This window comes from Callithrix jacchus, chromosome 1 (assembly GCF_049354715.1).
Source record: "Callithrix jacchus isolate 240 chromosome 1, calJac240_pri, whole genome shotgun sequence".
NCBI classification, from domain to species: domain Eukaryota; kingdom Metazoa; phylum Chordata; class Mammalia; order Primates; family Cebidae; genus Callithrix; species Callithrix jacchus.
Window position 1 is genome coordinate 89,678,708 of NC_133502.1, and position 144,179 is coordinate 89,822,886.

At 43.5% G+C, this 144,179-nt stretch overlaps 1 protein-coding gene and 5 pseudogenes across 3 annotated transcripts; 2 read left to right on the plus strand and 4 right to left on the minus strand.

Annotated features, from left to right (window-relative positions):
- Positions 1-35,352: 35,352 nt before the first annotated feature.
- LOC100895549 (isoleucine--tRNA ligase, cytoplasmic-like) lies at positions 35,353-95,401 on the minus strand (annotated as a pseudogene). Its single transcript, XR_013532842.1, has 12 exons — positions 95,184-95,401; positions 84,568-84,647; positions 83,492-83,613; positions 82,925-83,025; positions 82,590-82,673; positions 80,189-80,354; positions 77,913-77,987; positions 73,413-73,508; positions 72,394-72,543; positions 69,966-70,071; positions 63,469-63,518; positions 35,353-38,280 (listed from the first exon to the last, which is right to left on the minus strand). The product of XR_013532842.1 is annotated as an isoleucine--tRNA ligase, cytoplasmic-like (transcript).
- LOC144581723 (rab-like protein 6 pseudogene) lies at positions 65,310-66,141 on the minus strand (annotated as a pseudogene).
- On the plus strand, positions 93,548-97,780 carry LOC144578666 (uncharacterized). The gene is made up of 4 exons (XM_078345617.1): positions 93,548-93,632; positions 94,679-94,824; positions 95,013-96,088; positions 97,118-97,780. Exons 1-3 carry the CDS (start codon positions 93,548-93,550, stop codon positions 95,616-95,618), a joined length of 837 nt encoding a protein of 278 aa, XP_078201743.1. The 3' UTR covers positions 95,619-96,088; positions 97,118-97,780.
- Positions 95,772-101,048, plus strand: LOC144578667 (NUT family member 2G-like; annotated as a pseudogene). Its single transcript, XR_013524922.1, has 6 exons — positions 95,772-95,889; positions 96,127-96,263; positions 98,198-98,497; positions 98,911-99,026; positions 99,378-99,506; positions 100,251-101,048. The product of XR_013524922.1 is annotated as an NUT family member 2G-like (transcript).
- An 8,771-nt stretch (positions 101,049-109,819) lies between these two features.
- On the minus strand, positions 109,820-111,199 carry LOC108591900 (autism susceptibility gene 2 protein pseudogene; annotated as a pseudogene).
- LOC100412297 (autism susceptibility gene 2 protein pseudogene) lies at positions 111,180-112,837 on the minus strand (annotated as a pseudogene).
- Positions 112,838-144,179: the final 31,342 nt, after the last annotated feature.

Genomic DNA, 144,179 nt, shown 5'->3' on the forward strand with positions numbered 1-144,179 from the left:
TTGAAATGTAAGGATCTTTTGCTGTGCAGAAGCTGTGGAGTTTGATTAGGTCCCATTTGTCTATTTTGGCTTTTGCTGCCAATGCTTTTGGTGTTTTGGTCATGAAGTCCTTGCCTACTCCTATGTCCTGAATGGTTTTGACTAGATTTTCTTCTAGGGTTTTTATGGTGCTGGGTCTTAAAATCTTTAATCCATCTGGAGTTAATTTTAGTGTAAGGTTTCAGGAAGGGGTCCAGTTTCTGCTATCTGCATGTGGCTAGCCAGTTTTCCCAACACCATTTATTAAACAGGGAATCCTTTGCCCATTGCTTGTTTTTGTCAGGTTTATCAAAGATTGTATCATTGTAGATATGTTGTGTTGCCTCCAATGCCTCTGTTTTGTTCCATTGGTCTACATCTCCGTTTTGGTACCAGTACCATGCTGTTTTGATTACTGTAGCCTTGTAGTATAGTTTGAAATCCGGTAGTGTGATGCCCCCCGTTGTGTTATTTTTGCTTAGAATTGAGGGACCGTATATTCTTACTCATAGGCGGGTGATGAAAAATGAGAACACATGGACACAGGGAAGAAAGTAATAAACACTGGGGTCTATTGGGGGAATAGGGGAGAGACAGCGGGGGTGGGAGCTGGGGAGGGATAGCCTGGTGAGAGATGCCAAATGTGGGTGAAGGGGAGGAAAGCAGCAAAACACACTGCCATGTGTGTACCTATGCAGCTGTCTTGCATGTTCTGCACATGTACCCCAAAACCTAAAATGCAATTAAAAAAAAGAAATGTAAGGATCTATGGCAGATAAAAACCTTTAGAAAGGAGACAAAATTCTATAGCTACTCTGTAAATATGAAGTTTTATTTCTTCTATATATATTTTACTTTCCTGAATGCCTCAAACTGAATAATATTATTTCTTACAATACCTGACTTATACAGTAATTTTTTAAATGTTATATGAAACATGGTATAAAAAAGGATAAATCAGATATAACATTCCCAAAACTACAATTTGAAGAAGAGAATCAGATTTTAGTCCACAGGAAAAGCAGGTTGAAGAAAATGTACTTTTCATTTCAACTATTGAGTTTTCTGTCTTTATCCTAAAAGTAAAGAAAGTTCAGAAATCCGATTAGCAAAAGGTTAATTTTAAGTAAACTTTTAAAGTCGTATTTTTCTTTTAAAAATTTTTATTTTATAATTTTTAATAACATGATCTTAGTTTTGACCTTCAAGAATATCTAACTTTCTTTCATTTGCAGTTAAGAATTAGAAATATTGAGTGATGTAAGCAGGATGGCAGAATAGAAGATCAAACAGCATAACTCCACCTACAAAATACAACTAGAAACTATTCGAAGACAAAAATACCCTGAGTTCAATAGGACTCAGGGGAGAAGTTAAGAAATTCTCAAAGCTCACAAAATAGAGAAAAGCTGTTAAAAGAATAGAGGAAAAAATGTGATTAGTAAGAAAGTGGTCATTTCAGACTATGCCACCTCCTCCTCCAAGCCAACATAACCCCTATCACAGAGAATTTCCCTAGACCCACAGTTTCTAAGGCAAAAGTAGGGAATTGGGGGTGGATGTTTAATCTTCCCACTGGTATGGGAATTTTTACAAGAAATCCATGCCAGTAATGTCTCATGTGAAGCATTGAGATTTCCAGGAGGGTTGAACCACCTGAAATGAACTGAGGACAAATAATGGCATGCTGATTACAGCAACTGAAGCATAAATTGTGGTGGCCACTTTGCCCTTTGACTTGTGAAGATCAGCAGGGATGAAGTGTGAAGAGAGTGGCCAGGACCCAAATTGCTGCCAAAGTCAAAATCCAAGTAAAGTCTGAATTCCTAGGTGGATTTTCAACAAGGCCCAGATGCTCACATGGAGCCTTCCGCTGGCCTAGAATTAACCAAAAGTTCATCATTAAGTTCTAGTGTCTGCTTAAGTACTCTTCAGACTGGGAAACACCATCAGGCTGCTAATCTAGTTCTGGGAAATGTTTAACTTCCAGTGCTCACTATATGTCTTCCCCTGACTGTAAAAAAAAGAAAAACAGAGCAGTAGTTTAGTTCCAGAGTAGCATTTAAATTCTTAAGTCTTTTCCAAACAAAGAAATAATGGCAAATTAATGTGTTAGCACCAGTGCAATGTTTTAGTTCTGATCCTCAGTATAAGTAATCCCTAGAATGTGAAGAAACAACAGGCCAGAAAATAAGTTTCAATTCCAAGTAATAAAGGTCTAACACCATCCAAAAACACCTGTGGAAATGCAAAGAGATGCCTTTTTCCTCAAATATGCAAGGATCACAAAAAGATTGTAAAATATCAGGGATATATGGCATTACCAAGAGAAACTAAAATACTCCAGCAATGGACCCAGAAAAATGGAAGATCTATAAAATGTCAGACAGAGAATTCATAATAATCTTCTTAAAGAAATTTAGGTGATCACAAGAAAATGCAAATAGAAAACTAAATGAAATTTGGAAAATACGGAAAAAAGTGAGAAATTTGACAAAGAAATAGAAACAATTAAAACAAATAGAAATTACAGAAGTAAAAAATACAACAATTGAACTAAAAAGTTGAACAGAAAACTTCAACAGCAGATTAGATGAAACAAAAAAAAGTGAGCTTGAAAAGAGAACACATAAAAATACCCAATTGTGGAATCGCCACACTGTCTTCCACAATGGTTGAACTAATTTACACTCCCACCAACAGTGTAAAAGTGTTCCTTTTTCTCCACATCCTCTCCAGCATCTGTTGTCTCCAGATTTTTTGATGATCGCCATTCTAACTGGCGTGAGATGGTATCTCAATGTGGTTTTGATTTGCATCTCTCTGATGACCAGTGACGATGAGCATTTTTTCATATGATTGTTGGCCTCATATATGTCTTCTTTCGTAAAGTATCTGTTCATATCCTTTGCCCACTTTTGAATGGGCTTGTTTGTTTTTTTCCTGTAAATCTGCTTGAGTTGTTTGTAAATTCTGGATATCAGCCCTTTGTCAGATGGGTAGACTGCGAAAATTTTTTCCCATTCTGTTGGTTGCCGATCCACTCTAGTGACTGTTTCTTTTGCCGTGCAGAAGCTGTGGAGTTTCATTAGGTCCCATTTGTCTATTTTGGCTTTTGTTGCCAATGCTCTTGGTGTTTTGTTCATGAAGTCCTTGCCTACTCCTATGTCCTGGATAGTTTTGCCTAGATTTCCTTCTAGGGTTTTTATGGTGCCTGGTCTTATGTTTAAGTCTTTAATCCATCTGGAGTTAATTTTAGTGTAAGGTTCCAGTTTCTGCTTTCTGCACATGGATAGCCAGTTTTTCCAACACCATTTGTTAAACATGGAATCCTTGCCCCATTGCTTGTTTTTGTCAGGTTTATCAAAGATTGTATAGTTGTATGTATGTTGTGTTGCCTCCGGTGCCTCTGTTTTGTTCCATTGGTCTATATCTCTGTTTTGGTACCAGTACCATGCTGTTTTGATTACTGTAGCCTTGTAGTATAGTTTGAAATCCGGTAGTGTGATGCCCCCCGCTGTGTTCTTTTTGCTTAGAATTGACTTGGCTATGCGGGCTCTCTTTTGGTTCCATATGAAGTTCATGGTGGTTTTTTCCAGTTCTGTGAAGAAAGTCAATGGTAGCTTGATGGGGATAGCATTGATTCTGTAAATTACTTTGGGCAGTATAGCCATTTTCACGATATTAATTCTTCCTAACCATGAACATGGAATGTTTCTCCATCTGTTTGTGTCCTCTCTGATTTCGTTGAGCAGTGGTTTGTAGTTCTCCTTGAAGAGGTCCCTTACGTTCCTTGTGAGTTGTATTCCAAGGTATTTTATTCTTTTTGTAGCAATTGCGAATGGCAGTTCGCTCTTGATTTGGCTTTCTTTAAGTCTGTTATTGGTGTAGACGAATGCTTGTGATTTTTGCACATTGATTTTATATCCTGAGACTTAGAAATAGAAATTCCATTTGACCCAGCAATCCCATTACTGGGTATATATCCAAAAGACTATAAATCGTTCTACTATAAGGACACATGTACACGAATGTTCATTGCAGCACTGTTTACAATAGCAAAGACCTGGAATCAACCCAAATGCCCATTGATAATAGACTGGATTGGAAAAATGTGGCACATATACACCATGGAATATTATGCAGCAATTAGAAATGATGAGTTCGTGTCGTTTGTAGGGACATGGATGAATCTGGAAAACATCATCCTCAGCAAACTGACACAAGAACAGAAAATGAAACACCGCATATTCTCACTCATAGGTGGGTGATGAAAAATGAGAACACATGGACACAGGGAGGGGAGTACTAAACACTGGGGTCTATTGGGGGGAAAAGGGGAGGGCCAGTGGGAGGGGGAGGTGGGGAGGGACAGCCTGGGGAGAAATGCCAAATGTGGGTGAAGGGGAGAAGAAAAGCAAAGCACACTGCCATGTGTGTACCTACGCAACTGTCTTGCATGCTCTGCTCATGTACCCCAAAACCTATAATCCAATAAAAAATTAAAAAAAAAAAAAAAAAAATACCCAATTGTAAAGGCAAAAAGAAAAAATAAAGATAGAAGAAGGATAAAAGGATTATGAGAAACCATCAAGTGAGCAAATATCCACATAATAATTTGCAAAGATAACAACACAGTAAAAGGCCTATAAAACCTATGTAAGAAAACAGTGGCTTAAAACTTCTTAGACCAGAGAAAGATTACACCATCCAGGTAAAGGAAGCATAAAGTTCATCAAACACACCATACACAATCCATGCTCACATGGAGCCTTCCTCTCCATGTGAAGTTTCCATGTAAGGAGCAAAGAAAGAATACTCAAAGCAGTATTACTACTCAAAGAGAAAGTAAATATATTACATTCAATGACCAGAAGAAATTGGGATGCTCTACTCAAAGTGCTAAAGAAAAAGCAAACAAACAAACAACAAAACCCTGCTAAGAATACTGTACTTGCTATCCTTCAAACATGAAGAAGAGATAAAGATGTTCCCTGACAAATAAAAGCTGAGGAAATTCATCAACACCAGACCTGCTTTCCAATAAATGTTAAAAAGAGTTCTTTGATCTATATTTTAAAAATTCAATGCTAATGTGTAACAAAAAGCATCTGAAGGTATTAAACTCACTAGTAAAAAAAGGAAGTCAGAAAAATTAAGAACACTCCAGTACTGTAATGGGGTTATTAAACTACCTGTATCTTAGGTATATAAAAAAGAAAAAGAAAAAAAGAAAGCCCAACTGTAAAAGCAATTGGTTTAGAAATAGACAATATAAAAAGATATAAACTGAATCATTAAAAAGTCAATATATGAGGAATGATAATGTTATAGTTGGTTTCTGCTACTTTTCTTTGTGACCAAATCTAAGTTTAAAATAACCTGTTATGAGATATTTTTGTGAGTCACATGGTAACAACAAAATAAAAACCTATAATAGATGTTATTAAAAATAAATAGTAGGGAATCAAAACATACTTCTAGAGAGAAACCACTTTACCACTAAGGAAGACAGTAAGAGAGGGACAAAAGATGATAAGATCTACAAAACGACCAGATAACAAGTAATCAAATGGAATTAATAAAGCTTTACCTATCAATACTAATCTTGATTTTAAATAGATTAAATTCTCCAATTAAAAAACATAGAGTAGACCTGAGAAGATGGTGCTGTAAGAACAACCCAGGATTGAAGCTCTCACTGGATGCGCGGAGAGGGTGAGTCGGGGACGCATTTCCAGATGGACCTTTGTTGCCCACAGAACGGGGAAATTCCCAGATATAAAACAAACGCGGGACGCCAGCCAGAGATCTTGACTGGTGTAACCAGCAGCCGGTGCGGCTGCGGCCCACGCCGGAGCGCACAGGCGCTCCACAGAGTTCCACACAAAAGTGCACTGTTTCAGGTGCCCTGTTGAACTGGCAACCTGAGACCTGAGAGGGCTGCACTTGAGACTGAACGGGACTTGAACAGTGAGCCAGCCCAGGACAAAGCGTTAGGGGTAGCGCAGTGCCACAAACAAAATGGCGATTATAAACTCTCACTGTTAGGAGGTTCCCTTAAAGCGCAGATCCATGCGGGAGGGGCGTCTGCCATTACCAAGGCAATCAGCCCCTACTGAGGTACACGCCCATTGCTGACGCAGCATACCATTGCCAAGGCAACCTGGTACAACAGAGAGATTCTGCCGCACGACGGAGCCCGCAGCTGCAGGGCAGAAACCGCAGCAGAAGGGCAGAGCCTGCAGAAAAAGGGCGAACCTCACAACAGCAGGGTGGAGCCTTGGCAGGACAAGACTGCCTCCTAGCTGGGCAGGACAACCCGGCGTACTCTCAAAAATAAAGCCCCAACCCCTTCAGAAAGAGCAGCTGAGAATAAAAAAGGGCTTTTTTATGAGTTCTATTGCAGCAGAATTAAACAGCAGCCTAATAGCCCTGCATGAACATCAGAGCTCACAGCTCAGCACTTGAGCTCCTATAAAGTACAGACTGTCTCCTCAAGCAGCTCCCTGACCCCTCTATATCCAAAAGACTGGCATTTGGCAGGCATCATTCTGGGACAGAGATAGCAAAAAAAAAAAAAAACTGGTAGCATCCCTACTGTTCCGCAGCTGCTATAGCTGCACCCCAGACAAGCAGGGCCTGGAGTGGACCTCTGCAGTCATACAGCGAAGGGGCTAGACTGGTAGAAGGAAAACCAAGTAACAGAAATACTTCATCATCAACAATCTGGGTGTCCACTCAGAGACCCAATCGAAAAGTCAGCAGACGACAAGTGGATAAATCCACAAAGATGGGAAGAAACCAGCACAAAAAAGAGGAAAACGCCCTAAACCAGAACACCTTGCCTCCTAGAAAGGACCAAAACTCCTCACCAGCAAGGGAACAAAGCAGGATGGAGAATGACTGTGATGAAATGACCGAATTAGACTTCAGAAGATGGATAATGAGAAACTTTTGTGAGCTAAAAGACCATGTTTCAAATCAATGCAAAGAAACTAAGAACCTTGAAAAAAGATTTGAGGAAATGATAACAAGAATGGATAACTTAGAGAGGAATATGAATGAATTAAAAAAGATGAAAAACACAATACGAGAACTTCGCGAAGCATGCACAAGTTTCAATAGCTGAATTGACGAAGCAGAAGAAAGAATTTCAGAAGTCGAAGATCAACTCAATGAAATAAAACGAGAAACCAAGATCAGAGAAAAAAGCACAAAAAGGAATGAACAAAGTCTCCAAGAAATGTGGGACTATGTGAAGAGACCTAACCTATGTTAGATAGGCATACCAGAATGTGACGAAGAGGATGAATCCAAGCTGGAAAATACTCTGCAGGACATTATCCAGGAAAATTTCCCCCATGTAGCAAGACAGGCCAACACTCAATTGCAGGAAATACAGAGAACACCACAAAGATATTCCGCAAGAAGAGCAACCCCAAGGCATATAATCGTCAGATTCAACAAGGTTGAAATAAAGGAGAAAATACTAAGGGCAGCCAGAGAGAAAGGTCGGGTCACCAACAAAGGGAAGCCCATCAGACTCACAGCAGATCTCTCGGCAGAAACTCTGAAAGCCAGAAGAGAGTGGGGGCCAATATTCAACATCCTTAAAGAAAAGAACTTTCAACCCAGAATTTCATATCCAGCCAAACTGAGCTTCAGAAGTGAAGGAAAAATAAAATCCTTTGCGAACAAGCAAGGACTCAGAGATTTTGTCACCACCAGCCCTGCTTTACAAGAGCTCCTGAAAGAGGCACTACACATAGAAAGGAACAACCAGTACCAGCCATTCCAAAATCACACTAATTGCTAAAGAGCATCAACATAATGAAGAATCTACAACAACTAACGGGCAATACAGCCAGCTAGCATCAAAATGGCAGTATCAAATTCACACATAACAATATTAACCCTAAATGCAAATGGACTAAATGAACCAATCAAAAGACACAGACTGGCAAATTAGATAAAAATCGAAAACCCATCAGTGTGCTATATCCAGGAAACCCATCTCACATGCAAGGATACACAAAAGCTCAAAATAAAGGGATAGAGGAAGATTTACCAAGCAAATGGAGAGCAAAAGAAAGCAGGAATTGCAATTCTCATCTCTGATAAAATAGACTTTAAAGCAACAAAGATCAAAAGAGACAAAGAAGGCCATTACATAATGGTAAAAGGATCGATACAACAAGAAGAGCTAACGATCCTAAACATATATGGACCCAACACAGGAGCACCCAGATACATAAGGCAAGTTCTTAATGACTTACAAAGAGACTTAGACTCCCACACAATAATAGTGGGAGACTTTAACACTCCACTGTCAATATTAGACAGATCAAACAGACAGAAAATCAACAAGGATATCCAGGGCTTGAACTCAGACATGGAGCAAGCAAACCTGATAGACATCTACAGAACTCTCCACACCAAATCCACAGAATATACATTCTTCTCAGCACCACATCACACCTACTCTAAAATTGACCACATAATTGGAAGTAAAGCACTGCTCAGCAAATGCAAAACAACTGAAATCATAGCAAACAGCCTCTAAGACCATAGTGCAATCAAGTTAGAACTCAGAATTCAGAAACCAACCCAGAAACGCACAGCTTCATGGAAACTGAACAACTGGCTCTTGAATGTTGACTGGATAAACAACGAAATGAAGGCAGAAATAAAGAAGTTCTTCGAAACCAACAAGAACGAAGACACAACATGCCAGTATCTCTGGGACACATTTAAAGCAGTCTCTAGAGGAAAGTATATAGCAATAAGTGCCCATATGAGGAGAATAGAGAGATCCAAAATTGACACCCTATCGTCAAAATTGAAAGAGCTAGAGGAGCAAGATTGAAAAAACTCAAAACCAAGCAGAAGACAAGAAATAACTAAGATCAGAGCTGAACTGAAGGAGATTGAGACACGAAAATCCCTCCAAAAAATCAATAAATACAAGAGCTGGTTTTTTGAAAAGATCAACAAAATAGACAGACCACTAGCCAGATTGATTAAAAATAAAAGAGAGAACAACCAAATAGATGCAATAAAATATGATAAAGGGGAAATCACCACAGATTCCACAGAAATTTAAACCATCATCAGAGAATATTACAAACAACTCTACACACATAAGCTAGTAAACCTGGAAGAAATGGATAAATTCCTGGACTCCTGTGTCCTCCCAAGCCTAAACCAGGAGGAAGCTGAAACTATGAATAGACCAATAACAAGGGCAGAAGTCGAGGCAGCAATTAAGAGCCTACCACACAAAAAAAGCCCAGGTCCAGACGGGTTCACAGCCGAATTCTACCAGACACACAAAGAGGAGCTGGTACCATTTCTTCTGAAACTATTCCAAATAATCCAAAAAGAAGGAATCCTTCCCAAACCATTCTATGAGACCAATATCATCCTGATACCAAACCCTGGCAGAGAACCAACAAGAAAAAAAACTTCAGGCCAATATCCATGATGAACAGAGATGCAAAAGTATTCAATAAAATATTGGCAAGCTGATTGCAACAGCAAATCGAGAAACTTATTCATCATGATCAAGTAGGATTCATCCCAGGGATGCAAGGCTGGTTCAACATACGCAAGTCTATAAATGTAATTCACCACATAAACAGAACCAAAAACAAAAACCACATGATTATCTCAATTGATGCAGAGAAGGAATTTGACAAAATTCAACAGCCCTTTATGCTAAAAACCCTCAACAGACTCGGTATCGATGGAATGTATCTCAAAGTAATAAAAGCTATTTATGACAAACCAACAGCCAATATCATACTTAATGGGCAAAAACTGGAAGCATTTCCTTTGAAATCCGGTACTAGACAAGAATGCCCTCTTTCACCACTCCTATTCAATATAGTACTGGAAGTTCTAACCACAGCAATCAGGCAAGAAAAAGAAATAAAGCATATTCAAATAGGAAAGGAGGAAGCCAAATTTTCTCTGTTTGCAGACGACATGATAGTATACCTAGAAGACCCCATCGCCTCAGCCCAAAAACTCCTGAGACTGATAAGCAACTTCAGCAAAGTCTCAGGATATAAAATCAATGTGCAAAAATCACAAGCCTTCCTCTACACCAATAAGAGACTTAAAGAGAGTCAATTCAAGAACAAACTGCCATTCATAATTGCTACAAAAAGAACAAAATACCTTGGAATACAACTCACAAGGAATGTAAGGGACCTCTTCAAGGAAAACTACAAACCACTGCTCAACGAAATCAGAGAGGACACAAACAGATGGAGAAACATTCCATGTTCATGGTTAGGAAGAATTAATATCGTGAAAATGGCTATACTGCCCAAAGTAATTTACAGAATCAATGCTATCCCCATCATGCTACCATTTACTTTCTTCACAGAACTGGAGAAAACCACCACGAACTTCATATGGAACCAAAAGAGAGCCCGCATAGCCAAGTCAATTCTAAGCAAAAAGAACACAGCGGGGGGCATCACACTACCGGATTTCAAACTATACTACAAGGCTACAGTAATCAAAACAGCATGTTACTGGTACCAAAACAGAGATATAGAGCAATGGAACAGAACAGAGGCAACAGAGGCAACACAACCTATCTACAACCATACAATATTTTATAAACGTGTCAAAAACAAGCAATGGGGAAAGGATTTTCTGTTCAACAAATGGTGTTGGGAAAACTGGCTAGCCATGTGCAGAAAGCAGAAACTGGACCCCTTCCTGACACCTTACACTAAAATTAACTCCAGATGGATTAAAGACTTAAACATAAGACCTGGCACGATAAAAACCCTAGAAGGAAATCTAGGCAAAGCTATCCAGGACATAGGAGTAGGCAAGGACTTCATGAACAAAACACCAAAAGCATTGGCAACAAAAGCCAAAATAGACAAATGGGACCTAATCAAACTTCACAGCTTCTGCACGGCAAAAGAAACAGTCACTAGAGTGAATTGGCAACCAACAGAATGGGGAAAAATTTTTGCAGTTTACCCATCTGACAAAGGGCTGATATCCAGAATTTACAAAGAACTCAAACAGATTTACAGGAAAAAACAAACAAGACCATTCAAAAATGGGCAAAGGATATGAACAGTCACTTTACGAAAGAAGACATATATGAGGCCAACAATCATATGAAAAAATGCTCATCGTCACTGGTCATCAGAGAGATGCAAATCAAAACCACATTGAGATACCATCTCACGCCAGTTAGAATGGCGATCATTAAAAAATCTGGAGACAACAGATACTGGAGAGGATGTGGAGAAAAAGGAACACTTTTACACTGTTGGTGGGAGTGTAAATTAGTTCAACCACTGTTGAAGACGGTGTGGCGATTCCTCAAGGCCATAGAAATAGAAATTCCATTTGACTCAGCAATCCCATTACTGGGTATATATCCAAAGGACTATAAGTCGTTCTACTATAAGGACACATGGACACGAATGTTCATTGCAGCACTGTTTACAATAGCAAAGACCTGGAATCAACCCAAATGCCCATCGATGATAGACTGGATTGGAAAAATGTGGCACGTATACACCATGGAATATTATGCAGCAATCAGAAATGAGTTTGTGTCATTTGTAGAGACATGGATGAATCTGGAGAACATCATCCTCAGCAAACTGACACAAGAGCAGAAAACGAAACACCGCATATTCTCACTCATAGGTGGGTGATGAAAAATCAGGACACATGGACACAGTGAGAAGAGTACTAAACACTGGGGTCTATTGGGGGAAATGGGGAGGGCCAGTGGGAGGAAGAGGTGGGGAGGGATAGCCTGGGGAGAAATGCCAAATGTGGGTGAAGGGGAGAAAGGAAGCAAAACACACTGCCATGTGTGTACCTATGCAACTGTATTGCATGTTCTGCACATGTACCCCCAAACCTAAAATGCAATAAAAAATTAAAAAAAAAAATCATAGAGTACCAAAATGCATATTTTTTAAAGCCCAAACTATGCAGTCTACAAGAAGCTCACTTCACCTATAAAGACATACAGACTGAAAGTGAAGGGGTAGAAAAAGGTATTCCATGTAAATAGAAACAGAAAAAGTGTGGGAATATGTATATTTGCCTGAAATAAAATAGACTTTAAGTCAAGAACAACAACAACAAAAAAGACAGACAAGGCCATTAAGTAATAATAAAGGTGTCGATGCAGCAAAAGGATATAATAATTGCCAATGTATATGTAACAAGCACTGGAGCACCCAAATGTATAAAACAAATATTCATAGTCCTAAAGGGAGAGATTGATTTCAATACAATAATACTAGTGGATTTCAAAACCCTTACTTTAGGCAATGAACAGATCATCCAGACAACTAAGAAATATCAGAGTTAAACTGCACTCTAAACTAAATAGACCTAACAGACATTCAGAGAACATTTCATCCAATAGCTGCAAAATACAAATTTTTTCAACAGCACATGGGATATTTCCAGGATAGACCATATATTAGGTGACAGAACAAGTTAACAAACTTTAAGAAATAAAAATTTCATCAAATATCTTTTCTGACTACAATGCAATTAAACTGGAAATATGTAACAGAAGGAAAATTTAAAACTAAAAAAAAATATGTGGAAATTAAGCCACATGCTTCTGAACAACAAATGGGTCAATAAAGAAATTAAAAAACAAATTTAAACTTTTCTTGAAAAAAATGAAAATGGAAGCACAGTATTCCAAATTATATGAAATATAGCAAAGCAGTTTTAAGAGGGAGTTTGAAGTGATAAAATCTACATCAAAAAATACAAAGAATTCAAAGAACTAGAATGATTTCTAGCTGTTCAAAGAACTGGAAAAGCAAAAACAAACAAATCCCAAAGTGAATGAAAGGAAAGAAAGAACAAAGATCAAAGTCAAAGTAAGTAAAAGTGAGACAAAAAGCACAAAAGATCAACAAAAAAAATAGGTGGGTTTGAAAACATAAAACTGGCAAACGTTTAGCTAAAGTAAGAAAGAGAGAAGACCCAAATAAAATCAGAGATGAAGAAAATATTACAACTGATACAGAAATATAAAGGATCATTAGAGACAATTATGAATAACTATACACTAACAAATTGGATAGCTTAGAAGAAATTTCTCAACACATGAAATTCAGGATTGAACTACAAGGAACAGAACCTGAACAGACCAATAATGAGTAATTGAATAATAAGATCAAAGAAATAATTAGTCTCCCATTAAAGAAAAGCTTTGGGGTCAGGCACCATGGCTCATGCCTGTAATACCAGCACTTTGGGAAATCGAGGCCAGTGGAGCACTTGAGGTCAGAAGTTTGAAACCAGCCTGACCAACATGATGAAACCCTGTTTCTACTAAAAATACAAAAAATAGCTTGGTTTGGTGGCACGCGTGTAATCCTGGCTACTCAAGAGGCTGAGGCAGGAGAACTGTTTCAACCCAAAAGGCAAAGCATGCAGTGAGCCCAAATTATGCCACTGCACTCCAACCTGTGTGACAGAGAAAGACTCTCTTTCAAAAAAAAAGGCTTAGGACTTGAGACTTCACTGTTTAATTCCACCAAATATTTCAAGAAGAACTAATAACAATTGTACTAAAACTACCAGAAAAAAAAACTAAAGAGAAAGGAATATTACAAACTCATTCTATGAAGTCAATAGAATGCTGATACCAAAACCAGACAAGGACACAACACACAAAAGAAATTACAGACCAATAACTCTGACAGACAGATACATAAAAATCTTCCACCAAATACTAGCAAAGCAAATATAACAAGAGGATAAAATGGTCATTTATCATGATCAAGTAAAATTTATCCCAAGGATGCAAGGATGGCTCAATGTATGCAAATTAATAAATGTAGCACATCACATTACAGAATCAAGAGTAAAAATCACATGACAATTTAAATACATGCTGAAAATATTTGCTAATATTTAATATACCTTTATGATAAATATTGTCAACAAACTGCTTATAGAAAAACATAACTCAAAACAATAAAGGCCACAGCCAACATCATACCGAATGGGGAAAAATGCAAAGCCTTTCCTCTAAGATTTACAACAAGACAAAAATGTCCACTTTCACTACTTTTATACAACATAGTACTGAAAGTTCTAGTCAGAGCAATTAGGCAAGAGAAAGATAAAGTGCATCCAAATTGGAAAGGAAAAAGTCAAATTATCCTTCTTTGCAGATGACATGATCCTATACCTACAAAAACTAAAAAACTCCACCAAAAACTGTTAGAATGGATAAATGAAATCAGAAAAACTTCAGAATATAATATCAACATACAAAAATCAGTAGTATTTCTATATGTCAGTAGTAAAGAATCTGAAAGATAAATCAAGAAGATAGTCCCATTTGTAATAGCTACAAAACAAATTAAATATCCAAAAAGTTTTTTTAACTTTTAGGTTCAGGGGTACATGTGCAGGTTTAGGTAAACTCAGGCCATGGGAGTTTGTTGTAAAAATTATTTCATCACCCAGGTACTAAGGCTAGTACCCAATAATTATTGTTTCTGATCCTCTCCCTCCTTCACCCTCTACCCTCCCCACCCTCAGGTAGGCCCCAGCATCTGTTGTTCTCCTCTCTGTGTCCATGTGTTCTCATCATTTAGCTTCCACTTGTAAGTGAAAATATGTGGTATTTGGTTTTCTGTTAAGAATATATTTAAGCAAAGAAGTAAAAGATCTCTGTAATAAAAAAACTATAAAACACCAATGAAAAAATTGCAGAGGACACACAAAAAATAAAAAGATATTCTCTGCTTATGCATTGGAAGAATTAATATTTTTTAAATGTCCATACTACCCAAAGTGGTATGCACTGCAATCCCTATCAAAATTCCAGGGATATTTTTCTCAGAAATAGAAAAAAAAACCCTAGAAAGTATATAAAACATCAAAAGACCCCAAATGGTCAAAGCAATAGAGAGCAAAAAGAACAAAGCTGGAAGCATCACCCTACAAAATTTCAAATATACTACAAAGTTAAAGTAATAAATACAGCATGATGTAGGCATAAAGACACACACATGGACTGATGGAACAAAATAAAGAATCTGGAAATAAATCCATGCATTTACAAATAAATAATGTTTGGCACAAATACAATAGGGAAAGGACATTCTCTTCAATTAAGGATAATGGAAAAATTGACTATTCATACACAGAAGAATGAATCTAGACCTACACCCACCACCATATACAAAAGTGAACTCAAAATGGATTAAAGACTTAAATGAAAGACATGAAACTGAAAGTGCTTGAAGAAAACACAGAGGAAATGTGTTAGGACACAGGTCTGAGCAAATATTTTTGGATAGGACCTCAAAAGCACGGGCATCAAGACAAAAATAGAGTTCTATTAATCTAAAAATCTTCTGCACAGCAAAAAAAAAAATAATCACGGTGAAAGGACAACCTACGCAATAGGATAGAATATCTGCAAACTATCCATCTAATGACAGATTAATAACCAGAGTACATAAGGAACTCATATAACTCAATAGCAAAAATCACAAATCATCCTTCTAAAAATGGGCAAATGATCTGAATAAACATTTCACAAGAGATGACATACAAATGGCCAAAAGGCATATAAAAAAATGCTCAATGTAATGAATCATCAGGGAAATAAAAATAAAAACCACAATAATGTATTATCTCACCTCAGTTAAAATGACCATTATCAAAAAGACAAAAACTAACAAATGCTGGAGATGGGAAGAAAAGGGAACACTAGTATATTGCTGGTGGAAATGTAAATTAGTATAGCCATAGAGAAAATAGTATAAAGATTCCTCAAACAACTAAAAATAACTAAATCATATGATTCAGTGATCCCACTGCTGGGTATATATCTTAAAGAAAGGAAATAGGTAAATAGAAGACATAACTGCACTCATGTTTATTGTAGCACTATTCACAATAGCCAAGATATGAAAGTGTCCATGAGTGAAAGAGTGGTTAAGAAAAATGTGGTGTACATATACAATGGAATAATATTTAGCCATGAAAAAGAATGAAATTCTGTCATTTGCAGCAACACAGTTGATAGAGTATTGTAATGGTTAACAGAGGCAGGAAAGAATAGAGCAGAACAAGAGAGAAAAGAAATTGGTTAATGGGTTAAAAAATACAATTAAGTAGAAGTAATAAAGCTCTAGTTTTCTAGTCACCATAGAGTGGTTATATTTAAAAAGAATTCATCATATATTTCAAAATAGCTTAAAAGAAAATTTAGACTCTTCTAACACAAAGATATAATAAGTAATTGAGCTGATAGATATTTCAATTGTCCTGATTTGATGATTACACAGAGTGGGACAAAGTGTAACCCCCAAAAAAGTGTAATTATTTGGTACCAATAAAACTAATGGATGAAAAAGAATGGGAAATATGATTATCATGACATAAATTTGGTTTTATAGCATTTTAAATTTATATTGAAAATGTTTTTCACCTTTATAAATGTTCCTGTATAAAGGTTTCCCTCATTTTTCTATATGCTTATTGAATACAGTAACATTTCTTATTTATCTTTTCACAAATCAGATATCTAATATGTGCTTTTGATGTTATTTTTATATACATTTATACATTTTGCCCATATACAAGAATATTTTCAGGAAAATCATAACAATTATTGGTTTCACAATTATATGATTATTTAAATAAATTATTATCAAGGATTTCCACTAAATTATTTTGGAGTTATATATTATTCTTTAATCAACAGTATGTCATGTCTGATATATAAGAACCATTAACATTTTAATTGTCATTGGCACAGTTGAATTCAAGTACCAATAAGTGACTAAGACAAGGGAATTTTGCTCTGCCTAAGAGGACTTCCCCTCCACATACTTGGCTTTTCATTGAGCTTCCTTATGATGTTAATGTATATATAGGTAAGTGGTACTGACTTGATATGATTATTTTTCATTTACCCTGTTTTTTTAAAAAGTCATCTCCTCTTGGCTGTTCAATGTTCTAGGATATAGCAGTAATATAAGACTGACAAGGAGTCTGCTTTCACTGATCTTAAATTTTAATGAAAGTAATAGTAAGAATTAAAGTAGACAAATAAGTGAAACAAAGCATATAGTGATAAGTGTATAGAGAAAATAAAACATAAATGTGATAGAGGTTGACTGCAGTAGTATACAACATTACTCAGAGGAGTCAGAAAAGATCACTCATGAGATGACATTTGTACTAAAATATAAGTAACAAAGTTGTCAGTCATGTGAAAATCTAGAGGAAGGGCTCTCCAGGGTAAAGCAACTGTAGAGATTGTGATGACAGAATAAGTTTAGTTTATTTGCAGAACTAAAAGGGAGTATGGCTAGAGAATTAAATGAAGGGAAAAGAGCTAGAAGAGACAGTAAAGGAAGCAAGGGCCCTATCTTTAGTAGCAATTGTCTCTTGTGCTAGGTTGTATTATTCCAAAAAAGCAGCTATCTGGAACTAATGGTGTTTGAATATTACTAGGAGATTACCTATGAGTTATTTTGATTAATTTTTCCATTTTTCCTCAAATATAGATTTTACTCAAATAAAATTTCCTTGTGGAAATTTTAGCAAATAGAGGAATCTATAAAAATTAAAAGTATCTTAAATTCAAAACCTACAAGTAACCATTATGAGAATTTTTCCTTAATGCCTACTTTTCATAGGTGTTTAGACCAGATGTGAGCAAACTCTTTTGTAAAGGGCTAAATATTTTAGGCTTTATGATTTATATGATCTCTGTCTACACTACTCAACTCTGCTGTTGTACCTTGCTATCAACCATAGACAACATGTAAATGAGGAGTCTTAATTGTGTTTCCAATAAAACTTTGTTTGTAGATACTGAAATTTGAACTTCATATAATTTTCATGTACCATGAAATATTATTATTTTGACATATTTCAGCATTTAAAGATTCTAAAGATCATTTTTAGCTAGTGAGTTGTACAAAAATAGGCTTCAGGCCAGATTTGGTCAGGGCCATACCAAGTTGACTCTTAGTTTAGGCACATAGATGCAGATATAGCTATATCCCTCTATTTATGTATCTGTTCATGGTATAAGCAATTAGTAAAATTAATAAAAATTTATACCACACAATCTATACCTGTTTAAGACACTTCTAATTCTCACTAATATTTGTCTCATTCCAGGCACAAAAAAAGAGAATTTTCTACCACTTTTGCAGTTATCCAGAACCACAGGCTAGTTGAGATTATTGGTTCAAGACATTGAAGATGGGTGAGTGAACCCTGAAGTCTCAGGTTGAGATGCCACGGACACTACGTGGAAGCAGACTGAGGCCCTGAGCCACCATTTGTCATGGAGTGCTACTGAATCCATGGTATATTTTGCATGAACAATAATTGAATGTTTATTTTTAAACCTCTGAAATTTTGACATTTATTACTGAGCAAAACCTACTCTAACTAATACAATACTTCTTTTTGGTGTTTACCCTTTAATAATATATTCTGAAAACATCTTTGGAAATTGCACCTTTATGACAATATAACTTTTAATTCTATAAGGATCCACTATGATGTATTTAACCAATGACATCACTAGTTTTCAGATGAGTTATTTTCCAATTTTGTCCAATATAAGTTTGGCTGTGTGAAAAGATGAGAAATATTAATATTTTATTTTCATTTATGTATGATGAATTCTGGAAGTGTAGTCATTGGGCTAAAAGTGCTAAATACTTTAAACATTATTGATGTGTATTCCCTAGTTATTCATCCTGAAGTTTGTGGCATTTAAAACTCTTGCTGGCCATACATGTTCCAAAACCATTTCATTAACTTTTTGTGACTGGTTTTTTTAACCTTGTTTAATGTGATATGAAAAATTATACGTTTTTGTAATAATATGCATTTTTAACTAGTAAGGTTGAATATTTTTACATGTTTCTTGGCCTCTTGAATTTCCCTTTTAAATTAATATTTTGTTCACATACTTCACTCATTCTTTCATTGGCATATTCATCTATTGCTTCCTTGTTGATAAAATTCCCTTTTAAAAAAAAATTAAGAATGTTGTTTATTTACCCTTTGCCCTATCTGCTGTATTTACTTTTCTAGATTTCATTTGCCTGTTATTTTACTTACTGTGTTAAACTTTTTCTGCATATGTAGATGTTTAAACTTGTTTGAGGTCTATCTTTCTTTTCCTTATGATTACTTCCATTTGCACAATATTCTTTCCCATCGCAAGACAGATTCATATTTGCTAATATTTTACTTTTGTTCTTTCATCAGCATATTTTTAGTATTTGTGATAAGCAGAATTATGGCCTCCCAAAAGTGTCTGCATCTTAATTCACAGAACCTATGAATATGATATCTCACCTGGCAAAGGATACTTTGCAGATGTGAATAAATTGAGGATATTAAAATGGAGAAATTATTCTGGATTATCAACATGTGTCTAATGTAATTATAGGTGTCCCTATAAGAGGGAGGTAAAAGGTTCAAAGTCAGAGAAAGAGATGTGATGATGGAAGAAGAAGTGAGCATAATGCAGCCACTAGCCAAGGCATGCAAGCAGCCTCTGGAAGATGGAAAAAGCAAGGGACAGATTCTCCTCCAGAACCTTCAGAAGGAATGTAGCTCTGCCACCACCTTGAATGGCCTTGTGAGATCTGTTTTGAACTTAGAACATTCAGAACTATAAGATAATAAATTTGTGTTGTTTTAAGCCACTAAGTATGTGATACTTAGTTACAGCAGCAATAGGAAACTAATACTATTTAATTGCCTTGAAAATTGTATTTTACATGTAAAAATTAGATTTATTTTTTAAAGATAGAAAAAAACAAGAAGCTCATAATAGCTTATTGTATCTGGAGAACAATAAAAATCCTAAGAAGCCTTGAGTGACTGTTAAGGGTATGATTTTAGTAATAATAATAAGAAGAATTTTGATGTTCTGGGATGTCTTTAACCAACAGCCCATTTAGTCTGGTTTATGCACTTCCAATTTAGTAATAATTAATAGAGAAAAAAGAAAATATGCTTAGGTTACCCCATCTAGTTAAGTTCAAATCCATTTCAACATAGAGTATAGTCATGTGTTGCTTAATGACAGGAACATTTTCTGAGAAATGCCTCATTAGCCAATTTCATCACTGTGCAAACATCACAATGCGCACTTACACAAACCTAGATTGTATCACCTACCTCACATGTAGGGTTAGCCTATTGCTCCTAGGCTACAAACCTGGACAGTGTGTTAACTGTACTAAATATGATTGACAATTGTCACAATGTAAGTATTTGTGTATATAAATACATCTAAATATAGAAAAGCTGCAGCAAAAATATGACATTATCTTATGAGACTACCATCCATAAAGGAGGTCCATCATTGACTGAAATATCATTATACAGTGCATGATTGTACTCTCAACTGGGGCCATCATGGGGGTAACCAGGTTTCCTAGAATTCTCTCACCATCCTTCTGTTGGACTGCCAGGTATGTATCTCTGCGAAAGTTTACCTATAAAAGGATCTAGATGTATCAAGCAAAAACATTCCAGCAATACTATAAATACATTTTAAAGCTCAATTTTTTATTTTATGATATCTGATGACAATATTGGAAATTAAAAAGGTTACTGCTACTGTCTTAACATCTGTACATTTCAACTATCCTATTTGAACATGGTATTTTTACCTTCAATGTCATGCTTTTTTGTGTGTGCGCCTGTTCTTCTCTTACTTATAGACTCAGTAAAAGGAAATATTTTCTGAGCAAGAGAATCTGTGTGCAGTGGACAAGTGGATGTCTCTAACTGAAGTGCTTGCCTTGAATCTTCCTCCATTACTTAATCAGTCTGTGACGCTAAGCAATATACTTATTCTCTCTGAGCCTTGATTTCCTCTTCTGTAAAACAGAGAAAATAATAGGACCTATGTTATGAGAATACTTTGAGGCTTAAATTTACATAAGTGTAAAATACTTGGACAGTGTCAAACTCAATGTCCATACCCATTTAATTTTGATGATTTATTCTTTTTCCTCATGACTATTTCAAAACTCACCTACACAATCTACACTTCAATGCCCAAACTAGCGATAATTCAAAACTTATTTCTGGCCACCACATATCACAATGCTCTTTCAATTCCTGGATTTCTATAAATTCTAGATTAAAAAGCAAATTTTAAATCTCATTGGATGAATAATAACTGTTAAATTTTTAGTTTAAATTATTTACATATTTTATTCAACAAATATATGTGTAACAATTGTTGAGTTAGCTCTGGATATCTGTTGCTTCATTTTGTCATATGTAGAGTAGGAATACTAATAGTACTCCTAGACTTACTGTGAAAAAAAGATGAGTTTTTGTGTATAAAATCCTTGGAAGAATACCTGACACATAGGAAGTGCTAAATAAATGTTAGTTTTTACTAGAATTATTATTGTATGCCAAAAACTATTAAATTATTCAACATTACAAAAACACTATACTGTACATTTCTTTTTCTTTATAGCATTTTAGGTTTTGGGATACATGTGCAGAGCATGCAATACAGTTGCATAGGTACACACATGGTAGTTTGTTTTCTTTGCTTTCTCCCCTTCAACCACATTTGGCATTTCTCCCCAGGCAATCCCTCCCCACCTCCCCCTCCCACTGGCCCTCACCTTTTCCCCCCTATAAACCCCAGTGTTTAGTACTCCCCTCTCTGTGTCCATGTGTTCTCATTTTTCATCACCCGCCTATGAGTGAGAATATGCGGTGTTTCATTTTCTGTTCTTGTGTCAGTTTGCTGAGAATGATGTTCTCCAGATTCATCCATGTCCCTACAAACGACACGAACTCATCATTTCTGATTGCTGCATAATATTCCATGGTGTATATGTGCCACATTTTCCCAATCCAGTCTATCATCGATGGGCATTTGGGTTGATTCCAGGTCTTTGCTATTGTAAACAGTGCTGCAATGAACATTCGTGTACATGTGTCCTTGTAGTAGAACGATTTATAGTCCTTTGGATATATACCCAGTAATGGGATTGCTGGGTCAAATGGAATTTCTATTTCTAAGGCCTTGAGGAATCGCCACACCGTCTTCCACAATGGTTGGACTAATTTACACTCCCACCAACAGTGTAAAAGTGTTCCTTTTTCTCCACATCCTCTCCAGCATCTGTTGTCCAGATTTTTTAATGATCGCCATTCTAACTGGCGTGAGATGTTATCTCATTGTGGTTTTGATTTGTATCTCTCTGATGACCAGTGACGATGAGCATTTTTTCATATGATTGTTGGCCTCATATATGTCTTCTTTCGTAAAGTGTCTGTTCATATCCTTTGCCAACTTTTGAATGGGCTTGTTTGTTTTCTTCCTGTAAATCTGTTTGAGATCTTTGTAAATTCTGGATATCAGCCCTTTATCACATGGGTAAACTGCAAAACTCTTTTCCCATTCTGTTGGTTGCCGATTCACACTAGAGACTGTTTCTTTTGCTGTGCAGAAGCTGTGGAGTTTTATTAGGTCCCATTTGTCTATTTTGGCTTTTGTTGCCAATGCTTTTGGTGTTTTGTTCATGAAGTCCTTGCCTACTCCTATGTCCTGGATGGTTTTGCCTAGATTTCCTTCTAGGGTTTTTATGGTGCCAGGTCTTATGTTTAAGTCTTTAATCCATCTAAAGTTAATTTTGGTGTAAGGTGTCAGGAAGGGGTCCAGTTTCTGCTTTCTGCACATGGCTAGCCAGTTTTCCCAACACCATTTGTTGAACAGGGAATTCTTTCCCCATTACTTGTTTTTGTCAGGTTTATCAAAGATTGTATGGTTGTAGCTATGTTGTGTTGCCTCTGATGCCTCTGTTCTGTTCTGTTGATCTATATCTCTGTTTTGGTACCAGTACCATGCTGTTTTGATTACTGTAGCCTTGTAGTATAGTTTGAAATCCAGTAGTGTGATGCCCCCCGCTGTGTTCTTTTTGCTTAGAATTGACTTGGCTTTGCGGGCTCTCTTTTGGTTCCATATGAAGTTCAAGGTGGTTTTTTCCAGTTCTGTGAAGAAAGTCAATGGTAGCATGATGGGTATAGCATTGATTCTGTAAATTACTTTGGGCAGTATAGCCATTTTCACGATATTAATTCTTCCTAACCATGAACATGGAATGTTTCTCCATCTGTTTGTGTCCTCTCTGATTTCGTTGAGCAGTGGTTTGTAGTTTTCCCTGAAGAGGTCCCTTATGTTCCTTGTGAGTTGTATTCCAAGATATTTTATTCTTTTTGTAGCAATTGTGAATGACAGTTCGTTCTTGATTTGGCTCTCTTTAAGTCTCTTATTGGTGAGAAGAAAGGCTTGTGATTTTTGAACACTGACTTTATATCCTGAGACTTTGCTGAAGTTGCTTATCAGTTTCAGGAGTTTTTGGGCTGAGGCGATGCGGTCTTCTAGGTATACTATCATGTCGTCTGCAAATAGAGACAATTTGGCTTCCACCTTTTCTATTTGAATACCCTTTATTTCTTTTTCTTGCCTGATTGCTCTGGCTAGAACTTCCAGTACTATATTGAATAGGAGTGGTGAGAGAGGGCATCCTTGTCTAGTGCTGGATTTCAAAGGGAATGCTTCCAGGTTTTGCCCATTAAGTATGATATTGGCTGTTGGTTTGTCATAAATAGCTTTTATTACTTTGAAATACGTTCCATCGATACCGAGTTTATTGAGGGTTTTTAGCATAAAGGGCTGTTGTATTTCGTCAAATGCCTTCTCTGCATCAATTGAGATAATCATGTGGTTTTTGTTTTTGGTTCTGTTTATGTGGTGAATTACATTTATAGACTTGCGTATGTTGAACCAGCCTTGCATCCCTGGGATGAATCCTACTTGATCATGATGAATAAGTTTCTTGATTTGCTGTTGCAATCAGCTTGCCAATATTTTATTGAAGATTTTTGCATCTCTGTTCATCATGGATATTGGCCTGAAGTTTTCTTTTCTTGTTGGGTCTCTGCCGGGTTTTGGTATCAGGATGATATTGGTCTCGTAGAATGATTTGGGTAGGATTCCTTCTTTCTGGATAATTTGGAACAGTTTCAGAAGAAATGGTACCAGCTCCTCTTTGTGTGTCTGGTAGAATTCGGCTGTGAACCCGTCTGGACCTGGGCTTTTTTTGTGTGGTAGGCTCTTAATTGCTGCCTTGACTTCTGCCCTTGTTATTGGTCTATTCATAGTTTCAGCTTCCTCCTGGTTTAGGCTTGGGAGGACACAGGAGTCCAGGAATTTATCCATTTCTTCCAGGTTTACTAGTTTATTTGCATAGAGTTGTTTGTAATATTCTCTGATGATGGTTTAAATTTCTGTGGAATCTGTGGTGATTTCCCCTTTATCATTTTTTATTGCATCTATTTGGTTGTTCTCTCTTTTCTTTTTAATCAATCTAGCTAGTGGTCTATTTTGTAGATCTTTTCAAAAAACCAGCTCTAGGATTTATTGATTTTTTGGAGGGTTTTTCCTGTCTCAGTCTCCTTCAGTTCAGCTCTGATCTTAGTTATTTCTTGTCTTCTGCTGGGTTTTGAGTTTTTTTGATCTTCCTCCTCTAGCTCTTTCAATTTTGACAATAGGGTGTCAATTTTGGATCTCTCCATTCTTCTCATATGGGCACTTATTGCTATATACTTTCCTCTAGAGACTGCTTTAAATGTGTCCCAGAGATTCTGGCATGTTGTGTCTTCATTCTCATTGGTTTCGAAGAACTTCTTTATTTCTGCCTTCATTTCGTTGTTTATCCAGTCAACATTCAAGAGCCAGTTGTTCAGTTTCCATGAAGCTGTGCGGTTCTGGATTGGGTTCTGAATTCTGAGTTCTAACTTGATTGCACTATGGTCTTAGAGGCTGTTTGCTATGATTTCAGTTGTTTTGCATTTGCTGAGCAGTGCTTTACTTCCAATTATGTGGTCAATTTTAGAGTAGGTATAATGTGGTGCTGAGAAGAATGTATATTCTGTGGATTTGGGGTGGAGAGTTCTGTAAATGTCTATCAGGTTTGCTTGCTCCATGTCTGAGTTCAAGCCCTGGATATCCTTGTTGATTTTCTGTCTGGTTGATCTGTCTAATATTGACAGTGGGGTGTTAAAGTCTCCCACTATTATTGTGTGGGAGTCTAAGTCTCTTTATAAGTCGTTAAGAACTTGCCTTATGTATCTGGGTGCTCCTGTATTGGGTCCATATATGTTTAGGATCGTTAACTCTTCTTGTTGTATCGATCCTTTTACTATTATGTAATGGCCTTCTTTGTCTCTTTTGATCTTTGTTGTTTTAAAGTCTATTTTATCAGAGATGAGCATTGCAACTCCTGCTTTCTTTTGCTCTCCATTTGCTTGGTAAATCTTCCTCCATCCCTTTATTTTGAGCCTTTGTGTATCCTTGCATGTGAGATGGGTTTCCTGGATACAGCACACTGCTGGGTTTTGGATTTTTATCCAATTTGCCAGTCTGTGTCTTTTGATTGGTGCATTTAGTCCATTTACATTTAGGGTTAATATTGTTATGTGTGAATTTGATACTGCCATTTTGATGCTAGCTGGCTGTATTGCCCGTTAGTTGTTGCAGATTCTTCATTATGTTGATGCTCTTTAGATTTAGTGTGATTTTGGAATGGCTGGTACTGGTTGTTCCTTTCTATGTGTAGTGCCTCTTTCAGGAGCTCTTGTAAAGCAGGCCTGGTGGTGACAAAATCTCTGAGTACTTGCTTGTTCGCAAAGGATTTTATTTTTCCTTCACTTATGAAGCTCAGTTTGGCTGGATATGAAATTCTGGGTTGAAAGTTCTTTTCTTTAAGGATGTTGAATATTGGCCCCCACTCTCTTCTGGCTTGTAGAGTTTCTGCCGAGAGATCTGCTGTGAGTCTGATGGGCTTCCCTTTGTGGGTGACCCGACCTTTCTCTCTGGCTGCCCTTAGTATTTTCTCCTTTATTTCAACCTTGTTGAATCTGACGACTATGTGCCTTGTGGTTGCTCTGCTTGCAGAATATCTTTGTGGTGTTCTCTGTATTTCCTGCAATCGAGTGTTGGCCTGTCTTGCCAGGTGGGGAAAATTTTCCTGGATAATGTCCTGAAGAATATTTTCCAGCTTGGATTCATTCTCTTCATCACATTCTGGTATGCCTATCAAACGTAGGTTAGGTCTCTTCACATAGTCCCACATTTCTTGGAGACTTTGTTCATTCCTTTTTGCACTTTTTTCTCTGATCTTGGTTTCTCGTTTTATTTCATTGAGTTGGTCCTCGACTTCTGATATTCTTTCTTCTGCTTGGTCAATTCGGCTATTGAAACTTGTGCATGTTTCACGAAGTTCTCGTATTGTGTTTTCCAGCTCCTTTAATTCATTCATATTCCTCTCTAAGGTATCCATTCTTGTTATCATTTCCTCAAATCTTTTTTCAAGGTTCTTAGTTTCTTTGCGTTGATTTAAAACATGTTCTTTTAGCTCAGAAAAGTTTCTCATTATCCACCTTCTGAAGTCTAATTCCGTCATTTCGTCACAGTCATTCTCCATCCAGCTTTGTTCCCTTGCTGGTGAGGAGTTTTGGTCCTTTTTAGGCAGTGAGGTGTTCTGGTTTCGGGTGTTTTCCTTTTTTTTGCGCTGGTTTCTTCCCATCTTTGTGAATTTATCCACCTGTCGTCTGTGTAGTTGCTGACTTTTCAATTGGGTCTCTGAGTGGACACCCAGATTGTTGATGATGGAGTATTTCTGTTACTTCGTTTTCCTTCTACCAGTCTAGCCCCTTCGCTGTATGACTGCTGAGGTCCACTCCAGGCCCTGCTTCTCTGGGGTGCACCTCTAGTGGCTGCGGGACAGCGAGGGATGCTACCAGTTTCTTTTTCTGCTATCTTTGTCCCAGGATGATGTCTGCCAAATGTCAGTCTTATGGATATAGAGGGGTCAGGGAGTTGCTTGAGGAGACAGTCTGTACTTTGTAGGAGCTCAAATGCTGAGCTGTGAACTCTGTTGTTCGTTCAGGGCTGCTAGGCTGCTATGTTTAGTTCTGCTGCAACCTAACTCATAAGAAAACCCCTTTTTTTCTCAGATGCTCTGTCTTGGGGCGGGTTTGGGCTTTCATTGTGAGTGACCGCCTCGCTGTCCTGCCCAGCTAGGAGGCAGTCTAGTCACTGTTTGCCTGCCGAGGCTCCGCCCTGGTGGTGTGAGGTTCGCCCTTTTGCTGCAGGCTCTGCCCTTCTGCTGTGGTCTCTGCCCTGTTGCCACGGGCTACGCCCTGCCGCGGAGTCTCTCTGTTGTACCGGGTTGCCTCGGCAATGGCAGGCTGTGTCAGCAATGGGCATGTACCTCAGTAGGGGCTGATTGCCTCAGTAATGGCTGACGCCCCTCCCCCACGGAGGGGTGCTTTAAGAAAACCTATTCACCGGGAGCGTTTGTAATCGCCGTTTTGTTTGTCGCACTGCGCTCCTCCAAAGGCTTAGTTCCTGGAATTCCCTGGGCTGGGTCACAGTTCAAGACCCGTTCAGTCTCAAGTTCAGCCCTCTCGGGTCTCAGTTTGCTGATTCAACAGGGCACCCATAACAGTGCACTTTTGTATGGAGCACTGTGGAGCGCCTCTGCGCTCCAGAGCGGGCCGGAGCCGCACCAGCTGCCGGCTGCACCAGCCAAGACCTCTGCCTGGCGTCTCACATCTCTTTTATACCTGGGAATTTCCCCGTTCTGTGGGCAACTAAGATCCGCCTGGAAATGCTTCCCCGACTCACCCTCTCCGCGCATCCAACGAGAGCTTCAATCCTGGGTTTTCTCACAGCGCCATCTTGAGTCCTCCCCTGTACATTTCTTAAAAAGGCCTATTGCCTATGCCTTCCTTACACCCCACTGTAAGTTTTCAATAGATATCAAGTCAGTGAGGGAAAAATACAAAAATGAATTGTGAAAATTTAGTATTTTAGTATAGACTCATTTCAGGAACAATTTAATGTGTGATTAGACATGAATGTATATCTAGTTCAAAAGAAAGAAAAAGTAATAAACAAACACCCTGCTTTTTTTCTGCATCCAACTAGTTGAGAAATTTTGGCTACTTTACCATAAAGGTAATAGGAACAAAAATAATAAAAGCAATAACAAATGATCTATACAAGCAAATAGCTAGAAACAATGAGAAAGAGCATAGGATTATAGACTGCTCATTTGTGTGTTTATGTTAATGCTCTGAAATTAAGAAAAAAGGAATTGTGATAGAGGAATGTATAGGATTTGTGTGTAAGAAGTAATTTAACTTGTGAAATATGAAAGAAGTTCTCTTTTTTGGTAATGCTATGGCAAAAGCAGAAATTTCTCAAAAGCTGAGAAATTTGGCAAAAATATAATTTGGGAAGAGGCCAGAAAGGAAGTTTCTGGAGATACCAAAGGATATCTCTAAAGCACACACTGATTATGAGTGCCCAGGCTAGTTATTTTTACATGAAGTTCCCTCTGGAAGGTTTGCTCCTTCTTTGATATATCTGCCAGTTGGAAGGGGAAAGAGAGAGCTATCCAGCAATTGGGAAGTTCCCATTGATATATATCGCAATTTATATAGATTCTTTAGTGTTGCTACCTTGGTTGGCTGAGTATATTATTTTTAACATCATTCATTCTTTCATTAGTCCATTTATTCAACAAGCATTGATTGAGCACTACTGTATGACAGATACTGTGTCAGAGATCCTAGAAATGTGTCTGTGACTAATAATTATTATTCTATTAATTATATTAGAATATCTAAAATATAATTAGAATAATATATTAGAATATCTAATAATTATTATTGTAATAATTGTAGTAAACTTTGTAACAAACTTTACAAAGTATTTACTGTAAGATGTGGAATTGGTCTAAGTAATTAAATCTCACAAACAAAAAATTATATGGCAAATGGTAATAATATCCTGGATTTACAGATGGGGAAATGAGGCACAGAGGGGTAAGCAATTCTTCTGAGACCACACACTAGTAAATGTGGCAGATGGCATGACTCTGTGTCCTTAGTCAACATGCTGATGATGTCTCTGAGATGATCTTGTGATCTCAGAAACTTAGAGAAACTGGCACAGGGAACCTGATAGTTACAATAAAGTGTGACAAAAACAGTTGTGGGGTAAATATAAAGTGATGTGGGAACATATAAGAAAAGTGTCCCACTCAGGAAATCAGAGTACCCCTAACCTGAAGCCTGAAGTATAAAGTGAGGTTAGTGGGATACTGAGATGAAAATCAAAATGTTTCAGGAAGTGGATACAGGCTGAGGATACCAAGGTGAGGGAAGAGAAGATCTCCTCCATTTGACAAAGGAAATCAAGTTCACTAAACCTGGAGGAGAAAGATAATGAGCATGAGCTCAATGATATAAGAAAACTCACTCTTAGAGCCAAGATGCTAAAAGTGCAGACTCAGTTCTTCTCTTACAATTCTTTCCCACAAAGTGATGTCTGACTTCTAAAACCCTACTTGTAACAAAAAATGCAAGCATATTTAAATGGACTAATTTTTGCCCGACAGAAACATTCATTCCTGAGTGCCAAGCAGATTTAATGGAAAACCTGTATCTTAGTCCCAGTTTTTTAACTTTGAAAAATTTTCTTGCTTGATTTCTCTTATAGTCAGGAGCAGATAATCTCTTCTTTGAAAACATTCATGAAGAAATTTTTTGGCCAATTTTAGAGCTAAATGCATTAACTTATAATGGCAAATGGAGGATGAGATGTTACAACAGGAAGAATTTAGGATTAAGGGAAAGAAGCTCAGATACTCTTTCGAGATGTTGGAGGATGACAGAAAAAGTTAAAAATGATATGAAGAATGATTTTAAAAGTGACTGAGTAAAGGCAAGACTTTCAAGAAGAAAGTCAGTATTTTATAAGGCAGCAGAAACATTCAGTGGAGAGAGCAAAGGCAGAAAAACAAAGGGGAGGAAATTGAAGCTAAAATAGCAAAAATCAAAATACAAGTGAGAGAATTCACTATATCATCAAGATAAAAAGTGTAAGGAAAATTTCAGACAACAAAAAGAAAACATAGGATAAGCAGTTGAGAAGATGAAGAGTAGACTTAAACATTAAAAACAGACAATAAAATGGCACAGAAAAAGAAAAGTTATAAATAAAGGATCTTTAAGAAATAAAATTATATATCATATAAAGCAGAAGTAATGGGTAGCAATGGCAAGGATTAATCAAAAGGTTAAAAAATATTCTATAGCACATATATAATCTCAAAAATTGAGCAGATTGATTAAAGTAAAATTTGTTGTTTTGTGGGGAGGGTTTGATACTTGATGGTATTCTGCTGAGTCTTTCATCCCCTTAAAAATAATTCTAAGGAAGCCTTTGAATTAAAATATATAGATAAAAGGTAAAATGTTAGAACAAGGAAACTTACTTATAATAATTATAAGGGAGAGATAAAAATTACAAGAATCTGGAGACCACTAACATGAACATCGATTACAAGACTTATCCAGGCATCTCGCTGAAAAGGTTGGCAAGCTTTGCAGAAAGCATGGCACATAGGGCAAATGGCATGCCAGAGAGCCAAAAACAGCTGACTGTGAATTTCAGAGGCAATCAAAAACAAGCCAAAATGAGGAGGTGAGAGATTTAAGTAGTTTATTAAAAAATATGGCTTTGATAACTAAACATTAATAATTTTCTTTCCTTAAATCTGGATCCAAAATAGTGGATCTAGATTTGACAGATAAGCCGCTGAAATAAGTGAAGATATTATGTATCAAGGTGACCTGCATTCTAACAGTCAATGGGTGCAGGAAGAAATAAATTCATATGAGGAGAGTGAGGCAATCTATTCATATAATTCACAGTCCATTATTTTCATGTGTTTTCTGTAGATTGTCTCAAAAGAAATAACAAATCTGAGAGAAGACAAATGAACACAATTAAAAAGAGATGCTATCATAGGTTAATAAATCCAGGCACCTAACATCATTTTGACAATAGCATATAAGCCAAAAGATGAGAATATTTAAAATATATAAAGCATACTCCAGGAAAGATCTGGCAAGAGGCAGCAAAACACAGGTCTACAAAATGAGAGACAGGCAGATCTGATCATATTGAAGACATCAATGTGCAGCCTGGGCCACTGGAAGTGTTTGAGTTGCTCAGGACAGAAGATGCAAATAACATTAGTACAATGAAAATGAGAGACCAGAATATGAAAATAGACAGAGGGGATGTGAAAATTATTAGAAAGCAGGGTATGTATAATTAAGCATTGCTTAATGCCAATTTATATTTGCACATTCCTGCTCCTCAAAACTGCATGCAGCTCCCTCATTGAGTCATTTTAAAGTTCTCATGGAACAACAGGGCAAGAACACTGAATAGAAGGCTCTGTAGTTATTTCACATGAAAAGATGAAATGGTCTCATGAGAATGGTCAACATCCAAGTTTTTGTCAGTTAATATTTTTGTCTTTCAAATGTATGAAGGCAGAAAGTGGCAAACACTGGGAGAGATATTGAGGCACTATAGGAAAGCACCAACTTTGGAAATCACAGACCCCCTTTGAAACCAGTCTTTAAAATCACCATCTGTAAGCCAAGGCCAGTTTCTTACCCAAGTGGAATCTCTGTTTTCTTTTTATATATAAAAAGAGGGTAGCGTTAGCATACATATATATATGTGCATAATAATGTATGCATGCATTATATGTATATTACAAACACACACACACACACACACATACATCTATGCTGCCTAAAGTTGTGGTGTAACATATATGCACAATGGTGCTCTAATATTTTTGTAGATTTCAGGATAAGTAGTATTTTAATATGTAAATGCTCAGAAAGGGGGAGAAAGACAAATCTCCCAAAAATAAAACAAACTGAAGAATCAGATGTTGAGGGCTTCAGAAATGTCTCTATGTAGCTATTAAATGTGATTATGCCCAGAATGTTTCACATACAAATAAAAAATTTTAAAAAAAACTACCTCCCAAGCATGAGAAATTTGAGAATAGACAAAGGGACATAACAGAAGGGATTTTAATCCATTTGGTTATGGAGGAGATGGGAGATAGAATGGAACTTCCACTTGCAATTATAGTGTTTATGGAGCATTATCGAAAGAAAATTTTAGAGAGCAAATGAAGGTGGCAAAGGTTCTCTGAGATAGCAGAAAAAGTGAAATATTCATTCATTTATAAATTTAGCACATATTTACTGAGGTAAGCATTGTAAGATAAAAGAAGAAAGAACTGGAAAAAATCACACAGAACAAAAGTAAAAGAATATGACACGCATTTGTTTGCATTATGTTAAGTTATAATATGCTTGATGATTATAGCAAGATAAAAATGCATATAAAGAAAATTAGGGCACTACATGTCTGTTACAGTCTTCTGCAAGAATAGCTGGTCCAATTTTCACACACTTGAGGGAATGGTATAGATGTTCTGACTCAATTTATAAATTGCAGTTGAGGAAGAGAGACGCCTCTGATTTGCCCTTCAATTGCTTTGTACAAACACAATTTAGAGCCCTGGGTGGAGGGGGACAAGCAGACATATATGCACTTAACAAAGGGCTAGTTATAAATTATACATTAAAAAACTAAACTATTTACTTCATGGTAAATGTAAAATATCTAAATCATTAAAATTATAGGGGATTATTATTTATTACTGACCTATAAGCCACACTAGAACTAGACTTTTTAATATTTACCTGTTCATGTAGAGCCAGCAGCCAGCACAGTGCCCAACTTAGAAATGGCATTTAATATTTGTAGAACTTAACTGGTATTTGTCTGTGTTTTACTAACCCTTTGTTACTATGCCTTTCTGTCATAGTAAGTATATTTCACAGACATTTCTAGACTAATAAATAAAATTCCAAAATGTTTTTAAAGATATTTTTGGCTGACGCAGAAACACTGAAGTCATATTTTTTCAAATCTTTCTCTAATAGAAATAGTAAACACCAGAAAGAATTCAAAATTAAAGAAAGAAAAGATTGGATACAATAGTAACTTCTCAGCAAGGCGCCATAGTTGACACAATCCAGTTCAATACGACTTGAAGGGTTTCCTCCCACCACAGCAAAATTAAATAAGAAAAAATAAAACAAGTCTTACCATATTTGAGAAATACTTAAAATGTCAAGATGACATACAGGTTCTGTAGTTACAATGTTGCTATCACTCAGCAAGTAGCTGAATAAATTAGAACTAGAGCACAATATTATCCATTTTTTAAAAATAACCCAACACAAGAGGTTGCCAAGATACTGAGCTTTTATCATCTCTAAAGCTTGTTCTCCTGGTTACTTTTGTTCTATCTACTCTATGTGATGATGTTTGTTGCAATAGTTAAATCTAATTTTCATTTTTAGTGCTGTCACATGCTGGTGAGAGATATAAAAGGCTAACAACACTGTGACTTCAGGCAAAATTCTTCTATCATGGTGAAACTTAAGCTTATTTCCAATAATTTTTTGGAAAACTAAATGGCTTCAGAATTTCTTAGTTTGTGCTGGCCAAGATTTTGCCAAATAAAAATATATTCTCATTTGTTTGGTAGTTGTACTATGGTAGATGACAAAGATTCTCTCCTTAACCAAACTTCATTCAGGCTCTTCTGAGTTCTTTTTCAATTGTGCCCCATTCCCAGACATGTCCTCAAGAATCCAGTTTTAGTAAAAATTCCATTTAACCGGAATCCCTCATACTTGATAGCTGATCATTGTGGATATCAAATCCGAGTCCTCATTTTCCACTATCCCCCACATGATATCTGATCCACCCTCGGCAAGAATCCTGCTAGGTCCAAAATCTCCTCGCATACCTGAGGTTTTCTCTAAGTAATTTTCCACCCACCAGCCCCCATCCTGATCCTTGGCTACAAATCCTTATTTTTTCTCCCTGTATCTGAGGTTAAGCCCAATCTCTTTCCCCTACTACAAAACTCCATTGCTGTAGCCATTATACTAATTACAATAGTTGTGAATAACATCTGCCTTACCACTCTTTCATGTGTCACAAGTCGTCTTTTTCCTTAATAGGGAGAATTCTTCTTTCCATCCTTAAGTATTATTTCTATATTACATGTAATACTGACTGCATATTGAAATGTTGCCTAATAGGATTTAAAACCTACAGATCTCATCTTTACACAGCTTCTTTAATCATGGGATTAACAATCATGAAGATAACGCACTTTACATATTCAAGGAGTTTACAGCCTAAAAGGGGAATGAATCCAGACAAATAAATGGTAGTTGTTATCTGTGGGAAGTAGAATTGGTAAGAAGAGAATTTTTTATTATTTATGTCGCAATAAAATATATAGATACAGATAGATATAAAATTAAGATTAAATGTGCTTTTTCTTCCCTTTTAAAATCTTCTCTAATGGCCGGGCGTGGCGGCTCACACCTGTAATTCCAGAACTTTGGGAGGCCGAGGCGGGTGGATCACCAGGTCAAGAGATCGAGACCATCCTGGTCAACATAATGAAACCCTGTCTCTACTGAAAATAAAAAAAATTAGCCAGGCATGGTGGCACATGCCTGTAATCCCAGCTACTCGGGAGGCTGAGGCAGGAGAATTGCCTGAACCCAGGAGGCAGAGGTTGCGGTGAACCGAGATCACGCCATTGCACTCCAGCCTGGGTAAAAAGATCGAAACTCCGTCTCAAAAAAAAAAAAAAAAAAAAATCTTCTCTAATGAATTACTTTTATGTTTTAGAAAAATAACAAGTAATACACGTTGAAAATACACAGTTCAAATACTGGCATAATGCAGTCCTAGGTGTGCTGAAGACAAATCTCTCAGTCTTGGGGAACAGTTTTCAAAAGAAGTAATGTCTCAGCTAAAAGCTAAGACATTTAGCATTACTCACTTCTTTGCTTCCCTGTTACTCACAAGCTTTTTGCTAATTCCTATCTCCATGCATTTCCATACTCCATCATGCCATTAAAAATATTAAATCTTCATCATTATAGGGTCCATTATCTCTTTCTAGTCTCAGTTAACAAGACCTATTTCCATCATTATTTAATGAGACAGCTGAAAATAACCTTTGTGGAAAGTTATTTTGAAGAATTCCATCATATTATTAAACATTGCAATTAGTTTATTAAAAAATGACCACCTGAAAAAATTCAAGGTGAAAGAAAACACAGATTATATCAGTATTTGTGTGCTGAAAGTGATTCAACTGCCAGTGAGCAGTGAGGGGATCTAGAACCACAAACACCATTTGACCCAGCAATCTTATTACTGGGTGTATACCCAAAGGATTATAAATCATTCTACTATAAAGATACATACACATGTATGTTTATTGGAGTATTACAGCACTATTCACAATACCAAACACTTGGAAATAACCCAAATGACCATCAATGAAAGACTAGATAAAGAAAATGCAGCACATATACACCATGGAATACTGTGCAGCCACATAAAAAAATGAGTTGATGTCCTTGGTAGGGACATGGATGAAGCTGGAAACCATCAATCTCAGCAAACTAACACAGGAACAGAAATACTGAACATCACAAGTTCTCTCTCATAAGTGGGACATGAACAGTGAGAACACATGGACACGGGGAGGGAAACATCACTCACTGGGGCCCGTCAGGGGCTGGGAGGCTGGGGGAGGGATAGGATTAGAAAAATTACCCAATGTTGATGATGGGTTGATGGGTTCAGCAAAACACCATGGCACGTGTATACCTATTTAACAAACCTGCACTTTCTGCACATGTATTCCAGAACTTAAAGTATAATAATAATAAAAAGCAAACCCGAAATGTGAACTGCACATGTGAGGGATCTGGGTGAGCCCTTCTTATGAGAATCTGATACCTAATAATCTGAGGTGGAACAGTTTCATCCTGAAACCATTCCTCCAGCCTCTCCCAATCCCCATTTCTGTTTATGGAAAAATTATCTTCCATGAAATCAGTCATTGGTGTTAAAAACGTTGGGAGCCATTGCTGTAGATAATGAAGAGCTGCTTCTCAGCGTTACATTTCAGCTAGACATTACTTAATCATTGACATTAATGAATTCCTGAATTTGGTACGAGGTGATTGCTGGGGAATGCTCTAATTTTAAATGTTTATGGTTTTCTCATTATACTATGACAATTATTTTAATTTTTGATTTGGGCTAGAAGAGACCTTAAAATGATCTAGCTTAGCACCATAATTTTAGAGGTAGTAAAACAGAAAAATAAGGTGATTGTCCACAGTAACATAGTAGGTTTTTGACAAAGCAGGGACACTAACTAATGAGCCTGAGATCATACTTGTTTAGTATTTTGTAATGAATTAATCTGGATCCCATATACCTCATTGATTAGCTTTTCTTAAATATAAATTTTCACTCGTACATAGGAAACAGGTGGTTCACTATTGCTTAACCCACCAAACACAAAGGTTGCTTGCTTTTTAGGATACTCAGAAGGCTGATTTTAGAAAAAATCTCACTCTTTTCCCCAGGCTGGAGTACAGTGTCACAATCTTTGCTCACTACAACCTCTGCCTTCCAGGTTCAAGGGATTCTCATGTCTCAGCCTCCCAAGTACCTGGAATTACAAGCACTTGACACCATGCCAAAACAATTTTTGTATTTTTTAGTAGAGATGGGATTTTACCATGTTGGCCACGCTGGTCTCAAACTCCTGACCTTAGGTCATCCACATGCCTCAGCCCCCAAACTGCTGGGATTACAGGCGTGAGCCACTGGGCCCGGCCAGAAGCCTGGTTTTTAACTGTTCTCAGGATGGATGAATTTTCTTCTATTTTGGAGAAAATAGTATCTGATTCAAAGTTTTTTCCCACTAAAATACTGACCCCTTAATTGGTCCAGGCTATGTGCATTTTAGCAGATGGTACACTCACCCAAATTAACCTGGAAATAAGACTCTCTGTTAGTATGATCATACTCTTAGGTTAAAGAGCTATTTTTGGATACACTTCTTTTACCTTGCAGAAGTGAAGTGGTTCATGTTTCTACATTCTCGATTCACTGAACTAAAATCTCAACCATACGCACCATGTGTTCTCTTTATAGCTGGCCCTGGACATAGTAAGGTAATTCCAGCTTCTATGAGAATTTCTGGAATCCAGCTCTTCCTAGATTATTTTATTCTCCTGGGTATTATGTTCTGCATGTACGGCCAGCTTTTAATTTCAATTCACTATTTTAATAGGATACTGTCAAAGTTTCCTATGCCACCTCTTGGGAGGGAGCCAGAATCTGGACCACTGCAGTGCCAGCATACCAAGCTTCCACACAAGACACTGAGCGGTATCTGCTCATGGATGCTCACTTTCTACATACTGTTAATCATGAAACCTAAACATCTAAGCTCAAGTAAACAAATAAATTCTTTAGGACCTCTTTTCCAAAGTGAAGAATGGTAGTACCTGAAGCTAAATTTCATTTAGCTAATCTTATGGGGGAAAAATAGAAAAAAAAGCAATGAATCTAAGTTTTCTGAATAGCGTAAATAAGTTATTTCGTTTTGGCCAAATCTATAACATTTGCTTTTAACTTCACAGTGCTGGACTAAAGGAAACAACAATAATTTGTAAAGTACCTACTTGAAAAATGAAGACTGAGCTATCATTTATAAATATATCTTAGATTATTACTAATAAGCAGGAGCACGTATAATACCAAAGAAAACCTTTTACAACATGTGACAAAAGATTACAATTTGGGCTTTGTTAAAATATGTGACTTATAGAAACATGGGACAAATTATGCCTTTCCAGCCCTAGCGATGTTCAATTTCAAATCTAAAACAATATTCTATGTCTTGGATGGTAATGATGAAAGGGATACACAAAACTTCATTACTGCCTCAAGGAAGTCATTCTGAGAAGTCATGGAGAAATAATTCTGAAGAATTCTCTATAAAGCAATTATCTGTATTTCTGGGTTAAATGCAGTAAGTGGACTTTGAGCAAACAAAAGAGAAGTCAGTCCAGAGTAGAAGTGAATCTTTTAGAGTTAGATTTCTACAATTCCTATACAATGTTTTCTTCAGGAATAAGTAGAACAAGCTAGAGGAGTTTCTGAAATGCTATGTATGTTTATCTTCTGATAATTTCAATTGAATGAGGTGCTTGATAGAAGATCAGTTAGCTAAGTAACTCTGAATTCCAGCTCTGTCACATTCTAAAAGGGCACCTTCAGCAAACTGAAGCTCTTCACCCTCCTCAGATTTTTCTCATCTGCAAAGAAAAGAAAAGATTGCCAATATTACCTTTTACATAATTTGCTATAAGGATTATGTCTAATGAGATAAAAGAAAATCATAAATTGTGAAGAATTATGCTCAATTACTTCATAAAAAAGATGTTTCTTCTATTATGAAATTTCTAATATTTAAAATGGAAGGTTCTAGAACAGATATATGCATTTAGTTATAATTACATTAAAAAGGCTGCTAGTCACCTCAATTTGCTTGTGTTTTTTTTAAATTCCATTTTAGGTTTTGGCGTACACATGCAGAACATACAAGATAGTTGCATAGGTACACACGTGGCAGTCTGCATTTGCTGCCTTCCTCCCCTTCACCCACATCTGGCATTTCTCCCCATGCTATTCCTCCCCAGCTCCCCCCCCAATGTCCCTCCCCTGTCCCCCCAATAAACCCCAGTGTGTAGTGCTCCCTTCCCTGTGTCCATGTGTTCTCAATGTTCATCACCCACCTATGAGTGAGAATATGCAATATTCCATTTTCTGTAATTGTGTCAGATTGCTGAGAATGATGTTCTCCAGATTCATCTATGTCCGTACAAACGACATGAACTCATCGTTTTTCATTGCTGCATAATATTCCATGGTGAATATGTGCCACATTTTCCCAGTCCAGTCTATCATCGATGGGCATTTGGGTTGGTTCCAGGTCTTTGCTATTGTAAACAGTGCTGCAATGAACATTCGTGTGCATGTGTCCTTATAGTAGAACGATTTATAGTCCTTTGGATATATACCCAGTAATGGGATTGCTGGGTCAAATGGAATTTCTATTTCTAGATCCTTGAGGAATCGCCACACTGTCTCCCACAATGGTTGAACTCATTTACACTCCCACCAGCAGTGTAAAAGTGTTCTGATTTCTCCACATCCTCTCCAGCATCTGTTGTCTCCAGATTTTTTAATGATCGCCATTCTAACTGGCGTGAGATGGTATCTCAATGTAGTTTTGATTTGCATTTCTCTGATGACCAGTGATAATAAGCATTTTTTCATATGTTTGCTGGCCTCACATGTCTTCTTTTGAAAAGTGTCTGTTCATATCCTTTGCGCATTTTTGAATGGGCTTGTTTTTTCCTTGTAAATCTGTTTGAGTTCTTTGAAAATTCTGGATATCAGCCCTTTGTCAGATGGGCACACTGCAAACATTTTTTTCTCTTTCTGTTGGTTGCCAATTCACTCTAATGACTGTTTCTTTTGCTGTGCAGAAGCTGTGGAATTTGATTTGGTCCCATTTGTCTATTTTGGCTTTTGTTGCCAAAGCTTTTGGTGTTTTGGTCATGAAGTCCTTGCCTACTCTTATGTCCTGAATGCTTTTGCCTAGATTTTCTTCTAGGGTTTTTATGATACAAGGCCTTATGTTTAAGATTTAAATCCATCTGGAGTTAATTTTAGTGTAAGGTGTCAGGAAGGGGTCCAGTTTCTGCTTTCTGCACATGGCTAGCCAGTTTTCCCAACACCATTTATTAAACAGGGAATCCTTTCCCCATTGCTTTTGTCAGGTTTATCAAATATTGTATGGTAGTAGGTATGTTGTGTTGCCTCTGATGCCTCTGTTCTGTTTCATTGGTCTATATCTCTGTTTTGGTACTAGTACCATCCTGTTTTAATTACTGTAGCCTTGTAGTATAGATTGAAGTCCAGTAGTGTGATGCCTCCTGCTGTGTTATTTTTGCTTACAATTGACTTAGCTATACGGGCTCTCTTTTGGTTCCATATGAAGTTGAAAATGGTTCTTTTCCAGGTCTGTGAAGAAGGTCATTGGTAGCTTGATGGAAATAGCGCTGAGTCTGTAAATCACTTTGGGCAGTATGGCCATTTTCAAGATACTGACTCTTCCTATAACCATGAACATGGAATGTTTCTCCATCTGTTTGTGTCCTCTCTTATTTCGTTGAGCAATGGTTTGTAGATCTCCTTGAAGAGGTCCTTTACATTCTCTGTTAGTTGTATTCCTAGGTATTTTATTCTCTTTATAGCAACTGTGAATGGCAGTTCGTTCTTGATTTCGCTCTTTAAGTCTGTTATTGGTGTATAGGAATGCTTGTGATTTTTGCACATTGATTTTATATCCTGAGACTTTGCTGAAGTTGCTTATCAGTTTCAGGAGTTTTTGGGCTGCAGCAATGGGGTCTTCTAGGTATACTATCATGTCGTCTGCAAATAGAGACAATTTGGCTTCCTCCTTTCCTATGTAAATACCCTTTATTTCTTTTTCTTGCCTGATTGCTCTGGCTAGAACTTCCAGTACTATATTGAATAGGAGTGGTGAGATAGGGCATCCTTGTCTAGGGCCAGATTTCAAAGGGAATGCTTCCAGTTTTTGTCCATTCAGTATGATATTGGCTGTTGGTTTGTCATAAACAGCTTTTATTATTTTGAGATACGTTCCATCAATACCGAGTTTATTGAGGGTTTTTAGCATAAAGGGCTGTTGAATTTTATCAACGGCCTTCTTCTGCGTCAATTGAGATAATCATGTGGTTTTTGTTTTTGGTTCCGTTTATGTGGTGAATTAATTTATAGACTTGTGTATGTTGAACCAGCCTTGCATCCCCGGGATGAATCCTACTTGATCATGATGGATAAGCTTTTTGATGTGCTGTTGCAATTGGCTTGCCAGTATCTGATTGAAGGTTTCTGCATCTATGTTCATCATGGATATTGGCCTGAAGTTTTCTTTTCTTGTCGAGTCTCTGCCGGGTTTTGGTATCAGGATGATGTTGGTCTCATAAAATGATTTGGGAAGGATTCCCTCTTTCTGGATTATTTGGAATGGTTTCAGAAGGAATGGTACCAGCTCCTCTTTGTGTGTCTGGTAGAATTCGGCTCTGAACCCACCTGGACCGGGGCTTTTTTTGTGTGGTAGGCTCTTAATTGCTGCCTCAACTTCAGACCTTGTTATTGGTCTGTTCATAGTTTCAGCTTCCTTCTGGTTTAGGCTTGGGAGGACACAGGAGTCCAGGAATTTATCCATTTCTTCCAGGTTTACTAGTTTTTGTGCATAGAGTTGTTTGTAATATCCTCTGATGATGGTTTGAATTTCTGTAAAATCTGTGGTGATTTCCCCTTTACCATTTTTTATTGCATTTATTTGGTTATTCTCTCTTTTCTTTTTTGTCAATCTGGCTGGTGGTTTATTTTGTTGATCATTTCAAAAATCTAGCTCTTGGGTTTACTGATTTTTTTGAAGGGTTTTTTGTGTCTCTATCTCCTTCAGTTGTGCTCTCATCTTAGTTATTTCTTGTCTTCTGCTAAGTTTTGAGTTTTTTTCATCTTGCTCCTCTAGCTCTTTCAATTTTGCCGTTAGGATATCAATTTTGAATCTCTTCAATCCTCTCATGTGGGAACTTATTGCTATATATTTTCCTCTAGAGACTGCTACAAATGTATCCCAGAGATTCTGGTATGTTGTATCTTCGTTCTCATTGGTTTTGAAGAACTTCTTTATTTCTGCCTTCATTTCATTGTTTATCCAGTCAACATTCAAGAGCCAGTTGTTTAGTTTCCATGAAGCTATGCGGTTCTGAATTAGTTTCTGAATTATTAGTTCTAACTTGATTGCACTATGGTCTCAGAGACTTGTTTGTTATGATTTCAGTTGTTTTGCATAAGCTGAGGAGTACTTTACTTCTAATTATGTGGTCAATTTTAGAGCAGGTGTGATGTGGTACTGAGAAAAATGTATATTCTGTGGATTTGGGGTGGAGAGTTCTGTAAATGTCTGTCAGGTTTGCTTGTTCCAGGTCTGAGTTCAAGTGCTGTATATCCTTGTTAACTTTCTCTCTGGTTGATCTAATATTGACAGTGGAGTGTTAAAGTCTCCCACTATTATTGTGTGGGAGTCTAAGTCTCTTTGTAAGTTGTTAAGAAGTTGCCTTATATATCTGGGTGCTCCTGTATTGGGTCCATATATATTTAGGACCGTTAGCTCTTCTTGTATCGATCCTTTTACCATTATGTAATGGCCTTCTTTGTCTCTTTTGATCTTTGTTGCTTTAACGTCTATTTTATCAGAGACGAGAATTACAACTCCTGCCTTTTTTTGCTCTCCATTTGCTTGGTAAATCTTCCTCCATCCCTTTGAGACTTTGTGTATCCTTGCATGTGAGATGGTTTTCCTGGATACAGCACACCGATGGCTTTTGGTTTTTTATCCAATTTGCCAGTCTGTGTCTTTTGATTGGTGCATTTAGCCCATTTACATTTAGGGTTAATATTGTTATGTGTGAATTTGATACTGCCATTTTGATGTTAGCTGGCTATTTTGCCCATTAGTCGATGCAGATTCTTCATTTTGTTGATTCTCTTTAGCATTTGGTATGTTTTTGGAATGGCTGGTACTGGTTGTTCCTTTCCATGTGTAGTGCCTCTTTCAGGAGCTCTTGTAAGTTCTGTTCTTTAAGGATGTTGAATATTGGCCCCCTACTCTCTTCTGGCTTGTAGGGTTTCTGCCGAGAGATCTGCTGTGAGTCTGATGGGCTTCCCTTTGTGGGTTACCCGACCTTTCTCTCAGCCTGCCGTTAGCATTTTCTCCTTCACTTCAACCCTGGTGAATCTGACGATTATGTGCCTTGGGGTTGCTCTTCTTGCAGAATATCTTTGTGGTGTTCTCTGTATTTCCTGGACTTGCATATTGGCCTGCCTTGTTAGGTTGGAGAAATTTTCCTGGATAATATCCTTTAGAGTATTTTCCAGCTTGGATTCATTTTCTTCGTCACATTCAAGTACACCTATCAAACGTGGATTAGGTTTCTTCACATAGTTCCACATTTCCTGGAGACTTCTTTCATTCCTTTTTGCGCTTTTTTCTCTAATCTTGGCTTCCCGTTTTATTTCATTGAGTTGATCTTTGACTTCTGATATCCTTTCTTCTTCTTGGTCAGTTCAGCTGTTGAAACTTGTGCATGCTTTGCAAAGTGTTCCTGTTGTGTTTTTCAGCTCCTTCAATTCACTCATATTCCTAAGTTGTCCATTCTTGTTAGCATTTCCTCAAATCTTTTTTCAAGGTTCTTAGTTTCTTTGCATTGAGTTAGAACTTGTTCTTTTAACAAGTTCAGAAGTTTCTCATTACCTACCTTCTGAAGTGTGATTCTATTATTTCATCACACTCATTCTCCATCCAGCTTTGTTCCCTTGCTGGTGAGGAGTTGTGGTCCCTTGTAGGAGGCAAGGTATTCTGGCTTCGGGTGTTTTCCTCCTTTTTGTGCTGGTTTCTTCCCATCTTTGTGGATTTATCCACCTATCATCTGAGTGGTTGCTGATTTTCTGACTGGGTCTCTGAGTGGACATCCAGATTGTTGAGGATGAAGTATTTCTGTTTCTTAGTTTTCCTTCTAGCAGTCTGGCCCCCTGCTGTAGGGCTACTGAGCTCCACTCCAGGCCCTGCTTGCCTGGGGAACTTCCGTAGCAGCTGCAAAACCATGAGGGTTGATACCAGATTCTTCTGCTTTGTCCCTGAATGATGACCACCAAATGTCAGTCTGATCCGTCCTTTGTGAGGTGACTCTTTGGATATCCAGGAATCAGGGAGCTGCTCGAGGAGACAGTCTGTACTTTATAGGAGCTCAAGTGCTAAGCTGTGAGCTCCATTGTTCATTCAGGGCTGCTAGGCAGGTACGTTTATTTCTGCTGCAGCAGAACTCATAAAGCCCCTTTTTTTTCCCCTCAGGTGCTCTGTCCCCGGGAGTTAGGGCTTTATTTATGAGTATCCCTTGCACTGTCTGCCCACCGAGGAGGCAGTCTAGTCACTGCCTGCCTGTAGTGGCTATGCTGAGCTGCCATGGGCTCCTCTGTACTGCCATAGGCTCCGTCCTGCCGCCATGGGCTCTGCCCTGCTGCCGTGTGTAATTCCCTGTAATCCTGTTTATATGAGTGTGGTTAGAACTGCCATGGGGAGGGTGGACCACCTATGTAATGGCGGACTCTGTTATGGCAGGCTGCGTCAGCAATGGCAGAGTAACTCCGTAGGGGTCTAGTGCCTCGGTAACGGCGGATGCCCCTCCCCTACCGAGCTGCACCGTCCTGGGTTCAGCTGTGATTGCCATGAAACTCTCAACCCGAAACGTTTCCAATTGCTGTTTTGTTTGTTTTTGTGGGGGTGGGACCTGCCAAGCCTGATCACCTGGCTCCCTGCCTCAGAGACTTTTTTTTTTTTTTTTTTTTAAGTTGAAGGGTTGACTCCCTCCCATGTGTTCCAGTTGCCTGCTAAAAAGGCGCCAGGATCTGTGTGATTTCCCGTGCTGCGACCCACTAGGCTGGCTGAAACAATGTTGTTGCCCGGGAATCTCCTGGCCTGGCTTTCTGTTTAAGTCCCGTTTAATCAGATGAATGTGCTAATCTGCCTTCCGAAATTTCCAATTGCCAGTTTAACAGGGCAACCAAACCAGTGTATTTTTTACAGAGTGCCACTGCGCTGCGGCCCCCACCCAAACAGCCGCGCTGGCCCAAACAGCCATGCCGGCAGCCCGTGGGGCTCCTACACCTGGGAATCTCCTCGTCTGTGGGCAATAAAGATCGGCCTGGAAATGCGGCGTCCACTCACTCTCTGCGCTTTCACCGGGAGCTGCGATCCTGAGTTGGTCCTACAGCGTCATCTTCCTCCCTCCACATCCAATTTGCTTGTTTTAATGGCCTCAGTTTTCCTTGTTTTGTATTCAACAATAATTATTTTAATCCTAAAATAGTGATTTAGGGTAGTAGTTTTGAATCCTAATTTATGAATTTGACTCTCAATTCTTCCACTTCCCAGCAGTCCATGCTCATTTTTACTTTTAACTACCTTGAGTTTTTTCTCAATCAGGTATAACAATAAAGTTATTTAAGCAAGTTCATTTGAATGATTAAAAGTACTCAATATATGTCAAGTGCCCAGTTCAATGCTTCACACATAGGAAGGACTTAATACACGCTGGCTATTTTTATTACTTTTACACAGGCTCACAAAGTCAAATGAGCTGGGAATGCTATCCCACATAAATTATTCTTGTGTCCCTCACCACATTTGTTCTTGGTAGGAAAAAAAGAAACCTGACTTCTTTTACACTTATCTTCTTTCATCTTTTCTTCAGTAACTTTGATTTCCAATGCGTACTGTATGCCATAAACTTCAAGAGCCTTCTCAATTCTCCTCATCACTAAATAACACTTTAAACTGAAAATAAGAATTGTTGTATCCAAAGAACTTTTTTCGTCCTCTCTATTCTTGTTCTCTCTGATGCTTCAGATATTGCTAAAGAAACTATCTTTTGTAAAAAATAAATCTGATATTATATATGTGTAGTATGTGTGTATATCTAACTTTTTAATACTGTGACTTCTCTGGCTCCCTCTGACCCCTGGCTGTTGCTTCTCATTTAAGCTTCTCTATTTTTGCTCCAGTCTTTGTCTCAGAAAACTCATTTATTTTCTTGGCTTTAGTGATAACCCTTGTGTAGATGACTCACAGATTTTCATCATGAGGCCTGTTCTCTGATCCTGGAAGTAGAGCTCTCCAATTTTCTACTGGAAGGTTCATTTCAAACATAAAAAAGAAACATATCCACTCCAACCACACAACATTTTTACTCAAAATTAGCCCTACTAATTTACTCACCTATATTCATGGTATTTGTATTTTCCCAGCCCCCTTAGACATAAGACTATACAGTCATCTTTGACTCATTCCTTTTCTTTATTCTCTATATTCCACACATCACCAAGAACTCCATAGTTCTACTTGAAATAATTAATTTCTTTACCTCTTTCCTGTCTCTGACAACATTGGCCTAATTATTTCACCCATAAGTGAAATACTGTTAACAGCTCTTTTGCTTTTCCAGAATTCCTATTGCCTCCTCACCCAATCATTCTTTCCAACTTATAACAGCCAAATTATTAGTTATTTTCATTCTGTGAGCCTCTGCCTAAAATTATGAATGTTCATAAACATTACAATATGAAGTATAAACTAGCTTCCCGAGTTTTCAGATTTCCCATTGCCTAAAAATGACTTATGACAAATATTCACACCTCACTTCTTTTGAGAGAACTTCTGTTCTCTTCATCCCTACTTCTTCATTGCCTCTCAAAAATGTTATGTGTTTTTCCTTTACTCATGTATGGTTGCTAAATCAGGATGTGTCTTTCCTTCCACCAATGCAAAACCTACCACCCTATACCCTATACTAGTTACCTTATTAATTTAAGGTACAATGATAAACCTCGGACTTAGTGGTGTAGAACAAAAATTGTTTACTTATAACTCATGCTGTGGTAATTTCAAATTTTTTTGGATCTTTCTAAATAATTGCCATTGTAGTACCCAGACTGATAGAGTAGTTTCTATAGGGACACAGACATTCTTTTTTTTGGCGGGGGAGGATGGGGTGTCAGTGGTGAGAGCACTTTGGTAGGGTCTGTTAAAGCTTTCTCTAGAATTGGCACATTTCACATCTCTACATTTCAAAAGACAAGTAACATGATGAAACCTAATATTAGTAGGATGGGGATGTAACTTTTCCTTAATAAAGACTTACAGTGAATCCCATAGCTAAACCTGATGTTAAAGGAATAGGAATGTACAATATATTCCATAAAGAAAAACAGCTAATAGGCCAGGAGCCGTGGCTCACACTTGTAATCCCAGTACTTTGGGAGGCCAAGATGGGCGCATCACGAAGTAAGGAGATCGAGACCATTCTGGCCAACATGGTGAAACCCTGTCTTTACTAAAACTACAAAAATTAGCTGGATGTGGTGGCATATGCCTGTAATTCCAGCTGCTCGGGAGGCTGGCGCAGGAAAATTGTTTGAACCAGGAAGTCAAAGGTTGCAGTGAGACAAGATTACACCACTGTACTCTAGCATGGGCAACAAAGTGAGACTCCGTTCCCCCCTCCTCAAAATAAAGACAAAACAGCTAATATTTTGAAAATTACTAGTCTAATAAAGTTTACTCTTTGTCACAAATGAGGACTTTCCTCTCTTCTGCTCACAAAATATACTCACTCCATTTCCCATAAAGAATCCCCAAGTTCAAAGTCTCTTTATATGACATTCTATATTGACATCATGTCAGGTTATGACTGCCCTTGATTTACAAGTTTGTTAACTAAAAAATTAATGTTAATTGTATGCCCATGACATCTCCAGTAGAAACTGTAGTACAGGACCAGAATAGTATCAATAAATATTCACATTTGGAAAGGAGAATAGGCCACGTACAGCAGTCATGGGTCCATAGAAATTCTTAAACTTTCCTGGGGACGTGATGAGGCATGCTCCCCAAGCAAGAAGAGTGTCTAATTAAGGAACACCCCTCTTTCCTAGGTAGCACGCCTCCTTCAAACTAGTCACTTAGTCTACTTTCTTCCCTCGTCTTCTCTGTGGCTTAATGATATTCCTCTTTTATGAATTTATAGAGTACTAATAGGTGTTATCAAGTTACATACATTTTATTTTAGATATTCTGATAATGTTTTACGTACATTAATATTATTTCTCCACACTACTTGTACATTTGTTAGAGAAACTAAATCTTGCCTGAAGCTTTGTAAGGATAAGCTCGTTTCCCATACCAGGTTTCAGTAACAACTTTTAAGAATATTCTAAGTAATAAAGTGTTAATGGTGAAAGGTGTCCAGGTTCTTGATGTCATGAACAAATAATTGGACAAACACACAAAGCAAGGAAGAAATGAAGGGATTTATTGAAAATGAAAGTACATTCCACAGTGTGGGAAATGCCAGATATAGGTGAAGGGGAGGAAGCCAGCAAATCACACTGCCATGTGTGTACCTATCAAAATGCAATAAAAAAATAAAAGAATTTGCAGCCATGTTTAAAAAAAAAAATGAAAGTACATTCCACAGTGTGGGAGCAGGACCAAGCATAGGGGCTCAAGGGCCCTGCTACAGAATTCTTGGGAGTTTAAACAACCTCTACCTGGGGTATACACCCTATGTAAACAAAGAGGATGAAGTAAAGTTACAAAGTCATTTACTCAGTGTATGCCTTACGAAAAGGATATTTCCTATATAGCTGAAGTGTGAATCAGCCTCATGTTCCCTGCCTCCAGACCCTATTTTCCCACCTCAAAGGGTGCCAAATTATTCTGATAGGTTGAAGTTCACAGTTTCTTCAGCATAGCTGTGGCTGCCTTCATATTACTCTTAATTTCATGCATCTTTTATAGTAAAAAGTTCATTAGGCTTAGGGTTTTTATGTTTTCATTATGGAAATATTATTTGCATAGGGCAGTCCTTGGAGCATTCAGTAAAACACCAGATACAGTCATCCTAGTGCATGCCTTACTCTCAGCCTGTAATGTGACTGTGAAAACAGTAATAACTTTATCCAGTCCTCCATTTTAGATCCAGAAATATATGCTCTGCCTTTCAGCATTCCCAGAGAGACTACCTGTGGTGACATGATCAACTTTTTTGAGTCCTTCAAAAGTAAGGAAAATTTCACTGTAAATATGAAGGTCAGGACTAGATCACACTGTGAAGTAAAAAGTCTCCCTTTAAGTTTTTCTGTCTCTTGATTCACTTATATAAAGTTAGAAATATAACATACTGAGAAATAATTACTTTTGATTGTGTAGGTGGGAGATGCTTTTCGACAATAGGTTATTTGTGACTCACTCAGGAATACTGCCAAAAAATGTGTTCTGCAATTTATATAGCATAGAAAAATATCTCCACACGCAATCATGAGACAAAGATGGTTAAGAATTGTTTATACTGCAAAGAGCCAATATTAAAAATGGGCATGATACTATTCAATAGACTTTAGAGTGAAGTGTACTATGAAGAAAATATCTTGTGAATCTTAACTTTCTCGCTCTTTTCCTTCATTCTAGTTTGGAATCTTCATAAAGTTTTATATTTTCCACAACTTTGCTATTTCTTAATCACCTTCCTTGGTTTTATTCTGTATAGTGCATCATAATGCCCTCTACTATATTCAGGTAATTACCATATTTTAAGAAATAGTTTATGGACTTTGTAGTTTAGCACCTTATCTAGGTAAGGTATAAAAACAAGAAATTTCTCAAGTTTGTAACTGAAAAGTTTTGAGTGTGGCCATGATGATGAATATATCAATTTGATGGGACTGAAGTTTACAAAATATTGATCTTGGTGTGTCTATGAGAGTGTTACTAAAAAAAAGATTAAAATTTGAGTCAGTGGTCTGGGGAAGGAAGATCCACAGTTAATATGGTGGGCACAATCTCATTAGCTATCAGCAAATATAAAGCAGGCAGAAAAACATTAAAAGGAGAGACTTGCCTAGCCTCTCAGCCTACATCTTTCTCCCATGCTGGATGCTTCCTGCCCTCAAACATCAGACTACAAGTTCTTCAGTTTTGGGGCTCGGACTGGCTCTCCTTGCTCCTTAGCTTGCAGACAGCCTACTGTGAGAGCTTGTGATCATGTAACTTAATACTTAATAAACTACCCTTTATACATCCTATTAGACTCGCCCCTCTAGAGAACCCTGACTAATATAGATTTTGGTACCAGGAGTGGTACCAGGCAAAAAGTTTGGTGACTCCATACATAATACCTTTAGCCATATGTGGAGAACCAAGGAACATAAGGCAGCTGTTTGGATACTCCTAAGTTCAGTGAACAAAGTGATGAAAACTCAGGGATACTGTTTCTCAGGTTCAGAAGCAGATACTCAGCTTCAAATCTGCTAAGATTGCCCTGAGTGACAGTCTTATGTCCTGTAGAGAAAGAACTGTAATTGTGGAAGAACAGACACAAACTCTATCACATGAGTGGCTGACCTGCAATGAGAGATGTGTGTACAGCCTTGCCAGGTGTCTACTGTAAAAGTGAGGGTTCAAAAATAATGGGACCCTGCAACTTGGAATGGGGACATGTGAGAGGACCCTAATGAAGCTGGGGACATCTGATGAACCTTTTTTGCCAGAAGGAATAGCTTCCCCATCTCCAGTAGTAGCAACATCCTTTCCCTGACCCATGCTGCCGTCAGTTTTTCTAAGTTTGTCTAAGGAGATAAACCCTGTGTTTCCTATGGCAACAGTGATGACATCCCCTGAGGAAGTTGCCAGTTAAGAAAATGTTAATTCTCCTCAGGAGCCACCCCAAACATCCCTCTTTGCTTCTAGATTTATAATTAAACTAAAGTCCTAGTAGACCTCTACAGGAGAGGTTGAGAGTGTAACCCTGTGAAGGTGCACTACACTCAAAAAGAACTGTTTGAGTTCTTTAATTTATACACACAGAAATCAGGAGATCAGGCATGGGAAAGGATATTAAAGGTATGGGATAATGGTGGAAAGAACATAGAATTGGATCAGGCTGAATTTCTTGATTTGCGCCACTAAGGATGGTTTCTGCTGTTAATGCTGCAGCTCAGGTAGTTTAAAAAAGGTTTGAATAGTTTATTTGTTTGATTTAATGTGGATTAAAATATCACCCACTGTGAGTGAGCTGGAAATGCCTGATCTCTCTTGGTTTAATGCAGAGGAAGGGATTTAAAGGCTTAGGAAAATTGGGATAGTGGAGTGGATTAGTCACTTTAGACCTACTCATCCCAGAAAGGAGGATCCAGAAAATATACCCTTGACCAATGCCTTGCAAAAGAGATTTGTGAAGGCAGTACCTGCATCTTTGAAGAGTCCTGTAACTTCTCTTCTTTTTATGCCAGACCTAATAGTGAGAACTGCAGTCACTCAACTACAAAATTTAAATACAATAGGAATAATTGGATCCCGAGGTGGCAGGGGCCAAGTGGCAGCACTCAGCTGGGAAGGCAAGGTGGGAGTAGCTACCATAATAGACAGCAGAGGCAAAGCGGCAATCAGAATAGTCAGAGTAATGTAGAGTTCTGGCACTGGCTAATGAACCACAGTGTTCCTAGAACTGAAATTGATAGGAAGTCTACTGTATTCCTACTTAATTTATACAAGCAAAAAATTCTAGGTCAAATGGATAAAAGACTAATTTGATTTCAGAAACATAGAATCACAGTCCATCAATCAATTTCAGACTTGAGCAACTTTACAGGCCCAGATCCCCTTGAGGAAGGACCCCACTACACTACCTGCAATTTACACAGTGAATCTTTCTCCCATCCTTCCCCAAGGAGACCTCTGGCCTTTTAGCAGGGTAACTGTGCATTGGGTAAATGAAAATGGTCATATATTTCAGGGACTACTCAACAGTGGCTCTGATATAATATTGATTGCAGGGAACCCAAAACATCACTGTGGTCCTTCAGTTAAAGTAGGGGCTTATGGAGGTCAGAGAATTAATGGAGTTTTAGCTTAGGTCCAACTTACAGTGGATCCATGGGTTCTGAGATGCATCCTGTGGTCATTTCTCCAGTGCCAGAATGCATAATTGGCATAGACATACTTAACACCTGGCTGAACCCCCACACTGGCTTCCTGATTGGTAAGATGAGGGTTGTTATAGTGGGAAAGGCCATATGGAAGCCATTAAGAGTTGCCTCTACCTAGAAAAATCATAATCATAAACAGTATTTCATTCCTGGAGGGATTACAGAGATTACCACCACCATCAAGGACTTGAAAGACACAGGGGTGGTGATTACCACCACGGCCCGATTCAACTCTCCCTTTTGACCTGTGCAGAAGACAGATGGATCTTGGGAATGAGAGTAAATTAACATAAGCTTAACCAAGCGGTGATGCCAACTGCAACTGCTGTACCAATTGTGGTTTCATTGTTTGAGCAAATTAAAGGTGACGCCAATTGCAACTGCTATACCAGTTGTGGTTTCATTGTTTGAGCAAATAAACACATTTCCTGGTACCTGGTATGTAGCCATTGTCTTGGCAAATTCATTTTCTCCATTCTTGTCCATAAGGCCACCAGAAGCAATTTTCCTTGGCTGGTAATGTCAGCAATATTTGTTTACTGTTCTACCTCAGGGGAATATCAATTCTCCAGCTTTGTATCATAATCTTATTTGGAGAGACCCTGATCACTTTTGGATTCCATAACATATAACACTGGTTTGTAATGTAGATGACATTATGCTGATTGGAAACCGTGAGCAAGAAGTAGTAAACACACTAGACTTACTGGTGAGAAATTTGCATGCCAGAGGATGGGAAATAAATATGACTAAAATTCAAGGACCTTCAACTCCAGTAAAATTTCTAGGGGTCCAGTGGTGTGGAGCCTGTCGAGATATTCCTTCTAAAGGGAAGACTAAGTATTCAAACCCAAAGACCCTGACTCCAGAGGCCTACTTTCTAACCACTCTACAGAAATATCCATCTGGCTGGTGGCAATTTATTATTCCTGAACTCTGTGCCTCCCCCAACTCCTTGTCTCCCTCCCAGCTCTCTCTCCTGTGCTCTCTCCCATGGCACCTGCATCCTTAACTTCTTCACTCCCAGACTTTTCTGTCTCCCACTTAAGTGAACCCTACTTGTGTCCTAAGGACTTCATTCTCCCAAATCCCTCATGCCTCAGGGTCAGGGGTGAGTCAGCACCCTCCCCTCTCCCTACTGCTGCTACCTCTTACCTGTGGTAGAAATGTCTACAAGACCTTTTGGGTAGCCTTGCCATCTGTTGGCCATCCCTTCACATCCATCTGCCAGCCTCAAGGACCTTGGAAATGCTGGCACCGGGTTCACAACCTTCCATTCCACTCCAAATCCTATTGTCCTGGGTGACTTCTACTCCATATCGTCGAACCAGAAAACACCCTGGCCTCTTGGTAGCTTGCCTCCCTGACTCTAACAATCCCACCTCAATGGCTCATTCCAAAGTGCACCCTTGACCATGTCACCAGCTCCAGTTGCTGCATCTCTGCCGTCCTCTCATACTTCTTGCCCTCCTTTCCTCCTGGCTCTTCTATTCAGTTGTGCTGCACCTGTTCTTCAGTGTCCTGGGAATATCTAGTCTGCCAACTCCTGATTCTCCCGTCAGAACCCTCCTGCATCCTCCCAACAACCCCCTACCCCAGACACGATGGTCCAGCTCATCCGCCTCTCTAAAACCAGCACCTTTAACTCCCATGCCCCTCCTCCCGGCAACTTCATAAAATCCCAGCCCCAGATGAGGAACACCATCAACCCTTTGCATGTTCACATAGGGGCTGTGCAGAGAATCACACAGCCTCAGACCAGTCCTACTAAATATCCAAGTTTCTTAGCTCCTCATGCCTCAATGTCCTCATCATGGCCTCATTAATGAACCTCACCTCTGGCCCCCAATCCTTCCAGGAGACCCTAGTAAACTTTCCTGCCCATCCCCCAGAGCTGCTATTTCAAATTATTTCCTCCCTCCTCAAAACTCTGAAGCCACCACTTTTTCTCTAAGTATCAGCAAATAACACCACTTTCTATGCCACAGAGAAAAAGAAAGCCACCAGAGTGTCTCCTTCCTCTTTCTGCCACCTTGGCAGCATCTCCCCATCCCATCTCCTCCTCCCAGTCACAAGAAAATCAGTGGCTCTTCTACCTGTCCTCTTGATACCATCCCCGTTTTCCTCCCCAGGGACTTTAATCTACAGAAGATTCCCTCTCTCATCTATCTCTTCCATCTCTCCCTCTCCACTGATCCTTTCCCATCAGCTGTTCCTTTGAAGCTCTCTAACCTTAAAAAAAAAAAAAATCCCTCCCTGAACGCCTGCGGTCTTATCTCTTCCCAGGCTCCTTGAAGAAGATGTCACCATCCCCACACTCTCGCTTTCATGTCCCTCACTCAATGCTCCTCTCCACTCCACTTGATCTTAGCCAAAAGGCCAAGAAGTGATGCTGCTGTCCACAACTCAGCACATCACCAATGCACACCCTGCTGCTAAATCCAGTGGTCGCTTTCTAGTCCATTTCCTCCCTGGCCTTTAGCATCATCGAGCCTATAGATCATTCTGCCCTACAGATACTATGCTCCGTGGCTTCCCAAGTGGCCCGCTCCACTGGCTTTTCTCTGTTCTCGCTGCCTCTCCTTTCCCTTGCCTTGAACGGCGTCCTTTTCCTCAGCATGACCTTTTCAGGTTTTTGCTCCTTAGGACCCTCATCTTTTCCCATTTTTTTTTTTTTTGAGACGGAGTTTTGCTCTTGTTACGCAGGTTGGAGTGCAATGGCGCAATCTCAGCTCCTGGGTTCAGGCAATTCTCCTGCCTCAGCCTCCTGAGTAGATGGGATTACAGGCACGCACCACCATGCCCAGCTAATTTTTTTGTATTTTTTAGTCGAGACGGGGTTTCACCATGTTGACCAGAATGGTCTCGATCTCTTGACCTCGTGATCCACCCGCCTTGGCCTCCCAAAGTGCTGGGATTACAGGCGTGAGCCACCGCACCCAGCCTCTTCCCCTTCAATGCACTCTTCCCGGGTGACTTCATTGACTCCGATGGTCTTGTTACTCTGCTGCCTTGTAAACCAGACCCCTTTCTTGAACTCTACACCCATGCATCTACTTGCTGACTACATTTCTACACCTGGATTTCCCACAGGAACCTCACCCTTGCCATATTCAGACACAGCTTCAGAGCTTCCTCCACACTCTTGTGCTCCCAGAAAATGGTACTACCAGGCACCCGAAGGCAAACTGTAGAGAAACCTCAGTTACCCTCAACTCTTCCATCTCCCTTGCCTTCCAACACTTCATCATGTTGGATCCAGTATGTCCCATCAACCACATGGGGACTACTCCAACAGCTTCCAGGCTAAGCTTCTGGCCATCCCAGGACCTCACATGCCTCAGGGTCAGGGCTGGGGTCAGCATCCTCCTCCAATCCACTCTCCACACTTTGCCAAGCCACAAATCCTTCTGCACTCCCCGCCACCTCCCAACTGAAATCCAAATTCCTCATTGTAGTCCCCAAGGCCTTTCCCGGTCTGGACTCCGCCTCCTTCTCCTCCTTGATGTTCCCCATTCCTGGCACACTCTGCTGCAGACAGACTCAGCAGCCTTTGGTGTCTCCAACACGTGGCGCTTTCTTTGCCTCTGGGCTTTCCTACATGCTGTCATCTCTGCCTGAAACACTTCTCCCTACTTGTGCCCACCTATCCCCCTACCATGGTTCACAGGCGGTATCACTTCTCCTGGGAAGCCTTTGTATACTGGAAATCTGGTTAGCTGCCCCTCACAGGTGCTGTCCTGGTATAGTATCACGTTAATAAAACTGTGTGTGACTGTCTACCTTGCCATCACAGACTCTCTGGTCAGCACAATACCTTTTACATGGTAGGTCCTGATTAATGACATGAATGGGTGGAAACATACTAATGAGTGGATGGGGGATGGGTGAACAGATGAGTATATGCCATGTGTGCCTCGGGAGTGCATGCCAAAGGCTGAGTGGCAGGGAGCCCAGCAGAAGCCACATGATGCGGGCAGCCTTCTGAAACTGCCTCCTTCCCACCAGGCTTCTACAAGCCTCTGACAATCAGGGAAGAACTTAGCACATCCAAACCCCAAGACCCACAGCAACAGCCCTCAGCAGGTGGCCCCACCCAGTGCTAGGGATCATGCTGGAAAAGTGGCAGAGAAAGAGCGGAGGCATTGAAAGTGGGAGAGAAGGCAGGTAAACAGACATGGCCAGAAGAAACAGGGGGTCTGGGGTCTCTGACAGGATAGGATGAGAGAGAATTGGTGGGGGGACCTTGTGGCTGAAGACTGTAACCAAGGCCGTGACTGCGTTTCCAGCCTGAGCTGTGCAGGTGGTGGAGGCAGAACCAACCACCCATAATAAGCCTCCTCATTATGGGTATGCCTCCTTGACCCCGTACATACCACCTCCAATGCAAGAGATTTTAAAGGTTCTCCCTTCTTCCCAAATAGGCCTAGCATCAAGACCCAGGAGCCCTGGGGAGGGGATGAAGGAGGCAGTTCCACTGCTCTCCCAGAGTCACCCTCCATTCCCCCAACCAGATAGACACAGGATGAGTCTTAAGAGTTCCCAGTGCTGTGAGGTCCCCAAGGGTAGAAATGATTTCTCTTCCCTTTTCTAAGATGGAACACACAGCTGTGCAAAGGGTGGGGAGGAGTCTCAGTAACATTATCTTATTGTTAAATGGATGGATGGACAGATGGATGGATAGATGATGAATGGACAGACAGATGGATGGACGGACGATGTTGCCAGAGGAAGGAAAGATTGTCGAAAATAAAACAAATAAAAAATTTACTAAATCATTAACATTGATGATTTCTAAGTGTGGGATTATTGTGACTTTGAGTTTCTCCATTCCACCTTTCTACCTTTCCCCCTTCACCATAACAGGCAAATATTACCTTTATAATCAGAAACATTCATCTACCTTTAAGCAGTGGCCAGTGCCCCGTGCTGTGAGGGGTTCTCTAACATGTGTCAGGGAGAAACACAACCCTTGTCCCCAGACAGCTCCTAAGTGGTCAGCAGAAATATGTGGCGAAGTCACTACCATAACTGGGAGGTCAGGATGAGAAGACGTTTTGGAGGAGGTCAATAATGAAGGTGGAGAGAGGGCAGTCATCTGAAAAGCAGGTGTAATAAGCAAAGGAGGATGGCTTAACATCACGTGTGCCAGCCCATGACACAGACATGGGACACACACAAGGATGCCTTCCCTGCCTCCTCTCCCCACACCTTGATAACTGTTTCAGAGCACCTATTACTCCCCCTCCACATCCGCTACCTGTCCAGCTCCTCTTTATCATTTTCTGAGGCAGAGCCACTGCCACCCCCTTCACCATCCAATACCTGATAAGGAGCTGCCTCTGTGGTGGTGATAGGGGAGTGTTTTGCCCTGGAGTGAGCAGGAGTTCTCTCTGCCTGTGTCCTGGGGCTGGCATCTTAGCCTCCCCACTGTACCCTCAGGGTTGAAATCACCTCCCACAGCCTTCTTGAGCCATGCTGGGTGCTCAGCTCAGGTCTCTCGAGGGAAATATACCCCCACCCACTGCCTCTGTCCTGCCCAACCTCCCCTCGCTGTTCTTCCCTGAACTCAGGGTCTTCCCACCACAAGAGATAAATTGCTTCCTCCTCCCACCCTGACCTGGCCACTAGGGCTCTATTTTGAATGTACCTCAAAATCTCTCACTCAGAATCACAGGCTTCCAGGTAGCTGTTCCCTTGGCTGCCGAGGGCTGCCTCGGACACAGTCCAATTCAGAGCCAAGAGCATCTGGGGCTTGGTTTACAGGTGGGTGGTTTGGATTTGGGTGTACCTATATTTTCTAATTTTTCCATGTTTACCAAACTTGAGGAACAAAGTTTGTTTTGTTTTGTTTTCTTCAAACCCAATGATGACCCTTTACCCCCGCCTTTTCTAAGGTATCTCCCCATCCTAGGCTAAGGTCCTGCCTGTCATCATGCAGTCAGAACTGGCCTCAGCCTCTCCTCAGGAAGTTGAGCCGTGCGAGGGCTACAGCTGACCCGGTCTTCTCTTCTTGGTGGTCTGCAATCCTTCAGCCATACAGCACAGCGTCCCTCACACTGGAATGTGCCCACACATCAGCTGGGGATCTTTCTGAACCGCAGATTTGGTGGACTTCGGTCAGTGTGGGGTGGGGGCCAACATCTGCACTCTTAACAAGCCCCCGGATGACAATGAGGCTGCTGGTGCAGGGACCACATTTCTGTGTGGCCAGGCTATAGCAGACAAATGGTGGTTAGGTACTCTGCTAAGAGGCCTTGGGCAAATCACTTAACCTCTCTGAGCCTGTTTTCTAATATGTGGGATAAGGACATTAATCCCCACCTCACAGGATTCTAAGAGGATCAAATGAGATAATATTTACAATATGCTACATGGCATAAACACTGAAGTTGGCCATCATCATAATCATCATTCTACAGCCATTAAAATACAGGTCCTGGCCTAAGAGCTAGAAGGATCCTGAGAGACACAAATTGATCCCACCTCAAGAAGCCCTCAGTCTAGAGGATGGACAGACCCACCCACAGGAGGAGCTGAAAATCCAGGCCAGCTCCATGGGCAGATGGGGCCATGAGCCAAAGGAAGGGAATAAGAGGGTTGATGCAGAATCTCTGACTCTGTCCCATAGGCTGGGGATGGCCAGAGGGCAAGAGAAATTCAGCCAGGCTTGCTCCAGAAAGAAGCAGGGGGCAGCATGGCCTGTTGGGTACTAGAGCCTCAAAGAGGAGGTAGGCAGGTTCCCAGGGAGGTCCATGCTATGCAGTAGGTGTCCAGGTCAGGGGACTGAGTCTCAAGTTCTAGTCCCATCTCCGTCTCTAACTTGCTGTGTGACCTTGAATAAGTCCCTTCCTCAGTCTCCCCATAAGTACAACGTGAGGATAGAGCTAGACATCTCTAAAGATATGCTGAGTTCCATGAGTCGCTACAGTGCAGAGGCTAAAGAGGTCAGCCAAGAGCAGCTAGCCAGATCGACAGCTTACTCAGGGAAAAATGCACATCTCAGGGAACCCTGACACCTCAGCTCCCAGCTCTGAAGAGAATTTGGGAGACATCCTGAATGCCAGCTTGAGAACTCAGAGCTCTTTCAGGGTACACGAGAGGCTGGGAAGGTCAGAGAGGAAGAGAATTCCTTGAGAAAGGGACTGCAACCATACCTTCTCAACAGCACCATGAAGACAGGCCTGGGCAAAAGACACACTTTGAGAATGGAAACCCACTGTTTATCTGATGGGCTAATTCCTCCTCTGGAGACCTTGTGTTCGTACATGCAGAGACACATCAGTGAACATGTACATGCACATGCGCACACACACACCCCTAAACTGCAAAGCAGAGGACAACTGCTCCACAGTGCTCCGAGCTGCCCCGATGCATGTTCCCTCAGGCCAGGGCCTAACCTCTCTGTGCTTCATCCAGCTGACAAGACCACTGGGGAAAATCGGGGAGGGAATGAGCAGCTGGAGAACATCTCAGTCCAGCTTACAAGAATCAAAGAAGGCTCCAACACCACTCCCCCAGGAACTTTCTGTCCTCCCACTCAGGAGACGGGAACAAAAATAGAGTACTGCTGTGGAGTAGCATGGAAGCATAGCCTCTAGAAAAATTAGGTAGGAGAGCTCACCTGCTTACGCAGAAAGGCACTGCCAGCGGGAGGAGGAAACAGGCTTGAGTGGCATCATGAACCACGAGAAATGGATATGGGGCAGAACTTCTTTTTGCTTTTTTTTTTTTTTGAGACAAGGTCTCACTCTGTAGCCCAGGCTGGAGTGCAGTAGCACAATCTTGGCTCACTGCAGCCTTGAACTCCCTGGACTCAAGCCATCCTCCTGCTTCAGCCAGGCACACAATACCATGCCCAGCTAACTTTTTTCTTTTTCTTTTTGGCAGAGATAGGGTCTCACCATGTTGCCCAGGCTGGTCTTGAACTCCTAGGTTAGAGTGATCCTCCCACCTCAGCCTCCCAAAGGTGCTGGAATTACAGGAGTGAGCCATATTGCCTGGCCTGGGGCAGGTAGCATCGATCATGGAAGGTGCTAAAAGGGAGACCGTAGGAAGGTTTCCCATAAAAGGTAGCTAAATACTGACTCTGGGAGGGTCTACACCACCCACTTTTGATGGGATGGAGCTTGGGAGCCAAATGACTAGGGTTCTCTGGGGCATCTGGGAAAACATAGCTGGAGGGAACAAACTGCCTTCACTCCAGAAAAACAGAGTCTAACAAGGAACGTGAGCCAGGAACATGTTCTCTGAGGTCCCCGCTGGCCTCAGAATTTTATGATTCTGACTCCTCACAACCCACAAGGAAAGAAGCCTATCACCAATGGGCTTGGATGTTGGGATAGGAAGGCAGGATTTTACTCCAAGCTCTGGGAGCCACTGAAGGACTAAGGCAAACACAGTACAATCAGGGAACTGCAGCTGTTAGCACAGATGGGACCTTAGGGATTCCCAGTGCACTGGCTCCCAAAGTGTTGAAAGCAGAATCAACTGAGTGCTTCCTAAAACTGTACGTGCCCAGCCTCCTCACCCAGGGAGCCCAAGCATCTGTGATCACATAAGCACCCAGGTGACTCTTCAGCAGCTGCCAATTTAGGTTTTGAGATCTTGTTAACACCCAACCCCTCTCCAGTCCCATTTTCAGAGGAGGAAAGCAAGACCCAGAGAGGTGAGGCCTCAGTTGAGTCCACACAGCTGGGTGGCACAGAGCCAGGTCTTCCACTGGCCAGATTCATAGGCTTTTCCCCTAGACTCTGACCGTAGGAGCTGCAGAACCACCAAATAGGATAATGATGCCCCAGAGCCTCTGTGACACACTCAACGGCTTTTCCTGTTTTTTTCCTCTGCCGATCCCAAAGTTGATGATCCCGCTGGCCCGTCCCACAGGGCCCTTCCCCCACAATCATCGAGTGTGCCCCACAGTCTGCAGGGGCCCTCACACCCTGAGCTCTTCTGAGGCCAAGTCTGAGTGTCTAGGAGAAGACTGCTCCCTAGGAGCGGAAGCTGGGAGGAGAGCATGGTTGAGGCCCTTTCCAGGAGGGCCTTTCAGTTCATTTTCATTAAGCTCCTGCTTCATCACTCCCTGGGAAGGACACCCCAGAAACAAAGAAAAGAAAGCCTGACCTCCACTTCACAGGGGCCATGATCTAAGGAAGGGAGGACCTTCAAGAAGCTTCACCAGTATGATACAACAAGCTGGAAGACCCCCAGTCCCCCTCCCCAGGTCAAGGGCCAGCAGAACCTCTGCAAAACGAGGCCCCTATGTAAGAGATCTCTCACATGTCCCTGGCCCCCAGGAGCTGCAGAACTCCAGGACTGTGCCTGCCTGGACCTCAGTGATGAAGCCAGCATGAGAGAGGAAGGTTCTCAAAAGCTCTACTGGTCAGCAGCACTGTCCCTGCCCTGCTGGCTCAATTTGTGCTAATGGGGTCAGGATTCAGGGCTCAACACCTATTTGGCCAATTATCTCTGCTCTCTTCTCAGCCTCAGACTAAGCCCTGACCCTGGACGCCAAGAGAGGAGAGGAGCTTGCTGAGGTCACCCAGCAGAACAGGATGAGGGTCAGGAGGGCAACCTGAGGGTGGGAGGGGTGAGCAGTTCCAGCCCAGGCCAGCTCAGGACGGAGGGCCCAGGGCTCTGGGGTGGGCCAGCCCCTACTCTGCAGGAAGCCGGGCCTTGTGGGCAGTCTCCCCTGCTGGACCAAGCTTCTTCTAAAAGGTGCTAATGGCATGGACAGGACCTGTGGACCTGAGAGTCTTTCCTGTCATTGGGTAAGGGAACAAGTACCCTCATATCCTCTGAGGACACTGGAGGCGGGAGAAGCCCTGGCTGGCTTTGGCATACAGTGGCTGGGGATTCACATTAATCATTAACAGGGGCTGCTCCAGCCTCCAACGGGGAACTGCAGGGTAATTACTTCTGGACTCCAGGCTACACGCTCAGTGACATTATTGCAAGCAACACCTGCCTTCTGGGCCTAGTACAGCAGAAGGGAGTCTTCTTAAAGGTTGTGCAGCTAGGACCACGGTGCGCGCACACACGTGCGTGCACACACACACAAACACAAACACACCATACAGACTCAGATGGCAGCATAGGCAGCTCGCAGCAGCCTGCTCAGAGTCGTTGAGGGTGAAGGGCAGAGCCTAACTCATGCAGGTTAAAAAAGGCAGGTTCTGAGTAAGCAGCCCCCAGCGCCTCCCAACACCCACCCCAGCCAGGCACCCCTTAGCTCAAGCTTCCAGAGGTGTGCTTCCAAGAAAGTGCATAAAATGGTTCTCTTTCCTTCAGATCCACCTCAGTCACTTCCTCCAGGACGCCTTCCCTGACCATCAATCCATATTGATCTATTGCTCATCTGCCCTCCCATAAACCAGAACTGGAACCCACTTTTGACTTTGTCACCCCCAGCCCCCTTAATGGTGAAAGCAGTCTTGGAATGGATGATATGGCATTCTGGAGGGCATGACTCCCTTAGCAGTCCCTCCCCAAACCCAAAAGATAATGATTAGCCAGCCCCCATTACATATTAATTTCTGAAAGCCTTGTTCACGTAGACATAACACATCCACACACACAGATAAGTGCTTACACAGACACAAAATCAGCAGCCAATTATCAGGCCCCCACAGCTGCTGTGATCAGACCTGGAGGACCCGCTGCTCGCTCTGCAATTTGTGATAGCCCAGAGCTGGGGGTACAGTGCGTGAGAGTCCCTCTATCCAGCCGGCTCCGCTCTAGGTCCAGCACCAACCAAGTTCGGGCAGGCGCCCGAACTTACTGCGTGGCTGAGAACACCAGACACCAGCCCCAAATAATAAGAGAGCAGAGTGGGGTGCAGAGCAGTCACGTGTGAGATTTGATGGCTCTGGCATCGGCAGCAGTGGCACTGTTGTTTATTTGTAATTTGTACTTTTCCTCCCAGAGAGGACCAGAGGCAGCTGGCTCAGATGCTAAGAGGTGTAGGAGCTCAGGGAACTTAAGGAGAGCTTCCTAAAGGGGAGCGGGGCACACATGTAGAGCCTAGAGCCTTGGTACCTCAGGAAGGGCACTGAAATTGGCTCAAAGGCTTTGCACAAGGACGCCAGTTCCTGACCCTAGGCCAAATCTTTCCCTTGGCCACAGACTGAACCCCAATCCTGGTTACACACTGAGCCCCAACATTTGTCAGAGACTAAGTTCTAGCCATGGTCACAGAACAAGCCCTGCTTCTAGTCACATGCTGAGTCCTAAACCACAGATCAACTCCACTTCCTAACTTTCCTGAAGTATATAATGAATACATCATGTGACCATTTCTCTGGTGGATCAGAGAAAGATACGACTGGCCACTTGCCCCTTCTCCTCTGGACCCCAATCACCCCCATCCAGGAACAGGAGCATCAATGGCAGCTGGATATGGTCCCCAAGCCCCAAAGGTCTGTAGCAGTCAGGACCTCCCCCAGAAAGAGGAGGTGGGCAGGCATCCCAGCCCAGCATCCCCAGGAACAGCAACCCCAGAGCTGGGGTCAGGACAGCATGCCTCAGCCACCAGAATCTGCACCTTCAGAAAGGGGAAGACTCCCTTCTCATGGGAACAGCCTAAATAACGATGGGATCCTAAAAATACGTATCATCCCAGAAAGACAGGTATGGAGCTAGAGTGACAAGAAAAAGCTCCAACTGACAGAACCATTCTGGAAAAGCCTTCCCCGTAAACATTCTGGTTGGGAAGCTGGGGGTGGACTTAAGTCTGAAGACCTTTGCAGACAGACATTACACAACACACTTGGTCTCTGGTTTTGCCTTGGGCATAGACTTACTCTGTGACCTTGAGCCAGTTGCTCCCCGTCTTTGCTCCTCTGCTCCCCATCTATGAAACAAAGGCTCCAGGTCAGGGTTTTGCTAAGGCCTCTCGAGATCTGCTGTTCCAACACCTGATTGATTTCCTATGCCTGCTGACTATCTCTTTCTGAGCCCTTCCTAGTGTTTAAATTCTCAGGAAACTGTTTTCTTAAAACTTGTATAATTAAATTTTTAAATGTTAACATAAAAGAAGGAGTGTCAAATTCCGGTTCTGATATTCATGACTGCATTATTTGGGGTCTCTCTTTCTCTCTCCTTTCCCTGTCAGAGCCTTATCTGTAAATAGGGGATATAAAACTATTTGGGAGTCATTGTGAAGAATAAATGAAACGGGAGCTGAGAGCTCCTAGCACAGCCTGGCACGTGGTAGATGCTTTGTAAATGGTGGTTACTGATCTGTGAACCTACCTGGCTTTAGTCTCTGCTGATTTGAGTCTAGGGTTGTAAACTATGAAGCCTACAGAGATCAGGCAGCTAAATGGAAAGAATAACGTGGCTGGGTGTAGGCCAGTTTTCAAGAGAAGCCCAAAAGCCGTATTTTTTGTTTGTTTGCTTCTAACTCAATTTTCTTTTATTCGCACAGTTATTTAAACTGGCGCCCTCACCAAGGCCGGCCCAGGGGCATCTCTGTCCTCAGTAGGCTCCCTCCTGTCTGTCATGGATGTGAAGGGCCTCGTGGAGCTTGAAGCTGCTGTCGGAGCCAGTGGTGTTTTCTTTCCTTCATGCTGGCCACCAAGGGCTCTAGACAATGCATGGCTACCAAAGGCATTGCTCACCCAGGCTGGTGCTGCCAACAGGGTCTCCAGGCCCACAGGTGAGCACCTTTATCGTGTCTCCCTACGCTGGCTCAAGTCCCACGGCCCCTCCTGCCCACTCCACAAACAGCAGCCCGGGTGCCTGCAGCTTCCTCCAGGCCATTTCCGTGGTGGCGGTGGGAGGTGCTGTGGAGGCCACTCTGCGTCCACACTTAGCTTTATTTGGGAAAAGCCACTTCCCACCCACCAGGCTGACCTGCTGTCTAGACAGGAGAGGCCGGAAGGAGAGAGCACCACTGCTTGACCAGGTGAGGCCAGTGTGTGTGCCTGAACTGGACTCCTGCCCTGGGTGGGGCTACCAGCACCATTCTGGTTCTCCGGAGTCCTGAGGGCTCTCCCGCTGGCTGGCTGTATGCCACCTCCTCCAGAGGGCTCCATGGGAGCCCTGGTTCTCCGGCTATCCGTGTGCCACCCCCCCAGAGGGCTCTCCTATTGGCTCCATGCATGATTCTCCCAGCATCTGTGTGCCACACCCTCCAGAGGGCTCTCCCTCGGGTGCTTGTGGTCAGTCCTTGGCGATGGTGCTGCAGGCTAGGAGGGCAGGCAGGGTTCCCACCATTGGCAAAAGTGGGCAGAGGCCCAGACCATGGCCAACCAGGCGATGCAAGCCCCCCTCAGGCCTGAGTTGCTGATGTGTGCTGCGTGTGCGCCCCATGGCAGGTGGCGTGCTTAACCCCGGTGTGGGTGTCTTCCCAAAGTAAGAGAAGCTACTGACCAGGCCCCCAGGCCAGACCCCCTGCTGGAAAGAGCAGACACCTGGGTGTGTCAGGCTTGTTGGGCACAAGCTGCCCCTGTTGTGAGTAGGAGTGGCCCACACCTGGAGGCTGGTCTTCACCTGGCCTCATTCTTCCAGGAGCCTTGCACCCAGTGTGTCCCAGCACCCAGCACCGGGGCTCCAGGGTGTCCTGCGGGACACTGTGCCCCTGAGGAGCTAAGGGGGTCCCAGGTGACTCCACACAGTGGTCTCTGGGGGCTTCCACCTGGTCCCCCAGAGATCGTCCTGTGCCTGCTGCCCTTAGCTGGCTTTGACATCTTCTTGCTAGCATGATTCTTGGCTGCGGGCCCTCCTGGGTCATGGAAGATGGAGGTCTCCGGGACCACTGTACACAAGCGGCCACATACTTCTGCCAAATTACCGCTTGGTGATGCCGAACATCATGACCACCCAGTTGCAGTTCTTGTACACGTCCAGGAACTCAGCGTCCAGGGCCATTTCGAATTCCGCCTCCTGTGGGTCGTTCTCTATCTTCAAGCCATGTCTCACTTTTGACATTTTCCTTTGACCACCAAGTCTTCAACTTTCATGATGTAGCTCCAGTAGACGCTGGTGACCTGGATCTCCTACGTGGGGAGAACTGCCTCCTCCATGAACGGCGGGCCCTGCAGGCAGTGCCACAGTGCGTTTTGCCGGTTTTCCTGTCTCCCCAGATCACTGTTTCCATGTTGTACTGCACCCCCTTGGCGAAGCGCCTCTGCGACGCTTGGTTCATGGACTGCGGCCCGGCAGGAATGTTCTTATCCCGGCCCGGGACCTGCTCCAACCCCACCAGCTTCCTCAGGGCGGAAAACAAGCTCAGCGGCTGCAGGGAAGGGGTGCGACTCGCACCATGTCCCGGAAGCCAGAGGCCGGCGTCCCAGCAGTGGAGCACCGCCTGGAGCAGCAGCTTCATTGCCGCCCCCGCAACCTCAGGCAGGGCCGCTCTCCAGGCTTCAGTGGGGCGCTCAGGCACGACCGCTCTCCGGGCTTCAGTGGGGCGCTCAGGCAGGGCTGCTCACACAGGGCCGCTCTCCAGGCTTCAGTGGGGCCCTCAGGCAGGGCCACTCTCCAGGCTTCAGGGAGGCCCTCAGGCAGGGCCGCTCTGCAGGCTTCCGTGGGGCGCTCAGGCACGGCCGCCTCTAGGCTTCTGTGGGGCCGTCAGGCACCGCCGCTCTCCAGGCTTCAGTGGGGCGCTGAGTCAGGGCTGCTCTCCGGGCTTCAGTGCCACCATCTTGGCACCAGCTAACAGGGACGAGGAGGGCACCATATTTTTATGTTATATCTTTCCATTTAAAAACATTGGCTCCGGTGGCTCATGCCTGTAATCCCAGCACTTTGGGAGGCCAAGGCAGGTGAATCACGAGGTCAAGAGATCGAGACCATCCTGGTCAACATGGTGAAACCCTGTCTCTATTAAAAATACAAAAAATTAGCTGGGCATGGTGGTGCATGCCTGTAATCCCAGCTACTCAGGAGGCTGAGGCTGGAGAACTGCATGAACCCAGGAGGCGGAGGTTGTGGTGAGCCGAGATCGCGCTGTTGGACTCCAGCCTGGGTAACAAAAGCAAAACTCCATCTCAAAAAAAAAAAAGAGGCTCAAAACAGAGACATAGACGAATGAAACAGAACAGAGACTCCAGAAGAAACACCACACGTCTACAACCATCTGATCTTCGACAAACCCAGCAAAAACAATCAATGGGGAAAGGACTCCATGTTTAATAACTGATGTAGGGAAAACTAGCTAGCAATGTGCAGAAAGCAGAAACTGGACCCCTATCTGTCACCTTACACTAAAATTCACTCCAGATGGATCAAAGATTTAAGCATAAAACCTAACACACCTTAAAAACGTAGGCAAAATTATCCAGGGCATAGGCAAGGACTTCATGACTAAAATACCAAAAGCAATGGCAATAAAAGCCAAAATAGACAAATGGGATCTAATGAAACTTCAGAGCTTCTGTACAGCAAAAGAAACCATTACTAGAGTGAACCAGCAACCAACAGAATGGGAACAAATTTTTGCAATCTGCCCATCTGACAAAGGGCTAATATCCAGAATCTACAAAGAACTAAAACAGATTTACAAGAAAAAAACAAGCCCATTCAAAAGTGGGCAAAGGATATGAACAGACACTTTACAAAAGAAGACATATATGAGGCCAAGAAACATGAAAAAATGCTCACCATCACTGGTCATTAGAGAAATGCAAATCAAAACCACACTGAGATATCATCTCACGCCAGTTAGAATGGTGATCATTAAAAAATCTGGAGACAACAGATGCTGGAGAGGATGTGGAGAAATAGGAACACTTTTACACAGTTGGGTGGAGTGTAAATTAGATCAACCACTGTGGAAGACAGTGTGGCGATTTCTCAAGGATCTGGAAATAGAAATTCCATTCAACCCAGCAATCCCACTATTGGGTATATACCTAAAGAACTACAAATCGTTCTACTATAAAGACACATGCACACATGTGTTCATTGCAGCCCTGTGTACAATAGCAAAGACCTGGAACCAACCCAAATGCCCATCAATAATAGACTGGACAAAGAAAATGTGGTACATATATACCATGGAATACTAAGCAGCCATAAAAAACGATGAGTTCGTGTCCTTTGCAGGGACTTGGATGAATCTGAAAACCATCATTCACAGCAAACTGACCCAAGAACAGAAAGCCAAGCACTATGTTCTCACTCATCGGTGGGTGTTGAACAACAAGAACACGTGGGAGAGGAGCATCACACACGGCACAGTTGTGTGGATTGGGAAGAGACAATGGGGTGTGAGGAGGGAGAAGAGGGTGGGGAGAAATAACCTGGGGAGAAATGACAGATATAGTATTCACCTAAAGTAAAATAAATAAATAATTTTAAAAACAAACAAAAAAGAACTTCCTTCAGCTACTTTTAGGACTGGTCTGCTGGCAACAAATTCTTTTAGTTTTCTTTCATTTGAGAATGTGTTGATTTTCCCATCATCCTGAAGGATATCTCTGATTGATATAGAATTCTTGGTAGACAATACTTATCTTTCAGCACTTCAAAAACGCTGCCTTTTCATCTTCTGGCCTCTGTAGTTCCTAATGATAAATCCAGTATCATATGAATTGTTCTTCCCCTCTAAGTTAGGTTTTACATCTTTCACCACATACAAGACTTTTTGTCTTCGGTTTTCAGAAGTTTGATTATGATGTATCAGTTGATGTGGATTCTTTTGGGTTTATCCTGTTTGGGTTTCACGCATACCTTTACTGACACTGCAGAGGAGGTACTGGTAGTATGTGGACTCACTGCTGCCATGCATTTGTGAATGGGAGGGATGCCTTGTTACTGCCCAAAGGGGACAGAAATCCAGGTTTCCCACGTGGCCTCCACTGATACCACTGGGCAGAGGGGCTCATTACTGCCCCATTAGGATGAAAGTCCCAATTCCCTACTTGGCCTTCTCTGATACCCCTGTAACAGGGTGGTCTTCAGCTTGGCAAGGGTGAAGTCCAGGTTACCTACTTGGCCTTTGCTGGTATGGGTGCTGATGGGACCATAGTTTTTTTCTATGGTGTCCAGCTAGAGTAGAGCAGTTATTGACAAAAAATATCTCGGCGCACTGTGACCTCCACCTCCCAGATTCAATTCTCATGCCTCGGACTCCCAAGTAGTTGGGATTACAGGTACCCAGCACCACACCTGTCTAATATTTGTATTTTTAGTAGAGACGGGGTTTTACCATGTTGGTCAGGCTAGTCTCTGTGGGTCAACACGGCCAGGGGGAGACCTATGTTAATTCTAGCTAAATAATTAGAAACTTGTTTGGTTTAATGTACACTTAAGTTTATGCACCAAACTAAACTATATTATTGGTGCAGTTAATCAGAAATCAAGCAGCAACAGGAGGCCTAAGGTAAAGACCACCTGAGAGCGAAGTAACACCAGGAAACCATGCAGGGTGGTTGCAGAGCAGGCAATACTCTAGTACTACAAATGCCTTCTCAACATGGAGAATGTATGAGGGTCTGCTAAAGAGGGCTTATGCAAAGATCTCTGAGAAGGGAGGTGACCTCTGCTCACAAGATCTGGGAGGGTCTTTGTAGATGGGAGCTGGCAAGGAGGAGAAAAGCCTTGCAGGGCACAGATCATGGAACACCTCAGGCTCTGCCTAGTTTCTCGGAATATGAAATGGTTTTAATTGCTCTATGCCCTCAATGCTCAGGAGATAAAAGCCCCTTCATGCATTGGGTAGGGTCAGACAGGGTGTCTCCTCCTGCCAGACTTCTGATGCAGCTGCACCCTTATAACAATCAGAGCACTAGTTTAGCATGTCTTAGAAGCATCTCAAGTACTCCCCACCATCTTACCTACCCCTTCACCCTCCCCTTCCATGCCCATAACATCAATGAAGTATGCACATAATAAAAGTGTTTGGAGCTCAGAGCTTGGGGCCAACCACCGGGACTGAGGGCACCAAGAAATGGGGCTGGGGCTGGTACTCAACAGTCTCAAACTCCTGACCTCAAGTAATCCAAGCGCCTTGGCCTCCCAAAGTGCTGGGATTATAGGCATGAGCCACTGCACTTGGCCTTTTTTTTTTTTTTTTTAAATTGAAGTAGGGTCTTATGTTGGCTAGGTTAGTCTTCAACTCTTGGCCTCAAGTAATCCTCTCACCTTGGCTTCCAAAAGTGGTAGGATTACTGGCATGAGCCATTGCATCTCACCTAGTGAATTCATTTTTATAATAATTAAAAGAAAAAAGTTATCTACTAAATAATTCTTCCAATTCCCTTAAAAACATCCGTAAGTTTTTTTGGTTGTTGTTTCATATCCATAAGTTTAACTAAAACACAGTCATACAAATCATGGGATTTACTCTTACCTAGTTCACTGCCATTTGCACAAATGTTAAGATTGATGTATAGACAAGCAGGACCAGGAAGGGAAGATCCTCTGGTAAGTGGAATTTCCAGCTCAGATCCCTTCAACTGAGCACATGAGAACATACGTCTGAGTAACTGCGGCACCTGACTGCAATGTGCCACACCATCATGTAACACAGTGACTACTCAGTAACAACAAAGGCTGTATAACTGTGGGTAACCACCCATATAGGCACTGAGGAATGAGAGCTAAGCAGAACCCTGGCACAGTTAGGGCTTGAGGAGTATCTCGCTTTATAGTGTTACTACTCAGAGATTTCCTTTTATATAATCCTTTACACAATCATATATTAGTTTATAGAATTAGGGCTTGAAGAATCCCTTTATATAATCCTCTATATATAATCATATAATAGTTAATAGTATAAGTGCCTAAAGAATATTTCCCTACATATATACCTATAATTATATCTTAGTTCATAATCGGAGGAATGCCTAGATCAGACACAGTGCAGAGCATGATTTAAGGGAAAACACAGTTATACCAGGACAAGAATCCATGGCCCAAGAGGCAGTGTTCAGTATCGTAAAGATACCTGCTGTATGGCAGGCTTGGGGCGAGAGCCACTCCTGATAAAGGAGTTGCAGAACCTTGCTCCAGTTCTTGTGGAAGGCTGCCCTCAGACCAGCAATCCACCTTGGTGGCTGTGAACTTTATCAGCTTTTGCTACTGTGCTGCTTGAAAAGCATCTCCCCATAGAACCCATTGGAAGCTGCCAGAAGGTGGCGGTAACCTTGACAACTGTCACTGCTATGTGACTTACAGCATCCTCCTATAAATCTTCTTAGAAGTAGTTTACCCATAGATAGAAGTATTGCACACTGCACCCTCTTCACGGTGCACGGCCCTCCTTTAAGCCTCAGTGACCTAATGGGGGTGGACCCCTAACTGCACACGACCCTTGCTGCGCACTGTCCACCTCCTGGCCTAGGTGATGTAACGGGGGTGGACCCCATGTTTTATTGCTCATGACCCTATCATTATTCTTAAAGATGATTTCACTCGCTGTCCTGCCTCCTAACCTATACACAATAAATACTCATGCTTCTGGACATTTGGGTCCTAGCCTGACTTCGCTTATAGGTGGCGTGGCCCCCTGAGCCCAACTGCGTTTTCCTTGTACTTCTGTGTCCTGTCTCTTTATTTCTCGGATCCTGCGCCTCAGCACAGCATAAGGCACACCCCACAGTATACAACTGACAACATATTCAATCTCATTACTCAAAGAGTCAAAAGCTACAATTTATATCCCATTTTTTCTCCTTTTATTTTTTATTTTTATTTTTTTATTGAGACTGAGTTTTGCTTCTGTTACCCAGGCTGGAGTGCAATGGCGCGATCTCGGCTCACCGCAACCTCCGCCTCCTGGGTTCAGGCAATTCTCCTGCTTCAGCCTCCTGAGTAGCTGGGATTACAGGCATGCGCCACCATGCCCAGCTAATTTTTTGCATTTTTAGTAGATTCGGGGTTTCACCATGTTGACCAGGATGGTCTCAATCTCTTGGCCTCGTGATCCACCCGCCTTGGCCTCCCAAAGTGCTGGGATTAGAGGCGTGAGCCACCACGCTCGGCCCTATTCTGCTCTCTTAAAAATAAATGCTCACTTAAAAAAAAGTAAAAAAAATTACACAATATGCAAAACAGAAAATGAAACTACACTACAACTCGCCTCACTGAAAAGATAAACAGCCATGGTCAGCCCCTTCTTGTCTTGTCCTACTTGTCCCATACAAAGAATGAGAAGTGACTGAGGCATATTTTAAATGATCTACTTTTTTTTTCGACACAGGGTCTTGCTCTGTCGCCCAGGCAGTAATGTGATCTTGGCTCACTGCAAACTCTACCTCCCATGTTTAAATGATCCTCCTACAAGCCAATATCTTCCCTACCTTAATATCAGACTTTCATAAGTATATCTAAAATTCCTAGCTATAACAGCAGAAAATGCAGTTTTTGGTGATTTTTCTTTTTTGGTATGGTAATTTTATGGAGAACCTACTACCAGAAGAGTTAAATGCTTTTCAAGCCAATTGCTGTTTACTTTTAATAATTACCAGAATCCACACACTGACCTTGCCAGTTTTAGAAAAACAGGCCCACATAGCCATTTTATTTCTGGGCAAAGCTCATCTACTCTCCTGGCTACCTTCCTCAAGAGAACTGTTGTGAGAACAGTTCTGCCTTCTATCCCCCACTCCATCTTTTCTCAGTTTCCACTCTCTAGCTCTACCCACTACTGTCCAGAGCAATACTTCAAGACTGAGTGCTGTGCCAATCTCTACTGGGGGACAGAATAGTAACATGTGAGTACATAAGGTAAACCTAATCTAAAAACTTTTAGCAGTTCAGTGGGACTCAGCACTCACCTGTTTTTTCTTGAATAAGGATTTTATCTGATGGAGGAGCTGGATATTGTTTCAAGGGAGCCTTTATGGTGGCAAATATGAACTCTGTGTGGCTTTCAAAACATTACTCAGATATCTTCACTCTGATTTCATCAGTTGGACCAGATGGCACTGAAAGTACACATAGAAAATTTTAAAAGGAAAGTACATTCTACTAATCAGAACTTAAAGAAGGTACTGTTGAACAAGGGCTACGGATCCCATGCTGAATCATCACAGAAGGGCAGTCACCCGTCCCTCCCTGCTGGGTGATCTATGAGACTAACTGCACTGCAATACAGGATTACCTTTGTATCCTTTCCCCCACTCTTTGGGGGCAGGGCATGTTTCTTTTCCTGACACAATCAGTGCCTCATGAATGTTGAAACCAAGAAATAACTCAGAACCCACTTATCACAGTTCTGAACTGATTCAGAGGTCACAAGCACCCTCTTATCTGCTAGAACAGTCTCCTCAGACCCTGAACCGCCTGGGAAGCTAGACATGCGGCAGTTGTCCCTGCCCTCTGCAGGGCAAGAAATTCCTGATTCTCTCACTGGCAGGGTCGTGGCAGCCCCTCGGCTCTCCAGGATGAGCTCTGTATGTATTTCTCAGTTCTCTAATGAGGAAAAACTACCCCACTCTGTCCAGACCGAGGAAACTCCCCTAAGCTAGAAGCCTGTATATGCTGACTGCAGCTCTGACCTTCTGCAAAGACACTATCATCTCTGATTACCTCTGTCCCAGTCACAGAGGCTATTTCATAGAAGCCCAATGGAGCTTTAAAAAAAAAAAAAAGATGGGAAAAGGCACAGGCTGGCTGAAAGCTACAGCTTGTGAGTGAACATGTGGGGAGGGGAAGAAGAGTGACTTTCCCGCAAAATACAATCCAAATAGACTGTCATGCACTGATCACTACGGTTTATATTACCTGCCTCTCCTATCTTCCCCCAACAACCAAAATGCCAAAACAGTAGCTTATTGTTAACTGGCAAACTAACCTTTTTGTGAAGTTTCTGTATGTGACTGATGACTTCTCGAGTCATTCCTTCATCCACCATTGACTGGTCAGGAGTGACATCAAAGAGCACCAAAGCCTGTGGGAATGAACAGTGCACACCATACCATGACAATCAAATAAGGAGAAACACTTTTTCCCACCTCAGCAAAATGCACTTTAAAACTTAAGCTGGAGACTCTTTAATTCAGCACTGTTGGGAACGATCCAAGATGGCCGATCGCTAACATCCCAGGATTGCAGCTCTCAGAGAAAGCGCAGAGAACTAGAGTACGCCACACTTTCAGACAAATTCTGGTCGCTCACGGAGCAGAAGATCCCCCAGTGGAGGAAACACACGGGTGGCCAGCGCGACTCTCGTGGCCGGCACAGCGGTTCCTCCAGCACCTCAGCGCGGCAGCTCTCGGAGCAGAGTAAACAGGTTCGGAGGACCCACACAGGCCCCCAACACAACACCAGAGCCCGGCGCAGCGGCAGTGACGGCACCTCGGCACAGCAGCGCTCGGTGCAGAGTAAACGGGACTGGTTCCCCTTCTGACCGAGGTTTGGAGCCCCAGGAAGGCAGAGTCGCCTACTACGGACACAAGAAGGAAGCCAGACAGGAGAATCCTGGGCAGAAAAGCACCATCAGTTTTAACGCCGCTGCTCTGGCCCTGGGAACTAACAACCTGGACGTCCACTCAAGAGACCTAATCTGAAAGTTGGTAATTTCAAAGACAGCAGGAGGATAAATTTACAATGACGGGAAGAAACCAGCGTAAAAAAGCTGAGAATACTCAAAGTCAGAACGCCTCTCCCTCTAAAGATGATCACAGTTCCACATCAACAATGGAACAAGGCTTGATGGAGAACGAGCGCATCCTGATGACAGAATCACTCTTCAAGGAATGGTTAATAACAAACTTCGGTGAGTTAAGAGAACATGTTGTAGCCCAACGTAAAGAAACTAGGAACTTTGAAAAAAAGTTTGATGAAATCCTATTGAGAATAGACAACTTAGAGAGGAGTATGAGTGAAATAATGGAAATGAAAAATACAATACAGGAACTCCGAGAAGTATGCACAGGTTTAAACACTCGAATTGTTCAAGCAGAAGAAGGGATATCAGAGGTCAAAGTCCAACTTAATGAAATAAAATGCGAAGAAAAGATTAGAGAAAAAAGGATAAAAAGGAATGAGCAAAGTCTCCAAGAAATGTGGGACTATGTGAAAAGACCAAATTTACCTGTGATAGGTGTACCTGAATGCGACGGAGAGAATGAATCCAAGCTGGAAAATACCCTTCAGGATATTATTCAGGAAAATTTTCCTAAACTAGCAAAGCAGGTCAACATTCAACCCCAGGTAATACAGAGAACACCACAAAGATATTCCTCAAGAAGAGCAACCCCAAGTACATTATCGTTAGATTCACCAGGGTTGAAACGAAGGAGAAAATACTAAGGGCAGCCAGAGAGAGAGGTCAGGTTACCTACAAAGGCAAGCCTATCAGATTTACAGCAGATCTCTCAGCAGAAACTCTACAAGCCAGAAGAGAGTGGGGGCCAATATTCAACATCCTCAAAGAACAGAACCTTCAGCCCAGAATTTCATATCCAGCCAAACTAAGCTTCACAACTGAAGGAAAAATAAAATCTTTTATGAACAAGCAAGAACTCAGAGATTTTATTACCACCAGGCCTGCTTTACAAGAGCTTCTGAAAGAAGCATTACACACAGAAAGAAACAACCAGTATTAGCCTTTCTAAAAATACACCAAAAAGTAAAGAGCACCAACATAAAGAAGAATTTACACCAAAGAATGGATAAAACAGCCGGTCAACATCAAATGGCAGTAACCCTAAATATAAATTGACTAAATCCCCCAATCAAAAGACACAGCCAAAACCCAATGGCATGTTACATCCAGACCTGTTTCACATGCAAGGATACACAAAGACTCAAAACAAAGGGATGGAGAAAGATTTACAAACCAAATGGAGAGCAAAATAAATAATAAATAAATAAAAAGAAGGAGTTGCAATTCTCATATCGGATAAAATAGATTTTAAAGCAACAAAGATATAGTGGTAAAAGGATCAATGCAACAACAAGAGCTAACGATCCTAACACCCAGATACGAGACTTATATTCAATGAGACAGAAAATTAATAAGGATATCAAGGACTCGAACTCAGATCCGGAACAAGTAAACTTAATAAATATTTATAGAGCTCTCCACTTCAAATACACAAAATATACATTCTTGTCAATACCACATCATACCTACCCGTAAGTTTAAATGAAACATTGATTGGCCATTATTAATACCCAAGTTTTTTCAAAATAAAGCAAGATTTCCATTTACTCTCCCTCTTTCTCTTCCTCTCCTTTACTTATTTTTTTTTTCCTTTCCTTCTCTCAAAAAAAATCAACTTGTAAACCTCTAGATCCAGGTCGGCAATGTCTCTCTCATTGCTTGATTTCCTTCCTTCCCTTCCCTTCCCTCCCTCCCTCCCTCCCTCCCTCCCTCCCCGCTTTCTCCCTTCCTTCCTTCCTTCATCCCTTCCTTCCTCCCTACCGTCCTTCTTCCCTCCCTTCCTGCCTTCCTCCCCACCCCCAAAAAAAAAAAAAAAAAAAAAAATTCAGCACTGTTTGTTCACACAAATGAGCAAAAGCAATAAAATTTATCTAGTTTATTATTCAGGTACTTCTTCATAACCCGCCAGTCCTCTATCTCTGGAGAAAGGTGTGCAGCTTTTTGTTTCTTCTTTTTTTGTAGGGTGCTGCTCACAGGAGATGCCCTGAAACCACCTCTTGAGTCCCTCACATGACTCTGCTTTTCGGCCATCAAAGAAGTAATATTAACTCTTCTAATAAATAAGATCAATAATCATGAAGCCCCGGAAGCAGCACAGCTTTTCAGGCCACAACAGGTGGATCAAAGGCTTCACAGCAGTCAACTCCAAGTGACTTTCTTATACCATGACCCCTGTGATCTTTAGGTTTGTCAGAATGACTAAAGACTAATTCTACAATGAACCACAAAACTTTCTGACTTAATATAAACTGCCAAATTTTCTAAGGTTAATGATTCTATTTATTCTGAAGGTTGTTCATTATGATGTAGCAATAATGACACTATCACTTCTGTTACACAGCACATTGCAGAGTAGAATACACTCTACAAAAGACTTGTAAATCAGGTATCATCTCATTTACCTTTGAGCAAAAAGAGAAGTTAAGAAATGACTCACTTCACAAAGGCATCACAGGTAATGAAATGAATGATAAACTCAAAACTCCAGTCAGTGGAGGGCCACCAAACCCACTACATCTAAGCCATGTCAAGAAACTCAGTAGCACCACATGAGAACACTTTTCAGGCCCCTAACATTTGTTGTAATGAGGAAGAACTGCCCACTGTCAAACGTTTACAAACCTCCTCCCTGCCTTCCCTTGCATTCTTTCCCAACGTCGATACCTCTGACTCCTTGCCACTGTCTGCCCATGGGGAGTTCTGTACACATCTAACTTAAGCGCCTGGTTAAAGGACTGAGGAGGTCGACCTTCCTTCATGGAGGTGCTGCTCTATCTTTCCCCTGCAAATGATATGCTAAGCACAGATATCCCCAATCCCACACGCGAGATCTTACAATGATGCCGACTGGGGATGTCTGGTCAAGATTGCAAGGAGTTAGTCTCTTTTCCATTATGGCAAAAAATATTGACACCAGAATCAAAAACAGCCTGTATATTATCTTCAAGGAGTGTTTCCTGACCACTTTCACCTCTATGCCATTTTTGGATAGGAGCTCTCTGTGTACTTATTTCTACCAGATAACTTATCAGGTAGAATACTAAGCAATGGCTTAATTTCATATGTTCTTGACTAACTCCTTGAAGTGTTCACTTTTTTTTTTTTAAGATGGAGTCTCGCTCTATTGCCCAGGCCGGGGTGCAGTGGTGCAATCTCCGCTCACTGCAATCTCCGCCTCCCGGGTTCAAGTGATTCTCCTGCCTCAGCCTCCCAAGTAGCTGGGACTATAGGCACGTGCTACCATACCCAGCTAATTTTTTGTATTTTTAGTACAGACTGGGTTTCACCATCTTAGCCAGGCTGGCCTCGATCTCCTGACCTTGTGATCTGCCTACCTCAGCCCCCAAAGTGCTAGAAGTGCAGGTGTGAGCCACCGCGCCCAGCATTAAGGGTTCATTTTTATGAAACACCACACTTGAGACAATTACATGTAGAAATCACAAGATACTTATGTATTCATTCAACAAATGCATATGTTAAAGACATAATAATATATTAGTTTGACAAAGCCAATCTAAACCAAGTAATTGGTTTATTTTACCCTGAGACAAACTGTCAACATTATCAGGAAAGGCATAGGCAAATGCTTTCTCCTCTTATGCTCTCATCTCTTGGTAAAGAAATGTTTTAGGAAACAGAAAAATACTTGAGCATCTGAGTGTGCTTCAAATTGTGCAGTCCCACCTGTGGCCTGATCAAAGGTGTACATGAGGCAGATGTCTTCATCATGCAATTCGTGGCCTTCCACAACAACGGTCCCTATGGAGAAGCAGATACACTGTTAATCAGCTTCCCTTCTTCAAGCTGCGCCACTACCCGTGTATTATGCCCCTTCTTCATGAAAATATCACAATACCAAAGCCACAGAGGTTTCAAGAGAACATTTCCCTCTGACTCATGTCATGGTTGTAGCTAAGATATGACAAACTTTCTTTGGACTACACTACGCTACCTTGAAGACAGTTAAATCATCACCAACATCTAGTTTTATTTAAACTCTCAGGTCCACAGACATGACAAGGCTAAGGGAAGGCACCTAGAGGCAACAAATGCTCACCATAAACACAGAGCAGCAGGATGTAATGAAGAAAACACAGTCTTTAGAGAGAAAGTGAACTTAGGTCCACTATTAGCCGGTTGCATAACATGCTGAACAAGGTGTGGTGAGGCTAAAACGAGACAGGCAGTGTGTGGTACTGAGCATCATGCCTGCTCAGAGGAGACAGAAATGTGCACAGCTGCTGACGACAACAACCCTGGTGACAGAGGCCCACTGTTGTCATTGATAATGACTCTTTTGGGCTCTGAGCACTAGGGTGTTATGTTTATGTTTACTTCGTCACTGTGTTCCAAAAAACGATTTTGTTTTCATCAGTGCAGAACAGTTTACTCAGAAACTAAAATTTAGAAACTAGGCTTTCAATTTCAAATAAGGTTGATTTCAGGAATTTTTGATGCTATGGCTATCTGGTGAAACAATTTAGATTTCTGACTACAAGGTTTGTAAGTTTTCTATTTTAATATTTTGAGTTGATTAGTCATTAGAAATAACTTGAGTTCTAGCTGCTAATGTCTTATGTTTTTATCATATCTAAATATTTGGAGAATCATAGGAACTTTTTCCCCGATTTCCTTGAACACTCATCTGATTTGTGAATCCTTAAATCTCTCTTCTCATGATATCTCCCAGCTTATGCTTTTCAACTTCAGAGGAAGTCCTAATAATAAACAGCTTGTGCCCCAGACAGCCACAGAATGTGAGACAGTCACACTCAAACCACGTATGATTCTAATCATAGCTGCAAATTTTTGGGCACCCTGAAATGCTCTGTAGAGGGGTGGTGAGACGGGGCTAATTTCACTTTCCTAATCCCATCACTTGGTTAGGTACCTCGATGCATGTTTTTATACTACCCTATATTTTCCCTTTATAGCATTTATCAAAACCATAATTATTTTCCCAAATCTTTAATATCAGTGAGCACCATGAGAATAAGGACAAAAATTATCCTAGGCTGCAGGGATCCTCCCACCTCAGCCTCTCAGAGTAACTAGGATAGCAAGTGCATATCACCACACCCTGTCGTAATATGCACCCGTAGTGATCTCAAGTGATCTGCCCACCTGGGCCTCCCAAAGTGCTGGGATTACAGGTGTGAGCCACTGTACCCGGCTATTTTCTTTCTAAATTGTAAAAATTATTTATGGCCAGGTGTACTGGCTCACACCTGTAATCCCAGCACTTTGCAAGGCTTAGGCAGGCAGATCATAAGATCAGGAGTTCAAGACGAGTCTGGCCAACATAGTGAAACCCTGTCTCTACTAAAAAAAAATACAAAAAAAAAAAAAATAGCTGGGCAAGATGGCAGGTGCCTATAATTCCAGCTATTTGGGAGGCTGAGGCAAGGAGAAACACTTGAACCTCGGAGGTAGAGGTTGCAGTAAGCAGAGATCATACCACCGTCACACCCAGCAACAGTGTGAGACTCCATTTCAAGGAAAAAATACAAATAAAAAAATGATTAATAATAAATCTTTTTATGAACAGGAAAAAGTTTTATTTAAGAAAAGGATGGCCCGGTGCGGTGGTTCACAGCTGTAATCCCAGCACTTTGGGAGGCTGAGGCAGACGGATCACCTAAGATCAGGAGTTCGAGACCAGCCTGGTCAACATGGCAAAATCCCATACTAAAAATACAAAAATTAGCTAGGTGTGGTGGCACATGCCTCTAATTCCAGCTACTCGGAAGGCTGAGACAGGAAAATCGCTTGAACCTGGGAGGCAGAGGTTGCAGTGAGCTAAGACTGTGCCACTGTACTCCAGGCTGGGTGACAGAGTGAGATTCCGTCTCAAAAAAAAAAGCAAAGGGTGTAATTTTAAGTCAAACAATAACGTAAATACAAAATATCCCTCAGCCTGAGGACATGAACGGTGCGCCCTTGTCTGTGTAGACACCTACCAGTCTTTTGGAACTGCTCCAGCTCCTCACTGCTCAGCTGCTTGATGGTTGTCATTGCTGCCTTAAAGACTCCCTTCAGACACTTCCCCAGGACCATGTGATCTGGTTCTGCCCTTTGCCGAATGCCGTACTTGTTTTTATCTGTAACTTTTTGGACATTCAATTCCTATAGTTAGTGCACAAGAGGAAACAAAAATGAGAAATGAAAACATATGGTCACAAAAACGTATGTCCACAGCAACATTACTCCCATCAGCCAGAAAGTAAGAACAGTTCAAGTGTCCATCAACCATGAATGGATAAAATAATACTAAAGACACATGCAATGAAATATTTAGCAATATGAAGGACTGAAGCACTCATACATCCTACAACATAAATTAATGTAAAACATTATGCTAGCTGAAATATGCCAGACATAAAAATTACAAATTTTACAATTCCACTAATATGAAATGTCCAGAGAATGTAAACCCAGAGACAGCAAATAGGTTCGTGGATACTGAGAAGTGGTCAGGTATCGAGGGGAAAAATGGTGTGTGAATGCTCATGAATACTGGGTTTCTTTCTGGGATGATGAAAATGTTCTAAAACTGTGGTGATGGTTGTACAATTCTATAAATATGCTTAAAAACCAGTGACTCGTATGGTAAGAAAAAAAATGTTTCTTATTAAGATCTACCAAGAGCATAACAGAAAAGAACTCCAGAACCAGAAATATAAACTTCATCCCTCAGAGGTAACCTTTGTGCAAGCAATTTCAGAGTACCACGAGGTTAATTATCAACTAAGCAGATGGATCAGTAAAACAGAACACTTCATCCTTCAGTCATGCTACTGAGGATTACTGATGCAGCAGGAATGGTGATGGCACAGTAGATAGGAAAATGAGATCTCATGAGAACAATAGTTTGAAGCAAATACTATGGAATGTTTAGTTTTGCCATTATATTTAGCTATATTAATCTCATTTTAAGTGACTGAAGTAATTTATTTAAAATGTTTTCAGTGGTGCACACCTGTAATCCCAGCACTTCAGGAGGCCAGGGTGGGAGGACTGCTTGAGCTCAGGAGTTAGAGACTGCCCCGGGTAACATGGTAAACCTCCATCTGTACAAAAGCCTGTACTACTATGCCTAATCTCAGCTATTTGGGAGACTGAAGTGGGAGGTGTGCCCGAGCCCAGGAGATGTAGGTTGTAGTGAGCTAAGATCACACCACTGCACTCCAGCCTGGGTGACAGAATGAGACCCTGTCTCAAAAAAAAAAAAAAAAAAATCCTATTTTACGCATAACCACAGGCACTAATTTCAGAATTTACAATCTAACTTTTAGTTTCTAATATTTCTCTGGAATTCCCAAGCAACTGAAAACCAAATATAGAAATTAGTATTTTCTACAATAATTTTAAATATTACCTGTGAAAAGAATAAACAATGAAATTAAAAAAATATTTGTTTTCTATCATCATAAAGAAGATGAGGTAAAATGTTATTCATTTTTTAAAAATAATGGAATAAAGATGTTTAGGAAGACAACTGACACCATAATTCAAACTTTGACCCCAAAACTCCACTTCTGGTATCTACCCAATATCCATACAGTGATAGATGCATATATGTACATACATAGCTTTCGTTTGTAATCAGAAACCTAAATTTCAAACAACAAGAGAGTAATTATATAAATCATGAAGCAGTCAGGAAGTGAGACCCCAGGAGAGATGGAGTGGAAAGAGGCTCACTAATGCTAGTGCCTTGACTATTTATAAACAATGAGAGGGTCCTCATCACTTGTATAATTTGGAGGAAGAAAAGTTTCTTTGGTAGTTATCAAAAAGTACTTCAGAAGGCCAGACGAAGTGGGGCTCATGTCTGTAATCCCAGCACTTTGGGAGGCAAAGGTGGGCAGATCACTTGAGGTCAGGTGTTTAAGACCAGCCTGGCCAACATGGTGAAACCCCACCTCTACTAAAAATACAAAAGTTAACTGGGTGTGGTGGCAGTGCCTGCAGTCCCAGATACTCAGGAGGCTGAGGCAGGAGAATAGCTTGAACCTAGGAGGTGGGGGTTGTGATAATGCACCACTGCACTCCAGCCTGGTTGACAGAGTGAGAGACTCTGCCTCAAAAAAGAAAAGAAAAGTACTTCAGGGAAAAGATGTGAATGAAGATGATAGGTGATAGATAAAAAAATTCATTGATCCTGAATCATTTTTAAAAGAATTACATCAAATTTATGTTGATTCCAAGAACAGTGTAAAATATCAATAAATTTGTTATGAATATACTAATAAACATAAATTATACAGTCAATGTGTACTTTATTGAAGATTATTCACCAAAATAATGTTCTCAAGGGAAGTCTATTTGTACCCAAAACAGACAAGTCATCCACTTTACCTCAATGACATATTTCTCCAAAGACTTGATATCTTTAAGAGCTTCTGGATCTTGATGGATAACCACAATGTCTTTCGAAGGATACTAGGAAGAAAAGAGAGGGGGGAAAGGTCACTCAGCAGCCAGTCCTCTAAACTGCAGAAAAATGAATATTAAATGTTTATTTGAACCTCAAGCTCTAGACTAGTCAGGCTGGACTAGTACTAAAAGTCATTCACACCCTCACTGCAGAAAAGGAAAAAGGCCATTGCTGGAAGCTCTCTATATTAGGAAAACACCCCAAAGACTTAAATATTTGGGTCAGTGCCATGTAAAATAGAAGTAAAATTTCAAACCTTTATGGGAATAGTTTTGCAGTCTCTGATCACTCTTTCAAGTTCAATCACAGACTGCATCCGAGATACTGCACTCTGTTTTCTTATCAATCAATTCTTCTCTGAATGGTAGAGGTAGGAATATGAAAGAGATTAGATTCAAAAGGAAAATTCAAGACATTAGGCATGCTTAACGTGACGAAGAGGGTCAGGCTACAGAATTGTGGCCAGGCCCTCCTGATGAGGCACCAGGGGAAGGGCAGCACAATGCCCGCCTGGGGGACAGAGGAGGAGGCAGCAGCCTGAGCCTGCCTCAGCACCTGGCACCTCCCCAGGGGCCTCCCATGGGGCATGCCCACACCCCACATACTGCAGCTCTACAACAGCGTTCCATACCAAGCATCCCTGCTACCATGTACCAATGTGGGCCCCATCATGCAGCCTGAGGAGGGGTTCATGTCTGCTGGGAGCTAGGGTGGGAGGCAGGGCACAGAGGGAGCTGGAACAGGGAAATGCCTCCTCTCCCCTACATGCTTGAGCAACCTCCCTCCTTGGCACAGGTGAGACTTATTTCTATTTGATTCCTACCGAACACAGGGCAGCATGAGGTAGTGGATGCTGAGTGTGTCCTTGTCTTGAACAGAAACAGGGTCAATCAGCACCTTTAGATTCTGGTACATCAATTCAGTGAGAAAAGGCGTGTAGGGAGCCTGTATGAAGACACAGGACATGTCAGTCACATGCAGTCATCAACAACTGACCTTATTTATACTGACAAACAACTAAACATGTTAGCGACACAGTAATATGCACTGAAATGGGCATGAGGTTACAAAACACCCCCCATGAATGAGAATGGCCTCACAGCCCTGAAGCATAGCTGTAGGACTATAGCCAGAATAACCCAAAGCATCTCTAGAATTCTGAAGAATGTCTAAAATAGAAACAGGCGCACCTAATGATATATCAGCCAAGTCAATATGCACAGAGGACTGGCCGTCCCAAACCTCAGAAACCTCATCTGTAAACTAGGGAAAACACCCCCTGCTTCACAGGATGAAGGAGATGAGATCAGGTATGGAGAGGATCAGGCACAGAATCTTGTACAAAGCAGATTTTCCTTCAGTTAAGGAATAAATAGGAGCCTTACAACATATAGAGTAGCAGAAACAGGATAAAAAGAAGTTGAAGGCTTTCCACTTTTATATTATTTAACTAATATTTGAACTGATAGGAGCATATATCAATTACTTGCATGTTTTCCTCTCAACGCTAAGTCTAAGTATTTTTTATGAAATATTTCCTATGACAGGTATTAGCTAAAGAACTTCCCCATTATTCGCAATTATGCCAAACCACATTAAGATGAGGTATGTCTTACTTTGCACTGTAGATCCTCCTTCTCCAGCCAAGGGCCCTGGCATACACTATACTACCAGAGGTTGGAAGAAAAAAAATCCAGTATTTCTTAGTCCTTACTTAACATGTATAAGCTAATAAGATTTCTGCAAAGAAACTACAGCTATAAGCTGTTATAAATTAACATCTATTTCTGTTTTTGGTGGAATAATAGAGAATAGATATAAAAGGAGGACGCTGCAGCAAGTGGGTACCGAAGGCAGCACACAGGCCAAAGGGTACTAGAAAGAAGCCAACCATCTTACCATTTAAGTCTGTAAAGAGAAAGCAGAACACTAAACAAGGTTTCTAGGGCCATGACACAATCTTCCATCCCATTTTCACCCTAATGAATAAAAAGAAAACATAAACTTTAAACTGCTAAAATAAGTGTTTATCATTTAAAAAAAAACTTTATTAAGAAGAGGCAACCCTCAAAGAGCATGCAGTATGCAGACAGGACACGACGCAGAGTAGGAAAAAGGGCCACGACCACAGGCTGACTAGGGTGGCCCTGCAAGGCAGTGCAGGAAGCCTGGCCAGGATGTGCAGCTGCTGTCTCTCTATCCCCACCTGAGGCGAGCTGATAGGAAAGTAAAGCCTAACTGTAGGACCAAAAGGCTGAGGACAGAATGGATCTACCCACAACAGACAGAAACAGCTGCTAACTGAAAACTTTAAGTGCCTTTAAATAAGATATTTTATGTTAGAAAAGTATATACTGTGTATTAAAAAAAACTTATTCATTGTAGGAAAAACGAAGATAATGAAAAAATTTCAACCATGAATAACTTATCCAGAGATAACCTACTGTACACATCTTAGCATATGTCCTGGATATGTGTGTGAGAGATACACCTGCACAAAAACGAAATTATAGTTGTGTTGCAGGGTTTTATTATTAATACATTTTAAGCCATGACTGGCTGCATGTGGCGGCTCATGCCTGTAATACCAGTGCTTTGAGAGGCTGAGGTAGGTGGATCACATAAAGTCAGGAGTTAAAGGCCAGCCTAGCCAACATGGTGAAACCTGTCTCTACTAAAAATACAAAAATTAGCTGGGCGTGGTAGCACACACTTGTAATCTCAGCTACTCAGGGGACTGAGGCAGGAGAATCACCTGAACCCAGGAGGTAGAGGTTGCAGTGAGTCAAGATCCTACCATTGCACTCCAGCCTGGGTGACAAGAGTGAAACTCTTGACTCAAAAAAAAAAAAAAAAAAAAAAAACAAAGACATGACTAATGGGTGGTGGGAGCCTTCACTCTCCCTGTTGTACATCACTGTTATTTATGTACCTTGCTTAAGTCCTGTGACCAGGACCTATGATCTGTTCATCCTAAACCCCCAACAGCTACACAGTTCTGTCCACAGCCAAATAACCAACTCCCTTGTGGTAAAAGGAAGGAGGTATATCCCTCTCAATATTAAAGCCATACCTGCCAATATTTTTATAAAATATTTGCATGACTTTATTTCGAATGTTAACAGGTCTGCTCAGTTTAGTCCTGTTCATGCCCTGACATTCTCCCTCCAATATATGTATGTAATTGTGTTGTGAAAAAAAAAATGCAAAATGACTTTTAGAACTTATAGATCCCTATGCCTCAAATGACAAATACAGTTAAAATGCAATGTAAAAGGAGAAGAAAAACATAGCTTCAAAAACTGAGAGCATCTGAAAATGTTCCTTTCCCTTTGGGCTATGCTCCTATTTCTTCTACTCTCAAACTTCATGTGCTTTTTGCTTTTCTCAACTGCAGTCTGCACTTACCTTTAATCTTCTGCGGTTCATTCTAACATACCAATTGGTGAGAATATCTACAAATTTGACAAGGCCAGGCACCACAGTGTAAAGCCTATAAGCTAAAAGTAAGACAAGTCAATCAGGCAGCAAGTGAGTACCAGGCACCTGGGGTGGGGAGAGGGCTGGATACAACAAAGAATGGGCCGCCTCTTCTATCCAAGGGCCTCCACTTACTAAGAACCAAAATGAAGCAATCATGTAACGACCATTTGTTGAGGATGTGCTACATGACAGTCAAGGTATTCCGAGATGCACACAAAAGACCATCTTATGAGCCACATGAGAATTCCCACTGGTCAGTAAAAAAAGCCAAAAACTCCAATATGTGTGGATCAAAGTCCAAGGCTGCCCACCAGAGTGTAGGAAATACCATTTACAGGGAGTTGTACAATTTGACAGCATAAACAATGCCCAACTCCTTTCTATTGTAGTACTTTGTACTGCAACTAAAAGACATACAAAAAGCTCAAATCAGATGCTAAAAGGCACAGCATAGGCCAGTGTTTCCCAAACAAAAGGAATTTTGCCCTGGGAGGAACATGTCTCAATGTTTTAAGAAACACTTTGCTTGCCACAACTCAACTTGGCGGGTAGCATGGTGCTACTGGAATCTAATGGGTAGACCCCGGAGACGGTGTTCAACATCTTATAATGCACAGCACAGCCCCACCACAGAGGATGATCTGGCCCAAACTGTCCATAGTGCTGCTGTTGAGAAACTGGCATAGGATATGAATAAACTATAACTTGCTTTCTAAGTATTAAAACAGTCAAGTAAAAACAGCAAAAGAGGTGGTGAAACTCTCGAGGAATCAGGAGGATTTGAAGGGTTCCCTGAAAAACTCAGAGGTCAGGCAGGAAAGAAACGGTGTTTAGCCAGTCATGTCTGAGGCAAGGCTTATTTTAAGGATTCTCACTCACCTCCCCTTTAAATTAATACCCTGTTATAATGTTATAATGGTGGCACGTGCCACCATGCCCAGCTAATTTTTTGTATTTTTAGTAGAGACGGGGTTTCACCATGTTGACCAGGATGGTCTCAATCTCTTGACCTCGTGATCCACCCGCCTCGGCCTCCCAAAGTGCTGGGATCACAGGCTTGAGCCACCGCGCCTGTCTAGATCTGACTTTTAAAAATGTAATTTTTTTTTTTTTTTTGAGATTGAGTCTCGCTCTGTCACCCAGGCTGCAGTGCCATGGCACCATCTTGGTTCATGCAGCCTCCGCCTCCCAGATTCAAGTGACTCTCATGCGGAATAGCTGGGATTACAGTGTGTGCCACCTTGCCCACCTAATTTTTGCATTTTTAGTAGAGACGGTGTTTCACCACATTGTCCAGGCTGGTCTTGAACTCCAGACCTCACAATCCACCTGCCTCAGTCTTCCAAAGTGCTGGGATACATATATGAGCCACCACACCCAGCGTGAAAATGTAATTTTTTAGGCTGGGCAACAAGGCAATATCCTGTCTCTAACAAAAATACAAAAATTAACTGGGCCTGATGCCTATAATCCCAAGATGTTGGGAAGCCCAGGTGAAAGGATTGCTTGAGGTCAGGAGTTCAAGATCATCCTGGAAAACACTGTGAGACCTCATCTCTACAGAAAATTCAGAAGTTTTAAAAGGAAAATGTAACTGTTTTGACACGAACAAAATTACAAATGTGTTTACTTTCACCCAATAATATACCTTAAAGCTTTATCTTCATAAATACAATATACCCACAAGGTTATGCATTGCCGCAATATTTATAACAGCCGAGAGAACATAAACAACCCAAGTGTTCATCATTAGGCGATGAGCTGCAAGCACAAAATACACAGCTTCTATGAAGCGATGTCCAGAATATATGAAGCAAAAGGAAGCAGAGCAGTGTGCATGGAATGCTGCCTATTAAGAAAGGGAAATAAAAATATACAGATGTACTTACATTTGCAAAAATGAAATATCAAAAGAATAAAGGAGAAACAATTATCTGGGAAGGAGAGAAATTTGTGGTGAGACAGAATGAAAGCGAGGCTGTGGGCCAAGTGAGGTGGCTCACGCCTGTAATCCCAGCACTTTGGGAGGCCAAGGCGGGTGGATCACGAGGTCAAGAGATCGAGACCACCCTGGTCAATATGGTGAAACCCCATCTCTACTAAAAATACAAAAAATTAGCTGGGCACGGCGACGCATACCTGCAATCCCAGCTACTCAGGAGGCTGAGGCAGGAGAATTGCCTGAACCCAAGCGGAGGTTGCAGGGAGCCGAGATCGCGCCATTGCACTCCAGCCTGGGTAACAAGAGCGAAACTCCGTCTCAAAAAATTAATTAATTAAAAAAAAAAAATCCACATCTGTACGTTTCCCATGGCTGTCCAACAAAAGCATGGGCATCCAAACAGTAAGAACATGTAACACTCAGATTTTAGTATCTAAACTCTGTTCAATAAAACAAGCTGAAAGAAATGACTGAAAGGTATTTGGCAGGAAAAGCACAAAGTGAACCTCAGACACCTTGTGTCAGAAAGCAAGAAAAGCTTCAGAGAGTATGTGTCACATCAAAGGAAAGAGAACTAGCTTGAAAAGACCTCAACATGTCCACATTATGACAAGTCAAGGAAAAACTGAGTATTTCATTAAAACACACTGGATAAAGTCAGGCATGGTGGCTCATGCCTGTAATCCCAGCACTTTGGGAGGTGGGTGGGTCACTTGAGGTCAGGAGTTTGAGACCAGCCAGACCAACAAGGAGAAACCCCGTCTCTACTAAAAATACAAATAATTAGCCAGTCGTAGTGGCACACTCCTGTAATCCCAGCTACTTGGGAGGCTGAGGCAGGAGAATCGCTTGAACACGGGAGGCGGAGGTTGCAGTAAGCCAAGATCACAGCACTGCACTCCAGCCAGGGTGACAGAGCGAGAGCGAGAGCGAGAGCGAGAGCGAGAGAGAGAGAAAGAAAGAGAGAGAGAGAGAGAAAGAAAAAGAAAGAAAGAAAGAAAGAAAGAAAGAAAGAAAGAAAGAAAGAAAGAGAGAAAGAAAGAGAGAAAGAAAGAGAGAAAGAAAGACAGAGAAAGAAAGAGACAGAGGGAGGGAGGGAAGGAAGGAAGACCAGGCGCAGCCTGGGTGACAGAGTGAGACTGTCTCAAAAAAAATACACATTAGATGCATAAAAATCTATGGATCTACAATTATGCTCGAGAGAAAGCAAAAAGATAGTAATTCAAACTCCTCCCTCCAAAAAAAAAAAAAATCTGGCCAAGCGCGGTGGGAGGCCGAGTCATACAGTCAAGAGATGAAGACCATCCTGGCCAACCATGGTGAAACTCCGTCTCTGCTAAAAAATACAAAAATGAGCTAGGTGTGGTAGCACACACCTGTAGTCCCAGTTACTTGGGAAGCTGAGGCAGGAGAATCCCTGGAACCCAGGAGGCAGAGGCTGCAGTGAGCTGAGATCACGCCACCGCACTCCAGCCTGGTGACAGAGCGAGACTCCATCTGGTGGGTGGGGGAGGCTGGGCAGAGTGGTTCAAGCCTGTAATCCCAGTACTTTGGGAGGCCGAGGTAAGCAGATCACAAGGTCAGGACTTTGAGACCAGCCTGGTCAACATAGTGAAACCCTGTCTCTACTAAAAAAAATACAAAGAATTAGACGGGAGTGGTGGTGTGCTCCTGTAATCCCAGCTACTTAGGAGCCTGAGGCAGGAGAATCGCGTGAACCCAGGAGGTGGAGGTTGCAGCGAGCGACGAGCAATATCATACCACTGCACTCCAGCCCAGGCAACAGTGGGAGACTCCATCAAAAAAAAAAGAAAAGAAAGAAAAAACCAGACCCAAAAGCAGGAAAAAGCACATTCTTTTCTCACCTTATTGCCTATGTCAAGTAACAGTAATTCAAATATCCAGATGGGCCCAAACATAAACCACTACAAATATAATCTAGTTTTTTTTTTAATCTGCCTATTTTGTTAAGATGCTACTGTAACATCTCAAATAGTACAAAAATGCCTTACTAGTCTCTTCATCTATTCTCTCAACGTTTGGATAAATAATATTCACGTTAAATAAATCCTTTCTGGCCGGGCGCGGTGGCTCAAGCCTGTAATCCCAGCACTTTGGGAGGCCGAGGCGGGTGGATCACGAGGTCAAGAGATCGAGACCATCCTGGTCAACATGGTGAAACCCCGTCTCTACTAAAAATTACAAAAAATTAGCTGGGCATGGTGGCGCGTGCCTGTAATCCCAGCTACTCAGGAGGCTGAGGCAGGAGAATTGCCTGAACCCAGGGGGCGGAGGTTGCGGTGAGCCGAGATTGCGCCATTGCACTCCAGCCTGGGTAACAAGAGCGAAACTCCGTCTCAAAAAAATAAATAAATAAATAAATAAAAATAAATAAATCCTTTCTCCCTTCTCCTTTCAGGGTAAAAAAAAAAAGCACATTTAACATAACATTAAACATTTTGACTTCAGACCAATACTCCATGCCTCAAATGGCTTCAACAGCATCTAACAGGCTAGACTCTAGCGATTAAAGTTCCTACATAAGCAGATTCCTTCAACCCCCTCCAACAGTATTAAAATACTGTTCTAAAACACAGGTCCAATCCTGTCCCTACCTTTCAATGGCTTCCCCTTACCTACAAATTAAACACCAACCACCTTAATGTTATATGTAGAACTTAAAATGTGGCCTCCAAATTCATCCCTAGACAGACCAGCCACTGGAAACTACAGGTGGTGTTGGCAGTGGTGACATCATCATCAATATCAACTGGTCATTTACTGTATACCAGGAGCCTATGAATCATTTCACTTCATTTAAGCTCACCCCCGATGAGGCAGGTGTTTTCATCCCACACTATACATAAACAAACCCACAAAGGAAGACAAAAGATGAAAAGAAAGAAAAGGAAGGAAAGGAAGGAAAAAGGGAAACCAGCAAGGGGCTAACTTTGGCTGAGACTGAAATCCCCCATTGTCTCTTTAACTCCTTTCATGCCTCTGCTCCTGCTTTCCCCTCCAGCCAGATGTCTTTCCTCTCCCATTCTGCTATTCTATAGAATCACCTTCTCTTCCCAGACACCCTTCAGTGCCGAATTCCCTCACTATATGTTTGTATCTCCTCTATCAAACCATAAAGTCTGTAAGGATACATCTCTGGGTTTTTTTTATTTTCTTCAGACAGAATTTCGCTCTTGTTGCCCAGGCTGGAGTGCAATGGCTTGATCTCGGCTCACTGCAACCTTCGCCTCCCGGGTTCAAGCATTTCTCCTGCTTCAGCCTCCCAAGTAGGTGGGATTACAGGCATGTACCACCATGTCCGGCTAATTTTGTATTTTTAGTAGAGATGGGGTTTCTCCATGTTGCTCAGGGTGGTCTCAAACTCCTGACCTCAGGTGACCCGCCCACCTCAGCCTCCCAAAGTGCTGGGGTTACAGACATGAGCCACTGTACCCGGCCTTCTGTTTATATATTTAGTCAAACACGACTTGTTCTATAAAGGGTTTATGGCAATTTTAAGGTCATGAAAAGGCTCCCATAAAGACCTAATCTGAAATTAAATTGGACTGAATACTGATGCACAACTAAGCCAACTGTTTACTGCAACATTAAAAAAATGCCAATAACTACGGCAAAGTTCAAAAATAGAAAAGGGAAGGAAATCTACTGGCATCGGTTGCTGTATTTCAGGAACTGTACTGAGAACTCTGTAAGTCCATTTCATGTAACTCTCAGAATAGCCTTATACAATAGATTTTATCCCAGTTTATCGAGAAGGAATTGAATGTTTTAAAAGGCTTTGGGGGTTGGCTCTTTCACCATTCTTTGCTGGAGTTTTGGGTTTTCAGCTCTTTCTGGGTCATAGATTTCTTTCCAGGCTACCTTGCAGCAATTTGAGAGCTGGAATCACTTTCCGCTGGGTTCAAAGATCCAGGAAGAACTTAGTGCTGTTGACTAGACCTCAGATGGACTCACCACAAAAGTTTAACCCAACCTTGACCTCAGAGTCTTCGTAACTGCTCACTGAAAAAAATTTCCAGGATGACTCAGGGGCCTCTCTTCTGGTCAGAGATGTCAATAAAGAACCTTAGTAACATGACTTTCAACCCTAGGACCAAATTCCCCCCTTCCCTTCTACCCGAAGATTCATTTCAACAACTGGATAGAAGAGAATCTTCCAGGACATCAGAGATGGCTTGCCTTAGGAGTAAGCGAAGTAAGAACACTGCTATCTATACAGAGAGAAAATAGGGTAAAATTGAGATACCTGTTACTCAGCAGATTTCCGTGGCTTGAAAAAGAACTAGTAGACACTGCCTAATGGGAGTTCAAAATGCATCAAGAAGAGAACCATTCCAATGTGGCTGCAGTTTCTGTGTGTATCGTAGCGTGAGAATGCTAAAACAGGGAATCATGACACAAAGCCAATTCAACCACTAACAATTATTCTTGTACATTTCTTGCTGGTAATTTTATGCACCAGGTTGAGAAAGCTACTCTATGCTAGGACAGCCTGTATACCAATAATTTTGATAAAGAGTTCTGTGATGTCTTTTTTTGTTATCTTTTCCTTTCTACCATGATACCAGTAATTTATAAGAGACCTACGTAGCTTGAATGTGTTTGAATAACTTCAACATACTCCTCTCTGACGTGACCCCAAGAGCCAGTAGGTCCTAAGATTTTCATGTGTGTTAGAAGGCTGAAATCAGTGAGATAAAGCACAACATCAAAAATCGAAGTAAACCAACTTGTGGGGCAAGAATGTAAAGAAAACACTGGGTAGTTTGACTACAGTATAATTAAATGTTCTTGTTTTCAAAAGTTTGAACTCCAATAAAAGGACTTTCAATGTGCTATTTTTGCAATTTTCAGTAACAAACGTGTGTATACAGAAACAATAAAACTGACATATTCAAGTAACATTAAAAAAAAATTTTTTTCTTAAAAAAAAAAAGACTGCATGATGAATCAGTTATATGGCTTTGGCCCAGTACAGAGTGGAGCTCAATTTCAACCCAGATGCTTCTGATTTGGAAGGCCATTCTTCCAAGCATCTTTTTACATTCTGACTCCAGGTCTAACTCCTGAGACTACACTGTTTTCACAATACCATGTCTTCTAAACTGAACAAAATACTTGCACAAAATAGTTGATTCTCTTCTTCCAATTTCTTTTCATTCAGGAAAAGGGAAAGAAAACACATTTAATTAAGCATCCGATAAATATAAACAAATACAGTATTAACATTTAAATGCTTTCTCAGCAATATTCTTCTAAATGATAAACCAAAAGAATGTATATCTGACACACTAGAAAAAAGATGCTAGCAATTAAGGAGTGCAGCCATTAAAGCTGTAACTACGCCCTGCAATCAGGTTAAGTCACTGGCAAGTGAAAACCACCTAAATTTCTTCCAGTTAATACCAAATTAATAACTCCCATCTTGTAAATATGATAGCCAAATGTGAGACACTACCCACAAAATGCAGAGGGGCACAGACAAGCCGCAGCAATATCATGACCCCTCAGTTCACAGGTAAGGAAGACATATCATTATCTGAGATATACTGTAAGGACACCAATGAGCAATATATGGCATTGCAATGGCTGTTCCAGGGAACATTCATTTACACTGTCTCCTGGATTTCAGGCATAAAAACATGACTGAAGACATATACTGGCCCTATTGCCTTGACAATTCATAACCATTTTAACAGGTGCCATTTTGCTACTCAGAAGATTATAAATTGTATTTTCATAAGACTCTACAACCTACTACCTATAACTCTGACATACACATCTTGTACAACCTTAATATAACTATCAAGTCTGATAACCAACGTTCTGTAAATTACCAGCTATTACTACAATATTTTGGTGTTTGCCTGTTAACCAAGCAAACAGGGGGGAGGGGGAGGTTGGAAGAAGCCTCATTTCACCTGCCCTTTCCAAAATTTCACTTCAGGAGTGTTCAAAAACTCAGTACATCCAGGTATAAATCTCCAAGTTTGCCTAATTTTCACTGCTTAACAAAAGCGATATAGAAGGCAATTACTGTACCCTCCCTCAATCTTTTCAGATTGCACAGAATTCCTTCCAGAAAAGTCCAATAGAAAAAAAGACAGGTATTCCCGTTTTAGTATGTACGTCGTCTTTCGCACAAGTCATTGCAGAATGAAAGAAAGCCTTTAAAACATTTAAATGTTCCTTGTACTGCTTTCTGACGAACGTGATAAAACAGACAAATGATCCATATTTACCAAGATTAAAAACACTTCTACCACGTACGGAAAATCTCTCCAAAAACACAAAATCCAATTCAAAAATTATAAATAAAAAGAAATGTAAAAACCATTGCATAAACAAACTTTGAAATGCGTATGGGTTGACATTACTGAAGCCATTACTCAAAAGAAACCTCTGTAAAATTGAGAACGCACAATCAATGCAATAAGATGCTGGAGAAAGCCAAACCGCAGGGGCTGCGCAGTCCCGCACTGCAAATTTCAACACATTCATTCCCAGACGAATACATCCAAGGTCACTCACTAAGGAGAAAAACGTGCGTGGCTCTCTCTAAAGCACGAAACAGTTTCGCGCATCAGGAAGGGGGCTGCGCCCGCGCGAGGACTGGCCGGTGGGCGTTCCGGCAACCAACAACTTGCAAGGACCACGGCCAACCCCCGGGCCTAGGAAGGGTGGCCCGAGGGCAGGCCCGCGATCCCGGAGTGACCCTACCCGCCCCGGGATTATGCAACGCTCCCACTCCCCGCCGGCATTCTGGCGCAGCGCCACCGTCCCGCCCGCGAGCCTCCCAGCTCTACTTCAAACAAAGCGCGCGCTAAGGGGCAGACAGCCGCAAGGGAAGTGGGGACAGGAGAGTGGCAACAATCTTGGCGTGAGGCAACAGATATAGAGTGACGGAGGAGTACGGGCCGGCGAACAAAGAGCGCGCGCGCGCCCGCCCCGAGGCCCAGGTCCGGCCCTCCCCGCCACGGCCCGGCCGGCAGCGGGCGCTGCCCCCTGGCCCGCCAGCAACCCGCACCCCCTCACGGGCCTGCACGACCCACGCTCGCCCCGCGCGGACCTTAACTTCTGGCTGCTGAGGCCGCCGTCCACAGGCCCACGGTTTCCGCCGTCGCTCGTTCGTGCTCCCGCCGGCCCCAGCCCGAGCCAGAAACCGCCACCCTGTCCCCGCTGCCTCGTCGCGGACTCCGCCGGCTGCCCAGCAGCCAAAGAATCACAACACTGCGCCCGACCAACTGCAACTGCCTCTCCAGCGAAGGGCGCCGACCCCCTAACTACGCAGGCGCGATGGAGCGGGGCGGAGCGATGGAGGAGGTGGCTAAGGCGGGGCCAGAGCTCCGGACTTCCTGGTGCGCGCCGGAAATGGGCTGTGGCAGGCGCCCGGAGCCTGAGGGGACGCAGCTTCTCCGGGAAGGCAGGCAGCCAGGGGAAGGCTTCGTTTTCGCGCAGTAGGACTTTCAAGGAAGGATCTGCCCCTCTTTGTCCTGGGACGTAAGCCTCAAGTCATCCTGAGTGGTGCACACCGCGAATACTGAGGAAGCTGGATCACAGGGCCGGGCTGCGATCCTTGTGATCCCTGAACCTCGGAGAACGCCGCAGTTCTCCAGCGCGCCGGTTCAGGGCCGCGGGACGCGAGCCCTTTAAAAGGATGGATTTGCTTTCTGTGACTCCCTGGAAAAAGACGTCTTCACCACCGCACTACCTAGAGGCCGGCGTCGTCGCCCGCTCACCCCGCTTGCTGCCTCCCCGCACAAAGCCCTGCCCAGGTTAGCTGGAGCTACCGAGCCTCACCTACGAACACCTGGCCTGGCCTAGGCTGTGTGGGGACGGGATGTGGCTCTGGAAGCCCGGACACCTGTTTTTTCCAGTCCCCCACCACAAATGGAACTCACCCAGCTCTACTCGCAAGGTTAAGAGTCAAAGATTCCCATGATCGCACGCGAATTCATTTGACTTCCCTGTTAGGTAAGATGCATTCTCAGCTTTTTGTTGCTTGTTTACAGAAGAAGGGAAAGAGCATGAAGAATGGTTTTTATTCCTGCAGAATCGAATGCGGGACTTGGAGACTGAGTCCAGCCGGCCTCTCTCCACTCCCCGCCAGCCCCGTGTCCTGGAGCAGGTCACTGACCCGGTTCCTCGAGTGCGACAGGGCAGCTACTCCCTAATAAACCACCTCCCAAAGCTCTGTCAGATCAAATTTCAGAACATGTTATTGGAAAGTACTTTGAGCCGGGCGCGGTGGCTCACGCCTGTAATCCCAGCAGTTTGGGAGGCCGAGGTGGGTGGATCGCGAGGTCAAGAGATCGAGACCATCCTGGTCAACAAGGTGAAACCCTGTCTCTACTAAAAATACAAAAAATTAGCTGGGCATCGTGGTGCGTGCCTGTAATCCCAGCTACTCAGGAGGCTGAGGCAGGAGAATTGCCTGAACCCAGGGGGCGGAGGTTGCGGTGAGCCGAGATCGCGCCATTGCACTCCAGCCTGGGTAACAAGAGCGAAACTCCGCCTCAAAAAAAAAAAAAAAAAAAGGAAAGCACTTTGAACACTCCAAACTGCAGTGCAGTTATCAGGTAGCAATACTCTTTGGGCTTTTACTGGCACCTTTTCTTCCAAATAAGATTGATAGGTGCCTGCTCAGTCAAATTGAAGTGCTCGTCTCAGATAACACACTTGGCAGGCATGGGACGTTCACAGGCCAAGTAGGGGACTAATTTCAATACCGGGATATAAAAGTGTATCGCTGTAGTTGCAAGTTGACAAGTCTTGAGAGATTATTCACTTTGATTTGCGTATTTAATGTGTGTGTGTGTGTGTGTGCGCGTGATGTGTGTGACAGAGTCTCACTGTGTTGCCCAGGCTGGAGTGCAGTGGGGAAATCTCGGCACACTGCAACCTTGCCTGACAGGATCAAGTAATTCTCAGTGCCTCAGCCTCCGGAGTAGGTGGGATGACAGGTGTGCACCACCACGTTCAGCTAATTTTTTTGTTTTTCAGACGGAGTTGCCCATGCTGGAGTGCAATGGTGCGATCTCGGCTCACCGCAACCTCCGCCTCCCAGGGTCAAGCCATTCTTCTGCGTCAGCCTCCCGAGTAGCTGGGATTACAGGCATGCGCCACTATGACCAGCTAATTTTGTGTTTTTCGCAGAGTCGGGGTTTCTCCATGTTGGTCAGGCTGGTCTCGAACTCCCGACCTCAGGTTATCCGCCTTCCTCTGCCTCCCAACGTGCTGGGATTACAGGCATGAGCCACCATGCCCAACTCAGCTAATATTTTTTTAAATATGTTTAATAGAGATGGGATTTTGCCATGTTGGCCAGGCTGGTCTCAAACTCCTGCCCTCAACAGTCCGTCGGCCTCAGCCTCCCAAAGTGCTAGGATGACAGGTGTGAGCCACTGTGTCCAGTCTGTTTAATGTCTTATAGTGGGGTAATCTCAGAAACAAGGAGGGATGGGAAGAAGGTAGGTGCCGAGAAGTCTGCTGGTTGGAACATTTCTTCTCACTGGTCAGAGCCCTGGGTTTCTCCACCTAATCATTGTTGACTTTTGGGATGGAATAATCCTTTTGTGTGGGGTCTGTTCCATGCTTTGTAGGATGTTTGACAGCATCCCTGGCCTCCACCCAGTAGATGCCAGTAGCATACCCACTCCTCCAAAATTTATAGAAAATCTCTTCAAAGTCAAATACGTTGCCCTACCTCCCTCTCCATCCCCAACCCCTGATTTGAATTTTGCCTCTAGTAATGGTCACACTGGGAGCTGTGGAGAATACACAGGACTGGAGCTCACACATGTAATCCCAACAGTTTGGGAGGCCAAGACAGGAGAATGGCTTGAGCCCAGGAGTTCCACAAGGGCAACATAGCAATACCCCAACTCTGAAATAAATAAATAACATTTTTTAAAATCTAAGGCTGAGCACAGTGGCCCACACGTGTAATCCCAGCACTTTGGTAGGCCGAGGTGAGTGGATCACGTGAGGTCAGGAGTTCGAGACCAACCTGGCCAACATGGTGAAACCCCATCTCTTCTAAAAATACAAAACTGAGCTGGGCGCGGTGGCACGTGCCTGTAGGCCCCACCTGCCTGCCTACCACCACCCAGGCCCCAGTGGCCAGCGGAGACCAAGGGCCACCTACCACCGCCCCGGCAGCCAGTGAAGACCAAGGGCCCTGAGGAGATCCCCTCTGAAGTGGTGCAGGAGTATGTGGACATCATGGAGTACCTGCTGGGGCCTCCCGCTGGGGCCACGGGAGAGCTCAAGGCACAATGGGAAGAGGGCGAAGTGGAGCAGGAAGGGGACGGGATGCTCCTAGACCAAGGCCTCATGAGCTACATTGACAATCTGTGTTCCCAGAAAGACTTCGTCACCAAGGTGGGCTGGCCTGAAGTGCTGGGGTCTGCAGAATTCCGATGGGGGGAAGGGGGTCACTCTCAGGTCCTTGGAATTAAGCTCTGCTGTGTGTTTGTGCCTGTGATTTTTTTACTGTGTGTTTTTGTGTGTCTGTGTGTGAGTGTGGAGTGTGTATGTTACTTGTGTCTGTGTCTTTTCCTGTGTCGTATGTGGGTCTTTTTGTGTGTCTATGTGTGGTTTGTGTGTCTCTGTCTGCCTGTGTGTATGCTGCCAGGTCTGTGGTCTGTGTATGGAGCTGGTCGTCGCCATGATATGAGACAGCTCCAGAAGGGTGGGTACAGGGCACTCACTGCTTTCTGCATCTCCTCCAGATGTCCTTGGCTCCAGGTTACTTCCTGCCCGGGAAGCTCACGCCCTCCTCTTTCTGTTTCCAGGTGGAGGCCGTCATTCATCCTGATCCCTGGAAGAATTGCTTTCCCCAGATTCACAGATGGATTTGTTAGCCCTAAGCCAGGAGCTGGAGCAGGAGGAAGGACTCACCCTTGCCCAGGTAGAGAAAGGAGGGAGGGGAACCCAGGTGCCCCAGGGGCAGGAGGGACCCGGCACACAAGTCCCACCTGACTGCCTACCCCACCCTGCGGGGGATTTTCAGCTTCTTGGGGAGCCACTCCGAGGTGCAGGTTCAGATGGAGCAGGATGGAGAGGAGCCAGGGAGGGGAGTCAGGATGCAAACTGCAGTGAGGCCCAGCGGGATGCCTGGCAGAGCCACACCCTCTGTCTTTGACAGGAAGCCAGCTGCCTCAGGCTTTCCTGCCTGTCCCCCAAGTGCCCTGGTCTCCACCACCCTGGGCCCTGCTCACACTTGGGGCAGCGCCAGTAACTGCCCCGTTTCCTCCCGCAGATAGCAGAGAAGCGCCTCCTATCCTTGAAGGAGGAACAGTGTGTGAGGGCAGCCCTTAGTCATGGCACCACCTGGTTGGACCCAAGTCCTTCTAAGTCTACAGTGGGCCAAGGAGCAGAGAGAGATGTTGTGGGGGTCCGGCACGTCTGCTGGGGGGCTTCCGACCAGCGGAGAGCCTCAGCCCCACTCAAATGTTCTCAACCTGGAAGAGGGAGTGCGCAGAAGAAAAGATAGATAGGCAGTGGGGTCTGGAGGACCGCCAGGCAATGCCAGAGCAGCAAGTGCCAAAACAGCAAGTTTATTTGTTCACACCACAGGTTATATACCTTTCAGTGTTTAAGGAGTGACGTAGATTCCATTGTATCTTGAAATAAAGTCAAAAACATAAATCACAAGAAAAGGGGTACAGAAAGTATGACTCTTAATCATAGGGTGTACAGCGAAGGGACAATAAAGTTTGCAAAAGGGGGTCATAAATCTAAACATACGTTTATCTAAAATCAGTCAAACAAGCAAGTAAGATCGTTAACAAGGTACAGATGGACCTTTCCAAATGTCATTCTAACGTTGCCTATTCATATAGGATTATATGCAAACAATATGATTAAGTTAGCAGAGGTAAACAAAGTCATAGAGTTATTGTGCAGAGAAGGAACTAGGAGGCACACAATGTCTAACCATACAATGTCTCATTATACCACAAGGCCTGAGCTCAGCCATTCTGTTGCAAATGTCAGAGGCAAAGATTTATGTTTATAAAATCAGTGCAACCAGATTTCCTCTTTTCCCTTAACTCAGCCTCCAGGAGAGGAGAAACGTGTATGGGCTCAAGCTCAAGATGGCAAGGGTCCTGTCAAGGGCCCTTTGCAGGAGTGATCCCCACAAGATGTCCCCCAGCAAGGGGTCAGCGTGGAATCCTGCCCACCCCAGAAGGCTGCCCTGGACCCTCAGGGACGAGACATAGCCTGCACTGGCATGAGTGGTCCAAAAGCCTTGTTGTGCTTCTGGAGAGTGCGAATTCCTGCAGACTGAGGGCTACCCGGCCATACTCTCCTCCCCAGGACCACAGACCCACCTGCCCTGGTCTGGGGACCCAGGACACCTTGGGTCTTCCTGGAGGGTGTCCTGTCAGGGAGTCACATGGGCTGGCTCAGGGGTCAAGTGAGGAGGAGGAGCTCCCCAGCCTGGCCTTCCTCTTGAGTTCCCAGCACAGGCTGCTGCCCTGGAGGCTGCCCCAGAGCCCTGTCCCTGCCTCAGGCCTTCTCAGCCCAGAAGGACGGGGTCCCCAGGGAGCTCCTCAGTCTCCCTCTGCTCAGAGAGGAGGCCACAGCCCAGCACTGGCTCCCACCACCAAGTCCAAGAAGCGAGCTCTCTTCAGAGGCCCACCCCCTGCTGAACAGATGCCCCACCTAGGGCCTGGGCTCAGAGTCTCTGGGGCGAAATCCCTGGCTTGGGAGATGGGTGGCCCCTCACGCCTCAAAAGAGAAAGGGTGACCCCTTGGTCTCCAGGAAGAAGAAGAAGCGGGCATGTAGCCAGTAGGGGGACAGGACAGGTTCTCTGGTGCCAATCCCTGAGGGTGGGGCTCTGACATCCAATGCCCCAAAGCAGACAAAAGCTTCTCCTCCAATGCTGATCTTGCTGGGCCTTAGCTTCATAGGGTTGGGGAGGGAGGGGAGGGAGATGGTGGCTGAACAGGAAGGAAGGGCCTGTGAGGAGGTAGGAGCAATGCCTTGGGGGTCTCGTATGTAAATATGAATAAATATAGTTGTGTTGGAAATGCCCTTGGGGCTGCTGCCTCTGTCCTCAGGGCTGTGCTGCTCAGTGGAGGGGGGTCTGTGAGGGAGAGCAGAGGGACCGGGAGATGCCAGGCACTGGGGACCCACAGGGGCCAGCCCTACTCTTTTCTCCAGGTGTAGGCTGCCCCTTCAGATGCTCCAGGGACTGACAGATGCTGAGGAAACCCTGATCCCTCCCACCACCCACTCACAAGGCCCCGCCTGCTTTAGTTATCAGCATCCCTGGAAAATCCTGGGATGTTGAGAGCTGTCTGGCTCTTGTTCTGCCCCGTGGGAGCTGAGGAGACGGCAGCTGCCTGCAACATGGACACGGGGAGAGTGGCCTCTCCTGCTTAACCCTCATCAGGAAAAGCATAGGCCCTGGGCTGAGGGGAGTTGTCGAGGCATCCATCCACAGGGGTGTGCTTGGGATATGATGGTGCGTGGAGAGCAGGGGAAGTCCTTCTTCCAGTTTCTGGGCAGGAAAGAGTCTTGTCCAACTGGTGGACGCAGATGCTCCTTGCTGTGGCCACAGGGACTGGCCTCAGGGGCCCTCAGAGTCCTGCATGGAGCACCCCTACAGCTATGATTCCCTTCCCATATAATGACTGAACTCTTGGGTGGAATTGATGCAGACACAAGCTTATATTGGTATCTGAAAGAGTTCCCTCCCAACCCACCATCACCAAAGGGCATAAGCATGGCCAGCCTGCCAGGCGCAGTGTGGGTGTGTCTGCTGGTCCCAGGGCCAGGGAGAGCTGGGACCCAGGCCGAGAGGGGCCGAGGGTCAGCTGCCCTTCTGCCAGGCACAGACCTTAAGGGCAGAGCAGGGGCTGCCTGAGATGTGGCACTGGCTGTCTGGGAAGTGCCCTGGAAGTCGGGGGCCAGGCGTTTGCTGAAGGGAAACTCCAGAGTCTAAGAGTGACATGAGGACTGCATCAGGAGAGGGACTGAGGCTGGGGAGGATGCTCTGCTCTTTCCCACACTGTCCTGTCCTCCCCCTCTCTGCTGAACTCCCCTCACCCCATGTGGCCGACCTCTACCCTCTTACCCCTAACCCACCTCTCAGAATCTCAGATCCCAGCATAGACAGGACCCGGCACCCGCCCCGGTTCCCTCCTGGCCAACACCTTCTTCACCGTCTGACTTCTGATTCCTCCCCAGGGTCCTTGTTGGCTGAGGACCACAGTGACTGCCAGAGCACTGGTCCCAGCACTGCCTGCATGCAGAGCTGTGGTCATGGTGCTAGGGGCTGGCCCAGCAGCAGAGGCTGGTCGGCCACAGCTGTCTGTTACACAGCAATCTGGCCCCTCTGCCTAGTGACAAAGGGAGCCAGGTTTGGATCCTCTCTGGCCCCATCTGCCCCCAGAACACACCAGTCAGCTGGACAGATGCCCCTCTGCCCCATCCCTTCTGCTCCATGTGGGCAATGTCGGATACTGCCCTCTGCGGCCTTTGGGAAGAAGAGTTTATCTTGGCAGGGCTTCCCCAGCTCAGCGCACATCAGCCCACTGAGGAAAATGTGGGGATGAAGAGTCACTGGTGGGTGATGTGTGCAGCTCCCGTGACTCCTCTACCTTCAGGGCCATCCTCAGGAGATGAGGTAGTACCTCCCCTTTGCAGGGCTGAGGAATGGTAAGTGAGCTGTGTTTGAAGGGAACGTGGTCTGTACTCTGGTGTGTGTGGGTGCTGAGCCAACTTCCTCACCTAAGGATGAAAGTGACACCTTGGCTTAGTGACACCTTGGGACTCCTGCTAGTTACCCCACTGGCTGTTGTCTGCCCCATGTTCCTGTCCTTGTTTTGGCTGAACCATTTCCAGGAGACAGAACCTGTGCTTCCTCCACCACTGTGTCCCGCCTGAGGCCTAAAATTGCCCCTAAACGGGGACAGTGGGGCTGACTGGGGGGCTCTGATAGACTGAATGTGTATCCCCCACAGTTCCTGAAGCCCTAACTCCCAACAATATGGTATTTGGAGATGGGGTCTTTGGGAGTTCTTCAGGGTTAGACGAGACCATGAGAGTGGGGCCCTAATGTTGGGATTAGGGCCCTGGTAAGGAGCAGAAACCCCAGAGCTCTCTCTCCCCAACATGAGGACACAGTGAGAAGGTAGCCATCTGCAAGCCAGGAAGAGAGCCCTCACCAGAACCTTAGCACACTGGGACCCTAACCTTGGACTTCCAGCCCCCAGACTGTGACAAATACATTACTTTTCTTAATACATGCCTCATCCATCCCCCAAGTCTATGACACTTTACCCTAGGAGCCCTATGTGACTAGCACAAGGTCTATCATCTCAGGAGCTTTCTTCCTAAGTGGTATCTGGAAACCGTGCATCAGAGCCATGGGAAAGAATGAAGAAAGGCTCAGCCCTTTACGAGGGTCAGCACACCTCCACCCCAAGCGCAGCATATCACACGTGAACCAGGAGTGCTGTCACAAACAGTGAAAGGGAATCTGCAAACACCCATGACGTCATCACATCCATGCTCAGGGAAGCCAGGCAGCTTGCTCACACCAGGTGCTGGGGGTGTGCTGAGGCTTTTGGTGAGCTTGGCCTCCCTGCTCATGCACCCAGGTCACTCCCTGGAAGCCAGTGCAGCTGGGGCGCCATGGGCATGTTTGCCTCCAGAGCCTCCTCCCTTCGCCGCTGGACAACAGATCCCTGAAGAAGCCATGGCATTCTGGGAACCTCCATCTGACGTGAACAAGGCCAGCCCCCAATAGTGAACATGCTGTGCTTTCTGACAGCTGCCAGAATGGACTTGCTCCAGGTGGCTGCCCTTTTCTAGCTGCACTTTGATTCTAACTTCAGATGTCTTTCAGGTCTAGATATCCTGGGCAGTGTTAGTGAGAATTACCTGCTTTGGGGGATCTGGGCCAGGCTGCCACCTTCTGGCCAATTGGCTGATATCCAGCCAGACCTGCCAGAGTTGCTGTCACTGAGTCCTTGGCCATCACTGGACGCTGACACTCAACAGTGGACCCCATCCTAGTACATCCCTGTGAGGGAGCTGGTATGCTAGGTTACTGATTCTGAGTTATGATGCCATTGAGTATGATTGGTCTCCACACCTGTGCCCTGTGAGCTCATTTTAGGCAAATGTATGTGGACTAAGGCTGTGTTTACCCATGGTTCATTTTCCATCCTCATCTCAGTCGGCCAAGGGATGAATTCCACCTCTCATGCCATGGTCCTTCCTCAGAATCTCCTTTGTCTTAGTTCATTCCAAAGATCATGTTGTAAGGAGGTTTATCATGTATACACTATTTGCATAAACTATGAGTGATTAAAAGATATTCTCTGACATTAAACACAAACAATGTAGAAATCTCACAGGTGAAGACAGGTTCATAAGATGCCTAATCAGTGTCAGTGGATCGTTAGTCTAAGTCAATTGCTTCATCCCCTTGCCCTTCATTAGCCTAGATAGAAACCGACTGTAAACAGGCTTCACTCCATAATGTGCCAAAATAAAACCCCAAAGCACACATCTCACAAACCAAGTCAGGCCGCTGGGACCATCGTGTGTCATCTGAGCCAGCTGGGCCACATCAACTCCTACCCCATCTCATGCTTTTTCCTGCATTGCTCAGGAATGGGACCTTCTGTGTGAGCCAACATCCAGTGTCACAGATGCTGCATTCATAAGACATCCTGCAGTCACACCCACTGCTTTTTACTTTTTTGAAAAATGTAAATTTTAGGCCTGGCATGGTGGCTCATACCTGTAATCCCAGCGCTTTGGGAGGCTGAGGCAGGCAGATTACTTGAGGTCTGGAGTTCGAGACCAGCCTGGACAACATGGTGAAACCTTGTCTCTACTAAAAACAAAAAAACTTAGCTGGGCACGGTGGCACGTGCCTGTAATCCCAGCTGCTCAGGAGGCTGAGGCAGGAGAATTGCCTGAACCCAGGAGGCGGAGACTGCGGTGAGCCGAGATCGCGCCATTGCACTCCAGACTGGGTAACAAGAGCGAAACTCCGTCTCAAAAAAAAAAAAAAAAAAACACAAAAACTTAGCCAGGCATGGTGGCACCTGTAATCCTAGCTACTTGGGTGGCTGAGTCAGGAGAATTGCTTGAACCCTGAAGGCGAAGGTTGCAGTCAGCCGAGATCATGCCACTGCACTCCAGCTGGAGTGACAAGACCAAGACTCTGTCTCAAAAAAAAAACAGCTGGTCCTGGTGGCTCACGCCTATAATCCCAGCACTTTGGGAGGCCGAGGCGGGTGGATCATGAGGTCAAGAGATCGAGATCATCCTGGTCAACAAGGTGAAATCCCGTCTCTACTAAAAATACAAAAATTAGCTGGGCATGGTGGTGCACGCCTGTAGTCACAGCTACTCGGGAGGCTGAGGCAGGAGAATTGCTTGAACCCAGAAGGTGGAGGTTGCGGTGAGCCGAGATCGTGCCATTGCACTCCAGCCTGGGTAACAAAAGTGGTGGTAACAAACTCCATCTCAAAAAAAAAAAAAAAAAAAGTAGGAATGTTTCAACCACATAAAAATAGAGAATAATATAGCCACCCCTTAGATGTGTCCCATGTTAATGTTCTACCATTTGCTTCAGCTAATTTTTAAAATAAAAGTTTTAATAAGACATTCACATAGCATGTTTTCACTCATTTAAATTGTGTGATTCATGTTTTTTCATAGAATTTGAAACTGTCATATTAAACATATTGATAGAATTTGCAGCCATCGCCACAATAAACTTTAGAAGATTTTTATCATCTCAAAAGGAAACCTCTTATCCTTTAGCCGTCACCCCCATCTTCCCTAGCCTTATGTAATTAATTCACTTTCCACATAGTTTTACATACACTGGACTTTTGTATGAATGAAACATACAATGTGTGTCTTTCACATCTGTCTTCTTTCACTTAGAATAATATTTCCAAGGTTAATCCATGTTTTTAGTATGTATCATTACATCAAATCTTTTTTTTTTTTTTTTTGAGATGGAGTTCCACTCTTGTTACCCAGGCTGGAGTGCAATGGCGCGATCTCAGCTCACGGCAACCTCCACCTCCTGGGTTCAGACAATTGTCCTGCCTCAGCTTCCTGAGTAGCTAGGATTACAGGCACATGCCACTATGCACAGCTAATTTTTTGTATTTTTAGTGGAGACGGGGTTTCACCGTATTGACCAGAATGGTCTCAATCTCTTGACCTTGTGATCCACCCGCCTCGGCCTCCCAAAGTGCTGGGATTACAGGCGTGAGCCACCGCGCCCGGCCTACATCAAATCTTTTTATTATTGAATAATATTCCACTGATGGATATACTAAAATTTATCCATTTATCAGTTGAGAACATTTGGGTTGTTTTTACTTTTTGGCTATTGTGAATAACACTTCTAAGATCATTTGTGTACAAGGTTTTGTGGGGATGTATGTTTTCATTTCTCATGGCTATATAACTAAGAACAGAATTGATGGGCCATATGGGAACTCTATGTTTAACTATTTCAGAAGGTGCCAGACTGTTTCCAGTGTACATGTACCATTTTACATATCCACTAGCTGTATGAAGATCCCAGCTTCTCTCCACATTCCAGCCAACATTTATTATCAACTCTTTTTGATCAAGTCATCCTAGTGGTTCTGAGGTTACATCTCATCGTAGTTTGCATTTGTGTTTCCCTGATGTTGAACCTCTTTCATGTACCTATTCTCCATTTGCATATTTTCTCTAGAGTAATGTGTACTCGACATTTTTAATTGGTTTGTATTTTGTCATTGAGTTATAAGAATTCTTTTTTTTTTCTGTTCACATTTTTTAATAACATGGCACAGTTTACATTACACAAGAAGGCTCCGCCAATGAGAACATGCTGAAGATTCAGTTGCTTCACTTTTCTTTTCACATAGGATCTAGAAAGGACTTTATTACTTACAGGATAAACAACAAAAAGGTCCATGTAGAAAAATCTCTTTACAATACTGAAAGCTGCCACTACAGTTCCAGTGTACATATTCCGTGGAATTCTTTTTAGTTGTTGTCTTAAAAAAAAAAAAAACACTGCACAACATCTGGAGTTCACAAAATCGGAAGTTCACAACTAAACCTTCAGTTTACTACTGAAATAGATCTCTCTGCTTATTAAAAACAATGGTCTGTAGTTAACTTTTTTTTTTTTTTTTTTTTGCAAAAACAGGGTAACAACATCAGACAGCACTTTAATATACTAGAAGACCAGGCCGGGCACAGTGGCTCACGCCTATAATTCCAGCACTTTGGGAGGCCAAGGCGGGTGGATCATGAGGTCAAGAGATTGAGACCATCCTGGTCAACAAGGTGAAACCCCATCTCTACTAAAAATACAAAAATTAGCTGGGCATGGTGGTGCGTGCCTGTAGTCCCAGCTACTCGGGAGGCTGAGGCAGGAGAACTGCTTGAACCCAGAAGGCGGAGGTTGCTGTGAGCTGAGATCGTGCCATTGCACACCATTCTGGGTAACGACAGTGAAACTCCATTTCAAAAAAATATATATATATATACATACATATATATATGTATATATATGTATGTATATATATACTAGAAGACCAAATGGAACTAGTTTTATTTCATACATATATTTTACAGTCCAGTAGACGAGATATATTGTATTTCTCTGCTAGTAAAGTCATATTCTCTCCAAATATGTAGACAAGAGACTTAATGTATTATAAAAATATTATGAAGAGACATTAAGATTGATGCAAACTCAAAAAACACACTCACACACGAGACTTTTATCTGCCATCTTTCAACCCTCTGTAACTCGCGATGGCTCCACAGGTTGGCCTGTTACGGCTGCTCCCAGACTCGATCACCAACTGGAATACAGCGTGTCACATTGGGAAATGTGCACCTTCCATTGGTCGGTTATTGAAAACATATCCATCATCTGAGAAAACCTGGACGGTTTCTTTCAGGATCTGTTTGGGTGTAAGTAAATCTCATTACAAAACCAGGAAGTGTGTACAGGTATGAAAGAGGACACACTAAAAAAGGCATGGTTCTCACGAGGTGTGTGTGAAGTCACTGGCGACCTGTGTGTGTCTGTCAGACACCACCACCCGTCCCCTGATTTTGGCATCTGGCAAATCCCATCCTCCTGGGCACCGGTTGCTCACGTCCTCAGTTACCTCTCCAGGGCTGCACTTTCCCCCAAAGCCCACAAGCAGCAACTTCAGATGCTAAGTTCCAGCCTGGGGTCCAGTTTGCAAAATAGGATGTTTCTCCTTTTGAAAAAAAACAAGCAAGGAAAACAGAGTCATATCAGGTAAGCGCTTGTTCAGTGAAAATATGACCGTAAGTATGTTGTAAATGGGTCTGAAAAGGCTGCTTTGAGTTAGGCGGGCTTTTGTGAAAAGCCTGAACATTCATTGCATAGTTGAAGGGTTTAGCTGTCTATAATACATGGGAACACGGCCTCAGCAGACTGTGTTCACTGATATTAAGTTTGCAAGTAGCACATTTTAAGAAGTATTAATGTATTATGTTGTAGTGTTCGCGCCAAGGGCTCGAGACAGCTAGTTGACTCGCCCCAGTTTGGCTGCTGGACCTGTCTGCATTTCCCCAACTCGAGGGCTGTCGAGTGAGACAAAGGGCCGTGAGCTGAGTCACTAAAAGCAACAACAGAATGCAAAGCAAAGGCCTGCAGTTTATGAGGACATTATGCTGTCTGCTTCCATGTCCCCTTTCAGTCTCTGTGTAAGCAATAAACTTGCTGCAATTGAGATGCCTAAGAGGAGCAGAGACCTCTGCCCATATTTTCCCTGGAGCCAAGCCTTTGTTTTAGCTCCTGGTGAAAAACAGGTTTAACCAGCCACCTTAAGGGCGCCATTGTATCTTTGAAATGTAAAATCTTTGAAATGTAAACTACTATCACAAGCCCCCTTAAACTGCTTTCTGAGCGGATATCACAAGCCCCTGATAACTATTTTTTATGGAGTTTCTATTTCCTTTCTGTTTACTCCTTCTTTTTTCTTTCTACTGGGATAAAGTAAATGTAAACAAGAAAAAAGGTATAAAAGCTGTAACCCACAAAAATAAGTTTGCTGCGTTTTGACCATAATCTTCACGCAGCCCTCCGGACTCTACTTTTCTATATTCTTTCTCTTCCGCGCAGTCTCTCTCTTGACCATAATCTTCACGCAGCCCTCCAGACTCTACTTTTCTATATTCTTTCTCTTCCGCGCAATCTCTCTCTTGACCATAACCTTCACGCAGCCCTCCAGACTCTACTTTTCTATATTCTTTCTCTTCCGCACAGTCTCTCTCAGGTTGAACGAGACATCTACATGACATTATGTTACTTAATCTTTATCTATTTACATTTGTACAAAGTAAAGCTTTCATCTTACCCATTTGCATATATGAACCATTAGCTCATGAAGCAATCTCTTTTTACATTGACTATGTACATGGCCTTCCCACCTCATCTGAAAGAGTTTTGCATGAGGGATGGTGTGGACGTCCCGCCGCCCCCTCACAATGATCATCCAATGAGTGTGTGTTGTCATCGTCACTGTTTTGGTTCAAATCAAAAAGTTTTGTTCCAGAAACAAAAAGTAGGAGACATGAGAACATATGACTGGGCTAAAAGAGCTGAAAATCTCAACATATACAAAACATTTCAAAATCTGCACTGAGTCTATCTATACATTTTTACAAGGGGAAGAGGTGGGGCTTCCCCCCAAGTCTGTGTGAGCTATGCAGGAGTTTCTCTCTCTAAAGTCTGGCCTGGTGTCTGCCTAGGGTTTCTTCTTCCTCGTTTGTGCTCCAGTTCTCGGCTTATAGGGCCTCGATATCCTTCAGCGTGTGGGAAGGGGGCCTCTCCCTGATCTCTGCAGACAGAGGAGTAGTCCTCCTGGGAGAGACCGGGTGGCCCCCCAGCGTGGAGATGAGTGGGGGAGGCATCTTGTTGAGGAGTCAGTTCTGGTGGTCTGCGGTGGGGCTGATGCCGGGATAGTGCATGCTGGGGAGTCCTGGGGTGTTGAGGCTGGGGTGGGGCAGGTGCCCGTCCAGGGAGGCGGGGTGCAGGGAGTGGAGCCGCATGTGCTCATGGTCCTCTCTGAGCCTGTGCAAGCACTCCCGCTCGTCCAGGTGGCCTCCCCGCTCCTGCACCCACCGAGGGTCCACGACAGCCAGTGGTGGTGGTGGTAGCGATGGTGGCTGTAGTTGTGAGGCTCCCGGTCCCTGAAGGAGCGGTGGGCTTTGTACAGGGGAGTGAGAGCCGGTGCAGCAGATCATTCCTTAGCAGAAAGCCCCTGCCCAGCGGGTCTCTTAGGGTAATGTCAAGTTCTCGGTAAGGATCCCTCAAGGGGTCCCGGATGGGGTCCCAGAGGAAAGAAGGGTAGGGGAAGCGCCCTCCGCCCGGGAGGGGGCCGATGCCCACGAAGGGGGTCATCATGCGAGTCCTGTCCAGGCTGCTGATGCTGTTCATGCGGTGAATGCCCGTCACCCCCACCGTCATGGGCATCGAGGCCAGGGGCCCCGGGTGCACGCTGGATGAGGAGTTGGGAGGCGGCGGCTCTGAGGCCCGGTGGGTATGTGGGGACTCCGGAGGCAGGTCGTGGTCTTCCTTTCGCTCCTTTTTCACCTTGACCTCGGAGCTCTGGAGCTCTTCTTGGGGTTCTCGTAGGCCGGCTCACCCTTGCGCGGCTCTGCCTCCCGGCTCCAGGTGCTGTTGGGCCTGGTGCTGTCCACCACGGGGGTCCGCACGTAGGGGGATGGCACCCGGGCCAGCTGCTTGGCCTCTTCGCCTGTGGCGCGCCCCTCTTGGCTGTGCCCATCCTTCTCGGGCAGGTGGCCCTCCTGCGCCTTGTGCTCGTCGGCGGCCAGGTCCTTGCGGGCTTCCGAGTGGTCTCTCTCCCTGTCTTTGGGTTTGTCTTTCTCCCGAGCCTCAGTGTTCGAATGGGCCCGGATCTGTTCAGTGGAGCTGTGGTTATGTCCCAGGGCATTCACCGGGAGGATAGGTTCTGGTGAAGAGTGGCTGGAGTGTCTCTTCTGAACGCTTTCCCAAAAAACTTCTAACAGCATTCAGAGTTAAAATGAATACATATTATTGGGAGTAACGGAAGGATTTCCAAGTCCGCCGAAGGCATTGCCACCAACTGCTGCTAGGCCTGTGAATGTAGACAGCCGATTAAAAGGCTCTAGGTGGGCAGCAGGGTTGAGGAAGTTGCTGTGATGAGGAGGTGGTCCAAAAGGGGTCCCCGTTGGGTGTGCAGCACCAGCGGCAGAGAACAAAGTTGAAGGCCTGCCAGATCACGGGGGTCGTGAATGTCTCCAAAGAGACTGGGGCCTGGAGGGCGGCTCAGGTACTCGGGTTTCAGTCCAAAGTCCAGCTTCTGTGGGTCTGACTGCATCTGTTTCTTGACTTTCTGTTGGTGGTGGTAAATCTGCCAGGAGATGTGAACATGCATAGCACACCACTTCCCTGGTTTCCTTAACATAGTTCTGAAAGGATCTGTCAACCTCGGGTCCTTTTGGAGTAAAGTGCGTGGGACTGTCCCAGGCCGAGCAGCGACATCGATAGGGTTGGATGTCTTCAGCTGAAACGCTCCTTGTAGTGAACCAAAAGGGCCAGTGGGTGGGATCATAGGGGGGATGCCCGACACTGCAGGAGGGTAGGAATGGAAGAGACTGTGCCTGTAGAAGCAGTCAACTTTTGTTGGGTATTTGCCAAAATTTCTGCCTGTGGTACGCACCATGGAAGGTGCTGCCGTCGGCATGATGGCAGTGGGCGGGATGGCGTGGGGGAACGGCGTGAAAGTGTGCTGGCGCTGGTGCTGATGGAACTCGGTCCGCAGGTAGGGCGGAGGGCCCAGGGAAGCCCCGCGGTCAGCGCTCTGAGAGGCCAGAAAACGAGTGTTCAGCTCCTGTCGCAAGATGTATGGCTCTGAGTAAGTGCTCCCGGCCGGGTGTCCCGGCACCTGCAGACTTCCTGATGTCAGTGGTGGTGGAGGAGGCAGAGCAGTGGGAGGGGCAAACATATTGGGGTGATGTGAGTGTGCGGGGGGGGGGGGGAGGCTGGAGGGTGGAGGGGGCTGTGATTGGGCAGGGAGAGGGGGAACGGGGAGGCAAGGGGTGGTGGGAGATGTGAGGAGAGGCAGGCTGAGTCTTCGCTGGAGTGCTGCTTCTCCTACTGCTTAAACTGTTGAGGCTTAAGCTACTGCTGTTGTAGGCTGACAATGACTGGGAGAGGCTCTGAGCGGAGGGGTGGGCCTGCACAGGTGGGAGGTTCTGATGGAGCAGCTGGGTGGGGGAATGTGGCCTGGATAGCCTCTGCCCCGGAGGCTGCGGGGCGGGCTGGATCTGGGCCTCCAGGGCCTGCGGTGGCTGCGTACTCGGAGGTGGAGGCTGAGGCGGGACCTCTGTGCGTTGCACCAAGTCAGGGTCCGGAGAAGGAGCTCGGAGTTGAGGCTCCGTCTGGGGCTGTGCGACCTGAGGGCAGGGGTCTTTAAGCACCACAGGCTCAAAGATCGGCTCTTTGCAGCAGTCCTGTCTCTTCTGGCTTCTCTCTAAACCCGATATCTTGGGGACAATCGGCCCTGCATCCTGGCTGTCATGTTCTGGTTAGCGTGCCAACACCTAAGTCCGGATCTTTGTTTACAATTAACAGTGTTGAAGAGTTTTTCAGAGCTGGCATCTGATGCCTGGTCGCAAAGGGTCAAGCGGTCCGGTTAGCCCCAAGTTCATGGTTTGATTCCTTAACAGGGCTCCTGGCCGGGCGCGGTGGCTCACGCCTATAATCCCAGCACTTTGGCAGGCCAAGGCGGGTGGATCACGAGATCAAGAGATCGAGACCATCCTGGTCAACAAGGTGAAACCCTGTCTCTACTGAAAAGAACAAAAATTAGCTGGGCATGGTGGTGCGCGCCTGTAGTCCGAGTTACTCGGGAGGCTGAGGCAGGAGAATTGCTTGAACCCAGAAGGCGGAGGTTGCAGTGAGCCGAGATCGTGCCATTGCACTCCAGTCTGGGTAACAACAGCGAAACTCCATCTCAAAAAACAAACAAAAAAAAACCCAGGGCTCCTGAAGGGCGATCGTTAGAGATTAGGAGGAAACCACCAAAACACACGAAGAGAAAACGCCAAACTCCCGACCCGGCTCAATGCACAAGAGTCTCTGGGCTGCTTCCTCGCCGAAGTCGGAGGGCGGAGGCGCTGAATCAGATCCGAACCGGGCAGCAGCTTTGGGGCGGCGGCGAACCTGCGCCGCGCTCACACATTCAGCGCGGCCGAGGCCCCGGGCAGCGGGAGGAGCTCGCCCGCGGAGATCGCCCGGCCCGCGCTTGCAGCTGTCTCCCCGCAGCTCCTGCGGCGCGCGGGGCCGGGTGGGCGCGGCGGGAGCTCGAGAGGCACGTCCGGGGCCGGTTGGCAGGAGGGCGAGGCAGAGAGGAGCGGCCCAAGCCGCCGCCATGGTGCGTGGAGCTAAAGAACGAGGCGGCGGCGGCGGCGACAGGACAAAGGAGACCATGTGGCGAGGGAGGGAGGGAGGAGGGAGAGGGAGGAGGAGTAGGTCGCGCGGCGGCTTCTCCCTGGCAGTCGCCCGGGGCTACCCGACAGCCGGTCCCGCCTCTCCAGCCGCGCCGCGGGCTCCTTGGTCATGAGCCCGCTGCCTCCGCGGCGCTGAGGGGAGCCGTTTCGGGAGTTTAGATTTTGTGCGGATCTCACCGGCTCGCGGCCCGGGAGGCGCTGCAGCAGCTGGGACGCGGGGTGGCGGCGCCTCTGGCTGGAGCTTGCAGGCTGGCGGGCGAGCGCCCGGGAATGGCTGGGCTCCTGCCTCTCTCGCGGGCTCACAGCTCAAGTGAAATCCATCGGCGGCCGCCGCAGGCGCCCGGGCTGGACCATGGCAGGAGCGGGCGGCGGCGGCGCTGGGGCCCCTTGCTCCGGACTTCGCTCCCCGACTGCGCCGAGCGCGCCTCCAGACGCTCCAAGAATTCTTTATATATTCCAGCCAAAAATGCTTTACAAGACATAATTTGCAGAAATATTCTCCTATTCTATGGGTTGTCCTTTACTTTCTTTTATTTTCTTATTTTTATTTTTATTTTTTTCAGACGGAATCTTGCTCTGTAACCAGGCTGGGGTGCGGTGGCGTGATCTTGGCTCACTGTAACCTCTGCCTCCCGGGTTCAAGCGATTCCCCTGCCTCAGCCTTCTGAGTAGCTGGGACTATAGGTGTGCCACCATGCCCAGCTAATTTTTTGTATTTTTTAGTAGAGACGGGGTTTCACCATGTTGGCCAGGATGGTCTTGATCTCGTGACCTTGGGATCAACCCACCTCGGCCTCCCAAAGTGCCGAGATTACAGGGGTGAGCCACCGCGCCCGGTCCTTTACTTTCTTGATGGTATTCGTTGAAGCACAAAAGTTTTTACTTTCGGCCGGGCGCGGTGGCTCAAGCCTGTAATCCCAGCAGTTTGGGAGGCCGAGTCAGGTGGATCACGAGGTCAAGAGATCGAGACCATCCTGGTCAATATGGTGAAACCCCGTCTCTACTAAAAATGCAAAAAATTAGATGGGCATGGTGGCGCATGCCTGTAGTCCCAGCTACTCAGGAGGCTGAGGCAGGAGAATTGCCTGAACCCAGGAGGCGGAGGTTGCGGTGAGCCGAGATGGTGCCATTGCACTCCAGCCTGGGTAACAAGAGTGAAACGCTGTCTCAAAAAAGAAAAAAAAGAAAAGAAAAGAAAGAAAAGTGCATCAAAGTGGAAACTGCCAGTTCCATTAAAATTCACTGCACTGGTCCAGTGTCACTTGTGCTAAAGTCTTTTGGTCCAAGTAAATCTTTTTGGTCCAGGTAAATCTGGCTAGCCCAGATTCAAGGGTAGGAGGTAGACTTGACCTCTCAATTACAGATAAGCCACCTGGGTACAGGGAGTGGAGAAACATGAAAGTCATGTTTTGGCCAGGCGTGGTGGTCTACCTGTATTCCCAGCACTTGGGGAGACCGAGGCGGGTGGATCACCTGAAGTCAAGAGTTCAAGAGCAGCGTGGCCAACATGGTGAAACCCATCTCTACTAAATTTTTTTTTTTTTTTTTTTTGAGACGGAGTTTCGCTCCTTACCCAGGCTGGAGTGCAATGGCACGATCTCAGCTCACCGAAACCTCCACCTCCTGAGTTCAAGCAATTGTCCTGCCTCAGCCTCCCGAGTAGCTGAGACTACAGGCGTGCCACCCATGCCCAGCTAATTTTTGTATTTTTAGTAGAGACGGGGTTTCACCTTGTTGACCAGGATGGTCTCAATCTCTTGACCTCGTGATCCACCTGCCTCGGCCTCCCAAAGTGCTGGGATTATAGGCGTGAGCCACCGAGCCCGGCTCATCTCTACTAAAATACAAAAATTAGCCAGGCATGGTAGCATGTGCCTGTAGTTCTAGCTAGTTGGGAGGCTGAGGCGGGAGAATCACTTGAACCTGGGAGGCAGAGCTTGCAGTGAGCTGAGACCACACCACTGCACTCCAGCCTGGGTGACAGAGTGAAACTCTGTCTCAAAAAAAAAGTCATGTTTCAAGGCCAGGCACAGTGGCTCACACCTGTACTCCCAGCACTTTGGGAAGCCGAGGTGGACGGATCACAAGGTCAGGTGTTTGTGCATCAAAGTGGAAACTGCCAGTTCCAGTAAAGGTGAGGATTGAACCAACATGGTGAAAGCCTGTCTCTACTCAAAATATAAAAAAGTTAGCTGGGTGTGGTGGTGCGCGCCTGTAATCCCAGCTACTCAAGACGCTAAGGCAGAAGAATCACTTGAAACCAGGAGGCAGAGATTACAGTGAGCCAAGATCGCACCACTGCACTCCAGCCTGGCAGCAGAGTGAAACTCCATCTCAAAAGAAAAAAAAAAAAAATCAAGTTTTGACTCAAGCTACTGCTGTCACTCCTCTGGCCATAACAATTCATATTCCTCCCACTTGTAATAAAAATCCTAAATATTAAAAGAAACTTAAACATTTTGACCAATTGCAAAATCTTATTCTGAATCCTGACGTGGACAAACCACTCTCACCCTTCCCCAAAAGTTTCCTCCCACTGAGGCAATGGTGTGAAGGCACTGATCTCATCAACTAAATCAAGTCTAGATGTGGAAGAGGCTCCTTAGTTGCAGCTCTTTAGATGTAGGATTTTGTTCTCTTCTGCTTTGTTTTTTAAAATAAGGACAAGTTATCCTTCTTCCACACATTCAGCATACAGTGGTGAGATAGGGATATGATGACTTAGATATTGTCATTTACAGAGCGGGGCAACAGCACACAGTAGTTACTGATTCATGACAATCCTGAAATCCATCTGGGTGCATATCGCCAGTTCTGCCTTCTCTGGAATCAAGGGACAATTTTTTGGTTAGGAAGAAATACAGGCAGTGAACAACAACTCTTTTTCACTAGAATGGCATAACCTACTATTGTATACATATATTTGATAATGAACAATAAGCTAGACTCTTACAATTCCCAAATATTCATTGCCCTGCCTAGGAAATAATTATACTTCCACGTTCCACCAGTGTTAGGAGTTCAAGGCTTGACCATATGGCTTTGGCCAGTGAAACAGGAGTAGAAATGATGTGTGTGTTATTTCTAGACAGAAACTCTAAGAGCTTTTTTGTGATTCCCTTCTTTTTTATCTGCCCCCAAATCAGCCATGTTTCAGATACAGATTGATACGTTAGCCTGGATTCCCAGAGAGAAGGTGAAAGGAATAGACTTCAGCCTACCCATGGCGGATATGTCCTGTAGGAGAGACACAAACTTTTAAACTTGTAAACCATGGAGACATTGGGGTTGCTGGTAACCACAGAATAACCTAGCCCAGGGATCCGCAAACTTTTTGTAAAGGTCCAGACAGTTAATATTTCATGTTTTGCAGGCTATATGGTCTCTGTAAAAACTACACAATGCCATTGCAGTGCTAAAAGTGCTATATAGGTAATATGTCAATGAGTGGGCATGGCTGAGTTTTATTAAAACTTTATATGCAAAAGCAAGTGGGGCTATGTTAGTTGACCCCTGATATATCCTATCCTGACTGATAAAATTCATATATTTTTGCTAACACTAAGAATAAAAAGGAAACCCTTAGAATCATCAACCCTAAGGAAGTTCTTCTCTCTGTTAGTTCCCTTATTCAATAATAATAATGATCTAGATTCAGCCGGGCGCAGTGGCTCACACCTGTAATCCCAGCACTTTGGGAGGCCGAGGTGGGTGGATCACCTGAGGTCAGGAGTTCAAGACCAGCTTGGTCAACATGGTGAAACCCTGTCTCTACTAAGTATACAAAAATTAGCCAGATGTGGTGGTGGGTGCCTGTAATCCCAGCTACTCAGGAGACTGAGGCAGGAGAATCACTTGAACCCAGGAGGGGAAGGTTGCAGTGAGCCGAGATCACACCATTGCCCTTCAGCCTGGCTGACAGAGCAAGACTCCATCTCAAGTAAATAAACAAATAAATAAAAATAATGATCTAGATTAACAAATGTTTGGTGATACCATTTTTACTATCCTGAAATAAAACTCAAAGAAAATATAACCTGCCAAAGCTCATAACTTCCAGAAAATAAAAGATAGTATCTTGGCTTACGCCTATAATCCCAGCACTTTGGGAGGCCGAGGCGGGTGGATCACGAGGTCAAGAGATCGAGACCATCCTGGTCAACAAGGTGAAACCCCGTCTCTACTAAAAATACAAAAATTAGCTGGGCAAGGTGGTGCGCGCCTGTAGTCCCAGCTACTCGGGAGGCTGAGGCAGGAGAATTGCTTGAACCCAGAAGGCGGAGGTTGCAGTGAGCTGAGATCGTGCCATTGCACTCCAGTCTGGGTAACAAGAGCGAAACTCTGTCTCAAAAATAATAATAATAATATTTTTTTCTGCCAGAAATGGTGGCTCACACCTATAATCCCTGCACTTTGGGAGGCTGAGGCAAGAGGATCGCTTGAACTCAGGAGTTCGAGACCAACCTGGGCAACATAGTGAAACCTCATCTCTACAATTAAAAAAACAAAAATCAGCTGGGCATGGTGGCACATACCTGTGGTCCCAGCTACTCAGGATGCTGAGTGGGGAGGATCACCTGAGCCCAGGAGGTTGAGACTACAGTGAGCTATATTTGTACCACTGCACTCCAACCCGGACAATAAAGTGAGATTCTATCTCAAAAAAATTTTTGTCCTAATTGATTACATGTTGAAATTATATTATGTATCTATTGAGTTGAATAAAATATTTAAATTAATTCACCGTTTTAAGAAAACTTTTTAATATGGCTACTAGAAAATTTAAAGTTTGAACCCAGGAGGCAGAGGTTGCAGTGAGCAGAGATCACGCCACTGCACCCCAGCCTGGGTAACAGAGAGAGACTCCATCTCAAAAAAAAAAATTTTTTTAAGTTATAATATGGCTTGCATTGTATTTCTATGGGATGTTACTGCTAGAGAGAAATTGTGATGAAGACCCATGGGAAATGTATCAAAGTTGGAATACATTGGATTAAATGTTTAGTACATTGGATTAAATTAAACTAAATGGTTTAATAAGTAAATTTCAATAATATGTTTTAGCATTGTGTTAAAATTATAAAGTGGTAAAAATAGCTTTTCATAAAATACATCTTATTAATGAAATTTAATGGTATTTTCATTTCATTACTCTGCCAATTTAATCATTGGTATTTGGTTCTAAGTCGATTAAAAGGAGTTTGGAATCTTCTCTGTTACCTACTTGCATTGCATTTGTTTTTGTTTTTTGCGTTGTTTTGAGATAGAGTCTCACTTTGTCACAGAGGCTGGAGCACAGTGGCATGATCTTGGCTTACTGCAACCTCTGCCTCTAGGGTTCAGGCGATTCTCCTGCCTCAGCCTCCCGAGTAGCTGGGATTACAGGCGTGTGCCACCACACCCGGCTAATTTTTGTATTTGTTTGTTTGTTTGTTTTTGTTTTCTGCTTTTTACTTTAAGTTCTGGGGTACATGTGTAGATCTTGCAGGATTGTTATATAGGTATACACATGCCATGGTGGTTTGCTGCCTCCATCCCCCTGTCACCTATATTAGGTCTTTCTCCTAATGTTATCCCTCCCCAACCTCCCCATCCCCTGCTATCGGTCTCCTAGCCCCCACCCCATCCCACCCTTTTTTTTTTTAAGACAGAGTCTTGCTCTGTCTCTGGGCTGGAGTGCAGTGGCGCAATCTCGGCTCATTGCAACCTCTGCCTCCTGGTTTCAATCAATTCTCCTACCTCAGCCTCCTAAGTAGCTGGGACTATAGGTACCTGCCACCACGCCCAGCTAATTTTTATATTTTTGGTAGAGATGGGGTTTCACCATGTTGGCCAGTATGGTCTTGATCTCCTGAACTCATGATCCGCCCACCTCAGCCTCCCAAAGTGCTGGGATTACAGGCATGAGCCACTGTGCCCAGCCCTTTGTGTTTTTATTAGAGATGGAATTTCACCATGTTGGCCAGGCTGGTCTTGAATTCCTGACCTCAAGTGATCTGCCTGCCTCAGCTTCCCAAAGTGCTGGGATTACAGGCGTGAGCCACAACGCTGACCTGCGTATGCATTTGCAATTACAAATGTAGTGACCCAAGAATGTTGTACTGACATTCACATTCTAGTAGATGCATGGCCAAAAACAATTTTGTTTCCCAAAATGGTCAACAACACTTGGTAAGGTTCCCAACAAAACAAAATACTCTCTTCCCTACATTTACACAGCAGTTTGGTTCCTGGAAATTCTGTATGTAAAACAGAATCAGCTCAGATCATTATAAACAGATTTTTCTCTTACAGGAATTTCTGGTGATACAGTGGAAAATCCTAAAGGACACAAAGCAATTATTTGCTATGAAGATATTGTAGCATCCCTGCCGTTCCCCATTACATGCCTATAGCATCTCAATATTTTGTAAACTTTTTTGGGGGGAATAATTATAGATTAACAGGAACTTCCAAAGAAATGGCCAGGAAGGTCAGGTGCGCCCTTCACTCCATTCTTTCTCAATGTTAATATCTTCCATGGCTACAGTGCAGTATCAAAACCAGGAAATCAACTTTGGTGCAAGGCACAGAGCCTATTCAGATAGGAAACCAACACTGGTATAATTCTCAGAGCTTATTTAGACTTAACCCATTATACTTGCAATCATTAGTGTGTGTGTATGTGTCTTGCTTGATACAACATTACCATATGCATAGCTTTGTGTAATTACCATAGCAATCCAGATACATAACTGTCAAGTAGGGAGGGATCATGGTGGACTGGAGGCAGGACTAGATTGCAGCTTCCACTTGGAGGGACAGAGCAGTGTGTGGACTCTCGCATCGTGAACTTTTGTTCCAGAACTACTGCAGGAATAGATCAGGAAAGCCGAGAGAACCCACAGACCCTCGGAAGGAAGCGGATTGCTCCTGCAGGACCTGGGAGACACCCCAAATACTGTGCTGGTATTCACGGCTGAAAGACCTACAGATGGTTCTTATCACGACTCTGCCCAGTCAACCCCCAGTACCAGTCCAGAGCCTGGTAGACCTGCTGGGTGGCTAGATCGAGAAGAGAGATAACAATCACTAGAGCTCTGCTCTCAAGAAGCCACATCCTAGGAAAATGGAGAGAGTACCACATTAAGGGAACACCCACAGGACAAAAGAATCTGAGCAACAGCCTTGATCTCAAGACCTTCCCTCTGACAGAGCATACCCAAATGAGAAAAAACCAGAAAACCAACTCCGGTAATATGACAAAACAAATTATTTAACATCCCCCCCGCCAAAATCACACTAGCTCAGAAGCAGTGGATCCGACCAAGAAGAAATCCTTGATTTACCTGAAAAAGAATTCAGAAGGTCAGTTATTAAGCTATTCAAGGAGGCACAAGAAAAGGGCAAAGCTCAATTTCAAGAAATCAAAAAAATGATACAAGAAATGAAGGGAGAAATCTTCAGTGAAAAAGATAGCATAAATAAAAAACAATCAAAACCCCAGAAAACAATGGACTCACCTATAGAAATGCAAAATGCTCTGGAAAGTCTCAGTGATAGAATCTAACAAGCAGAAGAAAGAACAGGGCTCGAAGACAAGGTTTTCTAATTAACCCAATTCAACAAAGACAAAAAAAAAAAAAAAGAAGAAGAAGAAAATATGAACAAAGCCTCTAAAAAGTATAGGGTTATGTTAAATGACCAAACCTAAGAATAATTGGAGTTCCTGAGGAGAAAGAGAAATCTAAAAGTTTGAAAAAAATATTTGGGGGAAATAATCAAGGTAAACTTCCCCAGCCTTGCTAGAAACATAGACATCTAAATACAAGAAGCTCAAAGAACACCTGGGAAATTCATGGCAAAAAGATCATTGCCCCCTGAGGCACGGTGGCTCATGCCTGTAATCCCAGCAGTTTGGGAGGCTGAGGTGGATGGATCACCTGAGGTCGGGAATTTGAGACCAGCCTGACCAACATGGAGAAACCCCATCTCTACTAAAAATACAAAAATTAGCCAGCACTGTAGCACATGCCTGTAGTCCCAGCTACTCGGGAGGCTGAGGCAGGAGAATCACTTGAACCCAGAAGGTGGAGTTTGCAGTGAGCCCAGATTGTGCCACTGCACTCCGGCCTAGGCGACAAAGCAAGACTCTGTCTCAAAAAAAAATAAAAAGATAATCACCAAGGCACATTGTCATCAGGTTATCTGCCCTATGTTCAGCCTCCTTAAACCCATGATCAGCCAAGAATTTTGTATCCAGTGAAACTAAGCTTCATAAATGAAGGACAGACAAACAAATGCTGAGAGAATTCACCACTACCAAGCCAGCACTACAATAACTGCTAAAAGGAATTCTAAATCTTGAAACAAATCCTGGAGACAAAACAAACCAGAACCTCTTTAAAGCATAAATCTCACAGGACCTATAAGTCAAAAATATGGCCGGGCACAATGGCTCATGCCCGTAATCCTAGCACTTTAGGAGGCTGAGGTGGGTGGATCACCTGAGGTCAGGAATTTGAGACCAGCCTGACCAACATGGAGAAACCCCATCTCTACTAAAAATACAAAATTAGCTGAGTGTGGTGGAGCATGACTGTAATCCCAGCTATTCAGGAGGCTGAGGCAGGAGAATTACTTGAACTCAGGAGGCGGAGGTAGCAGTGAGCCAAGATCGTGCCATTGCACTCCAGTCTGGGCGACAAGAGTGAAACTCTGTCTCAAAAAAAGAAAACTGAGGCCGGGTGTGGTGGCTCATGCCTGTAATCCAAGCACTTTGGAGGCCAAGGAGGGCAGATCACCTGAGGTCGGGAGTTCAAGACCAGCCTGACCAACATGGTGAAACCCCATCTTTAAAAAAGAAAACTGAAATTATATTAAGCGCTCTCTCAGCCCACAGTGGAACGAAACTGAAAATCAACTCCAAAAGGAAACTTCAAGGACTGGGCACGGTCCCTCAACCTGTAATCCTAGCACTTTGGAAGGCTGAGGCAGGCGGATCACCTGGGGTCAGGAGTTCGAGACCAGCCTGGTTAAAATGGTGAAATGCCGTCTCTGCTAAAAATACAAAATGTAGCTGGGCATGGTGGCAGGCACCTTTAATCCCAGCTACTCCATAGGCTGAGGCAGGAGAATCACTTGGAGATTGCAGTGAACTGAGATCACGTCATTGCTCTGCAACCTGGGCAACAAGAGCAAAACTCTGTCTCAAACAAACACGCGACAACAAAAGAAACAAAAGGAAACTTCAAAACCATGCAAATACATGGGAATTAAATAATCTGCTCCCAAGTGATCATTGGGTCAACGATGAAATCAAGATGGAAATTTAAAAATTCTTCAGGCTGGGTGCGGTGGCTCATGCAAGCAATCCCAGCACTTTGGGAGGTTGAGACCGGTGGATCACCTAAGGTGAGGAGTTCGAGATTAGCCTGGACAACATGGAGAAACCCCGTCTCTACTAAAAATATAAAAAATTAGCTGGATATGGTGGCATGTGCCTGTAGTCCCAGCTACTCAGGAGGCTGAGGCATGAGAATCACTTGAATCCAGGAGGGAGAGGTTGCGGTGAGCCGAAATTATACCACTGCACTCCAGCCTGGGTGACAGAGTGAGACTCTGTCTCAAAACTAATAATAACAGTCTGGGCGCAGTGGCTCATACCTGTAATCCCAGCACTTTGGGAGGCTTAGGCAAGTGAATGACTTAAGATCAGGATTTTGAGACAAGCCTGGCCAACATGGTGAAACTCTGTCTCTACTAAAAATACAAAAATTAGCTGGGCATGGTGGCAGGTGCCTGTAATCCCAGCTACTAGGGAGCCTGAAGCAGGAGAATCACTTGAATCCAGGAAGTGGAGGTTGTAGTGAGCCGAGATCACTCCATTGCACTCCAGCCTGGGCGACAAGAGCAAAACTCCCAAAGTTTTGGCTTCCCAAAGTGCTGGGAGTACAGGTTCGAGCCGACGCGCTCGGTCTATTTTTGTATTTTTTGTAGAGACAGGGTTTCGTTGTGTTGCCCAGGCTGGCCTTGAACTCCTGGGCTTAAGTGATCCTCTTGCCTCAGCCTCTGAAAATGTTGGGATTACAGGCATGAGCCACTGTGCCCTGCCAGGCCCTGCCATGCTGCTTGTCTGCTGACATTTTGAGTAGCAAAGATATAATTTTCAAATACCATAACTCAGCTTTAAAAACTGTTAACTATTGGCCAGCTTTGTTTCCATCTCTCATCCATTCTCTGTCCCAGATTATTCTGAAGTAAATCGTGGACATTCTATCATTTACCTGTATTTCATTATGTATCTCTTTAAAAACTTCAAAGTATTTAGTTGGGCGTGATGGCACACTCCTGTAATCGCAGCTACTTGGGAAGCTGAGGCAGGAGAATTGCTTGAACCTGGGAGAAGGAGGTTGCAGAGAGCCAAGATTGGGCAACAAGAGTGAAACTCTGTCTCCAAAAAAAAAAACTTAAAAGTACTCCCTTTGAAAAATATAAAGCCAATAGCATCAGCAGCTCCCCAAAAGTTTAACAATAATTAATGATTCCTTAGTATCATCCAGTATCCAGGCAGCATTCACATTTCTCTGATTGTCCCATGAATACTTTTTTTTTTTTTTGAGATGGAATTTCACTCTTGTTGCCCAGGCTAGGGTGCAATGGCGAGATCTTGGCTCACCGCAACCTCCACCTCCTGGGTTCAAGTGATTTTCCTGCCTCAGCCTCCTGAGTAGCTGGGATTACAGGCACACACCACCACGCCTGGCTAAGTTTTGTATCTTTAGGAGAGACTGGGTTTCTCCATGTTGGTCAGGCTGGTCTTGAACTCCCGACCTCAGGTGATCCACCGGCCTTGGTCTCCCAAAGTGCTGGAATTACAGGCATGAGCCACTGCACTTGGCCATGAATGCTTTTTATTATGATTTGTTAAGTTGCCTCTTCAGTCATTTTAACCTGAAGATTCTCCTTCCAACTTTTTCTTTTCCTTACATTTATTTATTTGTAGGAAACTAGATATTTGTCCTGTAGTTTTCCAGTGTGGATTTTGCTGCCTGATGTTGTTGAGCATGTTCCTTTCTCTCTTATATTTCCTGTAAACTGGTAGTTGGATCTAGAGCCTTAATTGGATTTAGGTTTTTTAACAAGGCTAAACCAAGACGGTGCTGTGCATTCCATCAGGAGGCGCCTCAAGTCTGGTTGTCTTTCTGTCCATAATCTTTGTAAAGGAGTCGTCTTGCCTAACAGTGGACCCCGTGACTGGGGTCTGCTGCCACCAGGTGGTAGCAGGGTGCCATAGCCTCAGGTTCAAGGAGTAGTAAAAGAGATCCCAGAAGGTAGGACTTGTCCTCTTCACTGAACCTACAATAAATCATCAGTGATTCTCAAACATGGTATTTCAAAGCTACTTTTATTTTATTATTTTTCTTTTTAGAGATAGTCACCCAGGCTGGAGTGCAGTGGTGCAATCATTGCTCACTGCAGCGTCAACCTCCTGGGCTCAAGCTATCCTCCCATCTCAGCCTCTTGAGTAGTCGGGACCACTAGCACACACCACCACAGCTGGCTAGTCTTTCTTTCACTTTTTTTGTTTTGATAGAGATGGGGTCTTGCTAAGTTGTCCAGGCTGGAAGCTACTTTTAAAATAAGGCCAGGTGCTGTGGCTCACACCTGTAATCCCAGCAGTTTGGTCGGCTGAGGCGGGCAGATCACTTGAGGTCAGGAGTTTGAGGCCAGCCTGGCCTAGATAGTGAAACCCCATCTCTACTACAAATACGAAAATTAGCAAGGCATGGTGGTGCATGCCTGTAGTCTTAGCTACATTGGAGGCTGAAGCAGGAGAATCCCTTGAACCCAGGAGGTAGAAGTTGCAGTGAGTTGAGATTACACCTCCCAAGTAGCTGGGATTACAGATGCATGCCACCATCCCTGGCTAATTTTTGTATTTTTAGTAGAGATGGGATTTCACCCTGCTGGCCAGGCTGGTTCGAACTCCTGACCTTGTGATCCACTCGTCTCAGCCTCCCAAAGTGCTGGGATTACAGGTGTGAGCCACTGCCCCTGGCCTAATGCTGTATCTTCATAGCATGAAATAATAGTTACAATTTATTAAGCCCAAGAACCTTATATCCATATCTCATTTAATTCTCACTGCAGTCCAGTCTTGACAGAGTGAGACTCTGTCTTAAAAATAAGTACATAAATAAAATAAAATAAAATAAAATAAAATAATGCTGCTGGGTGCTGGCTCATGCCTGTAATCCCAGCATTTTGGAAGGCTGAGGCATGAGGATTGCTTGGCTGCAGTGAACTATGATCAGCCATTATTCTCCAGTCTGGGTGACACAGCAAGACCCTATATCTAAAAAATAAAATAAAATAGTCTAATTTTTTTTTTTGAGATGGAGTCTTGCTCTGTTGCCTAGGCTGGAGTGCGGTGGTGCAAATCTTGGCTCACTGCAACCTCCACCTCCTGGGGTCAAGCTATTCTCCTACCTGAGCCTCCTGAATAGCTGGGATTACAGGCGCGAACCACCATGCCCAGCTAATTTTTATATTTTTAGTAGAGTCAGGGTTTCACCATGCTGGCCAGGCAGGTCTTGAACTCCCGACCTTGTAATCCGCCTGCCTCAGCCTCCCAGAGTGCTAAGATTACAGGCGTGAGCCATGGCCCTGGCCTAATGCTGTGTCTTTATAGCGTGAAAGAATAGTTACAATTTATTAAGCTCTTGAGACTTAGGAATTCTCAAAAAAAAAAAAAAAAGAAAAAGAAAAAAATTGATTAAGCTCAGGAACCTTATATCCATATCTCATTTACTTCTCACAACAGCCGGAAATATTAAACCGTGGTGTGCATGTTTTGTAAAACAGTGGTGATGCTGGAGTTTGATGTCAAGACTTGTTCTCAACCATTTATGTACCTATCTTTTTTTGTGGTCTATATTGGAGTCACTTGTCCTTCCTGTCTCGACCCTACATGCCCTTATAGTGGTGCTGTTATTTTTTGTTTGTTCCACACCCCTTCATTGCCATCCATTTTCCCCATTTTCCCTGGGAGACTGAACTTTCTCTTTAGTATCTTTTTTTTTTTTTTTGAGACAGTCTTGCTCTGTTGCCCAGGCTGTGCAATGGCGCAATCTTGACTCACTGTAACCTCTGCTTCTTGGGTTCAAGCCATTCTCTTGCTTCAGCCTCCCAAGTAGCTGGGACTACAGCCATGCAACACCATGCCTGGCTAATTTCTGTATTTTTAGTAGAGACGGGTTTCACCATATTGGCCAGGCTTGTCTCAAACTCCTGACCTCGAGTGATCCACCCACCTTGGCCTTCCAAAGTGCTGGGATTATAGGCATGAGCCACCACGCCCAGCCTTTAGTATCTTTTTTTTTTTTTTAAGAGAGAGTCTTGCTCTGTCACTCACTGCAGTCTTGACTTCACTGGCTCAAGGGATCCTCTAGCTTTAGCTTCTCAAGTAGCTGGGACCACAGATATGACCTACCATGCCACACTAATTTTTAGAAAATTTTTGTAGAGAGGGGTTTTTGCCATGTTGCCCAAGCTGGTCTAAACATCTGGCCTCAAGCAATTCTGCTACTGCCTTGGCCTCCTAAAGAGCTGGGATTACAGGTGTGAGCCATGCGTGCAGCCTGCCTTTGGTATCTTTAAATCCTTCCTGACTTAGTAAGTAGTCCAGTGCACTGTGATGTTTCACAATGACCAAATCACATAATAACGCATTTCTCAGACTTGTCCTCCTCATTAAGTGGCTCCTTGTACCTTCTACTCTTGATCACCATCATGGTGCCATTTCCCAGTGTTCAAGTCACAAACTTCTCTATCGCTACTCTCTTCCTGTTCATCTCATCCACCTCCACACTGACAACTCCCCAGTCTATGTTTCTAGTTCCAACCTATCCCCATGTTTTCAGAATCTTACATCTAGCTGCCTACTTGACATGGCAAAACTAATAGACCTTCTTCCTTCCCTAACCCTACATCCTACCATCAGAGTCAAAGTCATCACTATTTGCCCAGCTGTTCAGCTCAAAAGCCTTGGAGCTTTCCTTGAGTTCTCACTTCCCAATTCCCAAAATCCAATCCCTCAGCAACTCCTGTGGATTCTTCCTTTAAAATACATCCAGGATTTAGGCTGGTTTGGTGGCTTACACCTGTAATCCCAGCACTTTGGGATGCCAAGGCAGGAGAATTACTTGAGCCCAGGAGTTCGAGATTGCAGTGAGCTATGATCATACTGCTGCCCTCCAGCCTGGGTGACAGAGCAAGAACTCTGTCTCTAAAAAAATTTAAAAATTAAAAATTGAAGCATACATCCAGGATCTCAACAACTTTTCCCCATCCACTGCTGCCACCTAAATCCAGGCAAGCGATAGCTTTCCTGACTGGTCTTATGGCTTACGCTCTTCCCCCATCCAGTCTATTTTCCATACCCCTGCCAACCAGTCACTTAAAATGTGAATCACAGGGCTGGCAGGGTGGCTCATGCTTGTAATTCCAGCAGTTTGGGAGGCCGAGGTGGGCAGATCACTTGAGATTGGGAGTTTAAGACCAGCCTGACCAATATGGTGAAATGATGTCTTTACTAAAAATACAAAAATCAGCTAGGCGTGGTGGCAGGTGCCCCTAGTCCCAACTACTTAGGAGGCTGAGGCATGATAATTGCTTGAACCTGGGAGGCAAAGGGTGCAGTGAGCTGAGATCACACCGTTGCACTCCAGCCCGGGCCACAAAGCAAAACTCTGCCTCAAAAAAAAAAGATTCAACTGAAAACTGAAACTGGGTAATTTATAAACAAAGATGGTTTAATTGACTCACAGTTCCACCTAGCTGGGAGGCCTCAGGAAACTTACAATCATGGCAGAAGGGGAAACAGGCATGTCTTACGTGGCAGCAGGAGAGAGAGTGTGTAAGAGTGCAGGAAATACTACCATTTATAAAACCATCAGATACAGTGAGAATACACTCACTGTCACGAGAACAGCATGGGGGAAACTGCCTCATGATCCAATCGCCTCCCACCAGGTCTCTCCCTCAACACCTGGGGATTACAATTCAAGATGAGATTTTGTGAGGACACAAAGCCTGCCCATATCATTCTCCATCTTACCTACTAGAAGGCAAGCTTTGTGGGAGCAAGGACTTGTAGGCACCCAGTAAATATTTATTGGTTAGATTAATGAGTGAGTGGTAGGGCCAGGCGCGGTGGCTCACGCCTATAATCCCAGCACTTTGGGAGGCCGAGGTGGGTGGATCACAAGGTCAAGAGATCGAGACCATCCTGGTCAACATGGCGAAACCCCATCTCTACTAAAAATACAAAAATTAGCTGGGCATGGTGGTGCGTGCCTGTAGTCCCAGCTACTCCGGAGGCTGAGGCAGGAGAACAGCTTGAACCCAGGAGGCGGAGGTTGCAGTGAGCAGAGATTGCACCATTGCACTCCAGCCTGGGTAACAAGAGTGAAACTCCGTCTCAAAAAAAAAAAAATGAGTGAGTGGTATCACTTTCTTCTCTGTCTCCACGCACAGCAAGTGCTTGGTATGTGTTTGCCCAGTGGAGACCCTGGAATCTGGCTTTGATTCTGAAAGGAGAGCGGGCCACCTTGCCTTGAGGGTGGAAGGTGTGTAAACTCGTGTAAACTCAGTGAGATTCTCCAAGGGCTCTGCATACCCCTCTTGAGGTGTTGTGGCCGTGGGGTTGAGGCTTCAGGGGCTGGTCAACAAGTCTTACTATGGAGGCCACAGCCATTTCTTGGCCTAACCCCACATTTTTGTCCTTTACTGCAGTCCTACATACATCCCAGCATCCTCTACTGGCCCTGCTGTTGGGAGGCAGACCCAAGGAAGCTTCGCTGTACAGAACTCATGGCAAGGAGGGATCTAAGATAGCTGTCACAGAGGCAAGGGGACCAAGTGCACAACCAAGGCCATACAGCCAGGCCCGAAGTGCCTGGCCAACCAGCCCATGTGGTTCCAATGCACTGATCTGAACCTTCCTGACCTTGGACCTGCTGCCTCGCCTTAACCTAGAAATACTCCCTCAGAATGAACAGATTGCGTCTTCCATCCTCCAACCCAGCTTCAGATATTCTGGAAATCCCTGCTGTCAGGAGTAACTTCTGAACTGAGAGTTAAAACTGTTTCAAGATTTGTTTGTATCCAAGGAGTGTGACCTGTGGGTTCTGGCACCATACAGATGACCCTCCAGGTGACCCCTCCTCTGGTGGTCTTGGCTCTCAGGCACATACAGCATTGCAGCCGAGTTGGAATGGAGAGACAGGAAAGATTGCCTTTTTCCATGGTGACTGTAGTTGCTCATTCAGTCACATATCATTAAAAATATATTGAGCTTGCCGGGCGTGGTGGCTCACACCTGTAATCCAAGCACTTTGGAGGCCAAGGTGGGCAGATCACCTGAGGTTGGGAGTTCAAGACCAGCCTGACCAACATGGTGAAACCCCGTCTTAAAAAAATAAAATAAAACATAAAACATTAAAAATCAAAAAAAAAAAGAAAAAATATATTGAGCTCTTGGCTGGGTGCAGTGGCTCACACCTGTAATCCAAGCACCTTGGGAGGCCAAGGTAGGTAGATCACCTGAGGTCAGGAGTTTGAAATCAGCCTGGCTGACATGGCGAAACCCTGTCTCTGCTAAAAATACAAAAAATTAGCTGAGTGTGGTGGCGGGCGCCTATAATCCCAGCTACTTGGAGGCTGAGGCAGGAGAATTGCTTGAACCTGTGAGGCTGAGGTCATGCCAATGTACTCTAGCCTGGGCAACAAGAGCAAAACTTCATCTCAAAAAAAAAAAAAAAAATATATATATATATATATATATATATATATATATATATATATATATATAAAGAGAGAGAGAGAGAGAGAGAGGATGAGAACGCTCTGCAGCCTCTACCTCCCTGGCTCCGGTGATCCTCCCGCCTCAGCTTCCCAAGTAGCTGGGACTACGGGAGTCTAACAGCATGCCCTGCTAATTTTTGTATTTTTTGTAGATACCAGGTTTCGCCATGTTTCCCAGTCTAGAGAGTAAATCTTAAAAGTTTTCACCATACACACAAAAAATAACTATGTGAGGTGATGGATATGTTAATTAGCTTGATTGTGGTAATCATTTTACAATGTATACATATATCAAACATGTTGAATCCTGTAAATATGTATACATTTTATTTGTCAATTATACTTCGATAAAGCTAGAAACATGCATTGACTATGTGTGGTGGGATACAATTTTTTGAGACATGTAACAATATTCCTTTCTTTGTGTAGGTTATCACCTTCTCCTCAATTCATCCTCCTTATCCCCATCACTAACTCCATTCAAGGTGCTGCCTTTTCTTTTCCCTTATTTTATTTATTTTTTGAGATAGAGTCTCACTCTGTTGCCCAGGATGGAGTGCATGATCCTAGCCTACTGCAACCTCTGCCTCTGGGGTTCAAGCAATTCTTCTGCCTCAGCCTCCTGAATAGCTGGGATTACAGGTGAGTACAACCATGCCTGGCTAATTTTTGTATTATTAGTAGAAATGGGGTTTCACCATGTTGGCCAGGCTGGTTTTGAACTCCTGAGTTGAGGCTAAGACAGGAGAATTGCTTGAGTCGGGGAGGCAAAGGTTGCAGTGAGCCGAGATTGCGCCCTTGCACTCCAGCCTGGGTGACAGAGGAAGACTCTGTCTCAAAGAGTCAAAAAACAAAACTTAGCCGGGTGTGGTGGTGGGCACCTGTAATCCCAGCAACCTGGGGGAAGGCGGTTGCTGAGGCAGGAGACTTGCTTGAACCCAGGAGGCAGAGGTTGCAGTGAGCCGAGATCCCACCGTTACGCTCCAGCCTGGACAACAGAGCAAAAACTCCACCTCAAAAAAAAAAAGAAAGTAAAAGAAAAACAAAGAAAAAGTAAGGCTGGGGGTGGAAGCTCACACCTGTTAATCTGAGCACTTTGGGAGACTGAGACTGGCAGATCACTTAGAAGTCAGGAGTTTGAGATCAGCCTGACCAACATGATGACACCCTGTCTCTACTAAAAATACAAAAATTAGCGGGACATGGTGCACCTGTGATCCCAGCTACAAGGGAGACTGAGGCATGAGAATTGCTTAAACCCAGGAAGTGGAGGTTGCAGTGAGCCAAGAAAAGACCAAGGAGAAGTAATGGAAATAGAGACCTTGGTAGTACATGGAGGGACAAGCCTTGCTTTCTGGACAGTGTCCCCAGGAACAAAGCTGAAACTTGGTGATTTCTTTACCCCAAGGAAGAACAGCCTGATTCCCACACTCTTAGATGTGGCACAGATCTCATGAGGCTTGAGAAAAAAAAACAAAACAAAAGCACATAAATAAATAAATGTGGCACAGAGGGGAAGAGAGAGAGCTTCTGGGCCTGAGGGGTCCTACTGTCAGTATGAGAGAAATAGCAGGAACCACTTGGCCTGGGCTGATGCCCAAAGGCCAGATGCCCACCTCCAACATCTTTATACTAGAAAAGCCAGGCTGGGCGTGGTGGCTCATGCCTGTAATCCAAGCACTTTGGAGGCCATGGCAGGCGGATCACCTGAGGTTGGGAGTTCAAAACCAGCCTGACCAACATGGTGAAACCCCATATTTATTTAAAAAAAAAGAAAAAGAAAAGCCTGCAGAGCTTAGGTTTAATGTTGTCAGAGAGAACTATGGGGTGGAGTCCAGAAAGCAGAGATTAAGTTTCTGCTCCTTGGGCAGAAGGGGAATTCCAGCTCAAACTGAAGCTGGGTTTTTTGGTTGCTTTTTTTCTTTATTATTATTTTTTTCTTAACACCACCAGCCGCTGAAGCTGGGCTTTTACCCATACAAGTCATTATTTCGCAAAGAAAGTTTATTGAGCTTTGGCAATAAACTGTCAGTCACACCGACATGGTCTCTGGCCTCTAGGATTAAGAGTCTTGTGTGGAGGCTGAGAACGGTGGCTCACACCTGTAATCCCAGCACTTTAGGAGGCTAAGGTGGGCAGATCATGAGGTGAAGAGATCAAGACCATCCTGGCTAACACAGTGAAACCCCATCTCTACTAAAAATACAAAAATTAAAGTCTGAGCGCAGTGGCTCATGCCTGTAATCCCAGCACTTTGGGAGGCCAAGGAGGGCAGATCACAAGATCAGAAGTTAGAGACCTGCCTGGCCAATATGGTGAAACCCTGTCTCTACGAAAAATACAAAGAATTGGCCAGATGTGGTGGTGCCTGCCTGTAATCCCAGCTACTTGGGAGGCTGAGGCAAAAGAATCATTTGAATCCGGGAGGTGGAGGTTGCAGTGAGCCAAGATCATGCCATTGCACTCCAGCCTGGGTGACAGAGCAAGACTCCATATCGGAAAAAAAAAAAAAAAAAAAATCTTGTTTGGGGGACCAATGTTGAACCAACTGGCCATGCACCATGCACCTTGCTGCTAAGTGGACCACTGGAGGGCCATAGGATCGCAGAGGTGAAGTATGCACTCTCCTAGGACCTACATCTCAGACTTCACAGATTCAGAAGATGCTGACTTTGGGGTGCTCACAGCAGTCATGATACTCCTAGAGCTTGTCAATTAATTCACATGAGAATGACAGACCTTTCGGGGCTGGCTGCTGTCAACTCCCAGAAGGCTGCTTGCTGTAGAGAGCGCAGAGCAGGGCCAGGTGCAGGAATATTGTTACATCCTTCCCCTCAGGCCCTGAAAGGGCTCAGACCTGGGGAACTGTCCCTGTGGCACCCTGATGCTCAATCTCTCCTCCGGTAACAAGTCCTTTACCAAAGGGACTGAACCCACAGTGCTCCTTTCTTAAAGTTGATCCTTTTTTCCTCTGGGCTCCATGCAGGTCCCTTTCCTTCTCCACTTTTGTTACCAGCAATTTGCAGTTTCCTGGATTATCACTTTATAGTTTCCTGCATTCTCTGATAACTGTGTTACTAGAAAGGGGTCCTGATGCAGACCTCACGAGAGGATTCTTGGACCTCATGCAAGAAAGAATTCAGGGAGAGTTGGTAGAGTAAGTGAAAGTGAGTTTATTAGGAAAGTAAAGGAATGAAAGAATGTCTACTCCACAGACAGAGCAGCCCTGAGGGTGGCTGGTTGCCCATTTTTATGGTTATTTCTTGATTATATGCTAAACAAGGGATAGATTAATTCATTCCTCCTTTTTTAGACCATATGTGGTAACTTCCTGACATTGCAATGGCATTTGTGACAGTTGGCACAGCAAAGTGTCATGGTCCTGGTAGAATTGTACCAGTCAGGACACCCAGAGGTCACTCTTATCACCATCTTGGTTTTGGTGGGTTTTAGCCAGCTTGAACACAGGAGATGGGGTTACAATGAGCCAAGCTCACACCACTGCTCTCCGGCCTGGGTGACAGAGTGAGACTATCTTTAAAAAAACAAAAAAAATAAATAGCCAGACACAATGGCTCATGACTGTAATCCCAGCACTTTCGGAGGCCAAGGCAGGTGGATCGATCACAAGGTCAGGAGTTCAAGACCAGCCTGACCAACATGGTGAAACCCGTCTCTACTAAAAATACAAAAATTAGCCTGGCCAGGTGGCATGCCTATAATCTCAGATACTCAAGAGAATTGCTTGAACCTGGAAGTGCAGTGAGCCAAGATCACATCGCTACACTTTCAGCCAGGACGACAGAGTGAGACTCCATCTAAAAAAAAACAAAAAACAAAAAATAAATAAATAAATAAAAAACAAATAGGCTGGGTACAGTGTGTTGGGGGTCCGGCACGTCTGCCGGGGGGCTACCGACCTGCGGGAGTCCCCGAGACCTCCAACGTAGATGTCTTGTTCAACCTGAGGGAGAGAGTGTGTGGAAGTGAAAGAAAAAAGAAAAGCAGAGTCTGGAGGGCTGGCTTAGGCTATGTCCAAGCAGCAATTTTATTTTTGCAATATGTTCCATTATATAGTTTTCTTACGTTAATGTTGTTTATGCCAGATCAACATACTTAAGTTACAGTAAGCAAGTTATGCCCACTAAGTTATGCCCAGTAAGTTAGTTAAGCCCAGTAAGTCAGTTATGCCCAGTAAGTTATGGTAAGTAAGTTACAGTTACACCCAGTAAGTTACGGTAAGTAAGTTACCAAGTGTAAATACTTAAGTTAATATTTTACAATGAAGGTAACAAGGGTCGAAAATGAACACAACCAAGCAATAAACCATAAGGAGCCGAAAGTGGACACAATGCCTCCCAAGTCCTCATATCCATAAAGTAATGTCTGTTAATTATTTTGAATAGCATAGTCCCTCTCTCAGTTCCTGCTTTCCCTCAGCTCGACTCCCCCAACAGGGGATCTGTGTCCGGGCTCAAGCTCACCGTATGGCGAGGCCCATTTCCTAGGGGCCTCACACGGGAGCAATCCCCACAGATCCCTCACAGTGCCTCACACCTGTAATCCTAGCACTTTGGGAGGTGGAGGTGGGCAGATCATCTGAGGTCAGGAGTTCAAGACAAGCCTGGCTAACATGGTGAAACCCCCCCTTTCTACTAAAATTACAAAAAATTAGCTGTGCATGGGGGTGTGTGCCTGTAATCCCAGCTACTCAGGAGGCTGAGGCTGGAGAATCACTTGTACCCAGGAGGCAGAGTTTAGGTGAGCCAAGATCACGCCATCGCACTCCAGCTTGGGCAACAAGAGCGAAACTCCGACCCAAAAATAAATAAATAAATAAATAAATAAATAAATAAATAAATAAAGGGAGGCTACTCCATAGGCATAGCAGCCGTGAGGTTATTTATGGTTATTTATTGATCATATGCTAAACAAGAAGTGTATTCTTCATGAGTTTTCCAGGAAAGTGACAGGGAATTCCTGGAACCCAGGGTTTCTCTTTCTTTCAGAGCATAGAGGGTAATTTCTGGACGTTGCCATGGTGTTGGTAAATTGTCATTGCATCTGTGGGAGTTTCTTTTACCATGCTAATGTTCATAATTTACATATGAAGAGCAGTGAGAATGACCAGAGGTCGTTTTCCTGGCCATCTTGGTTTGGGTAGGGTTTGAGCAGCTTCTTTAAGGTATATTTTATCAGCAGTGACTTTGTGAGCTGTCTTATAAAGCCAGTCCTGCCTAACTCTTATCTAAAAGGAAGCTCCTTCATTTCATCAGCAGCACTCTCACATGTTATCTCCTCGATGGCCAAGATTCCTAAATTTTGGTATCTTCTCACTAATTCCAATCCAAGTAACATTTCCTGACGAGGTCCCCAGGTTCTAGGAGTGCAGACCATCTGGAGAGAATAATATAGCTTTGAAATCGATGTCCACATGCAGGGTTTTGTTTGCTTCATCGAGTAGGTAATTCTCTTTTTTTTTTGACATGGAGTTTCGCTGTTGTTACCCAGACTGGACTGCAATGGCACAATCTCAGCTCACTGCAACCTCCACCTCCTGGGTTCAAGCAATTCTCCTGCCTCAGCCTCCCGAGTAGCTGAAACTATAGGCACGCACCACCATGCCCAGCTAATTTTTGTATTTTTAGTCATCTTGTTGACCAGGATAGTCTTGATCTCTTGACCTCGTGATCTACCCGCCTCGGCCTCCCAAAGTGCTGGGATTATAGGTGTGAGCCACTGCACCCGGCTGGAATCTTCCTTATTAAGCTAACTCAGGAAGACTAGAATATTTGATTTTCAGAAAAAAAAAATGATCTTTCGGGGATCTGTTTGCTTACATAGATCAGTTTCAGCTTAAAGTTTCAGTTCCATCATCTGGCATGTAGCATAAGGTACTTCATATCAGTATGGTTTGGTTTTCTGGGGTCCAGTTCAGGAGCTCAGTCTAAAACAATAGTTTCTCAGGATTTTTGTTTAACAATCATTATCAGCTGGGTGTGGTGGCTCACACCTGTAATCCCAGCACTTTGGAAGGCCAAAGTGGGCAGATCATGAGGTCAGGAGTTTGAGACCAGCTTGGCCAAAATAGTGAAACCCAGTCTCTGCTAAAAATACAAAAAATTAGCTGAGTGTTGTGGTGGTCACCTGTAATCCCAGCTACTCGGGAGGCTGAGGCAGGAGACTCACTTCAATTCAGGAGGCGGAGATTATGGTGAGCCAAGATCACACCATTGCACTCCAGCCTGGGCAACAAGAGCGAAACTCCATCTCAAAAAAAAAAAAAAAAATCATTATCTTAGCCAGGAATAGTGGCTCACACCTGTAATCTCAGCATCTTGGGAGGCTGAGGCAGGCAGATCACCTGAGGTCAGGAGTTTGAGACCAGCCTAGTCAACATGGTGAAACCTTGTCTCTACTAAAAATACAATAATTAGCCTAGTATGGTGGTGGGTGCCTGTAATCCCAGCTACTTGGGAGACTGAAGCAGGAGAATCACTTGAATCCAGGAGGTGGAGTTTGCAGTGAGCCGAGATTGCACCATTGTACTCTAGCCTGAGCAACAAGAGTAAAACTCCATCTCAAATAATAATAATAATCTGAATTTGCTAATTTATCTGCCATTATAAATGTTCTACTTTTTTTCTGGCTTGTCATTTGCCTTTCAAGTTCTGTGTATCCCATCTTCCCTCCATTAACAGCAGAGCTGGCTCTTTCCTATTGTTTTTTTATTTTCATTATTATTGTTATTTTTTATTTTCATTATTGCTGTTATTACCCCCTGACTGAGCTGGGCACTGACAAGCCATCTTGTAGTACAGAAACCATGCTCTATAAGAGAAGGAACAGCCTGCGAGGGCCTTTCTCAGATCAGATGCTGTCTTGGTTCAGAAAAAGCCTGGGAAGTGAAGGGGGCTTCAGGGGGATGCTAAAGTTCCCAAAGGCCATGGAAGAGCAGACGGACTGCTGTCCACTCCCACTGCCAGACAGCTCAGCTCTTGTGCCTTCTTGTGGCATTGGCAATGGGACGTCCAGAACTTCTCTGCACTCAACAGATCCCTGACAGCGATCACAGTACACTGGACTGTGGGACTCTGCCTTCCAGGAGCTCACAGCTTAGCTATTCTTCTGCCTCAGCCTCCCAAGTAGCTGGGACTACAGGCGTCTGCCACCATGCCTGGCTAATTTTTGTCTTTTTAGTAGAGTTGGAGTTTCACCATATTGGCTAGGTTGGTCTCGAACTTCTGACCTTGTGATCCACCCGCCTGGCCTCCCAAAGTGCTGGGATTACAGGCGCGAGCCACTGCGCCCGGCTCAGCTTTCTTTTTTCATTGTAGACTTTACTTCTTTGCTCACTCTTACATTCTCTACATTCTATTCACCAAATCATCTAATCGCTCTAGTTTTCTTAAATGACAATCCATCCTTCTAATCTAGTGCCCAGAGAAGGGAAGTTAGGAATGAAAGATGAATCTTTTTGTCTGAGTGCCAATGTCAGTCCTCTCCCAATCTGGAGACTCTTACCTGATGGACGTCTCATCTTTCATCTTCTCTCTGTTTACTTCCCTCTGCCTATATATAATTGATATCTGTATCAAATAGTTTAATTACTAAAATTAGGTAGATATATCTGTGGGGGGGCAGGGACAGGCTCTCACTCTGTTGCACAGGCTGGAGTGCAATGGCGCAATCTTGGCTCCCTGCAACCTCCACCTCCCAGGTTCAAGCGATTCTCCTGCCTCAGCCTCCCTAGTAGCTGGGATTACAGATGCACACCGCCAAGCCTGCCTAATTTTTATAGCTTTCGTAGAGAGGGGGTTTCACCGCATTGGCCAAGCTGGTCTCGAACTCCTGATCTCAAGTGATCTGTCCACCTTGGCTTCCCAAAGTGCTGGGATTACAGGCATGAGCCACCGTGCTTGGCCTAGATAGATACACTTTTTTAACAGTCAGAAGTTTTAAATAATTTCAGCCATAGAATGGGCACGGTAGCTCGTGCTTGTAATCCCAGCACTTTGGGAGGCCAAGGCAGGTGGATGGCTTGAGCCCAGGAGTTCAAGACTAAAAATACTAAAAATTAGCCAGGCATGGAGGCATGTGCCTATAGTACACTGGGAAGCTACTCAGGAGGCTGAGGCCGGAGGATCACCTGAGCCTGGGAAGTTGAGGCTGGAGTCAGCCAAGATCGCACCACTGCACTCTAGCCTAAGTGATGGGATTGAGACCCTGTCTCAAAAAAAAAAAATTTCAGTTGTATTCAAGCACCATTTTAAAAGTTGCGTTAACACATATAAACACACACACACACACAGAGAACATCTATAGTATAAAAACATGTTTCCAACTTGTGAATGAAAACTAATGACAATAAAAGTAGTGATGGGGCAGGGTGTGGTGACTCAGGCCTATAATCCCAGCCCTTTGGGACCCTGGGCAGGAGGATCACCTGAGGTCAGGAGTTTGCGACCAGCCTGGCCAACACAGTGAAAATCTATCTCTACTGAAAATACAAAAATTAGCCAGATGTAGTGGCACCTACCTGTAGTCCCAGCTACTTGGGAGGGTGAGGCAGGAGAATCACTTGAATCTGGGAGGCAGTGGTTGCAGTGAGGCGAGATCACACCACTGCACTCCAGCCTGGGCAACAGAGCAAGACTCTGTCTCAACAACAACAAAAAAGTAGTGATGGATTACATAGACTAAACATAAACTAGGATATCAGCAGCAAGTCAATTTCTAGTTAGAAAAAAATTATAAAACTTCATATATGCAACTGTAAGCAAAGCATTATGTGAGAAATCATGCCTGTTGGACTTCTCTTACTGCAATTTTGTTGTTGTTGTTGTTGTTGTTTTTTAATTTTTTATTGGATTTTAGGTTTTGGGGTACATGAGCAGAGCATGTAAGACAGTTGCGTAGGAACACACATGGCAGTGTGCTTTTCTTTCCTTCTCCCCTTCACCCACATTTGGCATTTCTCCCCAGGCTATCCCTCCCCACCTCCCCCTCCCACTGGCCCTCCCCTTTTCCCCCCAATAGACCCCAGTGTTTAGTACTCCCCTTTCTGTGTCCATGTGTTCTCATTTTTCATCACCCACCTATGAGTGAGAATATGCGGTGTTTCATTTTCTGTTCTTGTGTCAATTTGCTGAGGATGACGTTCTCCAGATTCATCCATGTCCCTGTTTGCAGATTCAACGAGAGCTCCAATCCTGGGTTGTTCTCACAGCGCCATCTTGAGTCCTCCCCCCTGTTGTTGTTTTTAGAGACAGAATCTCACTCTGCCACCCAGGCTGGAGTGCAGGGATGCCATGAGAACTCACTGCAACCTCAAACTCCTGGGCTCAAGAGATATTTCCACCTCAAACTCCTGGGCTCAAGGGATGTTTCCACCTAGTCAAGTAGCTAAGATTACAGGTGCATGTCACACTGCCCAGCTAATTTTATAACTTTTTGTAGAGATGAGATCTTGCTATGTTGCGTGGGCTGGTCTTGAACTCCTGGGCTCAAGTGATCCTCTCACCTCAGACTCCGAAAGGGTTGGGAATATAGCCATGAGCCACCACACCGGGCCTGACAATTAATATTTTTATTTGGAATCACATACAGTGGTGGAGGTGGGAGGCTATAATCTTTCAGTCATTAAAACCCCTAGCAGTCTTAATTCAGTCTGCTAGATTTGATAGAAATCAGAGGATAAGAGAGTAGACCTCTGGGGCAGGAGGCATTGGAAGAAGGAGAAGCCTACTCTCCTTATACATTTCTAGTAGTAATACCTTTGTAACTCTAGATACAGCCTCAGGCATCCCTTTTGATTTTTCCCCTTATTCGTCCCCTATATTCAACTTTATCTTTACTTTGAAAATATAATCTGGATTTTGTCTTAATCTCTTCCCTTTTCTATTATTGTCTAACCTAAACCTTTATCATGCCACTTCAGGATTCTTTAAACAATTTTCTCATCTGATCTTCCTGACAACAGTTAATCCCCTGGCTCTTGTCTAATGAATCATTCTATAATACTTTCATCATATGACTCGGTGCTTGCAAATCTAAAAAAGAATCTCCATGGCCGGGCGCGGTGGCTCACGCCTATAATCCCAGCACTTTGAGAAGCCGAGGCGGGTGGATCACGAGGTCAAGAGATTGAGACCATCCTGCTCAACAAGGTGAAACCCCGTCTCTACTAAAAATACAAAAATTAGCTGGGCATGGTGGCGCGCGCCTGTAGAACAAAAATCTCCGTTGCTTAGTGACTTATCCAAACTTTAAACTTTCAGTCTGAGTTTTTTTGTTGTTTTTTGTTTTTTTTAGACTGAGTTTCGCTGTTGTTACCCAGACTGGAGTGCAATGGCGCCATCTCGGCTCACCGCAACTTCCGCCTCCTGGGTTCAGGCAATTCTCCTGCCTCACCCTCCCGATTAGCTGGGATTACAGGCGCGCGCCACCATGCCCAGCTAATGTTTTGTATTTGTAGTAGAGATGGGGTTTCACCTTGTTGACCAGGATTGTCTCGATCCGTTGACCTCGTGATCCACCCGCCTCAGCCTCCCAAAGTGCTGGGATTATAGGCGTGAGCCAACGCGCCCGGCCAGTCTGACTTTTAAAGTTCCTAAAAGTTTTATACCACCTGAATTATTGAATATGCTTTCTCTTGCTTCTTCACACGGTTATAATCAGACAGGTCTTTGCTTTTCTTTCCTCCTTGCTCATGTTGTTATTCTCCCACTACACCAAAGATTGTTGTATTTTGGTGTCCAGAGTAAGTTTTACCTTTTGGTAATATTTCTCAGAATTTTGGGGGGAACCATCAGACTCTTACTTTCAGTCCATAAATTTGGATATGGCTGACTCCACAGCCAGCTCTCGGGTATCATGTAGCCAAACCTGGACAATCAGAGCACCTCAGTCCCTTGGTTACAGCACTTGAGTCAATGAAGGGCACAAGATCCAACCTAGTTCAATCAGAGCCCTAGAACTTCTGTTAGAATTTTTAGAAAAGAATAGTGTTTGGGAAAGCCAAGAAATAGCAAGTGACAAGTTCCTGATAATGATATGATATGAGTCACTAGTTCTATCAGGCACAGATAGATCTTGCCGTGTTGAATTGGTTTGCAAAGAGTACTCCAATTCAAACCAGTCTGAACTGGTTTGCAAAGAGTACTCCTTTGCTTCTTCCAGTTAAATTGCAAAGAGTAACTCTTTGCTTCTTCGAGTTAAATTCCCTCTTCGAGATCTAGCTGTCATGCCACTATCAAACTGTTCTTTCCTTTCTTTATCCCATTACACGCTACTTAATCTGTACTGCTTTAAACACTAAATTGTCTTAACTATTTAACGTTTTCTAGTTTTGCTTTCCCAATGTGCCATAAGTTTACTGAGAGCTTGAACCATGAATCACATTTCTCTTAGTTTAAGAATGTTTCACACTTAAGATGCAGATTGATAAATTCTTAAGATACGTTACTTTTATTTAAGAAATCAGCTGTAAGAATCTCAAAAACATGTGAAAACTGGCCAAATTATTGCTAATCAGGACCCAGATATTTAGGTAAATCTGTCCCATCTTCCTGATTTTAAAAGAAACACATTACGAAAGAAGGGGAAAATGATACCTCTTGGGCCTTTGGAGGGACTCAGTAACAGCTGGTTGTTTTAAAATGTAGATGCTATTATTGAGGTACGGTGAGGCCAGCAGATCATGAGATGACTGCCATTGAAGAGATAGCTTGTTACAGTTCCCCAAAGGGAGGGGGCACAACATGACACACAGGGCCACACAGGGAAGCACCAGTGTTGGTGAGGAGACAAAAGAAGCAAGAGGAAACCATGGACATGAGCCTTTATCATAGTTTCTACAGGAAAGAGAAGGGGAAGGGAAGGTAGAGGAGGGGCAAGGCAAGGAAAGAAAGGGAGCAAGGGAAGGAAAGGAAGGGAGCAAGAAAAAAAAAAGGAAAGGAAAAACAAGGAAAGGAACAAGGAAAGCAAAAAGACAAGGCAAGGCAGGCGTAGGATTGGTTAGTTTTAATAATTTCAGCTGTCTTTGGGGTCGTAGGGGCTGTCCTGAGTTGCCTGGCACCTGGCCCTAGCTTGACTAGGGCAGGGGAATGTTGGCTTGTATGAGTTAGATAAAGGAGGTGATTGGGGGATAAGAGCTCTGCACTGTTCAGTTCACAAATGAAAGGCACAGAGGAGTTGTTGACTATCTCTAGGAGCTAGCTAGCCCTGTGAGAGTCAGTCTCTCCCTGGCCAGTGAGGCTGCAGATGCCAGGCCATCAAGAATACCAAATATAAGAAGATATCTTTAGTATTCTTCCTTCTTTCCCACTGGGCTCAGAAGAGATTAAACAGTAAAACAAAGAAGAAACAGACAGTGGCCAAAATGTCCGCTTAGTCACAGGCAATGAAGCTACACTGGAAGAGATATGTTAATGTGAGAGTAACATCAGCCTCCTAACTCTGTCCAGAAATAGTCAGACTTACTCACATCATGATAGGCAGCACTAAATGAGGACAACTTTTCTAACTAGGAAGAGTTTTATGGATTGAGTAAAGAGAAGAAATTGTGCTTGAGGCCGGGCGCGATGGCTCACACCTGTAATCCCAGCACTTTGGAAGGCCGAGGCGGGTGGGTCACGAGGTCAAGAGATCAAGACCATCCTGCTCAACATGGTGAAACCCTGTCTCTACTAAAAATACAAAAAAAATTAGCTGGGCATGGTAGCGCGTGCCTGTAATCCCAGCTACTCAGGAGGCTGAGGAAGGAGAATTGCCTGAACCCAGGAGGAGGAGGTTGCGGTGAGCCGAGATCGCGCCATTGCACTCCAGCCTGGGTAACAAGAGTGAAACTCTGTCTCAAAAAAAAAAAAAAAGAAATTGTGCTTGATGTTAACAAACATAATCCCAAGAGGAAAAAAAGAAAGGTCAGGGGCTGAGCCAAGCAAGTCCAGTTTATTCTTTCCCAATGTACCAATCAGACAACTCGCTCTACCTTTCCCAAACAGAATGAGTAAAGAATAGAGGGAGTCCCCTGTCTCTACTAAAAATACAAAAAATTAGCTGGGCATGGTGGCGCGTGCCTGTAGTCCCAGCTACTCGGGAGGCTGAGGCAGGAGAATTGTTTGAACTCAGGAAGTGGAGGTTGCGGTGAGCCAAGATCACGCCATTGCACGCCAGCCTGGGTAACAAGAGCGAAAACTCCGTCTCAAAAAAAAAAAAAAAAAGAATAGAGGGAGTCAAGGACTATTGCTTGACTGACTCCCTTTCTGTAGGTGGAAACCTCAAACACAAGAAAGAAACGTCACGTCCCAGCCTCCCTCCCAAGAAACATTGACTTTTCTAGAGATTTTAGGAAGATAAAATTCTGACACTTTCCTAGCCATGGTTCCAGCTTCAAGGTTTTACATTTTAAATCTAGAGTTTTAGGTAATCGATGTTCAGAAGAAGAAACGATTCAACCCACATAAGGGGTTGTAGGTGGGTGCCTACCCTACAAAATTTAGGGTGAACTTTCAGACAGACACTCTGGTACTTGGGAAATATCCTGCTATGGCTCTTGGTTGTATACTCTCCTACTACACTTTTTTTGAAAGAGCCAGGGGAGGGGCCAATAGGCCCAGACACTGGGGAACTATGATCTGGTAGATATATTAGTAATGAATGACCTAGACGAGACGT

What these genes read in the sequence shown, in the direction of transcription:
- LOC144578666 (XM_078345617.1), top strand. Translation starts at nt 93,548, where the DNA reads ATGATAGCCAAATGTGAGACACTACCCACAAAATGCAGAGGGGCACAG. An exon ending in CATGACCCCTCAGTTCACAG is followed by an intron (nt 93,633 to 94,678) that starts GTAAGGAAGACA and finishes CTCTCTCTAAAG; the next exon opens with CACGAAACAGTTTCGCGCAT. An exon ending in GGCAGGCCCGCGATCCCGGA is followed by an intron (nt 94,825 to 95,012) that starts GTGACCCTACCC and finishes CAACAGATATAG; the next exon opens with AGTGACGGAGGAGTACGGGC.